The sequence below is a fragment of the Apodemus sylvaticus genome, chromosome 7, assembly GCF_947179515.1.
Source record: "Apodemus sylvaticus chromosome 7, mApoSyl1.1, whole genome shotgun sequence".
Taxonomy (NCBI): domain Eukaryota; kingdom Metazoa; phylum Chordata; class Mammalia; order Rodentia; family Muridae; genus Apodemus; species Apodemus sylvaticus.
The window spans coordinates 112,070,704-112,208,543 of NC_067478.1; the positions used below are offsets into that span (position 1 = coordinate 112,070,704).

General features: G+C 52.2%; 6 protein-coding genes and 1 long non-coding RNA gene across 12 annotated transcripts; 3 read left to right on the plus strand and 4 right to left on the minus strand.

Annotated features, from left to right (window-relative positions):
* Positions 1–5,461: 5,461 nt before the first annotated feature.
* On the minus strand, positions 5,462–13,434 carry Icam5 (intercellular adhesion molecule 5). Of its 3 annotated transcripts, none has more exons than XM_052188956.1 (11): positions 12,249–13,434; positions 11,101–11,370; positions 10,642–10,962; positions 9,837–10,124; positions 9,372–9,626; positions 9,027–9,275; positions 8,038–8,280; positions 7,682–7,960; positions 7,352–7,591; positions 6,630–6,893; positions 5,462–5,737 (listed from the first exon to the last, which is right to left on the minus strand). In XM_052188956.1, the coding sequence occupies exons 1-11, from the start codon at positions 12,328–12,330 to the stop codon at positions 5,553–5,555; spliced, it is 2,676 nt and encodes an 891-aa protein (XP_052044916.1). In that variant the 5' UTR covers positions 12,331–13,434; the 3' UTR covers positions 5,462–5,552. The 3 variants fall into 3 exon arrangements, with proteins under 3 accessions (XP_052044916.1, XP_052044915.1, XP_052044917.1); XM_052188955.1 differs by having other exon boundaries at positions 5,462–5,859; XM_052188957.1 differs by lacking the exon at positions 5,462–5,737 and having other exon boundaries at positions 6,729–6,893; positions 7,695–7,960.
* Positions 13,435–14,084: 650 nt separating this feature from the next.
* Icam4 (intercellular adhesion molecule 4 (Landsteiner-Wiener blood group)) lies at positions 14,085–15,259 on the minus strand. The gene is made up of 3 exons (XM_052188959.1): positions 14,858–15,259; positions 14,436–14,744; positions 14,085–14,299 (listed from the first exon to the last, which is right to left on the minus strand). Exons 1-3 carry the CDS (start codon positions 15,225–15,227, stop codon positions 14,181–14,183), a joined length of 798 nt encoding a protein of 265 aa, XP_052044919.1. The 5' UTR covers positions 15,228–15,259; the 3' UTR covers positions 14,085–14,180.
* A 599-nt stretch (positions 15,260–15,858) lies between these two features.
* Positions 15,859–28,155, minus strand: Icam1 (intercellular adhesion molecule 1). Its single transcript, XM_052188960.1, has 7 exons — positions 27,881–28,155; positions 25,075–25,335; positions 19,397–19,714; positions 18,674–18,961; positions 17,824–18,081; positions 17,482–17,730; positions 15,859–17,395 (listed from the first exon to the last, which is right to left on the minus strand). The coding sequence occupies exons 1-7, from the start codon at positions 27,945–27,947 to the stop codon at positions 17,220–17,222; spliced, it is 1,617 nt and encodes a 538-aa protein (XP_052044920.1). The 5' UTR covers positions 27,948–28,155; the 3' UTR covers positions 15,859–17,219.
* Positions 28,116–30,135, plus strand: LOC127689364 (uncharacterized). Its single transcript, XR_007978893.1, has 2 exons — positions 28,116–28,205; positions 29,194–30,135. It is a non-coding gene; the product is annotated as an uncharacterized LOC127689364 (long non-coding RNA).
* A 4,192-nt stretch (positions 30,136–34,327) lies between these two features.
* Mrpl4 (mitochondrial ribosomal protein L4) lies at positions 34,328–41,762 on the minus strand. The gene is made up of 9 exons (XM_052188961.1): positions 41,544–41,762; positions 41,391–41,457; positions 41,126–41,276; positions 37,591–37,642; positions 36,682–36,799; positions 35,845–35,951; positions 35,646–35,755; positions 35,484–35,560; positions 34,328–34,948 (listed from the first exon to the last, which is right to left on the minus strand). The coding sequence occupies exons 1-9, from the start codon at positions 41,598–41,600 to the stop codon at positions 34,803–34,805; spliced, it is 885 nt and encodes a 294-aa protein (XP_052044921.1). The 5' UTR covers positions 41,601–41,762; the 3' UTR covers positions 34,328–34,802.
* A 23,443-nt stretch (positions 41,763–65,205) lies between these two features.
* S1pr2 (sphingosine-1-phosphate receptor 2) lies at positions 65,206–76,020 on the plus strand. 4 transcript variants are annotated; one of them, XM_052188962.1, is made up of 4 exons: positions 65,206–65,451; positions 70,264–70,432; positions 71,111–71,221; positions 73,371–76,020. In XM_052188962.1, the coding sequence occupies exons 2-4, from the start codon at positions 70,404–70,406 to the stop codon at positions 74,467–74,469; spliced, it is 1,239 nt and encodes a 412-aa protein (XP_052044922.1). In that variant the 5' UTR covers positions 65,206–65,451; positions 70,264–70,403; the 3' UTR covers positions 74,470–76,020. The 4 variants fall into 4 exon arrangements, with proteins under 4 accessions (XP_052044922.1, XP_052044924.1, XP_052044925.1 ...); XM_052188964.1 differs by lacking the exon at positions 70,264–70,432; XM_052188965.1 differs by lacking the exons at positions 70,264–70,432; positions 71,111–71,221.
* A 12,385-nt stretch (positions 76,021–88,405) lies between these two features.
* Dnmt1 (DNA methyltransferase 1) lies at positions 88,406–136,439 on the plus strand. Its single transcript, XM_052188967.1, has 39 exons — positions 88,406–88,571; positions 99,425–99,461; positions 100,278–100,385; positions 100,505–100,715; positions 101,686–101,761; positions 104,021–104,093; positions 104,960–104,991; positions 105,293–105,371; positions 107,041–107,078; positions 108,747–108,836; positions 110,821–110,856; positions 111,810–111,891; positions 115,066–115,130; positions 115,373–115,415; positions 115,503–115,583; positions 115,657–115,766; positions 118,061–118,179; positions 118,565–118,657; positions 119,454–119,605; positions 119,857–120,044; positions 120,131–120,311; positions 122,549–122,646; positions 122,745–122,892; positions 124,059–124,174; positions 124,282–124,483; positions 124,568–124,704; positions 125,560–125,733; positions 127,395–127,613; positions 129,533–129,725; positions 130,887–130,971; positions 131,219–131,347; positions 131,453–131,735; positions 131,857–131,998; positions 133,230–133,396; positions 133,674–133,851; positions 134,253–134,448; positions 134,771–135,051; positions 135,711–135,801; positions 136,091–136,439. Exons 1-39 carry the CDS (start codon positions 88,492–88,494, stop codon positions 136,123–136,125), a joined length of 4,848 nt encoding a protein of 1,615 aa, XP_052044927.1. The 5' UTR covers positions 88,406–88,491; the 3' UTR covers positions 136,126–136,439.
* The last annotated feature ends 1,401 nt before the right edge of the window (positions 136,440–137,840 follow it).

The following is a 137,840-nucleotide window of genomic DNA, read 5'->3' on the forward strand; positions in this document are numbered from 1 at the left end:
TGATAAGGGATGGACTTGTGATGGCTATTCTAGTTTGTCAACTTGACTACATCTGGAATTAATTAAAATCTAAATGACTGGGCATACCTGTGAGGGCTTTTTTTTAATTAAATCTTTTGAAGTAGAAAGACCCACTCTTTAAACATAATACCTTTATTGATTATTTGGGAATTTCACCTAATGCATCCAGATTACCCTTTCTTCCCAGTCCTCTCAGACCTACTCCCTACCCCCATTTTTTTTTAAGATTTATTTATTTATTATGTGTAAGTACAGTGCAGCTGTCTTCAGACACACCAGAAGAGGGCGTCAGATCCCATTACAGATGGTTGTGAGCCACCATGTGGTGGCTGGGATTTGAACTCAGGACCTTCTGAAGAGCAGTCAGTGCACTTAACTGCTGAGCCATCTCTCCAACTCCCCTACCCCTACTCTTATGTCCCCTCAAAAAAGATTTTAAAAACACAAACAACAACAAAAAGTCCAGTTGGTGTGGTTCATATAGTCACTGAGCAGGGTCAGACTCCCAGTGGCCAGGTCTTAACGAAAAGTGGGGACCTGTGATCACCCTGACAGCGGCCATCCATTGTGGGGAGCCACACCTCAGCATCCTTACCACGGTTTTTAAGAATTCTCTTCGATGGCTTCCTGTCCAGGTTGTTACTTTTTCGGGTGGTGGGAGGTTGTCACAGAAGCCTTCTATGTCCCTCTTCCTCGACTGAGTCTGCAGCTATCAACACCACTGCAGATAAAGCTTCCGTGTCCTTTATGGTCAGCAGGAGCACGGATCGCGGACTCCCACTTTGTATCTGTCAACAGTACAGACCGGGACATCCACCTGGCCTCTGGCATCATCATACGCCGTAAGCCATAAGTCCACTGTCCTGGCAGCAGCTCAGGGACATCAACATGGCTTCAGGCAGCAGCACAGACTACAGACATCAGCCTCGGGGAGCGGTACAGGCCACACACACACACACACACACACACACACATGACAACATGGCCTCTTGGCAGCAGCTCAGGCCTCAGGCGTCAGACATCATCGAGGTGGCTCAGCCTCTCTTCACCTCGTCTACACTGCCTGCTCTGCTCCTTCATCCTCCCAACCCTCCAGAGCAAAGCAGCACTGGGAACCGCAGCGTGTCCTGTCCCTAGGTATAAATAAATACTCACTGCCACAGGTCACTGCGTCTGGCCCCAGGCCTCTGGTCTCTGAAGCACCATAAATACCGGACCACCGCAGAGACTTCTTTAGTCACAGCTCTGCTTCAGGTTTGGCGGTAATGGCGTGCTCTCAGATCTGGTTCTGCAGCACCGGCTCCGCAAGGTCCAGCCACTCATAGGTGGAGTAGGTGCTGGCCCTGGCTGGCCCACAGGGCTGGGGCTGGGCCCAGATGGCTGCTGAGTGGGCCAGCTCTTCCAGACCCCCTCGATGGCCGGCAGAAGGCTCACCTTTAACCTGGGCCATGCCGTCTGCCGTCCTCTGTAAAGGACATGGGATCTCTCTTCTTGCTTGTTTGTCCTTACTCTTGCTAGCAAGTCCATTTCTTCACCAGCGTTAGAGCCTACTTCTTCAGGATTCCGACATATACTGAACATCAGAGGAGACATCCAGCCTTGTAAACTGAACAACTACTAGATTCTTGGATCTTCTGTTGTTAGACGGGCATTGTTGGACTATCTAGACCATAGCCTGTGAGCCATTCCAATAATTTCCTTTATATATATGTGTGTGTGTGTGTGTAATTATGTTATATTTAAGCACATATACTTTATATATACAATATATTATATATAATTATACACACACACATAACACATATAAGTTAGTTCTTCTAGAGGACAAGACAAGACATCTGAGCCACCACGTCCCACAACAAATGGTGGGTTACAGAGCTGACCTAGGGGAAGCTCTCTGAGAGTCTGTTGTCACCTGTTCTCAGCAAGTGTCAGGTGATACCAGAGGTTCACAACTAAGAAGGTACTGACTTCAAACATAAGCAAGCTCCAGTACAGCGTGGACACGACACACCATCCGTTTGTATCAGGTGCCTGCTCCACAGATCAAGGTTGGCTACACAGCACGGCTAGGAGGCGCTAACTTAATTAGCTCCTGTAACTCCGTCATTCTCTCTGAGACATTTTGTTTCCGTTTCCTAGAGCTCTTCCCAGGAGCCTCCCTGTGGTTTACACCCCTGATAAGCTCAGTGAGCCTCATCTGCTCAGACCTACTCAGGGACGAGCATGAATGTGGCCCCGCTCTCCCCCGTGTGCCCGCTGGCTCCTTGTGTCAGACAGGCCCTTGGTTGGCACTGTGATGGTAGCCTCTCTACTCACCTCACCTGGCTGTTCGGGGAGTTTGTGGCTGGGCAAACCACCTCCACCTCTAACATAACCCTTGGTGGAGAGGAATGTAGCCCCCTTAGTCTGGGGGATAATTCCAGCCCTGCCACAGGCTTGATCATCGTCACGGGGTTATTCTAGCACAGGTGTCTTCTGGGAACCGTTCCCCAGGCTGTACAGCCTTCTAGAAGCTCCTCAGCACACAGTCTGGCTTCCATGTATTTTCCCCCTAGGAGCTCCAGTTGGATGGGCACAGTGGTGCATGCCTTTAATCCCAGCACTCGGAAGGCAGAGGCAAGTGGATCTCTGTGAGTTCAAGACCAGCTGGGTCTACAGAGCAAGTTCTAGGACAGCCAAGGCTACACAGAGAAACCCTGTCTCAAAAAACCAAACCAAACCAAACCAACCAACCAGCCAACCAAGCCAGCAGAAACTGCCCTGAACAGCAGGACTTTGTGAGCCGCAGGAAGCTTGAGGTGGCCGATAGGAATAAAGAGATGATTCAGAGGTGGGGGGGCAGCAGGGACTCACACTTGGCCTCCGCTGTCTCGCTTCCGTCCCTGGCACAGCGCTGTCTCCTGTTCTGCTTCCTGTTCCCATCTTTACTCATTAAATGTTTGCATCTGAACGACCAATGGGGGAAGAGACCCAGTTCCTTCCCCAGAGCTGTGTGTCCCTGCTTTTCAGGGAGCAGAAAATGAGGAGGAGGCTGCGGGGAGCAGGCCCAGCTGTTCTCTCCTCTGCCTCTGCCTCAGAGGGGGAGGGGAGGGTGCTGTGCTGTGGGGGTGCAGCTGATCCCCTTGTTTATCTACAGTGAATTGGGAGAGGCAGAGTGGAAAGGCAAGGGGGGGGATAAAGTGGGACACAGGTGGACACAGGAAGGAGAAAGTGTTTACACTGGGACAGGGGTTCCCTCTTCAAGTGGAGGAACACCCCAAAAGCTAGAACCCATTGCTGTGTTTGTGTGCGTGTGTGCTTGTGTGTGTGTGTGTATTTGCGCGCACCAGAAACTAACCTCAATTGCACTTCCTTGGCTTCCTCAAGTGTCATTCACATTGTGGCTATTTTTTTTAATTAAATAATTAAATTGCCTTGAGGGTGTGTGTGCAGTTACAACATTTAATGGAGGCTGGCTTCAGAGGTTCAGTCCATCATCATCAGGGCTGGAAGCTTGGCAGCGGTCAGGCAGACCTGGTGCAGGAGGAGCTGTGAGTTCTACATCAACACCCAAAGGCAGACAGGAGGAGAGTGGCTTACAGGCAGCTAGGATGAGGGTCTTAAAGCCCACGCCCACAGTGACACTCCTACTCCAACAAGGCCACACCTCCTAATGGTGCCACTCCGTGGGCGCTCAGAGGTTAGGGGACAATTTTCAGAGTCAGTTTTCTCTTTCTACCCTTCTACCCTGGAGGTCCTGGGCCTGAACATCTTTGGGCTTGTTCCCAGCACCTTTCCCTGCTCATCCCCATCTGGACCTTGCCTGCAAGGTTAGGCTGGCGGGACAGTAGAGCCACAGCCTTGTCTCCACCTCTCATGGCTATGACACTCTTTGTGTGTGTGTGTGTGTGTGTGTGCTGGGAGGGACATGAGTGCTGCAGTTGGGGGGGGGGAGGTCAAAGCACACCTCCACTCTCTCCACCCTCCTCTGGTTTCTGGGGACCAGCCTGAGGTTGGCAGACCTGTACCGTAAGTACCTTCGCCCTCGGAGTTGCTTGTCCCGCCCACAGCTGCCCCCAGTTCTCTGTCATTGTTGGGGGCTGAAGTGAGATCCTGTGGCAATCACTTTAGCAACTGAGCCCCTCTACCATTCTGTTGGTTTGCTTTCAGGGTAGAGAGCTCTTCTCTCAGACTGGCCTCCGACTGAACACTCACACAAGAATCAGTTTCAACTTCTGATCCACCCTTCTCCCATCTAGTGTGCCAGAGAAACAGGGTTTCTTCATCCTAGAAACCCACAGACTACTAGGAAAGGGGCAAGATGGCCGTGCTCATGCTGACTAAGGGCCCTTGCTCTGTCTAGAGCCAGGCCTGGGAGAGCCGCCTTTATTCCCACCTTGGAGGTCTGAGAGCAGAGGGCAGCCACTGGGCAGAAGGGAGAAGTGGTAGGGAGGTGCAGTGGTTTGAGTGGCACCATTAGGAGGTGTGGTCTAGTTGGAGTAGGTGTGTCCCTGTGGGCGTGGGTGAAGATGTAGAACTCTCAGCTCCTCCTGCACCACGCCTGCCTGGATGCTGCCATGCCTCTGCCTTGATGACAATGGACTGACCCTCTGAACCTGTGAGCCGGCCCCGATTAAATGTTGTCCTTATAAGAGTTGCCTTGGTCATGGTGTCTGTTCACAGCAGTAAACCCAACTAAGACAGAAAGGGAAAGAAGCTAGTCTCCAGCCTGCCCAGTGTCCTCTGACTGCAGGAAATTGGAGAGTACCAGGAAGCATCCCACTCCAGTGCCAGGTCTCATAGCACACAGATGGCTTGGAGCAAACTGGAAACATGGGAAATAGAAGGAAGGAAGTGCTTTGAATGAAGAACATGGTTTTCTTTTTCTTTTTCTTTTTAGTTTTTCGAGGCAGGGTTTCTCTGTGTAGTCCTGGCTGTCCTGGAACTCACTCTGTAGACCAGGCTGGCCTCGAATACAGAAATCTGCCTGCCTCTGCCTCCCAGAGTGCTGGGATTAAAGGCATGCGCTACCACTGCTCGGCTAGAGCATGTTTTTGCAAGACATGGTTTCTGTGTAGTCCTGGCTGTCTGGAGCTCACGCTATAGTCTAGGCTGGCCTCAAACTCAGAGATCTGCCTGCCTCTGCCTCCAGAGCTACACAGAGAAACCCTGTCTTAAAAGAAAACAAAAACAAAAACAGAAGAGGAGGAAGAGAAAGAAAGAAAGAAAGAAAGAAAGAAAGAAAGAAAGAAAGAAAGAAAGAAAGAAATACAGTCACCTTTATTCCATTGAAGATGATGACCCTTGCTCTCAGCAGATCTGCTGTAGTGCTATGTATAAATCTCCAGGAGGAAAACCACACACAGACACACACACACACACACACACACACACACACACACACACACCTTGAGATTGGGATTCAACCCTCATGGCTGCACATTACAGAGACCTAGACTCCTTTATAAAAACTTTATTGAAGGGAATGGGTAGGAAATGGAGGCGACGCCCCTGGAGCTGAATAAATAGAGAGCGAACAATACATACGTCTACCCCTGCGCTTGCGAGGCCCCTGTGGGCGCTGGGAACAGGCTCAGGAAGATGTCAGCTGGATGGCGAAAACCTCGCCATCTGCAGGTGACTCGGCAGTGCCCGGGGTCTCTGCTCCGCCTTCTGCACCTGGCGTCCCGCCCGCGCCATTGAGACACACCGCCTCGCCTGAGCTCTCGGCCTCCTGCACGTTGTATTCGCCCTTCTTGCAAGCGGTGGATTGCACGTAGAAGGCCAGGCCGGCCCCTGCGGCCAGCAGCGCCGCGCCCCCTGCCGCACCGCCCACAGCGACCCACAGCCATGGACCTGTGGGCGCAGACCCTCGCCAGCTTGGGCAAACCTCCTCTCTCCCTTGAGCCCTCCATGCACCTATCATTGCAGCCCGATGGAAGAGGCTCCCAAAAGGCCTCTCCCTCCTCGGGGAAAACCCAAAATACCAATATACACCCCTCTTAGGCCATGCGATTATAAGCCCTGGACGACGCCCCTCATACCCTTTAATGACCCAGATCTTCCCATCTTCCTAAGGAGACAGCTTGGAGGGCCCAGCTCAGCTCTGACAGACCCCAGTCCCAGGATAGTCATGAACTGGGGCCACCATCAAAAATCTCTGACCCCAGTTCCCCACAATAACATGGTGAAGACTGAACGGGATCAAGTGTTTCTTAACTCCTAGCACCCACTCTACACACACACACACACACACACACACACACACCACAGTCTGTCCTAAGAGATCCGTTCTCCCTTTTGTGTTTGAAACAGGTCTTATATGGCATAGGCAGGCCTTGCAGCCCCTGTATAGCTGAGGATGACCTTGAATTCAGGATCAACTACCTCCACCTCCCAGGTGCTGGGACAAAAGGCCTGCGGTGTTGCCCTGGCTTCTTCCCATTCTACACTTCCTTACCCTAATCTGTCCCAAACAACCCCACCCATCAGGAGCTCTTGGCCTCTACATTGGTCCCCTTGGGTCTTCCATACAGAGGAGGGTGGGGGTCAGTCACCCCAAGGCCTAGGTCACTCCTTGGTGCATGTCCCTTGCCCCACCTCTACCCCAGGAGCCTGCCACTCACCGGCCACGCGCACCGTGATGCGCCGTGAGTGGCGCCCATGCGCATTGGTCGCTGCACACTCGTACTCGCCGCCATGGCTGCCCATGGCGCCCGCCACGCTCAGCGTGCTGTTGTTGCCGGAGAGGCCGAGGTTGAGAGCCCCCGGGGGCGCGCGCCAGCTGATCTGGGCTGGAGGCCAGGCCTCTGCACGGCAGGTCAGCGTGAAGTTACCGCCTGGTCGCACGCTTGGGGGCGACGCTGCCAGCTCAGCCACCACAGGCCGGTCTGCCGGGAGAGGAAGACCGCAGCTTAGCTCTGCGTCTTAAGCAAACACCCTAGGAGGCCTGAGACCACCCCTCTTGGGATGGGAGGGCAAAACTGCTGCCTCCCAGGACACCAACCACCCGGCATGGAAACAAAAGTGCTTTTTTCTTACTGGGGGGGCGGGGGGTATTCGGAGAAATTTCCCATGAGTAGGGTGGGGCAGAGAGACAGGGAGCCAGAGGGGGCCTATGTCATCTTGGGGGGGGGGCGCTGTAGCCCCTTTGTATATTAAGCTGTCCTGGACAGAGAGCGGGCTATCTGGGAACCGAGATCTGCCTGTCTCTGCCTCCCAAGTGTTAAAATGAAAGAGTATTGGGAATAGAGTATACAGCTTTGTGGGTGCTAACTGAGCCCCTCTACCCACTGGACTGCCACCCCGGCTGGCCCTCAAGGCACTTCTCAGCGCTGCCCTCACTCACATTCCACACCCACAGTGACTGTCCGCGAATCCGTGCCATGCGCGTTGGTGGCCACACAGCGGTAGGTCCCCGCATCCTCTCGGGACACCTGGAGCCTCTCCAGCCTGGAGGCACCCTCCCTGGAGCAACGCACCCGTGGAGAGGGGCGGCCCCTGGCACTGCAGGCCAGCGCGGTAGCCTCAGCTCCTTCCAGCCAGGTCTGGTGACTTGGGCAACTGGATTCATCCATCTGTGGCGGCGCTGCAGATCAGCCACCATAAGGAGGGACGTCAGGGAGGGCGAGGATCCAGGGACACCCGGTCCTTTCCGCCCACCTGGGCCCCTGCTCACACTCCGCGCTTACGACGACTGTTTTGACCGCGGAGCCATGCCGGTTGGTGGCGTTGCAGAGGTAAACGCCCGGTGACAGGTTACCGGGGGTCATAGAGTTTCTAGGACCAGAGTCTGAGGACACCAGGGGCAACACTATCCCTTCGCTTGCGCCCTCCGAGCCTACGCACTCCACACGTGGTTCTGGCTTCCCATCAACTTCACAGGAAAACAGCTTTCCAGACCCCTCTACCCACGTCCAGTTGCTGGGGCAGCCCAACTCCTCAAAACTGGGACCATCTAGGAAGCAGGGAAAAAAGGGTTCACACTGAGGACAGAGGATGCATGCGGACTTGGCTGTAGTCACCCCTACTCACATTCCACCGTGACAGCCACGTTTTTGGCCGCCGATCCTCTGGCGTTGATGGCTTCGCATCGGTAAGTGCCAGCGTGCTCCCGAGCCACGTGTAGTGGCCCTTCCATGACTTCCTCCTTTCCAGAGCGCACACAGCTCACACTCGGCGGTGGGACCCCGTGTGCCACACAGCTGAGCGATGCCTCCGTTCCCTCCAGCCAAGTAATACGTTCTGGGCAGCCTACACTGTCCAGCGCTGGGGCATCTGGAATGGATTTTGGTTTTGGTTGTTTATTTGTGTGGTGTTTGTTTTGCAACAGGATTTCCCTGTGTAGACCAGGCTGGCCTGGAACTTGCTTTGTAGACCAGGCTGGCCTCAAACTCACAGAGATCTGCCTGCCTTTGCCTACCGAGTGCTGGGATTAAAGGCATGTGCCACCACTGCTCTAGGCCTTCCGGAGATAGCTTTTCGCTCCGGCATGAACCATTTTATTTCTTTATTTACTCTATGTGATATGGGGGGGGGGCATGAAAAGGTGGGCGTTCTCTCCCTCCCCCTTCATGTGGGTTCTGGAGATAACTTCAGGTAATCAGTCCCTTTCCTGAGGTCTCAGGATGCTGTTGACTGATTCCCACAAAGCACCCATCACACCTTCCCAGGTGCTCTCTCTTTCTTTTAGTTTTTTCGAGACAGGGTTTCTCTGTGTAGCCCTGGCTGTCCTGGAACTCACTCTGTACACCAGGCTGGCCTCGAACTCAGAAATCCGCCTGCCTCTGCCTCCCAAGTGCTGGGATTAAAAGCATGCACCACCACCGCCCGGCTCCAGGTACACTCTCTTGACTGCTTGCTTTGCCAGACTGTGCCCGGTCACCAGGACCCACCAAGTTTATGAACACCTTTCACCTGCCCTCAGCCCCTGCTGGGCCGGGCCTCTTTCCACTCTGGACAGGCCAGTCTCCCCTCACTCTGCGAATCAAAGGAGACGAGCCTGCACTCCTCTCCTCACTCACATTCCACGGTCAGGGTCACGTCCTTGACCGCCTGGCCTTGCCCATTGACTGCCGTACATCGATAAGTGCCTGCGAGGGCACGCGTCACTGGCCCCAGCAGACCCAGCGCTAGCACCGCCCCGCCGTCGGGCCTTGCACAGTGCACCGAGGGCTCGGGGTTCCCACGGGCCTCACAGTGGAGGGTCTGCTCTGGACCCTCTGGCCACGTCCAGCTCCTGGGACAATCCATGTCATCCAGCCGAGGTGCGTCTGCGGGCAGGAGGCAGAGGAGATACGACAAGGTTAAAGACGGGACTGGTAATAGGGTCCTTGGAGGTCACAGAGACAGGCTCAACATCCACTCACACAGGACACGAAGCTCGGAGCTCTGGTTCTTTCTTAGAGTTTCCCCGTCCACGTCGAGGGCAGCGTCGCAGAAGAAGCCCCGCTTGTCGTCGTCCTTTGTAACATTTAACTGGAGCTCAGCGGGCTGCCCCGGGACCGCAGCTGGAACCCCCTCCAAGGTGACAAGGGCTCGAGCCCCTGCCCAGCAGCTTACGGTCACCATCTTTCCCTCGGGGGCTTCTGGCTCACTCAAAGTCAGAAGAGGAGCCGGGAAGCCTGGGGGCGGAGAATTGGGTGGGGTTCACTCCCCACTCAGGTAACTCAGCCCCATCCATTTATTCATTTCCGGTTTCTATTTGCTCCTGCCCTGGAATTCTCAGGCCTTGCTGGTTCTGGCGTAGAGGTCCCGCCCACTTTATAGACTCCGCCTTTGTGAGACTCTGGCCCCAGCCCCAGCCATTGAAGACCCTCCTGGATTCCCCTTACTGTAGACAATCAGGTTTTCCTGGGTCTCCCTGCTTTCGCCGCCGAGGGTCACGACGCACATCAGCGGTTTGGTGCCTTCCTGTTCTGCGCTTGCTGTAGCCGTGGCAGAGGCCACAAGGCTGTCCCCATCGAGCGTCACATTAGGATGAAGCCTCTGATCGCCCAGAGAGAGGTAAACCCCGGCTTCTGGGGCAGGAAACAAACCGTCCAACGTGCAAGTCACCGGCCTTTCTGAGCCCACTTCTAAGAATCGGGGAGCTGTAAGGCTCGGGGAAAGCGGAGGCATGGCTAGGGTAGGCAAAGAACAGGGTTTGAATTTATGAACTAAGCATTCAGTGTTGACCAACCAATTTGCATGCATTGTTCGGTTTCATCCCCAAGATACAGGCGGGCGAGATGGCATCGCAAGTATAGGTGCTTGTCGCTAAGCCTGACGACTTGATTCGATCCCCAGGACCTACACGATGGAAGGAGAGAACTAAACTCCCACTTGTCCTTTAACTCCCACAGGCACCATGGATGTGCATAAATGCATACACACACACTCTCTCATTTTCTTTCAATAAATACATGCATAAAGAAAAACCCACAGAAGAAAGCACTTATGCGGTACCTGTGTTGAAGTAACACTAGCTGCTAAGTCCTTGGGGATTTAACTATTCGGCCCTGGCTATGTAGACCAGGCTGGACTTTAAATTCACAAGAGATCCGCTTTAGTTCTGCTTGGGCTGGGACTTAGGGCCTACACCACCACGCCTGGTTGCCCTGAACTTCTTAAAACCTGTCAGTTAGGGTTCGTACTCACCAAAGGTGCGGAGCTGTCTGGGGGCCGAGCTATTTGCAAACAGCCCCAAGCCGTGTGGCCGCAGGTCAAGCTCCGCGAGGCATGAGAAATTGACCCTGTGGTCCTCCCTGCGCGCCAGGACCGTGGCGGTGAGCATCGCACCCCGCGCTCGGGGTGGCTCGCCTACGAAACTGCGGCGAATCAGCTCCTGGGAGCCCCGCAGCAGGGTCAACGTGAGGCTCGCTCGGGGTCCTGCTCCCGGGACCCTGCAGCTCAAGGTGAAGTTCTCGCCCACGGGCTGCCACGGAGGAAGCGGCATCAGCTCTACCCGATCCGGTCGTTCTGCAAGGGACCAAAACCTCTGCTCCAGCAAGCTGTAGTGCTTTCAGGACTTGCCTAAGAAGGAGGATCAGAGGACGGGTGGGCGGAGCTTTAGGGGGAGGGCCAGAGACCCAAGGGGCGTGCCCGCCCAGAACTCACGGAAAGTTCGGATTAGCCCACGCGCTTGGAGTGTGCGGCGCGCGCAGCGGAAGAAGCAAACCGGCTGGGTCTCAGGCTCTCGGATGTCCACCAGCTGCCGAGCCAGCCAGCGCAGACCCCTCTGGGTCCCGTTTCGGCGTAGCGAGGTCTCCAGGCCACCGCGCTCCGGCCGCGGACAGTTAGTGCTGCAGTTGAGCCACAGCGAGCCCCCGCGCTCCACCAGCGCCACGCGGGGCTGAAGGTCCGCCCAGAAAGGTTCTAGCGCGACCGCTGCCCGGGAAAACGCGGGCTCAGCCTAGGGACCCCCATCTCTGAAATCTTAGCGGTCCCCATATTCCCAAACCAGGGGTGTCTGTAAGGACGGGGAAAGACCACCGCCAAGAAATAGCAAGGGGGTCCCGCATCCCTCTCAAGATTCGGGACTGACGCACTCTTAGAGGGGCATCTCCGGAAGCCTTGCTGTCTACAGCAGAGATGGGGAAGCCCGGTGCAGAGATGGGGTCTCAGATGCACATGTCAATAGTGAGGAGGAGGAGACTCCAGTTTGGGGGTGGGGGTGGGGAACCAAGTCACTCTTAAGACCCTGACAGGTCGTCAGGAAATGGGGGAGAGACACCGAGGCTGGGGGCGAAAGCAAAGTAAAAATGAGACTGAGTCAAAGGCTTAAAGGAAATTGTCCCCAAACTTGAGTAACTTGAACAGAAAGCCACAAGGCTGCATTCCGGGAGGGAACCGCGGGCAAAGCCCTAGAAAGCCGGTTGCCAGGGCTCCAGGTGGAGAGGGTATAGAGCCTCTGAGTTATGACAGTTGAGGAGATGGGGTCTTTGAGGATCATAAATAGGGATGATGCCAGTCTGTGAACCTTAGGGCACGACAGAGCAGGAGAGAACAGGAGAACCACAGTGTCTCCTGAGCCAGGTTGGGTGCAAAACCCTGAATCCAGAAAAGGTGCTGGGTTCAGATCTGAAAGATCGAGGTGTGTTGGGGTGGAGGAAGGACGGGGAGAAGCCCCGAGCTCCAGATGGTGGCAGAAGCGTGGGAAGCTAGAAGAGGGCGGAGCCTGGAGGGGACACCCGGGCCGCCCCCTCTGGTCCTCCAATTCCGCCCCCTGCCTTATCCACCTGGCTCCGCGAGCGGACTCTTCTTACCTGAGATGCCTAGGATCCCCAGGCCCAGGGCAGCCCAGAGGCCGAGGAGCGCTGGGCGCAGCCCTGGCGAAGGCCCCGGCATTGCCGACGCTGCCGGGGAGGGGAGAGCGCAGAAGGCGAGGGGAGCGCGAGTGATGGAGAGCCGGGCTGGGAGGACCGCGCCGCGCAGCGGGTGGAGTGTGGGGGTGGCAGAATTGCGCCCAGGGATTGGTTTAAACGTTGGTAACTTGGTTTCCAAGGAGGGGGCGGTGACAGAGGCGGTGATGGGGGGCGAGCTGACAGGAGGCGAGCGCGCACTGGGTTGTTCCGGGCCTTAGTGCAGGCGAGCTAGCCAGGCAAGAGCGGTACCCCATGGGGGAGAGGTCTACGTAAAGGTCGGCCTAATGGTCTAAAGCTTTCTGGGGGCGACCACGCTCTCCCGCGTCATCCCTGGCGAAGGAGGGGAGGGATGCTGAGAGGCCCTGCCCAAACACCCACCACCCTAGGTATAGAGTCTGAGATTACGCGCTGGGTCTCCAAGCCACGCCCATCCTCGGTCCCTCCCACCAGCGCTCCTTGGAGCAAGGATGGATGGAGAGGTTGCTTGTATTAGCTTGGGGAATCGTAGTATGCAGGAAAGGTGGTTCTAAGAGGAGAATGGATGCCTTCCTAAACTGATGTTTCGCTTTGACCTCCAGCCGGCTGAGTATGGGAGCCACGCCCCTAAGACCTCCTCCGCGCACGCGGCGAAGGAAGAGGGGAACAAGTGCCAGGGAGACTCGGACACGTGTGCGTGTGCGCAGCGTTTGCAGGCATCTAAATTAGAGTCGACTCCGGCACCCAATCTTTATTTACCCAGAGTGCAGCGGGAATGTGTCTACAATGCTGTTGTGTGCCTATTCTCTCAGCAGAGCATCTGCGCTCTCCTCGCTAGGAGCACCGCCGCCTCTGTTGGGTAACCAGTGCCAGATTCTGCAATCCAAGCTGGACCAAAAGATCAGATGGGGACACTTTTGACTTCGCATTTGACCTCAAGCTTTGACACCCCTCCCTACATGCATACCTGATTCGGGGACAACAACCACGATGTCAGGACGCAAGTCTGTTACAGCTCACGTGGCCTGAACAGTTATCTCTAACTTGTTGCTATGCTAGATTTCCTATCTGGGTATCTGCTTCCTCTACTACTTGGAGAAGGCCCCGCCCACTCGAGTGTTTCCCTCCCCACCCCGCCCCCCCTTTAAAGGTAACCCTGGGGAACCAGGTCTAGCTCCACCCTTTGGCCTCCGCTAGTAACGCAACGCACAGGATCCGTAGTGGAAAAGGAGGTAGGAGAAGGAAAACTTAGCTTCCAATCAGAGCTCCGGCCTGTATCAGCGGAGCCAATCAGGAAAAGCCATACCAAGAGTCAAGCCCTAGCCCTCTCTGGAAGGAAGGTCAGTTTAGTCTTTCTGCCCGCACAGATAATGCTAACAAAACTCTACGCAGAGGAACACGGGACCCCATGCCGGCCTTGAAGGAGAGACTTCAGGTGCCTTAAGACACACGAAGTGTAGTTTCCTCCGCTACCGGGATTTTAAAATCAAGGCCGGCTGGGGCAGTGGTGGCGCATGCCTTTAATCCCAGCACTTGGGAGGCAGAGGCAGGTGGATTTCTGAGTTCGAGACCAGCCTGGTCTACAGAGTGAGTTCCAGGACAGCCGGACTACACAGAGAAACCCTGTCTCGAAGGAAAAACAGACACACAAACAAACAAGGCCAGGCAAACGTACTACCCCTAATCTACAAATCTTCACTCCCTACGTAAGGGATTTGGAAAAAGTAGGAAACCACTTCCTCCAAGAACCGTAAGTCAGAAGACTGAGGAGGAAGACTTTATTGTCCCAACAAGAGTCTCTGAATTAATTACTCTGGGCTGCTTTTCCCCTCCCTCTTGTCAGGCATCGAAACCGATCTATAACTGAGTCTGCACAGCCAGGTACTTGCGCACGTAGACAGCCCCCACAGCCAGGAGGATCCCGACCAGGGTTGCGATGGAGGTAGAGGCCAAGGCTATGGAGGCTGGGCTTAAAGCTGTGGGCAGGAGTGAAAATCAGGAACGATTTCTGAGGAGCGCCAGGCACGGAGCCCATGCCTGTTCTGCGGGCCCCCTTGGAGTGGCGACAACCCCCGTCCCGCACCAATCCCCCAGGGTTGCAGGATGCCTCACCGAGGACTGTCAACATAACAGGTGCCGAGCTGCTGCGCACCACTAGCCCGCCGAGATTGAGGCGCGCGTGGCAGGTGAGTGGTAGCCAGAGGTCGTTGAGTCCGGCCCGCATCACGTCGTAGGTCAAAGTGACATTAGCCAAATCTGAGCCGGTGAAGCGCTCCAGACTTTCACGATAAACCACTCGGCCACCTTTCCTCAGGCTCACCACCAAGAACCCCACTGGGAACACGTGTGTCACATAGCATCGCAGAGTGTACTTGCGGCCCACTAGGACCGGAGGCTCCAAGATCACGCTTCTGGGCCGTTCTAAGGCAAGAAGGATAAGGCCCACAGGCATCCCTTAAAGCAATCGCCAACTACCCGCTTCCTCCACCCCTCTCCCCTCACCCCAGCCCGGCCTGAGCCCCGGTCCCCCTCACTGTAAGCAGTGATCCTGGCGATGGCCTCTCGGGTTTCTCCTGCGCAGGTGACGACGCAGCGCACCTTGGAATCCCAGGCTCTCACATCCAGTAGCTGGTAAGATACCCAGCCGGATCCATTGACTATCTTTCCCTGCCGCAGTTGAGTGCGCAGGCTGGAATGCACCGGCAGGGGGCAATTGTGGCTGCAGTTAAGCCACACTGAGCCCCCGGGAGGCACGGCCTCCAGCTCCGGACTAAGGCGCACCGAGAAAGGTGCTGAGGTCACGGAAGGCGCGGGAGAGGTTTGCATCCACTCCTGCTGGGGGCTCCCACCCTCCGGATAAGCAGCTACCAGCAAAAGCGACGGGAGCAGAAGGGCACACTCCATGGCACGAAGCCGGCGCTGAAGTGCGGGCCGAACGCCAGGGAACTTAGGCTGGCCAGGGAAGATAAGAAGGCACCCTGGCCACGCCCCAGAATGGGCCCCCCAGCAGCCTGAAGATACCTGCCGCCCCTCCCATCAGACCCTACAATCAACCAAAAGCCATTGCACAGTTCTGAACCTGTTCTTTAGTTTTTAATTTATGCCCCAAGAGGTCATTAAAAAATAAACTAATAAAATAACCCGTTAGTGGTGGCTCATGCTTTCTAATCTCAGCACTCCCGGGCAGGCACATCTTTGTGAGTTCAAGGCCATCCTGATCTATACAGGGAAACCCTGTCTTGAAAAACAAACACATGTAAAGTAGATTTTTACTAGGCATAGCAGTGGCTTTATCGTTTAATCCCAGCATTCAGGAGACAGGCTGGTCCATTCCACTTAGCAGGTTTCAGGACAGCCGGGTTACAGACTGTCTAAAAAAAAAAACAAAAATGGGGGGGTGGGGGGAACCAACCTGATCCACAGACTCAGAGTTAAGGTCAGGTTAACAGGCAACCCTCTAAGGAAGTGTAGGGGCCAGTAATACTTAGGGCTTTGGCTAACTGATGTGATGACTGTAGTCAAACTCACAAGACGCTCAGATCAACATAAAACTTTATTGATTCAAAGGAAAGGCTTCTGTGCTGGGAGGCAAGCCTACCCTCCCACGACAGCTTGCAGGACCCTTCTAAGGAGTTGGAACATTCTCTTCCAGGATTTCTCTGTGAGGTGGAGCCGGGTGGGGGCCTCCAGGGACTGGCCATGATTTCATGAACACGAGACTTCACTGTCTGGCAGTTAAGGCTGAGCAGCCATATTCAGGCATTCTACTGGCTGGTTTTGTGTGTCAACTTGACATGAGCGGGAGTTATCAGAGAAAGGAGTCTCCCTTGAGGAAGTGCCTCCATGAGATTCAGCTATGAGGCATTTTCTCACTTAGTGATCAAGGGGGGAGGACCCCTTGTGGGTGGTACCACCTTTGGGCTGGTGCTCTTCGGTTCTATAAGAGAGCAGGCTGAGCAAGCCAGGGGAAGCAAGCCAGTAAGGAACATCCCTCCATGGCCTCTGCATCAGCTCCTGCTTCCTGACCTGCTTGAGTTCCATTTCCAACTTCCTTTAGTGATGAACAGCAATGCAGAAGTGTAAGCTGAATAAACCCTTTCCTCCCCAACTTGCTTCTTGGTCTTGATGTTTGTGCAGGAATAGAAACCCTGACTAAGACAGGCATGGTGACCGAGACTGGGGACAAAGGTAGGAATGTTTGTGGTTGGGGAGGGGGGCGCCCAAGCTGGTGCTGAGATACTCCAGAGTGCGGAGGAGACTGGGATCCCGGAGGAGACTGGGATCCCAGAGGTCTACGAGCGAGAACTGCTGCTAGTCCACACAATGTGTGACTTGTGATCCTTTAGGAAAAGCATCCTGAGCAGTGGAGAAAGCCCAGGCCGCGTGCTTTCCCCAGACTCCTGTGTGTGCAGCCTCTGCGACAGGGTTCAGGCAATAACTTATACATTCACCACCCCACTACTCCGTCTATACAGGGCGCTCAATAAATAGCCGGTAAAACTCTAGAAATTAATAAATACATCAAGAAGAGTTAGGGGCATTGTCTCAATTTTCCGGTGTCAGAGGAAGTAAGGTCTTCTTGCTTGTGTCTACTGGACATCACATCTTCCTTAGGCAGGGCCCCTCAGCAGGGGCAAGAGAGAGTGAAGTCAGCTTTTCTCCACTGAAGGCACACTGGGCGTGGGTGTGTCCAGGTCACACGTGTTCACAGTCTTGCTCCAGCCACCAAGTCCTCTTAGCTCTGAGGTCACAAATGTGCACACACACACCCCCACCCCTGGCCACCAATGCGTCCTGTGACAGCCAGAGGAGGTGGGTGAGGGTGAAGGCTGGCTACCAAAAGCAGCAGCAGCTGTAGCCCTACAGGGGCCCAGGCAGGTGTTGGAGGTCAGCCGCTCAGGGAGGCGGGGCTTGGGCCTTGAGTTTCATGGCCTCCTCCTGAGCCTTCTGTAACTTGTATTTCCTGATCTTCCTCTGGTAGTTATAAATGTAAAAGGCCAGGCCCACGGAGACGACAGTGACCACTACCAGCACCACGATGATTATGACCCAGTAATCCGGACCGCGGTGGTCTGTGCGGGAGGGAAGGGAACAGTGAGATTTGAGGCCCTGGCACCTAACCCACCCCTCAGCCAGCCTTATATCCTGGGATACTCACACAGCACTATCAGGTACACGTCCCTGGTGACATTCCCATGGGAGCTAACGGCGTGGCACTTGTAGGTGCCGTTCATCTCCCGTTTGACGGACTTCACCTCCCCGATGGGCAGCGGGGCGCCATCTTTCTCCCGGAGGCAGGTTAGCTGAGGAGTAGGGTTCCCACAGGCCTGGCATTGCAGAGTCTGCTGAGAGCCCTCTTGCCAGGTCCAGTTCCCCAAGCAGTCCCTCTCGTCCAGCCGAGGACCATCTGGAGACATAGTGTAAGAGACACAGATCAGGGAAAGCTCAGAGGGCACGTGGGGCGTTAGAGGACGGCTGTCACTACCCCGTAGCTACTCACACAGCACGTGAAGTTTCACGGTCTGGTTTTTAGACAGCAACTTCCCAGCCACCTCCAGGACCGCAGAGCAAAAGAAGCGTCGTCCGTTGTCCTCCGGGCTGGCATTCAGGGTGAATTGGACCTGCGCGGTGGGTGGCCCGGGTGGAGCACCGCTCAGACGCACCACCTGCGCCTCACCGTGGGCTTCACAATTCACAGTGACTTGGCTCCCTTCGGAGACCTCCAGCTGGCTCAGGGTCAGGACGGGAGCTGAAAAGTCTGGGGTGTAGGACAAACTGTGAGCCCCGCCCAGTGCGAGCCCCGCCTAGTGCAAGCCCCGTCCTTGGCCACTCAGCCTCAAGTACAGGGTGGACCTCTAGAGTCAGCCCCTATCTCCAGCATTGGCCAACCATGAACTGGCCCTAGCTGAAACTAGGCCTTTTGAAAGCCCTAGCCCGGGGCTGGAGAGATGGCTCAGCGGGTAAGAGCACCGACTGCTCTACCAAAGGTCATGAGTTCAAATCCCAGCACCCATACGGTGGCTCACAACCATCTGTAAAGAAATCTGACACCCTCTTCTGGTGTTTGAAGATAGCTACAGTATACTTACATATAATAAATAAATCAATAAATAAATATCTTCAAATAGTATAAAAAAAAAAAAAAAAAAGATAGCCCTTGAAAGTACCACTACAGGTGCTAGTCGTGCTTCTGGTGCCAGTCCTGACTTCTGAACGGACTACCAAGTTAGGCTACGCCCCTGAAGGGCCCATCTATGGTGTCAGTCCCACCCCTTTAGTAACCCTCAGCTGGGGTCAGTCAGGTCTCAACATCACTATCTCTGGACCAAACCCCGCCCGCCCCTTCTTACTGTAGATTGTCAGGGTCCTCTGCATCTCCAGGATCTGGTCCGCCAGCTTCAAAACACAGCGCAGTGGCAGGCTTCTGTCGAACTTCTCAGTCACCTCGAGGAAGGCAGTAGTTGACACAAAGTCTCTGCCAGTTGTGCTCTCCTGGGTCAGCCTCCGGCCTCCCAGCTCCAGGTATATCTGAGCTTCAGAGGCAGGAAACAGACCTTCCAGGGAGCAAAGCAACTTCTGCTGGGTGCCCACCTCCAGGAGGTCAGGGGTGTCGAGCTTCAGGTTGGTACCCGGGAGATCTTGGGAGAGAAGATGGGCGTGCATGAGCAATGCAGTTCCGGGGTCCGGTTTGTCAACAGAGACTGCCCAGCCACCCCCAGGGCCGCGGAGAAAAAGAAGGGTCGTTTGTGATCCTCGGGACTGGCACTCAGTGTGAGTTGCACCTGTGGGGTCCACCCCCCCTTTTCTTTCTTTTTATTCATTTATTTGCTGTGTATATCTGTATGTGACTCCCCTGCGGAGGTCAAAGGACAACTTTCAGGAGTCAGTTTCTCCTTTGGAAGTTGGGAAGTGAACTCAGGGCATCAAGCTTGGACGCAAGTCCCTTCCTTTGCCCACCGAGCTATCTCGCCATCCCCCAAACCCCCACTCTCTGGATCACTATCTTCCCCTATTGCCGGGGTCAGCCTCCTCCCAAGAACCCTCTCGCCCTCTGGGCAGAAATAGGGCCTCACCAAAAGTCCGGAGCGGCCCAACGTCTTCGGAAACATTGGAGAATAACTCCAGCCCTTGCGGCCTGAGGTCCAGTTCTGTGCGGCATGAGAAATTGGCTCTGTGGTGGCCTCTGCTAGCCAGCATGGTGAATGTGATCTCCTCGGGGTATTGGGGGTCCCCGCCCACTGGCTGGCGGCTCAGCGTCTCCTCCCCACGGAGCAGCACTGCGGAGAGCTGGGTCCGCGGTGCCCCACCGGCCACTCGGCAGCGCAGGGTGAGGTTCTTGCCCACCTGCTGCCAGGCGGGCAGAGGGGCCAGCTCCACGTGCTCCGGGAACGCTGCAGGGAAACAGGGGGTTGGGAACTGTAAGCTGGACTGCTGCGGACAGACCCGCACCTGCCTGAAGACTTCAGTCTCCCCCAAACACCACCTACGAAGCCAGGAATGCAGAGAACTTCTGGGGAAGCAAGGGAGAGGGTCAGGAGTGTTTGCACAAGGATCGGCAACCATTTCCAGCAGCGATAGCCGAGAGGTGGAAATACACTCCCAAATCTATCATCAGGAAACTGCAAATAAGTAGAAATATGTGTATCTGGGTGTGCTAAAGGCTGGGGGTGTGGGTGGGGTGGCCCAGTTTTAGAGGACTTGCCTACCAGACAGGAAACCCTGGATCTCATCCCCAGTCCCACAAATAAGATTAAATTAAAATGGGCCAGTGAGACAGCTCAGTGGATAAACATGCGTGCCACATAATGTAAGTACCCAGATTCAATCCCTAGATCCCAGGCTGGGCCACAGTGGCACAGACCTTTAATCCCAGCCCTTGGGAGGCAGAGGCAGGTGGATCTCTGTGAGTTCCAGGACAGCCACAGCTACACAGAGAAACCCCGTCTGGGAAAACAGACAATCCCTGGATCCCATGTAAAGTTGGACAAAGAGAATAGCTCCACATAGCTGTCCTCTGACCTCGATATGTTCACCTGGCATACAGATGTGCGCTCATACATCATACACACACAAATCAACAAATCAACAACAAATCAACAAAACAACAAATCAGCCAGCCAGGCGGGCCAGAGTGGTGCACACCTTTAGTCCCAGTGTTCGGGAGGCAGATCTCTCAGTTCAAGGCCAGCCTAGTCTACAGAGTGAGTTCCAGGGCAGTCGGGACTACTTGGTGAGACCCCGTTTCTCTCCAAGTGAAAAGAAATAAGATAAAACAATAAAAGCTGAGAGCGGTGGTACATCCCAGCCAAAGCAGGAGAACGGCGAGGCTGAGGCTAGCCCAGACTAAGTGAAGCGAGGTATGAGAAAATTAGCCACACTTGTGTCAAGACGCTCTATAAGACGAATTGATTAAATCTTCACGTTGACAAAGAGTTGGGGTGTGCAGATCCAGGCCCAGTTCTGTGTTTTTGTAAGATGGTAGTTACTGGAGACCCTGTCCCCAAATTAAAACGAGTTAAGGCTGTACCTCCATGCTAAAACCCCTACAGAGAATCTCCCGGGGAAGGGCCGAGGGGCGTGGTTCGGCCAGGGCACTCATAGAGCTTTGCCTCTCTTCCCCCTCAGCCTTACTTTTCTTTCTTCCTTTCCTATCCCCCCCTTTGTCTTCTGAGGTAGGATCTCACATACTCTAGGTAGCTGGGCCTCAAACCTGTGTCTACCCTGCCTCAGCCTACCCAGGAGTTGGGATCACAGGCCTAAAGCACCTCGTCCAGCACAGAGTCTTCTATTAGGTAAAGATGTTGTAAATTAGGTAATACATGTCTTTAACCCCAGCACCCAGGAGGCATAGGCAGGCATAGCTCTGTGAGTTCAAGGCCAGCCTGGTCTCCTGAGCAAGCTATGCAGAGATTCAGTAGTAAAAAAAAAAGTCAGATATTACAATTCTACAAATACAGTGTATAGTGGTACCCCACCCCACCTCCCATTTAATCTCAGCACGTGGGAGGCAGAGGCAGGGGGATTCTGTGAGTTGGAGGCTAGTATGGTCTACAGAGTTCTAGCTCAGCTAGGGACACACAGTGAGCAGCCTGTTCTGAAAACAAACAAACCGGGCTGGAAAGATGGCTCAACAGTTAGCCATCTGACTGCTCTTCCGAAGGTCCTGAGTTCAAATCCCAGCAACCACATAGTAGCTCACAACCATCCGTAATGAGATCTGACGACCTCTTCTGGGGTGTCTAAAGACAGCTACTGTGTACTCACACATAATAAACAAATCTTAAAACAAAACAAAAGAGTAAAATTGTCCACAGCTCCCCATGAAGGAGGCTAGCCTGCACTATGTCAGACACAATCTCACGGAGGGGTGGACTGAGAAATGATTCAGAAGGTAAAAGTGATTGGCAGCCAAGCATGATGCCCTGAGTTCAATCTGGGGGTCCACGAGGTGGAAGAGAAAATAGATTCCTAAAAGTTGACCTCAAAGGGCTGGGCTGATGGCTCAGTGGTCAAGAGCACTAACAGGTTGTGCAGTGGACCTATCACCTACACGGTGGCATCTGGCGCCCTCTTCTGGCCACTTCAAGGCACTACTTGCAGGCAAAACATCCATGCACATAAAATAAAAGCAATTTTGTAACTATTGACCTCTGAGCCCGGCAATGGTGGCACACACCTTTAGTCCCAGCACGTGGGAAGCATAGGTAGTTGGGTCTCTTTGAGTTCCAGGCCAACCTGGTCTACAAAGCAAGTTCCTGGGCAATCATTCCAGAGCCTGCTTCACTGTATGAAAAAAAAAACACTGGCACACGGACAGAGTACTTGGTCTGTTTTCTTGACACCGAACTTCAGTCTCTCACCAAATCCCAGTTTCTCCATTCTTCAAATATTTGTCTGCCCCTCCCATCTTGGATGCTTCAATTACAAGCAGCAAACTCGGGCAGGCTTCTGCTGGATCCCACTGCTGCCAGCTTCCAGTAACCCAGCTTCCTGCCAAACAGATCCCAGGACCACTCCCTCCCCACCCCCCATCCCCCACCCCCCACAGCTCCCGGGCTCCCCGAGGAGCAAGCTCTGAGTGACAGCAGTCACGCTGACACCCCGTGCTGATGCCAGACAAGGTAGTAGTGTCCTGCTCCAGCCTGGCTCCAGGCTGTTCCCTCTGCCTGGTTACCCCCACTAACCCCTGCTTGGGTTTGGGGGTTCTTGTTTGTTATCCCTACCCCCACCCCACCCATCCCAGGCTGACCTGGAATTCATTATGTAGACCGGACTATTCTTGAACTCCACCTTCCTTCCCAGTACTGCACCACCACACCAGGCTATCAGACTGACATTCACTGTGTTCATAGCACAGAAATTAAGTCACAGTGGAACAGCCCAACTGACAGACAGAAATGCAGCAAAGCCAGAATCCCAGCCCCAGCCTTGGATTTCTAAGATCAGGTACCCTGGGAAAGCTCTTCAGAGGGACTTTCCAAGGCCACAAGGAATGCTTGGGGACTTCCCTCCCTGCAGGGCAGCACTGGCACACACAACCTCCAAGCCACAAGCAAAGCTGAGATTTCCCAAAGGCGTCTGTCCAGCTACCACTAAGATTGGTGGCCTTTGGGCTTCCCTGTATCACAGTGTAACATGGTCAACAAGTAAACCAAGATGTCAAAGGCCCAGTGGTCACCCAGTTCCTCAGCCGCTAACACCAGTGCTGAAGCCAGCTGAGCATCATCTCCCCCTGGAATTCCCCAGTGAGGGGCTGGGGATATGGTTCAGGGGAAGAACCTCTTCCTAGGATACCCAGAGAAGCCGGGTGGAGGGTGGGCAGTTAGTGCTGGCCTAACACGTGAGGCCCTGGGTTCGATGTATAAACACAGCCTCCCTCATTCTACCCCTTCTGGTCACAAATACAGAAACAGTCATCGCACTCCTTCTCAGCATGTCTCTTCTTTTAAGGTATAACATTCCTGCAGGTAGGAAGGACTGGCTACATTCTTTTATACAGCTGCATACTATTCCATGGTATGCCCAAACCACATTTTATCTTGACATCTCTGAGGTTCTCTGTCTTTGAGTGCTTTGTCAATGTTTGGCCTTCAAATACAGCTGCGGTGTGACTTAGGGGGTGGAGCTCAGTAGCAGAGTGCATACCTGGCCAAGTACAAAGTCCTGAGGGCCCCATCCTCAGCCCTAGATCCTGACCAGTTCCCTGTGGGAGGGATCTATGCATCAGTCATAGATCATTTCCAAGACTGGACACACACACACACACACACACATCATGTAAAGAACTGATCCCCAGGCATGGACACACACCTACAATCTGGACGCTTGGGAGGTGGGTGCATGAAGATCGAGATGTCAAAGCCAACCTAAGTGGCTCAGCAGTTAAGAGCACTGGCTGCCATTGCAACGGACCAGGATTCCATTCTTTGCACCACCCACATGGTGGCTCCCTCAAATTCCAGGTTTCAGTACCCTTTTCTGACCTCCACAAGTGGGCACATTCATACCTGTACACACACACACACACACACACACACACACACATTTAAAAATAAATAAATAAAACCAGGGCCAGCGGGCCGGGTGGCAGTGGCACACACCTTTAATCCCAGTATTTGGGAGCCCAAGGTAGGCAGGTGGGGGCCAGCCTGGTCTACAGGAAACGTCCCAGGATAGTTAGGGCTACACAAAGAAACCGTGTCTTGAAAACAACAACAACAACAACAAAAAACAAACCAAAACCCAATAAACAATAAACAGGACCAGCAAGATGGCTCAGAGAGAGAAGGTCCTAGCATGCGGCCTGCCGACCTGAGTGTCTATACTCCAGGACCCACGGAAGGAGAGAACTGATTCCTGCAAGTTGCAAGTTGTCCTCTGACCCTGGCACATGTACACACACACACACACAGACAGACACACAGGGTCTCACTGCGTAGCCCTGGCTGTCCTGGAACTCACTCTGTAGACCAGGCTGGCCTCGAACTCAGAAATCCGCCTGCCTCTGCCTCCCGAGTGCTGGGATTACTGGCGTGTGCCACCACTGCCCAGTTGACTGTGAACTTCTAAGACCCTGTTCTTTCCCCTCTTGAGTCCTGGGGTGACAGGTGTTTTTAAGGGTCAGATCTAGGTCAGAGGCTGGGTCTACGGCTCAGTGGCAGAGTCCTTGCCTTGAAATCACTATTCCTTGGTTCAATCCCCACCACCAGGTAAGCCAGGTGTGGGCTATCAGCCTAGAATCCCAGCACCAGGAAGTGCATCAGTTCAAAGCCAACCTCAGCTATGCAGTGTGAGTCCAAGGCTAGCCCAGCTACATGAGACCCTGTCTTTACATAAACAAAGAAAGAAACAAGCCAGTGCGCTGGAGAGATGGTTCAGCAGTTAAGAGCAATGGCTGCTCTTCCAAAGGATTCAAGTTAAATTACAGAACCCAGAGGGCAGCTCCAAACTGTCTATAACTCTAGTTTCAGGGGATCTGACACCCTCACACAGACACACATGTAGGTAAACTATCAGTGCACATAAAAAATAAAAAGATGATTTTTAAAACCCAAAGCATTAGACACAATTAATAATAGAATACAGTTAAACAAAACAGAACGGTCCAGGCATCCAATGGTGGCATTCTGGAAATGTTCTAAATTCTAAATTCCTACTGCACACTCTGATCTCTAAGTGACTGTGGCACTGACCAAGGCTGTCATGTCCCCAGTGGGTCTCCCGGCCCCTGACCGCTGGCCCTGCCACTCACAATACACGGTGATGGTAGCGGAGGCGGAAGACTGTGTGGAACCACAGTTCTCAAAGCACAGCGGACTGCTGTCCTCCCGGACGTCACTCAGCTCAAACAGCGTCCAGTTGGGTCCACTTTCCAGTTCGTCTTTCAGCCACGGAGTCTCCAGGCCCAGGCTGAGGTCCTCTGTGCACGAGGAAGAGCAGTTCACCAGCACGGACCCGCCCCGAGGCAGGAGGGCTTCTCTGGGATGGATGGATACCTGAGCTTGACCAGGCTCTGGAACAAGAGGGGAGATGAGAGGAGGCGGGGTTATCCCTGCGACTTCAGCGGGTGCTGGCCTAGCAGCCCTGAGCCAGGCAGAAACCTACACCCCACATAGGAAGCAACTGTGCCTGAGCACACAAGGCCACGAATTACAAGTGTTGGGGGGCTGGGCTCGGCGGGCAGAACAACTGCTTGGCATGTCTGAAGAGGAGCTCCAAGCTCTCAGCACCCAGACACTGGGTGTGGCGGCGCACTCGCGTGATTCCAGCACTGGGAGGAGGGGTGGGGGTGGGATCAGGAGTTGAGCGTGATCTTTGGTTACAAAGGAAGTCAAAGAGCAGCCTTGACTACAGGAACCCAGTTTGTCAGGTATGCTAGGTAAGCCCACTGCCCAGCCAGCCCGGCACCAGCCCGGCACCAGCCCGGCACCAGCCCGGCACCAGCCCCACCTCAGATGGCGGGTGGGTTGTTGTTATTTTGTTTTTCCTTTTCTTTTTTCCTTTTTTTTTTTTTTTAAATCATTATGTAGCCCTGGCTGCCCTGGAACTCACTCTGTAGACTAGGCTAGCTCACAGAGATTTGCCTACCTCTCTCTACCCCCCAAGCGCTGGGACTAGAGGCCTGTGCCCACTACGCCAGGCTCGATAGTGGTCGTTAATAAAAGTTTTGACTTAACCAGAACAGAACAGGACATAATGCATAGTTCCTTGGTGACAGGTTTGAGCAGAGATCTGGAGGATGAGAAGGCACTGGCGGAATAGAACAAAAAGAAGCCAATTCCAGACAGAAGGAACAGAGTGCAAAGGCCAGGGGTCAGCATGGCAGGAGCTGGATGGTCAGCAAGAAGAGGAAGAGGGTGGCATGGGAAGACCCTCTGGGTAGTGGTGGTCACGTTAAAAAACATGCCAGGTGCGGTGGCACACACCGTTAATTCCAGCACTCAGAAGGCAGGAGAATTGTGAGTTTGAGGCTAGCCTGATCTACACAGTGAGTTTAAGCTACACAGTAAGACACTGCTTTGTTTCTTTGGTGGTTGAGGTTATCCCTCAGTCCAGGGGTGGGGGAGGGGAGCTCAGAAGCAGAGCACTTCAGAGTCGAGCAGCCCACCCCCAGCTGGGGGTGAAGGCACAAACGGTAAGGCAGGCCCTTGGGAGGCTGGGGCAGGAAGATCTGGAGTTAGCCTGGGGTACAGCCTGGAGACCAGCCTGGCCTACATGGTTTCTATGTGAGAACATTTAATAGGAGGCAACTAGAGGCTGACCAGGTAAAGGGCTTGCCGGGCGAGCCTGCCCACCCACCCTCAGCCCGCAGCGCCCCTGCAGCAGGCGGGGGTGGGGGTGGGGAGCCGTCCTGCAAGCTGCCTTCCGAGTCCACAGTCATGCCTGGCTCAGGCACATTCATGTACAATAAGTAGATAAAATGTAACCAATTAATTAAATTAAAACAACCATGGGGGGGGGTGAACCATTCGGGAGGCAGAGGTCTCAGTTCCAGGCCAACCTGGTCTACAGAGCAAGTTGTAGGACAGCAAGGGCTACACAGAGAAATCCCGTCTTGAAAAAAGCAAGACCAACCAAACCAAACCAAACCAAACCAAACCACAAACAAAACTGAGTTCAGCTCCCCCACCCCCCAAGGATCCCAGTGCTCTGATTGGTGGTCGGGTGGAGGAGAGACTCTCCTCGTTACCTCTGGAATTATTCGGGCTCCCTGGAGAACCCTGAGGCTAAGAAGTCATGCAGCTAGGAGTAATGGATTCTGGGAATCCAGGTAGGAGCCTCCCGTTAGCTGCTGGACAAGTTCTGACTCTTCCTCTCCCGGGAGGGCGGGCGGGCTGCAGGCGCCCCGGGCTGCAAGGAGGTGGGGAGTCCTGAGCTCTCCCTCTGGTTCCAGGGTACGCCAGCCCCGGAATTCCCCCGCGCAGAAGCTGCCTGGACTTCCCCAGGGGTGAGGATGAGGAACGGGTGTCTGTGGGGGAGGGAACCCGACCTCGAGATCCACTTTAGGACGGGCCAGCCCCTCAAACCATCTGTTCCCCTCCTCGGCCATATTCTGAGTGTCTCCTGACAGACAAGGGCTGTGACCACAGTTCCCACTGCACAGACCAGGGGGCCAGGTTCTAAACGTATGCGTTTGTGGGAGAGTAGTGTGTCTTCAGCCTGTAACCCGAAGAGCCGCGAGGCCTTGAGGACTGAGTTCAAGGCCAGCCTGGGCTAACGTGTCAAGGCATCGTCCTCAAAACAGGAAAGAAAGAAGGGGAGGGGAAGAGGGGACGGAGAGAGAGAGAGGGGAGAAAGAACAGGCGGTAAGGAGTAGGGAGAGAGAGAGAGAGAGAGAGACTGAGACTTGGGTTCTGTAGCCCACCCATGGAGTGATGCTACGTGGGATTCGAACTCCGGGCTGTTCGTTTTCAACCCTGGGTTTCCAATCCCACTTCCCGTTAACTGCTGAATTCCTGTGATGTTCCGCTGGCCGGGGAGCAGGGACTTCCACCGCGCTCTGGGTCCACCTGGTGTTTGGAGACCTGTCCCCCAGAGCGACCCCACCCCGGACTCACCAGGGATCACAGTGGCGACCAGGGCCAGGAGCAGGGCCAGCGCAGCCTTGGCACAGGTGGAAGCCATTTCAGGGCCGGGGCAAAGTGCAGGCGGCGGCAGCGGCGGAGCGGGCACCAGCACTGGGTGCAGGCTGAGGCGGGCGCCGCTCTTATAGTCTCTGGCCACGGGGGGCCGAGGGGCGGTGCTGTCGGGGCCACTTTCCCGGAAACCTCGCGCCTTCCCCTCCGGAACGAGGGCTGCGGTATTTCCGGATGGAGACTGCGCTGGCCGCGAGGGGTGGCCCTGCATCGCTGGCCCCTGCGATCTAGGAATTTCCAAACTTAAGTAATGACAAGTGGGGGGCGGGGAATGGGGGGGGGGAGGTGGTGTCGGAGACCAGAAGTGAGGTGAGTCCGGAGAGAAGGTCCCGGGCCTCCGGGAGTCACACCTCCAGGCTGTGTGGTTGACTAGTGCCCTGTCCCCTGCGACACCAGGTCAGCCGTGCCCTCGAAGGGGTAAACTGAGGCTCGGCATTTCGTAGGGATCCGAAATCAAGTCTTGATTCCCCGACTACTGCAAGCCTCCTTAACCCACCAGCCAAGCCCGCGCCAGGGGTGAGGGTTCCCTGGAGTCGCTGGAGCCGCCATCCCTTCCGAGGCGCCCCTCTCCCCAGGGCCGTGCTCCACCCACTTGACCCTAGAGATTGTCGGAGCCGCGGTGCACGCAGGCCCGGGCAGGTCCGTTCTGAGATAGTCCCGTCGGAGGGGCATCGCGCAGACCTCACGTCCCTCCTCCCACTCCTCCACTCGCGAGTGCTCCCGCCCTCGCGGCCTCGCTTCCCCTTTTCTGCTTCGACTTGCTGGGGCGTCTTGACAGCTCCCCGTAAAGGAAGGAAGAAGTCTGATCCTGTGGCTGTGGCTTGGAGCCCTGCACCGCCCTTCCCAGGCTGAAAGAGAAACTGAGAACTCTGGGAAGGCACGTCTCAGAAGAGAGAGCCCCGCCACCCCACCCCACCCCACCCCACCCCAGCGCGCCCTCTGGGTCTCCTCTCCTCGTTCCTCTCCCCACTTCCTCCATCTTCTCTCTCCGCCTCCCGCCCCGTTTCTCTCTCCTTTCCCCTCTCGTCTCTCCCTGCCTCTGTCTCTTCTTGAGGTCAGTCGTCAAGTAGCTCAGGGTGGCCTCAAACGCCCTGCAGCTGAGGATGCTCTTGAGCTCCCCCGCGGCCTCGCTTCCCCTTTTCTGCTTCGACTTGCTGGGGCGTCTTGACAGCTCCCCGTAAAGGAAGGAAGAAGTCTGATCCTACCTCATGCTCTACCTCTCTTGCTTTCCGCAGGGAAACTGAGGCAGACCCTGAACAAACGAGCTTGGACAAAGACAGAGATCTCAAACCCTAGTCTTCCAAGACCCAGTGGCTTGCTTGCAGGCCTTTGGACGCCCGGGGCTTCCTGTTTAAGACGCCTATACAGTTGCTGTGGAGACCAGCCCTGGGCCAGGAGGTCGAGCTGCAGATGCGGAAGGGAGAGGTCGAGATGCGCGCGTGCTCTTCCTCAGAGCCCGCAGCTCCCAGGCCACTCCACGCCCACGCCTGAAGCCCGGGTATTCCTAAGGAATTTCCACGGGGCTGTTTTGATGAGGGGGGGGGGACGTCTGGGGAGAGGGCACTCAATCTCTAGCCCAGGACAACTATGGTGGAGTTTCAGAGTGACCGCAAGGGAATCTGGGAAAACCCTCGGAGTGGATTTTTCTCATGGTGTCACTGAGAGTCTTTTGGTTTCACCTGTTTGAGCCTCCATTGTCCTAAAGTCCCATGTGCAGCCCTTAGAGCGTGACTGTTTAAAGCGGCACCGTGGTTCCAAGGGAGAATCCTGCTGGGGTCTCCGTGGAGCAGAACATAACTCCACTTACAACAGAGAGGCTAGCGGCCTGTAAGTGTACTCAGAAGAGGGAGAAGGGCCAGATGACTGACTGGGTGGCCAGCTCCACCCGCATGAGAGGATTCTTCAGGAGCCATCAACCGGGTGCTGGAGAGACAGAGCAACTGCTCTAGCCGAGCAGAGAGCCCAGCCAGGCTCAGTTCCCTTCCCCTCATGCCAACTCCCAACCATCTGCAACTCCAGCTCTAGGGATCTGATGTCTTCTTCTGGACACACACTTACACACACACACACACACACACACACACACACACACAAGCAAGCTAAGTGTTAAGTGTTCACATATAAAATTAATCTACTACAGGAATTTAATAAAACAATCTTATCTTTCTGGGGCTGGAGCTCAGTTGGTGGTGTGCCTGTTTAACAAGCACAAAGCCCAGGAGGGGAAAGAGGACCAGGGATTCAAGGTTATCCTCTGCTACGTGTTGAAGGCCAGCCTGGGCTACACTTAGGGCCTCTCCAAAAAAAAAAAAAAAAAAGAGTATGGGGTATTATTTTGTGATTATTGGTAAAATTGAAAACTAAAGCCAGGGATAGAGAATTTGATGGTTAAAAAGAACTGGGGGCGTGGGTGGAGGGTAGGGGGTGCTGGAGAGATGGCTTAGCGATTAAGAGCACTGACTGTTCTTCTGAAGGTCCTGAGTTCAAATCCCAGCAACCATATGGTGGCTCACAACCATCCAAAATAAGATCTGACGCCTTCTTCTGGTGTGTCTGAAGACAGCTACAGTATACTTACATATAATAATAAATAAATCTGGAAAAAAAAAAACCTTAAAAGCACTGGGAAGGCAGAGGCAGGAGGTTCTCTGTGAGTTTCAGGCCAGCCACAGCTACATAGTGAGACCCTCTCTTAAACCAAACCAAACCAAACCAAACACCTTTAAAAAAAGAGCAAGAAGGTATCAGCACATGCCTTTTTATTTATTTATTTTGGTTTCTTTCGAGACAGGGTTTCTCTGTATAGCCCTGGCTGTCCTGGAACTCACTCTGTAGGCCAGGCTGGCCTTGAACTCAGAAATCCACCTGCCTCTACCTCCCAAGTGCTGGGATTAAAGGCGTGTGCCACCACTGCCCAGCTAGCACACTCCTTTAATCCTAGCACTCAGGAGGCAGACAGATCTCTGAGTTTAAAGCCAGCTTGGTCCACACAGCAAGTTCCCAAATAGCAGGACTACACAGAGAAGCCCTGTCTCTGAAAGGGCTTGGGGTGGGGGTGGGAGGCTGGAGAGAAAGTGCAACAGGTAAGGGGTCCTGGGTTCCGTTCCTAGCACATGATGGCTCACAACCATCTGTAGTGGGATCTGAGGCCCCCTTCTGGCCTGCATGGATACGGGTATGTATATACAGAGCACTCACACCTCAATTAAACAACAAAGAAAGGCTAGACGCTAACCTGGAACACATGAGACCCTTCCTGGGTGGTCCACTGACTATCTCTTGGACTTGAATCCATTCTCAGGCTAGACCTATTGGGGCTGTCGAGGCCTGGGGCTGGGGTCAAGGGCAGTTCCTTGGAAGAGGTCTGAGCTCCTGAAGGGCCCTTTGTGGCGGTGGGGATGGGAAGGTAAGAGGCAGTGGACCGTGGAGTCACATTCCTTTGCCGTTTCCTCCCCTTTGCCCTGCCTCAGTCTGCAGGAAGGGCATGGCATCCTCCCTGGTGCTAAGTGCTCTCACGAGGACTATGGAACGCTCTGTGGATCAGAAACGTGGCGGCCTCGGTCTGCAACATTACCTCGGCGTTCTGGGGGGGTGGGTGGGAGGCACGGTTTGCAGTTCCCACCACCTGCCGTGCCTTCCCACTCAGCCGGACTACTCAACTTGTCCTCCTTCCTGCAGCCTGAGCCGCCTCAGTTTTTAATTACTTACTTTGAGACAGGCTCTTGGTCTCTGGCCCAGGCTGACCTGGAACTCCCCGGCCTCTGCTTCCAACACTCAAGATCTAGGATTGCACCACCACACCCTGCTTACATTTCCCCTAGTTTAAGGAGTTAGAAATGAGCGTTTTGCCAGCTGAACCACAGGCCAGCCCCTGGTCCCAGTCCAAGACCTGACCCCAGTCCCCGCCCTGGCCCAAGCCCCGGCCCCAGCCCTAGCTCCACTGTTTTGCTTTTTAAGACAAGGTTTCATGTAGTTCAGGCTAGATTCAGACTTACTACATAGCCCAGGTTGACCTGATCCTCCTGCCTCAACTTCCCAAGTGCATTCAACACCTTGCCTGGCTACATCCCAATAACTTGCAAGTGCATTCTAGACACAGCGTCACTTTCCTAGGACATCTTTCCCTGCTCCAGTTGGCTGGGGGGCTCCAGTGTGGAGGGACAGGTTCTGATTTTTTTTAAAAATCCCGTGTGTGATGACCAGTCTCAGTGTTTCCTTCAAATTCTAATGTAGGTGACCTGCATGTGCCTTTTTTGGCTGGGACTCTCTCGGCTTTAGGACCTTTAGCTTCACAAGAGGCATGACAGAGACATGCAGTAACGGCCAGCCACACCGGGCCAGCGTCAGCACCTGGAACTTAGCCCAGTGACTTCTTTGGTGGGTTTGTATTTTTTTTAAGCCTGGAATACCTAGAACACGCTTGTAGACCAGGTTGGCCTGAACTCAGAGATGTGCCTACCTCTGTCTCCTGAGTGCTAGGATTAAAGACCTGGGCCTGGCTTGTATGTGAGCAGAGGAAACATAGGTTTATTAGGGGATAAGAGAAGGAACTGCCAGGGGCGAGGAGTCCAGGGCAGGGACACTAACTTAGTGCTTTTGGTCTGTGGTCGGCCATCGTGACTTCAGGCTATGTAACCAAGGGTGACTTTCAGCCTTCCTTCCTGCTTCTGCCTCAAGAATGACAGGTGCACACCAAGCCGGCGTGGCCTTACTGTGTAGCCCAGGCTAGCATTAGAATTGCAGTCCTCCAGCCTCAGCCTCCAAAGGCTTGCAACAGAGCACATGCTACTCGGGGCTTCTGTGGCTGTTGTTTTTCTAGTCGCAATGTCAACACATCCCAGGGATACTTTCAGTCAAGAAGCTGGCAGCCACTGGGTGTGACTGAGGCTCTCTGGCTGTCGCACACCAACAGAAAGCGGTCCTAGTCACTTCAGCGCTGGCTTAGAGACAGAGCTGGATGCTGTCTTTGTAGAACCTTGCCCCACTCTCTGGGGACTCCTAAATTTCCTTCATTTAAAAAAATGTAGCCAGGCATGGTGGGGCACGCCTGTAATCCCAGCACTCAGGAGGCGGAGGAGGGCAGATTTCTAAGTTCAAGGCCAGCCTGGTCTATAGAGTGAGTTTCAGGACAGCCAGGGCGACACAGAGAAACCCTGTCTCGAAAAAACCAAAAAAAAAAAAAATAATAATAATAATAATAATAAAATAAAAAGGATTTGATTGTTTTATGAGACACATTTTTTTGTTGTTGTTGTTTTGTTTGTGTGTGTATGTGTGTGTGTATAGTCCTGGCTGTCCTGGAACTTACTTTGTAGACCAGACTGGCCTCAAATTTAGAGATCACCTGCCTCTGCCTCCTGAATGCTGGGATTAAAAGCACATGCCACCACTGCCCAGCTTAAATGACTTATTTTATGCCATTGGTGTTTTGCCTGCAAGTATGTCTATGTGAGGGTGTCTGATCCCCTGCAAGACAGTTAGGAGCAGACACGCAGTTGCTGAGTGAACCCATCTTTGGAAGAGTATCCAGTGCTCTTAACCCCTGAACATCTCTCCAGCTCATTCATATATAAAGTGGAAGCCTCACTTTTCCTTTATAAATCTATTCTTTTTGTGATAAATTCAAATAAAACAAGACAGACACAGCTGTGTATGCCTGTAATCTCTGTACTTGGGGGATACAGCCCCTGTAGAGAAACCCTCAAGGAGGGGCTGGGGGTGTAGTCCCTGGTTTGAGCGGCTTCAACCAGCACCACAGGAAAACAATTTTTTTTCATGTAAGCCCTTTTAATTTTTTTTTTTAAAGCAGGTGATTTTTTTTATTTATTTATGTTTTTTTAGATTTTTTGGTTTTTTCAAGATAGGGTTTCTCTGTATAGCCCTGGCTGTCCCAGAACTCACTCTGTACAGGCTGGCCTCGAACTCAGAAATCCGCCTGCCTCTGCCTCCCAAGTGCTGGGATTACAGGCGTGTGCCACCACCGCCCGGCTAGCCCTTTTAATTTTTAACAAATCTATTTTCTGTACTCTGTGAATATGCCATGTCTGTACTTGGTGGCAGAAGAGGACATCTGGCTCTCCTAGAACTTGGAACTGGAGTGGAAGGTGGCTATGAGCTGCCCTGTGGCTGCTGAGACCCTAACCCCAGGTTTCTGGGAGAGCAGCCACTGCTCTTCTCTGCCAGTCCGTTTTTTAAGCTGAGAACTGGGAGGCAGGGACTCACACCTTCCACCCTGCACTCGCACTTGGGAGGCAGAGGCAGGCAGGGGATCTGAGGTCCAGGTCAGCCTGGTCTACAGTCGGAATTCTAGGACAGCTGGGCTACACAGAGAAAGTCTGTCTAGAAGAACACACAACTACAACAACAAAATGAGAATACTGGGGTGGTGTATTTATTTTATCATAAGAACACATGATGCTGGCCTGACTCTGAAGGAAGCTGTCAGGAGCCTGCCTGGCATCCGGGTGGCAGACCCTCCTAGGGGTGGAGGACAGGCTGCCGGCTTGGCAGCTATGCAAGCTCCAACATCTGCCTCAAGGGGAGTGACTCCTCCTGGCAGTCGTAGGAAGCAGGCTGTGAGGCCTGGAGGAGGCACCAAGGACGCCCAGCCCTGGACGAGCAGCCGAGGGGCCGACAGGATCCCACACGAGTGACCAGCTGCATCTCCAAGTCTTGTGAAAATAGGGTTTACTTTTAACGTGACAAGGGAGAGCCCAGGAGGCCCTCACTCATCTGGCTCTGTGCAGGTACCCCACCTGGCAACAGGTCCAACAGCTTCCAGGAAACTGCTTTTCTACAGGATGGCTGGGGTGCTGACCCGGCCCCCAAGGTGACCAGAGTAGGGTTAGGGGAAGTCACTGTAGGGCAAGCGGAAGGGGTAGAGTGGTGTGTATCTTGAATCTTGCCAGAGCAGCTTGTCCTCCAGGAAGGCGACGGAAGGCACGGTGAGGACCAGAGTCTGGTGTTTAAGCATGCTGTACACGTTCAGACCTGGGATGCGAGGGAGGGAGGAGGGACGGGCAGGCGTGACTGCCCCAGCATCTTACCTGAAGCTGGGCCCTGGCCCTCCTCTGCGTACACCGCTGATTTTCAGACCCCACGTCAGCTGCTGAGCAGCTACCTGCCTTCACATTTGCCGGGATTTAACTGTGACCCCCACGCCACTGTCCAGTAAGGACCCAGCAAGTGGATAAACACGCTATATCATGGGAGACCAGAATCAGGGGAGGGAGTTGGTGGGAGGGGAGGGTAAGCAGAGGATGGCAAGCCCAGCGCTCACCGGCGCCCTCTTCAGGCTGCATGTGGAACAGCCTTTAACACATACAGGACTTTGGGATGCTTCATTCAGAATGGTACCACAGGCCGTGGTTTCCGTCCCAGCAACACAACCCATAGTAAACTCTTAGACAAGCCACTCGGCCACACTGTGACGGGGACAGGGTGTGACTGGCCAAGATGAACAGTGGGTCTGTGCCAGTCTGCTCCAGGCTTCTGGGTTCTAGGTAACGACTGGACCATCACTCACCAACTGCAGGGATCAGGTTGAAGCTGTTGAGCCCCGAGGTGGCTGCCACAACATTCTTGGGCATCTCTTCATGTGTTCTGGAACAGATGGAGGCTGAGCGGTGAGCCTGGCAGGACGCGGGGACTTGGCCCCTTCCCCACCCTGCCCTGTGCCCTCCCTCACAAGTCCACGAGGAGCACGGAGCTCCCCCAGCGGCGGTACTGGGCCAACTCCGTCAGGTACTGGGGGTCTGCAGTGGGTAGCTCCAGAGACTCCACAATGTGGAGATCGTCCTGTGGAGAAGACAAGACCCTGGGCTCTCGTGCAGAGCCCAGGAACCACAGCCACCAGCACGGCCCCCCCAAGCTGTGCTGCACCCTACCTGCATGAGCTTGACGGTCAAGGCCACCTTGAGGCCCAGTGCCCGCACTTTCATGGGCAACATGTAGTAGTAACTTGTAGGGCCCCGGGGACCATGGGCTACACCTCCTGCAGAGACAGCGGTGTGTGAGGTGGCGGTCACTGCTCGTCTGGGGTGTCAGAAATCTGCTTGATGGCTGGCACGAGGTGCTGCAGTGGGTGATGAACAGTAGCTGGGGGAGTGGGAGGGGCCAGAAGGTCCTGCTAGGTACCATGGGAAGAGCAGGCAAAGACTCCCAAAGGAGGAGGGATGGAGATGGACTGTAGGCAGGCATGAAGGTACATTCATCCAACTCTAGTACAGCAAACTGAAGTAGAAAAAGTAAGTTCAAGGACAGCCTGGGATAGCCGGGCAGTGGTGGCGCATGCCTGTAATCCCAGTACTCTGGGAGGCAGAGGCAGGTGGATTTCTGAGTTCGAGGCCAGCCTGGTCTACAGAGTGAGTTCCAGGATAGCCAGGGCTACACAGAGAAACCCTGTCTCAAGAAAAAAAAAAAAAAAAGCAACAAAAAACAGAACAGCCTGGGATATGCAGCAAGATCCAGTCTCAAAAGAAAAAGAAACAGATATCTACAGGGAAGGTGGGGCTAGGGCTGGGCTCAGGTGATGGGGCGCCTGCCTAGTGTGCAAGGAACCTTCGGTCTCATCCCCAGCACTGCAAATCCAGGTCTGGAGGTGTAGGGCTCTCACGCCCCAGAGGGCTAACAACCTGGGGACTCAGGTGTCCCCGTCGAGGCAGTGGTGGGCACCTGCACGGCAAGGGTCATCTGAAACTCCCTCCCCTTCGGGCCCCACTCACCTCCTCGCCATAAAGGAGACCGGATGCTGCCGTGCCGGGCGCGGCCACTGCCTTTCTGCGGCCAGGGCTTGCGGCCACCACCACTCACCTCAGCCCTGCTCTTGGTCTTAGCATAGCTCTGTGGGCAAGCGGCAGAGAGGACTGTCAAGGGGACAGTGCGGGGAACCTAGGGACCAGAGTCCCCCTAGAGACGCAGGGCTCTGCTGCCCCGCTCACAGGAGGTCATTGCAAGGCCTCACCATACAGCTCAGGCTGACTCTGACTCGTATCCCCTCCTCGGCCTCTGCAGCGCTGTGACCGCAGGCACGGGCCACTACGCCTGGCTCCTCGTTGACTCCTAAATGTTTTTGGCTCAGAACTCTGCTCTCACTGACTAAACGGCAATGCTAGGCTCTGAAGTCCTCTCCACAGAGCACCCACACATCCCTCCCTGTTAATCTCTCCTCGCTGCACTGCCTGGTGAGTTAAGTCAGACCTGCAGGTAGAGAAAGTTACAGTTCCTCTGGCTGGAACACGGCTGGCTCAGCATAGAGCACCTGTCTAGGATCTCTAGTGAGTACTGGTGACATGACTCAGTAGTCGAAATCCCCAAGTGGGATGGTGGTGGCCAGCACTGAACTCTGGGCTCCCTCCCAGGACGTGCACTCAGTATGTCTCTGCAGAGACTGCAGCAGGCACACGTGCCCGCTCTAACTGCGGATGTCCCTTCACTCCTCCTCTGAGACTGCACCCTATGGGGCAGGATCCGGTGGGTTGCAGCTTCACTACTGTAACAGCGACAGGGATGGGCACTAAGCTGCGACCTGAGGGACCTGCCTGACTGGAACAAGGCTTGAGCTGGGCAGGTCCAGAGCACTCACAGGCCGCTGAGCCCAGTGGGAAGCTCTGCCACGCCGCTCAGACACTCACGATTCTCTTGAAGTTCCTCTGCCAGACAACGACCTGGTGCAGAATGTCCAGCCTGGAGGGACGGAAGGGAGACAGGGCGAGGAGGGCGCCTCAGCTGACACGCCCCACATTTGCATCCTAGCAAAGGAAACCTGGCTCTTCCTTTGCACTTTCGGGACCCTCTGTCCTCTATGCTTCCCTTCCACCACCTCACCTCACGCTCGCCTCTGTACCGTCAAGTCCAGCCACGGTTGGGCTGAGGCAGGAGGATGGAGAACTAAAGGCCTACCTCTACTCATGGTAAGACTCCACCTTTAAAAACCAAAGAGTAGAGGTGTTCTCTCTCTCTCTCTCTCTCTGAAATGCTCTTGTCTTGACTGGATCAAGCTCAAAGTACTTAGGAGTGCTGGAGAGATGGGTCAGTGGTTAAGAGTCCTTGCTACTCTTGCAGAGGCCCAGGTTCAAGTCCATTTTAACTCCACTTCTGACTCCTTCCAGCTCCTGAGGACACCGCACACATCACACATACACATCACACATGTGGTGCACACACAGGTACATCCAGGCAAACACTCATACACATAAATACAGGTGAGAGTGACTGGCATTAGGTGGAGTCGAGGACAGCCCTGGGTGTGGTCCTTGATTTCTACCTCAGTTGAGACAGGAGCCAGCCTTGCAGCTCCAAGGGACTCTGCTGTCTCCCCTCCCCCTCTGTGCACCAGTGCTTTGATTACAGACGCACTCCAGTCGACTTCATGTGGGTTCTAAGGTCCAAACTCAAGGACTCATATTTATGTGGCAGGCTCTTTACCCCCTGAGCTGTCTTCTCAGCCCTTCAGAATATATTCAGTCAGTGTATCTAAATATTTTGTCATCCTAGTGTTCAACACAAGCTGTGTTTCAGTACAGTGGTCAAATGCCACTAGGGCCTACTGTGTGGGGCAGTGTGTTGACTAAAAGCAATCCTGTAGGACAAGGAGACGGTTCAGTGGGTAAAGGCACTTGCAGCAAAGCCAGACTTGTGTACACACATATGCACACACGCACACATAAACATGCATGCGCTTGCGCATGCCCACACACAGAGCTCGAACACATACACACCATGAAAAGAAGAAACCAGCTCGTCCAAGTTGCCCTTACTGCCACATACACAAGTTTATCCACCCCTAAAGGGCTAAAAGACGAAACGAAAACCCCAAGTTCATCGTGGGGATGGTAAAGGTAAGCTGCAGCCTGGCATGATATTGTGCACACCTTTAACCCCAGCACTAGGGAGGCAGGCAGGAGGACTGCGTGTTCAAGACCAGCCTGGTCTACGTGATGAGTTCCAGGACAGCCTTGGCTGCACAGTGAAACCCTGTCTTAAAAAACAAAACAAAGGGCTGGAGAGATGGCTCAGCGGTTAAGAGCACTGACTGCTCTTCTGAAGGTCCTGAGTTCAAATCCCAGCAACCACATGGTGACTCACAACCATCTGTAATGGGATCTGATGCCTCTTCTGGTGTGTCTGAAGACAGCTACAGTGTACTTATACACATTAAACAAATTTAAAAAGATAGAATGAAAAACAAAGCAAAGCCGGACGGTGGCAGCCCACGCCTGTAATCCCAGCACTTGGGAGGCAGAGGCAGGCGGATTTCTGAGTTCGAGGCCAGCCTGGTCTGCAAAGTGAGTTCCAGGACAGCCAGGGCTACACAGAGAAATCCTATCTCAAAAAAAAAAAAAAAAAAATCTAAATCTAAAAAAAAAAAAAAAAAAAACAAAGCAAAAACAAAGAGTTTATTTTTGTTGAGTGCGTGTGTTCCACCGTGAGTGTGTGTGTTCCACCATGAGTGCGTGTTCCGTGTGTGTGTTCCACCGTGAGTGCGTTGTGTTCTACTGTGTGCGTGTTCCACCGTGTGTATGTGTGTGTGTGTTCCACTGTGAGTGTGTGTGTTCCACCGTGTGTGTTCCACTGTGAGTGTGTGTGTTCCACCGTGAGTGCGTGTGTTCCACCGTGAGTGCGTGTGTTCCACCGTGAGTGCATGTGTTCCACTGTGTGTGTGTGTTCCACTGTGAGTGTGTGTGTTCCGTGTGTGTGTTCCACCGTGAGTGCGTGTGTTCCACCGCGAGTGCATGTGTTCCACTGTGAGTGTGTGTGTGTTCCACTGTGAGTGTGTGTGTTCCACCGTGTGTGTGTTCCACCGTGAGTGCATGTGTTCCACCGTGAGTGCGTATTCCACCGTGAGTGTGTGTGTTCCACCGTGAGTGCATGTGTTCCACCGTGAGTGTGTGCTCCACCGTTTTTTGAGTGTGTGTGTTCCACCGTGAGTGCGTGTGTTCCACCATGTGTGTTCCACCATGAGTGCGTGTGTTCCACAGTGTGTGGGTTCCACCGTGAGTGCGTGTGTTCCACTGTGAGTGTGTGTGTTCCACTGTGAGTGCGTGTGTTCCACCGTGAGTGTGTGTGTTCCACCGTGTGTGTGTTCCACCGTGTGTGTTCCACCATGAGTGTGTGTGTTCCACCGTGAGTGTGTGTGTTCCACCGTGTGTGTGTTCCACTGTGAGTGCGTGTGTTCCACCATGAGTGCGTGTGTTCCACCGTGAGTGTATGTTCCACTGTGTGTGTTCCACCGTGAGTGCATGTGTTCCACTGTGAGTGTGTGTGTTCCACCGTGAGTGTGTGTGTTCCACTGTGAGTACGTGTGTTCCACCGTGAGTGCGTGTGTTCCACCGTGTATATATAAGCATGTATGTGCATCACATGTTTGCCTGGTACCCATAAAGCCAGGAGAGGGCATCGGTTCCTATAGAACTATAGTTACAGATGGTTGTGAGTAGTCATATAGATTCCGTCTTAGCCTCTACGCTGGTATTACAGACACATGCCAAAAATCTGGCCTTCTTAGCTGTCATTTTGGGGGAAAAAATCATACTAATAGTATTTAGTTATTTTTTAAAGGATTATTTATTCATGTTACGTATATGTGAACACTATAGATGTCTTTCAGACACACCAGAAGAGGTCATCTGATCACCATGTGGTTGCTGGGAATTGAACTCAGGACCTCTGGAAAGCAATCACTGCTCTTAATCGCTGAGCCATCTCTCCAGCCCTGTATTTAGTATTTTCACTTTTACTTATGGTGTCATGTAGCCCAGGCTGGCCTGGAACTCACTGTGCCACCTTGACCATTAATTTCTTGGTCCTCCTATTTCCACCTCTATAGTGCTGGGATTAGAGGCGTGGGTCACCATGCCATTTGTATTTCATAAAAGGGAACCCAGGGCAAGGTGCGTGCAGACAAGCCCGCTGTGCACATCTGCAGCCCTAACAGAAAACATTTCTAGAGAATTTTGTGTGTGGTAGATTACTACCTAATCATTACCTAACTTCTTGAGGTCTGACAAAACGGGGACCCAAGCCCAAGGGAGCAAGGCAGGATGTAATAGTCCGGGCTGGCACAGGGCTGTGTTCTTCGCCCTCCAGCCCTGTAGTAGGGAAACTGATCATTCCTTTAGTCAGGTGGAGAAACCATGGCGCGTTCCTCCCACTGCACCCCGCACTCACCGGGGCGCCGTTGCAAACACATCGGGGTGCAGCTCCGCCAGGCCGATGCGCTCCTGCTCGAAGCCTCGGAGAGACTCGACCCAGGCTTGCACCGGGCGCCGGTGTGCAGGGATCGGGAGCTCGCACTTACGCAAAACGGGATCTAGGAGACCTGGCGGGGGCGGGGTGTGAAAAATGAGCGGTCAAGGGTCAGGATCAAAACCCAACACTTTTGGTGCCACCTTCCCCAACGCTGTGTGTCAAGGTATGATCCCGGCCATCTCACCGGCGCTATCTCGCGGCTCTGAAACCTCGGCCGGCTGCACCGTGCCTTCAGCCAGAGAGCTGAACACCTGGAAAATGACGGGCGGAAGTTAGAGGTGCTCTCGGAAGTTCTCAACCTTTGACCTCCGACCTTAAACTCAGCTCGGTGCCCTACCCGGGAGCCAGAGGGTCGCAGCCAGGTGCGGGAAGCGGCCTGGAACAACCGCAGCATTTCAGCAGAAATCTCGCAGCGCAGGAGGTCGCGGCGCCCACGGCGACTGCTGATGACGTCACACGCGCGCCGGTTTGCGTCACGAAAGCGGTTCCGCCGCCATCTGCGCCGGGTACGGACGCCTGAGGCTGTGGATCTGCTCCACTTGACGGCCGGAAGCCGGGACACCAGAGAGCCAGGTGCCGGAAGCAACCAATGAAGTTGCTTGACCCGGAGATGCTTTTCTGTTTTAACCAATGAACCTCAAGCAGAGGTGGGGGGGGTGCCTGGGCGGAACGTGGCTCAATATCTTTTTATTGACAGTAGACGAGCCTCCTGCTACACTCCGTATTTTGCCTACATTTTTTTCTGTGTCTTTCTCTCCCTTTACCTTTATTGATATGAACTGACTTTTGTCTTTTAGAGTCAGGGTCTCACTCCTGACTCACCCTATGTGGCCTCGAACTCAGAGAGCTCCACCTGATTCTGCCTCCTGAGTGCTGAGATTAAAGATGTGTGCCGGACTGGACCGTGGTGTTGCATGATTTTAGTTCTAGCACTCGGAAGGCAAAAGTGCAACACACACGGCCATTCGAGGCCAGCCTGGTGTACATAGTGATTTCCTGGACAGTCAGAGTGAGACCCTGTCTGGAAATTAGGGAAAAAAATAAAAAAGGGTGCGTCATGACAAGTGACTATTCTTCGCTTTTTCAGTATATATGTATTTTAATTTTTTATTTAAAAAAGAATTTATTTATTTTATACATACAAGTGCTCTATCTTCATATATGCCTGCATGCCTGGAGATTTGCTGATCCCGTTATAGATGGTTGTGAGCCACCATGTAGTTGCTGGGAATTGAACTCAGGAAGAGCAGACAGTGGATCTTAACCACTGAGCTATCTCTTCAGCCCTCTCTATTTTAATTTCCTGAATTTATTTTTGTGTTTTAGTGTGGAAGTAAGAGGGAAACTCAGGGAGTTGGCGATTTCCTTTCACCTTGTGAATTGAACTCCGGCAAGCCATCCTCTCTCTCTCTCTCTCTCTCTCTCTCTCTCTCTCTCTCTCTCACATAAGGCTTCTCTGTGTAGCCAAGAGAACTACAGGCTGACCTTGAGTTCAGAGTCTCCCTCTCCAGCGTCTGGAGTGCTGAACTGCCAGTTGAATGCACAACTATGCTTTCATACCCAGATGAATTGAATTTTATCTGATCTTCCCTTTCCCTTTCTTTGATGTGTGAATCGGTCTGACTTGGCTGACCTTGAACTCGTCAAGAGTAACGTCTCCTGTCCCCTCCCCCAAAGAGTCCTGGATTATCTGTATGTGCCACCGTGCTGGTTTATCTAGTGCTAAAGATCGAGCTGTTTGTGTGGGTTTGGTACTCTACCAGCTGAGCCATTTCTCCAGCACCTGTGGTTTTATTTATCTGCTGAGACAGAACTTCAGTATGTGACCTTGAAATCCTCCAGCTTCCTCTTTTCAAATGTGTTTGATTCTTTAAATGAAAGTCCGGCCAGAAAGCTTTCAGTATTTCTTAGATTCTCCAGACCTATATCCCTCTGAAATCCGTCCCATCCGCCCTGTGTCCCTCAAATGGCATCTAATCCAGGATCCTGCCCCCTCGTGCCTTCTAGGACTCTCCCAGGACAGGGGGAAAATCCCCTCATGAGCAGATCCAGACCACCTCCCTAAGAACCTCTCCAAAGATAGTCGGAGTGATGGAGTTTATGTTTTGTCTCTGTTCCACACTTGACCTTCAGGGGGCGCTGAGAGCTCACACCTGGCTCACTGCCATCCACCATGAGGTCTGGACAGGGCTTGGACTCTGTCTCTGAGCCAACCTCCCTTTCATCACCTGGATAATGGAAAGATTGTGAGACTTTAATAAATGAGGGATGCAAAGGGCGGAGTTCCTGGCACGAGATGAAATTCAGTAACCAGCTTTATGGATTCTAATATAGAAGGAGGGTAGTGACCAGAGAGACGACAGAGGACCAAGGCAGGTGGACCACAGTGAGTTCCAGGTCAGTCGGGGCTACCCAGCACCATGACACACTGCTGGGGCAGACCCTGGAGAATTTAGTTATCGGGCTAAATGCATGTAGGCTGTTTGTTCTCTTTGCATTTGTTACGAGGCTAGCCTGGAACACCCGTGGGCATGGACATCAGAAGACAGCCTGAGGGGTTCGGCTCTCTCCTTCTAACATGACGGTCTAGGTCTGAGGGTCGGATGTGAGGCTGCAGCAGCAAGCTTCTTTATCGTGGAGTCCTCTCGACAACCTGAAATCCAAGTCTCTGTACGTGGGAAAGTGGCTCTCACTATGTAGCTCTGGCTGTCCTAGAACTCACAGCAATCCCCCTGCCTCAGCCTCCTGAGTGCCAGGATTGAAGGCATGCACCGCCACTGCCCACTTTTTTTCTGCTGTAGTTTTTGAAACAGGGTCTCAGTGGTCTGGAGCTCTTGGCTTCATCCAGGCTGGCTGGACAGTGAACGTGAGGGTCTTGTCTTGGCCTCCCCAGGCTGGGACTACGAGCACTGCCACTGTGACGGGCTTTTAGCAGATGGCTGGCCTCGGGGTTTACTCTGCAGCCCAGGCTGGCCTCTTTTTATTTATTTTTATTTTTGGTTTTGGTTTTGGTTTTTTGTTCCCCACCCCTCCCCTAAGACAGAGTTTCTCCATGTAGCCCTGGCTGTCCTGGAACTCACTCTGTAGACCAGGCTGGCCTCAAACTCAGAAATCCGCCTGCCTCTGCCTCCCAGAGTGCTGGGATTACAGGTGTGAGCTACCACCGTCCGGCTTTGGCCTCTTTTTTTAAAAAGTAAACTTAAAAAAAAAAAAGCCATGTGCACTTTTTCCCCTTTGTTTTATTTAAGTTTACATACACTGAGCAGTGGTGGCTCACGCCTTTAATCCCAGCACTTGGGGGGCAGAGGCAGGCAGATTTCTGAATTCGAGGCCAGCCTGGTCTACTGAGTGAGTTCCAGGACAGCCAGGGCTACACAGAGGAACCCGGTCTCAAAAAACCAAAACTAAAAACAAAAACAAAAATAGTATACATACATTCTGTCTGCATGTGTGCCTGCGGCCAGAAGAGGGCGCCAGATCTCATTACAGATGGTTGTGAGTCACCATGTGGCTGGGAATTGAACTCAGGACCTCTGGAAGAACAGTCTCTTTACCTCTGAGCCGTCTCTCCAGCCTCCAGGCTGGGGCTCTGGATTATATTGCTCCTGTATTACCCTGGCATAACAGAGAAGCATGAAGCTCTGGGTCTAGTGCCCAGCACTGCATTAACTGGGTGTGTTGATACAACCTGGTTAATTCTAGAGGCAGAAGGAAGATGACCAGCCTTGCCTACACAGTGAATTGCAGGGTAGCTTTGGTCATGAGACCTTTTCTCAAAAAAATAAAATAAAATAAATCCGGAGCTCAGCAGATGGCCCGTCAGAGTGTGAAGGCACTTGCTGCACAAGCCTGCCAGCCTGAGGTCAGCAGAGCTCACACAGACGAGGTCAGAGAAGACCACCTCACAAAGCTGTCCTCTGAACCCTGAGCACACAGGCGCCTCTCTCACATCAAGCACACATTTAATAATGTCAAATGTATTTTGGGATGAGCAATATGGACAGACAGACAGACAGACGTGGATGGTCAGAGATCTCCTTGACACAGCAAATTAATATTCGTTGCTCACTTACCCAGTGTGGGGTAGCAGGGTCATATGTTCACTTATTTTTAGTGTTTTGAGGAACCTTCCTTCTGTTTTCCGTAGAAGAAGCCTTGCTCATTTTCATTTTCCCCAGAGGCGAGTTCCCCTTCCTCTGCATCCTCCGCTCCCCGACTCTGGGCTCCTCCTGCGGTCCCTCTATCTGAGGAGTGATGCCTTCCTCTGTGGCTTTGATTTGCATCTGGTTGTTCCCTTTCATACATGGTGTTTTCTGGCTTACCTTGTGGTTTTGACTTCATGTCGATGTATTTTTAGTTTCTTTGTATTGCTTTACTTCCTTTGTAGACCAGGCTGGGCTCAAACTCACAGAGTTCTGCCTGCCTCTGCCTCTCGAGTGCTAGGACTGAAGGTGTGTCTCACCACACCTGGCCATTTTATTTTATTATGCGTGTATGCACAAGAGTATAGTGAGCACAGAGCTCAGAGGAGGGGCCCCGGCCTGGAGTTGTGGGGGACGTGAGCCACCTAACGTGGGGCCTGGGGACCACACTGGAATCCAACAAACTCCGGAAGAGCAGAAAGCACTCTTACTCCCTGAGCCTCTCTTCGGCCCCGATAGTTTGTGACTCAAAAATTCTTTTAGAGGCTAGAGAAATGAGTCAGCTGTTATGAACACTGGCTGTTCTTCCTGAGGACCAGGGTTCAGTTCCCAGAACCTACATGGTGGCTCACAGCGATCTGTAGCTCTAGTTCCAGAGGATAGGACATCCTCTTCTGACACCCAGGGACCTCATGCACATAGTACACAGACACGCATGCAGGCAAAACACAGGTATGTGGAAGGAAAAAAATCTAATTTTTGTATATATGATTTATTTTTATTTCATGTGTTTTGCCTACTTGTCTGAGTGAGGGTCTCAGAGCCCCTGAAACTGGAGCTGCAGACAGGTGTGAGCTGCTGTGTTGGTGCCGGGAATTAAACCTGGGTCCTTTGGAAGAGCCGCCAGTGCTCTTAACCTCTGAGTCATCTCTCCAGCCCCCTAAAAGGTTTTTGTTTTCAAGACAGGGTTTCTTTATGTAGCCCTGGCTGACCCTGGAACTCCCTCTGTAGACCAGGCTGGCCTGGAGCCCCTGCCTCTTCCTCACAAGTACTGGGACTAATGGTGCACACCACTACTGCCTAGCTCTAAAAATAATTTTCAAAAAACGTTTTTAATGCTTCATTTCATGGAATTTCACTGGACTTGTCTGTTTCTCTCCCTTTCTCCAAGTGTATGTAGTTATCTGTCTGTCTGTCTGGGCAGGGTCTTATTTAGCTCAAGTTGGCCTTGAACTCTAAATTCTCCAGCCTCAAATTCCCTAGTGCTGGGCTTACAGGTGTGCACTAGCATGCCTTGTTCACCTATCTGGTAAAGAACACTGCACAAATACAAAAGGACCTGCAGGTGGTAGTACTGACCTGCGGTCCCATCACCAGGGAGACAGAGGCAGGAGGACTATCTCAGGTTTGAGGCCAGCCTGGCATAGTTAATGCTTTGTCTGTCAGCCTTAGCTGCTGCGTGAAAGCCTGTCTCACAAAACAGAAATGGGGGCAGGTACGATGGCTCAGCAGGCACGCGTGCTAGTCACCAAGTCTGACGGCCTGTGATCAGTCCCTCAGCCTCACGTGGTAGGAAGGAAAGAACCAATCTTGCAGGTTGTCTTCAGACCTCCACATGTGTGTGCTGTGGCGTGTGTGGTGCGCCCCCCGTCCGTAAACAGATACAGGGCCGACACAGAGTATAAAGAACAGGCGTGGAGCATACACGGCCCGGCACTAGTGAGGGCATGGAAACCGTCTCTCAGACAGTGTGCTCTGTCCACCAAGTGCTGTAGGAAATACGTGTGTGGTGGGGCAGGTTTGTATGGCTTCAGGTGCGGGGTGGGGTGGGGTGGGGCCGGGTGGGGCCGAGGTTGACCTCTACTGCCTTCCTCACTCACTCTCAACTTACTTATTTTTTGAGACAGAGCCTCATATGGAGGCCAGGCTGGCCAGGAACTCACTATGTAGACCAGGTTGGCCCAGAACTAAGAAATCTTGCCTCTGCCTCTCTCTCCAGTGCTGGGATTAAGGGCGTGGCACCAAACCCAGCTTGGTCTTCTTGTGTGGCAAGTACCTTACCCATTGTGCCTTCTCTGCAGTCCCCAGTTTGTGAAAATTAAAGACATCACTACACATTTCACAAGTAGACACTCTATACTTACTACATGTGCAATATGAACCTTACAGTTTTATTACATTTATTTATGTATGCAGATATGCAGGCCTCAGCCCACGCATGGAGGTCAGAGGTCACCTGTGGGAGTTGGCTCTCCTCCACTATGTGGTTCTTAGACGCGTAGCTCATCGCACTTGTAGCACGCCCTTTCTGTTCTTTGATTTTGAGACAGGGTTTCCTGAGGCCTACAGTGGCCTTAAAGGCCTCACCTCACCCTCCTGCCTCTACCTCCCCACTTCTGGGTTCACAGGTTCATTTGGTGGTTATTCACTTTTGTTTTTTTTTTTTTAATGGGATCAAGTTGATCCAGGCTGGCCTTGAACTCATAGTAATCCTCCTATATCAGCTTCCTATAGTCTGGATGACAGCTAGCGCCACCACACCCAGTTCCCAGTTGATGTTTCACCGGCAGATTGGCATGTTTGCCTGTGCTGGGGAAATCTTGCTTTTACGTCCCGCAGAGGAATGTCAAGCAGCCCTTTAATGACTTACCGGCCACCTGATGCGTCCTGCAGGGAAGAGGGGTGAGGGGTCAGCGCAGTCTGGGGGCTCTTCAAAGAACCCCTGCCTAGGGACAGGGCTGTGGGGAGCCTTGCTTGGGCCCTAACTGACATTACCTAGTCAGGGTTCTTGTGAGGGCCACAGTGGGGATGGACCCTAGCTGCTCCCCCAGACCTCCCACCCCTGCCCGTGATGAGGACTTTGACCTGAAGATAAAATGTATGCCTGGCTGAGGGAAAAAACACAGCTGTGGAAGCTGGGGGGAGGGGCTGGGAAGGTGGCCCAGTCGTAAGAACACTTGTCCCTCCGGGTGTAGACCTGAGCTCAAACATCCAGCACCTATGCAGAGAGCTGGGAGGGGCAGCTCATGCCTGTGGCCAAGCACTGCAGTGCAGAGACAAGACAAGAGGTCCCTGAGGGCTCCCTGGCAGGCGGCCTGGCGGGGGTGTGTGTGTGTGTGTGTGTGTGTGTGTGTGAGAGAGAGAGAGACAGAGAGAGAGACAGAGAGACAGAGAGACAGAGAGAGACAGAGAAAGACAGAGAGACAGAGAGAGAGAGAGACAGAGAGAGAGAGACAGAGAGACAGAGAGAGAGAGAGAGACAGAGAGAGACAGAGAGAGAATTTGTCCCAAGGAGGTGAGCCCAGAGAGTGATAGAGAAGGGCGCTCAGTGCCCTCTTCTGGCCTCTGCAGGCGGGCACACTGGACGGTGCAGGTGTGTGCTCTTTATATATATGTCAGGTCGCACACCGCGTGCACACACACACACCATTCAAATAAATGTATAGAAAGGAACAGAAAAGCCAGGGACTCCTCTCCTAAAAGGCCAAAGGTCACTTTTAATGGGGTCAGAGGACAGCTTTCGGAGTCAGTCTTTCCTTCTCCCTTGTGGGTTCTGAGACTCTGACAAGCACCGTGTGCCTTTTCACCGCCTCGAGAGTCTGGCTTTCTGCAGTCGTTTAGCAGATAAGACTCAAATCCATTATCTGGGTCTGCGTCTACTGCGCACACGTGTGGCCATAGTGTGGTGGTTAGAAGACAGTCTAGGGCGTCATGCGCCAGGCACCCCATGTTTGAGACACGCTTGTTTGCCCTTTGGCCTGGCTGGCATGTAGGCTAGCATGTAGGCCAGAAGCTTCCAGTGACCTGCCTGTGCTGTCGCCCATCATGGGATTATCATGGGATTGCAGACGTGAACCACTGCACACATCTTACAGATAGGTAGATAGGTAGATTATGTGCATGCATGTATATGTGTGCCACATGCGTCCCTAATGCCGTAGGAGGCCAGGAGAGGGATCCCCTGGAACTAGAGTAACAAGTGTTTATTTGCCACTCAGTGAGCCGGGACTTGAACCTGGGGCCCCCAGAAGAGCAGCCAGCACTTTTAACCAGTGAGCCATCTCTCTAGCCCCCCACACCCAGCACTACATATCGGGTTTGGGGTTCAAACTCAGGTCCTCCTTTTTTGTGAGGTGCTTAACTGAGCCATCGTCTCACCCAGATGAATTTTGACCCAATGGCCTTGAAGACTTTTGTTGTTGTTTTCCTTTAGTTTTTCATGACACAGTTTCTCTGTGTGTCCTGGGTAACCTGGAACCCTCTCTATAGACAAGGCTGACCTTCAATTTAGAGACCCATCTGCCTCTGCCACCCAAGTACCAAGATTAAATAAAGTCATGTGCCACCACAGTCCAGCCCGGCCCTGGATTCTTCAAATCCAGGGGCTGCCACTTGTTGGCTGGAGACCTCTGAAAAAGGGTTAAGCTTGCAGCTGCGGTTGCTTTGTTTATTCTTATGTGTTTATGAATGATTGCATGTGGTACTCGTGTGTGTGTATGTGTGTGTGTGTGTGTGTGGTGTGTATATGTGTGGTGTATGTGTGGTGTATGTATATGTGGTGTATGTGTGGTATGTGGTGTGTGTGTGTGGTGTATGTGTGGTGTGTGGTGTGTGTGGTGTGTATATGTATGTGTGTCTGTGTGTGGTGTGTGTTTGTGTATGTGTTGTTGTGTAGTGTGTGTGTGTGTGTGTTGTTGTGTGTGGTGTGTATGTGTTTCTGTGTGTATGTGTGTGTGTGTGTGTGTGTGGGCCTGTGGAGGTTGATGACCATGGCTCTTCTGCCTTATATCCTGAGGTAGGGTCTGTCAATCAAAGCCTCAGTTCCTTGATCCGGTTAGTCTCCCTGGCCAGATTGCTCTGGGGATGCCCGGTCTCTGATTTCTGAGGCCTCCATGCCCACTTCCCATTTGTGTCATTCCTGGGGATCCAGACCCAGGTCCTCAGTTTTGCTTGGCAATCGCTTTACCCACTGAACTTTCTAATCAAGGAAAGTCTGCTCACAAAGCCTCCCCTGCTGAGCCTCTCTTGGCCTCCCTTCTCACCCTGAACCTCCCTTACCCTGGTGAATGGTCCTGTAAGATCACATTTCCTTTTCGCAGCCCCAGGCCAGAGTCCTCCCACTCTCCAGCTTTCCGCGCTGAAGCCACGCCCACCTCTGCTACCATTTCCACCGCGTGTTTGCACCTGGATGCCTTCCACTCTGAAGCTCCTAGTGGCTGGAACCTGGCCAGCTTGACAGACATCCCTTCCCTTCCCGCCACATCTTTCATTGCCATCCGCGCATGATTTCTCATTTTCATTACATTTTAACTAATGGTGTCTTGGAATTACTTTTTTGATTTTTTTAAATATTAGATAAGCTTCCTTTTTTTGTTTGTTTGTTGGTTGGTTGGTTGGTTTGTTTTTTAAGACAGTGGCTCTCTATTCCTGGCTGTTCTGGAATTTTCTATGAAGACCAGGCTGCTCCAGAATTCACAAATATTCTCCTACCTCTGCCATCAGAGCCAGCCCAGGCTTATATTATTTTGTTTGTTTGGTTTTCAAGACAGGGTTTCTCTATGTAGCCCTGGCTGTCCTAGAACTAGCTCTGTAGACCAGGCTGGCCTTGAACTCACAGAGATCATCCTTTCTCTGCTTCCTAAGTGCTGGGATTAAAGGCTTGCATCACCACTGCCAGATCTGTATTAGTTAAAAAAAAACAAAACAAAAACAAAAACAACTATTTATTTAGTGTATATATAGTTGTCATGGTGTTCATATGGAGGTCAGAGACCAATCTGTGGAAACCGATTCTCAGCCGGGCGATGGTGGCGCACGCCTGTAATCCCAGCACTCTGGGAGGCAGAGGCAGGCGGACTTCTGTGTTCGAGGCCAGCCTGGTCTACAGAGTGAGTTCCAAAGAAGAAAGAAACCAATTCTCAAGATGTCAGACCTGGTGTAAGTGTTTTTACCCACTGGGCCATCTTGCTGGTGTGAGTGTGTGTGTGTGTGTGTGATGGCATCTTGTGTTTTCCTCTATTCTTTATCTTGAGGATGACCTCCGACATGCCCTGCTTTCCTGTGTGTTCTGAGGATCCAGACCCAGATCTTCAGGCTTGCTAAGTCATCACTTAACCCAGTCAGCCACTGCCCTGACCCCATCTTATTTTTTTCAACTAAGTCTCTCACTGAACCTGGAGAGCCTGTTTTTGGTTAGACAAGCTTGTCGACCAGCCCTGGAGATCCACCTTGTTTGCCTGCCAAGTGCTGGGTGACAGGCGTGTGCCACCGCATGCGGACTGGGTTGGCCGGCTTGCGCAGCAAGGCCCTGCCCATTGAGGCCTCTCCCCACCTCTTCTTCTTTTCATACCAAGGATGAACCCAGGGCCTTATGAAGCCAGGGCCAGGGCTCTGCTGTGAGCACTCCCAGCCTCGTCCTCTCTTCCTTCCCCTCCCTTCCCCACATCTTTCCTTTCTGCCTATCTTTATTTTTACTAGGTAGCTTAGAACTTCTAATCCTCCTGCCTCAGTCTCTGGAGTGCTGGGATGACCACTGGGAAATTAGCCTCTCCAAGAGGAGGGATTTTGTCTCTTCTAAGCCTGGGCCCAGTTGGTGGATAAGTCAGGCCTGGCATCCACTGAGTGCTCGGTGGTGGTGCACACCTGTAGCCCGGCTGCTGGGGGATGAAGCTAGGAGGATAGGATACCACCAGGCCAGCCTTGGCTACCTAGTGAGTTTGAAGCCAGCCTGGCTTCTTGAAACATTGTCTCAAAACCAAAATAAGGGCAAGCAACAGGTCTCCCAAGGTTAGGGAGCATACTGAACAATTTGGGTGGCCCGAGTTTTTTTGTTTTGTTTTTTGTTTTTTTGTTTTGTTTTGCTTTGGTTTGGTTTTTTTTGGATTTGGCTTTTTTTCGAGACAGGGTTTCTCTGTGTAGCCCTGGCTGTCCTGGAACTCACTCTGTAGACCAGGCTGGCCCTGGACTCAGAAATCTGCCTGCCTCTGCCTCCCAGAGTGCTGGGATTACAGGCATGTGCCACCACCCAGCTGGGTGGCGGAGTTTAATCCCTGGGGATCTAGAGGGAGGAGGAGAGAAGGGGCTGCTATGCTATGAGTTATCCTGTGAGCTCCCAACCTGCGCTGTGGCAGCAAATATATACCTTCAGAAATCAATCAAAATGAGGAGTGTCGCTTGACAATAGGATGGTGATAATAAACAAGGACTGTGGCTGAGCCTCAGTTGGTAGAATACCAGCCTGGCTGGCACGAGCTCTGGGGTCCATCCTCAGCTCACTGTGTCACCCCTGTGGTCCCAGCACAGGAGCAGCGGAGGCAGGAAGATTGGGGTATCCTTGGCTATATAGTGATTTTTGTGTCCACCCTGGGCTACATGAGACCTTGTCTCAAAATTTTCATAAATATGGCTAAGTATGGTAGTGCACGCCTTTAATTCCAGCACTTGGGAGCTAGTGGCAGGCAGAACTCTATCAGTTTGAAGGTGGCCTGGTCTACATAGTAAGATAAAAATAAAACAAAACCAAGCATTAAATAGGGCTGAGGAAATGCCTCTGTAGGTAAAATGCCTGAGTCACGAGCAGGACCTGTGTGGACCCCCAGAAACCACATGAAAGCCTGGTTTGGCAGTACAGGATTGAAATCCTCATGTTGGTAAAGGGCAGAGACAGGACGATCCTGGGACGCTAGTCAGCCGGCCTACCCGAGTGAACTGATAGATGGATAAACAGATCAACAGACTAACAGCAGGTAGTGATAGACCGACTCAAAGTGTGAGCACTTGGGTCCAAGCCTGGGAGAGGGGAAGTGGATTAAAGGCAGTCACATGCAGACTCAAATGCAGCGACCTCTGTTCCTGTTGGTGTGGAGCCAGAACCGACCTGGTTTCTGAGAGGGCCCATCTGTGCTGTGGGCGGCACAGCAATTTAGGGGTCCTAAATGGGAGATGGAGGGACCCTCCCTCCCAACGTCTGGCCTCTCCCAGCTCCCTGTATCCCTTCATTAACACCAGATATCAGAGTTGAGACACTGGGGGTGGAGGTGGAGGTGGGGGTCAGTCACTAGGTGAGCAGTGTGAGTCTGCTGGGAGACAATTGGACCTAAAAGCTCCCTTCCCCCACCAGTCACAAGAACACCTGCTGTGGGTTTGTTCTGGGCTCAGTTTGTGAGTGACTTGCCAAACCTGGGGAGGAGCAGCCTCCTTCAGGCCCAGGAGTTGGGGTACCTATTTGCATAATTATTTGCACTGGCTATGGTTGTCTGAGCAACTGGCATGGCAGAGAGGGGACTTTAAAAGGTTCTGTGGTTTTAGGAAGCCAGGTGTCTGCACACAGTCAGACTGGCAGGGTGATGCGGGGGTGGGGTGGGGGGGAGGGGAGGTAGGGGGTGGGGGGTGAAGGTGCTTGTCTCCATGCCTGGTGACCCTCCAATGCAAGAGACAACAGGCTCCAAAAAGTTGTTCTGTGGTACAAGTGCCCACACACCTGCACACACACACACACACACACACACACACACACACACAGAGGAGTAAAAACTCTAAAACACATTAACTGTTTTTGAGACAGGGTCTCATCATGAAGTAGTCTGGAATTCACTATGCAGCCACAGGCTGCCCCACTCTCCCAAGTGGTGGGATTGAAGGGGTGTACCACCATGCCCAGCTTCAACTTTTTTTTTTTCAATTTTTGAGACAAGGTGTGAACTTCAATACTGTATGTAATCCAGGCTGGATTCAAACGCTTAATCCTTCCAAGCCTCCTCAGAGCAGATGCACGGCTAGCCTCAGGTCAGTTGTTTTTATTGGGTAAGGATGGCGGGGAGGGGATTTACCGGGAACTATGTCTCTGCTTCCTCCACCGCCTCCGCCACCCTGGGATTGAACACAAATCCCACCCTTTCCAGGCTCCCAGGGCCAAGATCACATGTGGTGCAGACGTGGCAGACCGTTCCACAGGACTCTTCCCCTCCATCCACTCCTCGCTTGAAAATGGGCACCAAGCCCACAGCCAGCTGAGAGAGGTCTGTAGCCGCCAAGACCAACATCTGGAAGGCTTTTCTGCAGCCCCCGGGCCTCTCTCCCCAAGCTGGGCCTGGGAAGACCAAACACAGACTCCTCTCCAACCCGTTCGCTCCTCCACCGAAGAACAGAGCACAGGGGCGGGAGGGCGGGGGAGGCCCACAGATGGAAAACAGATTTAGGCCTCATGATTTGGAAGAGTTTGTGATGATGTCTGAGCTCAGGATGGGCCCTCGGGAGGCAATCTACCCAACGTTTGGTACATTAGTTACTTTCCCAGTACTGGGAAGAAGTGCCTGACAAAGCGACCTGAAGAAGGACGGTGTCATCGGCTCCCAGGTATCTGGTCTCAGGGGTGGGTACAGCATGGCAGCAGGGACTGCGGCAGCCACAGTGGGGGACCAAAGGCCAGAGCCAGTGCCCAGCTGACTTGCTCTCTTCAGTGGACTGAGGATCTCAGCCAGAGGGTGGTAGCATTGGTAGTAATGGGACTTCCTGCCTCAGGTAAACCAGTCTAGAAACACACAGCCAAGCCCAGGAATCTGTCTCCTAAGTGATTCTAGGACCTGTTGAATTGACAATCAAGATTAACAACCAGCTATGCAGTGGGGATACACAACTTTTTTTAAAGACTTATTTATTTTAAACATATGAGTATACCACCATACTACTCTCTTCAGACACACCAGAAGAGGGCACCAGACCCGATTACAGATGGTTGTGAGCCAACATGTGGTTGCTGGGACTTGAACTCAGGATCTCTGGAAGAGCAGTCAGTGCTCTTAACCGTTGAGCCATCTCTCCAGCGCCCCCCCCCCCACCTCCGTGATACACACCTTTAATCCCAGCACTCAGAAACAGAGGCTTCAAGGCTGAAGTAGTTTATACAGGTTTCTGCAAGAGTTCCTCTGAGATCTGAGATCGGAACAATCCATCCTGCAGTGAGGCTCCAAAAGGAAACAACTCAAACAGCCTCAGGAAGTCCCTAAAACTGATCAGATTCACCAGGCCAGAGTATAGAAACTAGCCGAGCTGCCTAGAAGTGGGGTAGCAGCTGGGCACTGGAAGGGACATTGTTGAAGCTGTGGAGCTGGCTGCAGGCTGTGCCGTGAGCTCCAGGTTCCCAGCGTGTGAGCTGTATGTAACCCACGCTGGGGTGCGCCTTGGTGACGCGACTGTCTTTGAATCACTTTTGCTCCTGTCCCCCATATTTCTATAAAAAAACCCCAATAGCACTCATGGTTCACCAAGCTGCCTTGGCGCTGTCTGTACCTTGGTCTGTTGTGGGCTCCCTGTCTGGGGTGCATAGATGTGTGTGCACCTATGCTATGTGTGTGCTGCTGCTCTCAGGGAACATTTTTACTCAAGAACGTAGTGAGTTTCAGGACAGCCAAGGATACACAGTAAGACCCTGTCTCTAAATAAACAAACAAATAAATTTATTAGCCATAAAACTTAGATTACAAAGAACATCCCACAAGTTAATTTGTCAACTGATGTGGTCCTGGATGTTGAGGACCACCCTCCACAATCTTCTGGAGACAGGGACAGGAGCCACCAAATGAAACCAGGGTGGGTAGCAAGGCGGGGGGGGGGGGGGGGGTGGGGGACAGCCAGCTAGCCAGTGATGGTGAATTACAAAGAGCCTGTTGGCTCCTCTAATCCAACGCCTCTGTGGTGCCCATTGTACAAGTCACCTGGGGCAGGGTGACTCTTTTTAGGGCCTTGTTCATTTAATGCGAATCCTCTTTCACACAAGCAAGAGGGTTCATTCGGACCTGTGATTGGGCCCAAGGCCAGGGCGCCACATGGCATGGCGGCCCTGTCTCGTTTTTTTTCCTATTATTTTTGAAGTTATTTTATTTTATGATTGTCTGCTGCACATCTGTATGCTCACTACGTGTGTATGTGTGTGGTTCCCACAAAGGTCAGAAGACGGAGGCATCAGATCCCCTGAGATGCCCTGGAGTTACAGATGAGCCTGGGTCTTCTGCAAAATCAGAATTTGTGAGTATGTGTTTATGCTACAGTGTGTGGTGACGTCAAAGGCATCACAGTAACAATAAAATTATCAGGTGGTCGGCAGCAAACTCCGTTCCTGCCGAGCCATCTGGCCGGCCCCTTCCTGTCTTGTCTTCTGAGGCAGGATCTCACTGTGCAGCTCAGACTGGGACCCACCTCACTGTTGTCCCCTTCAGCCTCCCAAGTGCTGGGATCGCAGAGTGTCACCAGCCTAGAACATAGGGACTTGTCGCTACCAATATGAGTGTTTACGGCTCCAATTCCTCTTCCTCCTCTTTTCTTTCACATAGCAGATGAGGCCCAGGAGTTAACTGGCCTTCCCACTTGATAGCTGAGCACACCCCAGCCCCTCAGTGGGGGATTCTAGGTGGGGCCTCTACCCCTGAGACACCCTGAGGTGTCCTGGCACATCGGCACATCCCGCCTCCCCTCTGCTGCTCCCCAGCTCCCCTGGGGGATTCTGGGCATAAGCTGTACTGTTGAGATATTTCCTGTTTCTCTCTTTTCATAAAGCCGTTTGATTCACTCATGGTGGCCCTACCCTAATCCCTAATGTCTTTAATCCAAGTCCCCTCTACAGGGTCCACTGACTCCTCAGCAGGACTAAGTGTCTACTCTTTCCACACCTTCCCAAAAATGTCAACAATAAACCCTTGAAAGAGTCAAACATACTCAAACCACAGCATTCAAATTTTCACTTTATTAGTTCTTATTAGTGTGTGTGTGTGTGTGTGTGTGTGAGAGTGAGTGAGTGTGTGAGTGTGTATGTGTGTGTGTGCCCCGTGGCAGGCACATGTGGCTCAGTGGACAGCTCCTGGGAGACTGTTCTTTTCCTTTCACAAACTTGGTTTTGATGCTGGAACTCCAGTTGTCAGGGTGGAGGTAAGTACCTTTACCCCCTGAGATTTTTTCTTTCTTTCTTTCTTTCTTTCTTTCTTTCTTTCTTTCTTTCTTTCTTTCTTTCTTTCTTTTTTTCTTTCTTTCTTTCTTTCTTTTGTTGAGATGAGGTTTTTCTGTGTAGCCCAGGCTGTCCTGGATTTGCTCACTCTTTAGACCAGGCTGGTCTCTAACAGGCCTCTGCCTCCCGAGTGCTGGGATTAAGTATGAGCACCCCATGCCCAGCCTGTTTTCCTTATCTATAAAGTGGAGTGATGGCTGAGAAAAAATACATGAGGGAGAGAGGTTGGGCATGGTGATGGTGTCTCAAGCCTTTAAACCCACCACTGTCGAGAGAGAGAGAGAGAGAGAGAGAGAGAGAGAGAGAGAGAGAGAGAGAGAGAGAGGCAGGTGGACCTTGGTGAGTTCAAGGCCAGCCAGAACTCACCAGAAAAACTAGGGCTATGAAGAGATCCGGTCTCAAAATAAATAAAATAAACTAGGGAAAGACACAAATAAGTCCGCCCCTTAGCAGGACACTCCACACCTGAACCTCAGCCCCTGGAGGCTGAGGCACAAGGACTGGGAGTCTGAGGCCAGCCTGGGCTACCTAGTACAAGCTTGTCTCAAAAAACATTAAAAGGGGTGCTGGCGAGATTTCCAGGGGTTAAGAGCACTGGCTGCTCTCACAGAGGACAAGGGTTTGGTTTTCAGCACCCACACGGTGGTTCAAAATTACCTCTAATTCCATTTCTGGGGAAATTCCATATTCTCTCTGACCTCTATGGCACTAGATAGTAAGGAGTTGCACAGGTATATATGAAGGCAAATATTTATACACAAAAATTAAACATATTTAGCAAACAAACAAACTACCACATAAAACAAACAAAAAAAGCGATGGGGCAGGCAGGCTTCCGCTATGGTTCAGTGGAAAGTGCTTAAACCTGAGGGCTCGAAGAGCCAGCACCCCGGAAAGCGGACATGGTGGAACACGCCTGTGATAGGAGATGGAGGCAGGAGAATTATGCGTTGAAGGTCAGCCTTCGATACATAGCATCATCAGTGACCCCTCAATGAGTGGAAGCTTCTAGAAGCTCTTTCTGGTTTCTGTCGCTCCATCTGAAAAGCCTTCATGGACAGAGCCCTGCTTCTTCCTTCTCCTTCACTCAGGGCCCCCTGGAAAGGGCCCAGCTCCCCCTCTGTCCTTAAACTATGGGAAGTTCAGTCCTCTTGTCTCTTCCTGGTGACCTGTGTGACACCTTAGTTACCTACAGGCCACGTGAAAGGTGGGGGAGGTTACTGGAGGAAGTGCCTGTCTTCCCTGAGGACACCACCTTTGTCTGAAAGTCTCCTGACAACCAGCCAGCTGTGTCTGCAACCTTGACATCACCCCTACCCCCTCTAGGCCTCTAGGGAGACAGATAGTAAATTGCTGAGCCAGCTGAGGGTAGCACTGGGGAGGAGGGGGAGGATGGGGAGGATGGGGGAGGCGTATTTCCTCCCTGCTACTGGTTCCCGCAGAATATGATATTTCCGTTCAAACTGTTCTTCCTCCATCGACAGGAGCCGGGGTTGTTTGGGTTTTGTCTTTTTCTGTTCTTTGCATGCTCTTCCCTCTGGTTGACACCTGGCTCCTGGACCCTGTCCTGGTAGCACTTCTGCATTGGCAGGGGACACACATGCCTGAGGAGATGGAAACATGCAGGAGTTGTCGTCTGACCTTCATGCATGCCATAGGCGCATCTGCTGAACCACACGTGCCCACATGCACACACACAACGGAAAATAAATATACTTTGAAAAGAGAGAATTTAACTTCTCTTGTTTTGTTTTTTCTAACTTTTCGTCCTTTCTTTAAGAACGCATATGAATGTTTTGCCCACATGTAGGCCCGTGCGCTGCATACACGCCTGGGCCGGCGGAGGCCAGAGAAGGCGATCAAGTCCCCTTTGAACTGGAATTATGGAAAGTCGTGAGCTGCCGGCTGGGTGCTGGGAACTGAACCCGATTCCTCCTAAGACCAGGAAGTTCTCTCCACCCCTGAGAATCCTTCCAGCCTCCTGTTTTTATTTTCTTGAGGCATGCAGGGTCTTGTGTAGCCCAGGCTAGCCTGGAATGAGCTGAAGCTAATGGACCTTAACTTCTGATTCTTTTACCTCCATCTTCTTAGTACTGGGATCACATGACCGCGCGCGCGTGCGCGCGCACACACACACACTCACAAACACACACACATTCACTCTCACACACACACACAGTAAGATCATACTGTGCATCCCAAGCTGACCTCAATTCCGTAATCCTTCTGCCTCTGCCTCCTTGAGTGCTGGGGTTTCATGGTAACATAACAAACACACTCAGCTTGAAACTCCATCAGGGTGAGGACCAAGATCTAGAGCACGAGACTCCCCTCCCCACCGGTGCCCTTTCAACTGAAGGATTCTAGGCATGGGTTCTCCCACTGAGCCCTGTCCCCAGCTCCTTACTGGGAGACCCATACTGTCACCTGCGGTTGTCCTTGTGCTGGTAAGTAACCTTATCACTGAGATCTCATGAGTGCGGCTTCCCTGTCAAACGTGGCTGACACTATCTCTCAATAGATGCTTTGGCCCTGTGGCTCTCACAATCTTTCCACCCCTCCTCTGAAATGTGCCCAGAGCTTTCGAGGTAGGGATTATATAGTGTAGACACGTGGATGGACGCTGGGTATCCTGAGGTCAGTTGTTCTCAGCCTTTGACCTGTTGTGGTTTTCTGTGATGGTCTCTGTCTGCTACAAAAAGAAGTTCTGAAGAGGGGCAAGAGTTTCTCCATGGCTAGAAGAAGAAATGTTTAAAAAGTACTGAGAGTTGGGTGTTGCAGCTCACGTCTTTAATCCAGGCACTTGAGAGGTAGAGGCAGATGCTTCTCTGAGTTCAAGGCCATTGTGGTTTACAGAGTGAGTTCCAGGACAACCTGGAACCTGTCTTGAAGGAGATGAAGGAAGGGGGGGGGGGCAGCAAGCAGTAGGAATCTTTTAGGAAAGCGGTGGTGGCTAGCAGTCCTAGGTTTTCCTCTAGTATCTGTGGCCTCACCAAACACACCAAACACAAGTGATAAATTAGGTTATGAATTCTCTGCCGTTGAGTGATCCTTAAAACCAAGTAGGAAGCTTCTAGATCAAGCCAGCTTGATTCCTTCAAGGCCTATGTCTGAAGTGCATGGTACAATAAAGACTTCCCTTCCCAGTCTGGGTGTCCACCAGGGGACATGGCCTGTATTGTTTTGGGGAGTTTTGGACGCCCCAGACCAACAACAACTTGAAGCAAGGTTTTCCACATCTGGGACTGTTTTTGTTTATTTGTTTGTTTGTTTTGTCTATGGCTTAGTCTAGTGCTGTACCTTCATTTAAACTATATACATAGGCACACACAGACACGTCCATGCACACATACATACATGTAATTGCAAGTAAACATAAAGAGTATGATTCCCTATGGCTGTTTCAAATATTCTTCAAAGTGTTTATCCTCTTCCTTCCCTCTCCTGTGTTACCCTCCTTCCCCACTCCCTGGGTAAATTTCCCTCGGCCCTGTTTTTCTTAATTCTATTTCCTTATTGTCTGTTTAATTTTGCGATGCTATGGACAGAACTCAGGGCCTCTCTTGTCCTAAATCAGCCTTAGTTCAGCCTTTTCATCATTAATTAAAATATTCTTAACATAGCAAGACCCTGTTTAAGAAAATACATACAATGGATATTCAATTTTAAAAAATCTGCACATTTGAATGTGTACTGGTATCCTCAGAGGTCAGAAGAAGCCACTGGGTTCCCTGAGAGGAGAGTCACATGTGACTATGATCGTCCTGGTACAATTGCTGGGCACTGAACTCAGGTCCTCTGCAAATACTCTCAAGCACTGAGCCATCAGTTTTACCAAGCTCAGTATGTTTTTTTTTTTTAAAGATTTATTTATTCATTATATGTAAGTACACTGTAGCTGTCTTCAGACACCGCAGAAGAGGGCGTCTGATCTCATTACAGATGGCTGTGAGCCACCATGTGGTTGCTGGGATTTGAACTCAGGACTTTCAAGAGCAGTCAGTGCTCTTAATGGCTAAGCCATCTCTCCAGCCCCTGCTCAGTATGTTAAAGAAGACATCTGAACAGTGTCGCTAGTGTTGTAGGCTCGGTGGGTTGCTCAGTGGTGGAGCACTGGCCTAGTGTGTGTGAGAACCCTGGGTTCCACCTCCAGCACTACAAAAAAGCTATTTATTAATCTTGGTTATTAATCATGATTGCTACAAATATTTTATAATTGCATTTTGTGTTTTATGGTTTTGTAATTTTCTTTGTAGTTAAACATTTTTTTACACCCATTTACATCCTTGTGTGTATGCCCGCACATGTACCGTGTTGTGGTTGCAGAGGCTGGAGGATGGCCTTTAGTAGCCAGCTCTTTCCTTCCACCACGTGGGTCCTGGGGACCAAACTCAGGTTGGGACCCCTTCACTCACTGGGTCATCTTGTCAGCCTGTGTCTGTAAAGTCTGGACTTAGTATTCGGAGGAGGTGACCATGACCTCAGGAGAAGCGCTCATTCTCTCCTGGTTTCTGTCCCCGGCTTCTGTAAGCCAGGTGACAAATGTGGCAAGTTGTCTGTTGCATTTTCCCTCGCATGGGTTCACAGGCAAATGTGGATGTATTTATACCATCCTTACAAATACTCCCAGCGGCGAGGAGAAACAATGCTTATTAGTTTACAGCTCGCTTTTCCCGATATAGTCCTCTCGGCCAGTTTCACTTCACTATTTACCCTTTTGTCCACGTGAGGATGGAAACTAGGGCCCCACACACGCCGAGCACACGCTGCTCAACTGTACCTTATCTGCCTCCCAATAAAAAGCATTTTATTGTTTTGAAAGATTTGTTGCCGGGTGTTGCTTGCGCACGCCTGTAATCCCAGCACTCTGGGAGGCAGAGGCAGGCGGATTTCTGAGTTTGAGGCCAGCCTGGTCTACAGAGTGAGTTCCAGGACAGCCAGGGCTACACAGAGAAACCCTGTCTTGAAAAAACCAAATCCAAAAACACCAAAACCAAACAAATAAACAAAAAAAGATTTGTTTTTTCATTCTATGTGTGTAAATGTCTTGCACGCATGTATGTGCGTGTGCCACGTGTGTGCAAGTGTCCTTGCAAGCCAGGAGAGGACATCGTATTCCTTAGAACTGGAGCTAATAGGCAGTTGGGAGCTGCCTTCTGGTTTCTGGGAATTGAACAAGGTCCTCTGCAGGAGCAGCCGGTGTTTTTAACAGCTGAGTCATCGCTCCAGGCCCCCTCCCCCTTGCCCCTCCCCCACGCTCCACACATTCTCTGAAGGTCAGAGGACAACATGCAGGAGTGGTTCTCTCCTTTTACCTTGTGGGTTCTGGGACTAGAACTCAGGTCATCAGAATTGGCAGCAAGTGAGCAGACCCCTTTACTCTCCTTCAGCTGTATAGCTGGCCCTGTGCAGTTTTTGAGACAGGGAATGAAGGAGCCTGGCTTCTAATAGGTTTGTAGCCTAGGATAACCTTGAACTCCTGGCCTTCCTCTCTACCTGCTGAGCGCTGGGATGGCAGGTGGCCAAGTCCAGCTTCAGATACTTTTTTTTTTTTTTTTTTTTTTTTTTTTTGCCACCGTTTGGGAGTGGCTTCATTGCTTTCTGTGGCTCCCAGGCTGCCTTCAATTCTCTCATTTGTTCCTGGAATATAACATGGATGTACTTGTCAGCAGAGCCAGCCACACAAAGGATTTCCACAGTGCAAGCAGCACTGCCTTCCTCCCTTCCAGGGCGAGCTCTCAGTTCCTCTTCCAGGAAGTTGAGTACTTTCTTTTTCCTGTGCACTTGTGGACTCTCCCCACTTAAACGTTTCCACAGACTCTCAGAGCGGGAGCGGGAGCATCGCGGCGTGCACGGATCCGCCTCCGCCTCCGGCCTTCAGTGTTTGAAGCATGCGGTGCCTGAACGGCCAATGCAGTGGCAGCTGTTTCCCTGGCACTCGTGGTACCGACTTACTTGATTTCATTTTATCTTATTCTCCATGCTGGGGACAGAATTCACACCACAGGCAGGTGTTCTACTCCTGAGCCCCACCCCAACCCCTCACCTGGGGAATTCTAGTCCATTGTTCGGCCACTTCCGGTACCCTACTGAAAGGCTTAATCCCTCCAGCAAGTCATAAACCTAGGATTTGCTGTGTAACAGAAGCCGGTTTGGGATTTCCAATCCTCCTGCCTCCACCCACTGAAATGCTGGGAAGATAGGCTTGCAAACTGTGGCCAGATTACTTATTTACTTTTTGGGGTGCTGGAGACAGAACACGGGGCCCTGTGCGTGAGAGGTAAGTACTGTCACACTGAGCTACTTGCCCCCGCAAATATTTCAGTGCTGATATGAGGCACAGTATTAAACAAATCAGGGCAAACATTCTCTGCTCTTTTTTTTTTTTTAAAGATTTATTTATTTATTATATGTAAGTACACTGTCTGTCTTCAGATACTCCAGAAGAAGGTATCAGATCTCTTGTTACTGATGGCTGTGAGCCACCATGTGGTTGCTGGGATTTGAACTCAGGACCTTCGGAAGAGCAGTCAGTGCTCTTAACCGCTGAGCCATCTCTCCAGCCCCATTCTCTGCTCTTATAAAACTTATGTTTGGATGTGCGATTGACACTTTGCTTGTGTGTTTAATTTTTTGTTTGTTTTTAATTATGTGTAATTGTGGCTATGTGCACGTGAGCACCAGGGCCCTTGAGGCTGAGAGTGTTGGATCCCCTGGGGTTGGATTCCTAAGAGGTGGTCAGGTCTGTGGGTGCTGGGAAGTTCTGTCCCCTGCAAGAGCAGGAAGTGCCCCCGACCATTTGAGGCACCTCTTTAGTACCTTTTAAAAATGTATTAATTTTGTCCTTATACCTGTGCGTGTGCATGTGCGTGTGCAGGTGCTGTAGCAGTAGGCCTTGAAGGTCACAGGGCAGCTTGCAGGAATTGGTTCTCAATTTCCACCATGCGGGGGTCCCAGGCAAGGCCTTACCCGCCGCCAGCTCAGCAATCTGTTATTATTTTTAAATAACATTTACTATTATTGCACATGCATCGTGTGTGAATGCAGGTGCAGCAAGTGCCAGTGCGTCCTGTGGAGGTCAGAGGTCAACTTCGCTTCCAGGCAACAAGCACTTTCCCCCGCCCCGCCCAGTGGAGCTAGACTGCTGGCTTTCTGTTACTCAAATTTTGGAATTTATTTTCACTCTGAGTTGTTTGGAGGGAAGGCGGCAGCAGGATCCCGTGATCAAGACTGGCCTTGAACTCTAAAACAAACGTCCTGCTTCTACTTCACAGGTTTGCAATCAGAGACCCAAGCCACCATTACATATTTTTGCAGTGTTGAGGGTGGATGTGAGGCAAACACTCGACCACCTGCAGCCACATCCCTGCCTGTTGTTATCAGAAAGGGTCTTGAGCAGCCAGTGGCTAAGGCTGCTGGGATCTCCTGCTGGGATGTCCTGATCTCCTGCTCTTCCCACCTCCCAGGTGGCAGATGCTGGATGACAGGCATACGTGCCACAACCCCCGTGGGATTTGGGGGTTTTTACCAAGTCTTCTGTTTGGGGGGGCTGGGTGTGATACAGTGTAGGAGTTTATTTCTTGTAGAAACACATAGTAGGTGCTTAATCTTGAATTGCTGAGTCCTCTTGTAGTAGGTAAGTGTGATTTCCTGCATTTCCAGGTCCCAGGCATCAGCCTGCAGCTAAGCCAAATGGAATACAGTTGTTTCAGGACACCTGGGTTAAGAGAGCTGTGACGTCACGCGGCCGTGACATCATGCCACAGCAGTTCTCACGAGTGGGGGTTGGGAAGAACAGGGCGGGAGTGGGGGGGGGTGCGGACAAAGGGGCCCTGCTCTTCCCCTGTGCGCGCCCTGGCTAACTGGCGGGCCACATCTGGAATTCATTGCAAGTCGCCGCCGGAAAGAGGAGGAGAGGAGGGCGGGGCGAGCAGGGAGTTGGGGCCGGAGGCAGCGGCTCTGCCCGCCTCTCTCTTGTCCTGGGTCCCCAACTCCGGGGACATAGACCTAGCACAGCCTACAGTCTCCAAAACCAGCCACTGGCTGTCCCGGGGCGCAGACGCCAAGGCCACTCAGGCCAGGGCAGGGACCCCGGCCGGCCTAGCCAGGTGAGCGCGCGGGGCCAAGGGGAGGTTCCGATCTGGGAGGGCCGCGGTCCACTGAGCCCCTGGGATCCCAGCTTGGGGGCCCGGCCCGGGGTCAGGCGCTCGCACAGGCGTTGCACGCGCTGCTCCGGGATCTTTTGCACCGTGGGGACGGATCAACCGCCGTGCGCCCCTGCCCACTACTCCAGGCAGATCCCCACCTACTCAGTGGCGCACCCCCAGACTGAGCTCCCCGCCTTCCTTCGGGCAGGAAGTTGGCGCTGAAGAGAAAGGCGGAATCCGAGAGCTTTGGGCTGACGACTTTGCAAGACTGGATAGGGGTTCTCAGGAAGCAGGGTTTGGGGGCAGTGGGGTTGTTGGGGAGAGGCACAGCATCTTCTTCTGTCTTGGCTTGAGCTGGGATGAAAGGTGCTACTTAGGAGCGGTGGACGCTCGGAGTTCATGGGCGGGGTCCCCGGCGAAGGCCATCGCCCCACTGCCAGTGAGACTTTTTTTTTGTGCCTCAGTTTCCCCCCTCTTTCAGTTTTCCTTTCGGGAAAATCACTTTGTTTCGAAGGAAAGGGATATTAACTGCAAAGTCCAGGTGTCGCCTCTTCTCGTCCTAGCCCAGGGATGGGGCGTAGGAGTGAAGGAAGGTACGCGTGGCGTGGAGTCCGCGTTGTCGCGGGCTACACCGCGTTGGGACCTCGCCCCCTTCTACGGCGCGGGCTGACTCACCCGGGGATTTCCACCTCCCCACCCCCGTCCCTATCCTAGTTGTTAGATGCCCGGGGCGACACCCGCTGAGCCTACTGTCCCCTGCGGGGCAACGTGGGAGCATCTCTGAGGGGGGGAGGGATGTAGTTGCTGTAGCTACTTTCTCCAGTGCCCGGGGAATCTAGGGGTGTGTGGGACCTCTGGTGGGGTGCAGAAGTGTCGCCTTCCCCCGCTGCCTTGTGCGGTACCATATCCTGCGCGCGTGTCGGGGTCTCGGGAAAGAGATGGCGCCGCCCCAGCGCGAGCGAGTGTGGATACCACGCATTCCTCGGCCTGATAAGGAGCCGGGGAGAGCTGCCTGAGCCGGGCGGTTCTTACTGGCGTCGTCATGGAGACGCGCCTGGCTTCACGTCGTGGTTGGGTAGGGGTGCTGCTTGGGGACTGAGATGTCCCCACGCTCTGCATGCGAGCCGGCCTCCAATTTCAGGTGCTTTCATTCATTCATGTGCCTGCCGCCCTTGCACCAAGCAAGAGAGGCTGAGGGGGAATTTGGTAGCTGGCCTCACACGGTCCTGTGGAAAACAAGATCATTTCCGATGATAAAGTCAGATGCTCTGATAGAACTTGGGGTGGGCTGTGCCTGGTAAGATGCCTCCTTTCTTTAATCCCAGTGCTCTGGAGACTGAGTTAAGGGGGCATCTTTGTGAATTCAAGGCCGACCTGAACTACATAATGAGATTCTGCTCAACCTGGGATACACAGTTAGACCCTGTCCCCACCCCACCCCCAAAAGAGAGAGAAGGTAGTTCCTGAAGGCCTAGACAGTGACAGTCAAAAGAAATCTAAAGATAAGATAGTCTGCGGGGGTGGGGGGGGTGGGGGGGGAGTGTTTGTGGGGGGGGTAGGGAGGGGTCTCTAGAGGCAACAACAGCAGGTCTCGACCCTGAGGGTGAGGCCGAGATTCAAATGGGCCTTGGGAGGTTAATGCCGTGTGTGCCCGGGCCCTAGGGGGCCATAGGAGAGTGTGGCGGTGGGGGTGAGGATAAAGTTCTGCGATGGTCACTTCTACCCTGCAAGCTCGGTGGGCAGCAGCCTTGTAGGAGGGGCTACACCACACAGCAGCTAAAGGGGTGAGGTGGGAGGTCCTCGCCCGGCTGCTGGGGAGGGATGGGTGAGCTCTGCGGACCTGACGCGGAGGGAATGGAGGCAAGCCACCAGGCCTTCCTTCAGCCTTCCTCTCCACTAATCTTTAGCCAAGCAGTCATGTCCGGGTCTATCTCTCTTCCCTCACTCGAAACCCTTTCACTTGTCCCTCTTCCTCGTCTATTTTCTGCAGTCCTGGGAACCCAGGGCTTCTGAATGATGCTGGTCCCCAAAGCTGCACCAGGTTATCCTTGATTTTATGTATTTATAGACAGGATCTCACCGGGTCTCACTATGTCGCTCTAGCTGTCCTGAAACGCACTGTGTAGATCGGGCTAGTCTCAAATTCACAGGGATCTGCATGTCTGTCTCCCAAGTCCCGAGATTTAAAGTGTACACCAACACTTTAAACTTGCATTTATTTATTTTGTGGGCATGTGTGTTTCCTGGCGTAAGTGTGCACGTCAAGGAGAGTCATGTCTCTCTCACGGCGTGGGTAGTGGGGCTGGATCCGGTCTCCAAGCTTGGTGACAAGTGTCTAGCCAGTGAGCTGTCTTCACATCTCCCAACCCTCCTGTTTAATTTTTACTCGAGTCAGGGTCTCCCTGTGCTACCTGGGCTAGCCTCCAACTCTTTATGTAGCCTAGGCTGACCTTGAACGCTCCATCTTCCTCCCTCAGCTTCCTGTGTAGCTGGGAGTATAGGTATGAACCCGGCAGGCTCACTTTCAGTTCAGAGCCCAGGCTCGAGTGGCAACTTCCCCCGCCTCTGCGAGGCAGCCTGGACCACTGTGGTGGATGGGACAGGAGACCAGACTCGGAGTTCAGCCAGGTCTTGGAGTCTGGACAAAGGGAGGAGGCCCGCCTCTATCCGCCTGTGGAGCGGCTCTTCCTCCAAGGCTCTGGGCTAGCTTCCTCTTTCTGGAAGTCCTTAAACGGCTTAAGCTCCTGCCTTTGGTTAGCAAGGTTCTAGGAGGGAACATGAGACTGGAGAGACAGCCTAGACTCCAGTTTCCCTTCCTTAGGAGGACAGTGTGTGCATGCGTGTGTCGGTGTGTGTCAGTGTGGTGTGTGTCTGTGTGTAGTGTGTGTGGTTTGTGTGTGTGGTATGTGTATTTGGGGTGTGTGTGTACGGTGTGGGTCTGTGTGTGAGTAGTGTGTGTAGTATGTAAGTGGTATGTGTCTGTGGTTTGTGTGTGTTGTATATGGTTTGTATGTGTGTGGGGTGTGTGTGATGTGTGTGTGTGGTGTGCCTCTGTGTATGTGGTATGTGTAGTGTGTACGTGGTGTGTGTAGTGTGTTTGTAGTATGTGTATGGTTTGTGTGTGTATATGTATGGTGTGTATGCATGGTTTGTATGTGAATATGTATGGTGTGTATGTGTAGTGTGTGTGTGGTATGTATCTGTGTGGTATGTGTCTGTGTGTGTGGTGTGTGTATGTGGTGTGTGTAGTGTGTTTGTGGTATGTTTGTGGTTGTGTGTGTATATATGTATGGTGTGTATGTGTGGTTTGTATGTGAATATGTATGGTGTGTGTTTGGGGTGTGTCTGTGGTGTGTGTCTGTGTGATATGTATCTGTGTGGTGTGTCTCTGTGTGGTGTGCGTGAAGAATCTTAACCTCGGTATAAGCTGTGAGTACAGATAGCACTCACTGCCTTCCCTCCCTTGGAAGACAGACTTTCTGGTCAGTCCCTGGGGTGCTCTGGTGGGGCTGGCCACATTTATTTCTGCAGGAAATGGCCGTAATTCTTTCTCTTCTACCCGGCCAGACTGGAGAAGAGGTGGGAGTCTCAGAGGGGGGTGGGTAAGAGACACACCCTGGGCTTCTCACCCACTGGGCATGGAACTGGAGGGGGGATTGATTCTCAATAATGAACCCCTAGGGGGCCCTGATGATCAGGGCAGCTGGAGGCGTGTAAGGGAGGGTGACCCAGCGGCCAGGCTGTGGTTCAAACAGCCCCAGAGGGACAATCTCAGCTCCTGGAGAGCAGAGTCCCAGCAGCTTCCAAAAGGGAACGACTGTAGGAGCCTTCACAGAGCGCCCCGGCTGGACCAATCGGATGCGGAAGATGCACGGAAAATGAGCCAATCAGGCTCCGGGCTACTTCGACTTGAAGACCTGGCTTGGTAAAAAGGCCGTGTGGCCTAGGCCAAGCTGGCCTGGGACCGGCTGCGACGAGCTGAGGGCATTGGGGCGCCCGGGGCTCTGTCCAGGCGGGGAAAACAAGGAGCCTCTGTGTGAGGATCTGGGTGGGGCAGCTGTCCCCGAGGACACGTACAAGCTCTTCTCTGTTCCCAAAGTAGGACGGATGTCCCCTCGCCCAGGGGGTGGGCCGCAGCTGTCTCTGTAAATCCCCTCAAAGGCTAGGGTGTGCAACCGAGGGGACATCCGGGAAAGGAGATGGCTGGGCGACCCCGCGAGCCCCCCACCATTCTCAGGGCGCGTAGGAACCGGCTCAACCAGCCAGCTTCTGGAACGGTGCTCTTTCTGGGGAACACGTGGCTCTGGTCAGGCCTCTTTCCAAGCCGGGGCTGGGGAGCCTTCTTACCAGGTGGCCCTTCCCTGTAACCAGGAGCTGGAGGCTTCTCCTACACTGCTCCAGCCCCTCCGAGATGCCCCCCACCCCACTCTAGCTGGTCTGTTCAGCATCTCCTCTGCCCACACAGATCCCCTCCTTCCCCTATCCCCCCTTCCCTGCGCTCAGCTCAGTTTTCCTTGCAAAGGAGGGGTGGGTGACTCAGACTTTTCAGGAAAACAAATTTCTAACCTCTGCCTGCCTCTCTGCACAGACTGCGGGTGGGGGTGGGGGCTTTCACAGCTCAGATGCCCCCCTCCCGGCGCGTCTGCACAGGCTGCTTCACCGGGACCCCTTCACAGCTCACAGGACTTTAGCAGCTACCCCATCTTCCCAGCCAGGACCTCCCAGACCGGGTCACCATTGAACCCCCCTCCTTCTCTCCATTGCCACCCCCAGACTTCCCCACACCGGATGTGACAGAGGCTCCGCCATGTTTGTTCCGGGGATTTGACACATCTGGATTGCATCCTGGCAGTAGAGGGGGCGCCAGCGCCCTGCCCACCCCCCAGGGACCCACTGTCCCTGGGCGGTGTGAGATGTGTGGATGGAAACCAGCTGTTAGAGGGTGGGTTTTTTTTGTTTTTTTTTTTTTTTTTTGGCTAAGTCAGCATCTTTTCCCAGATGATGGAGTAGATGGAGGTCGCCCAAAGCTTGTGTGTGTTGAGAAAGGGAACACTGAAGACATTAGCTAATATTTGTTGGCTATTTCCTCTGCTCTCTGTGTGTGTTGTGTATGTAGGTGCATGTACATGTCTGTGTACACATGAGTGTGTGTGCCAGAGGACATGTTCACCTACTGCTCCTCAAGTTCTACCCATCTGTGTTTTGCTTTGTTTTTTGAAACAGTCTCTCTCAGTGGCCTGAGACTGCCCAAGAAGATTGGATTGAAAGGCCAGCGTGCCCGGGATCCTTCTGTCTGCTTGCCCAGTGCTGGAGTCACAGATTGGAGCCCTCACCCTTGGCTTTCTTGTTTGTTTGGTTTTGTTTGGTTTTGTTTTTGAGACAGAGTAGACTTGGCTGTCCTGGAATTAGCTCTGTAGACCAGGCTGGCCTCCAACTCAGAGATCAGTCTGTTTTGTTTCCTTGGTGCTGGAATTAAAGGCGTGCACCACCGCCACCCAGCTCCCTCTTGGCCATTTTGTGTACGTGCTGGGCATCAGACTCAGGTCCTATATTTACAAGGCAAGCATTCTACTGGCCTGTCTCTTCAGGCCCTGCATATATCTTTTTCTTTTCTTTTTAGATTTCGTTCTATTGAGCGTCTGGAGAGATCCACCTGCCTCAAACTCCCACATGTTACCATTCATGGCTTTAGTCAACGTGGGGTTCAGACTCAGGCACTCCCACTGAGAAGGCAAGTGCTTTCTTTTCCCACCGAGCAGTCTCCAGCTCCTGCGCAGTCCCTTCCTTTCTCCTGGTCCTCCCTCCTTCCCTTTTTAAAGTTTATTATGTGTATTATTATGGGGGACATGACGTGTATATGAGTGTGGGCACACCCAGGCCACTGGCACCGATGTGGAGGTCGGAGGATAACTCCCGAGAGCCAGTCCTCTTCTGCCATACCTTTGGGGACTCAGCCAGTACGCTTGCCCATTCAGCCATCTCTCATGCCTTTTCCAAACGTCTTTTTCTGCCCTCACTCTTGTCCAGGCTGGTCGTGAACTCTTGGGCCAATCACGACACCCTGGGGTGCTGTGATGACAGGGGCACAGCAGGTGTCACACATCCTTGAAAAAGATGTTCTCATCCCTTATGGAGATCTCTTTTTGGTACCCATTGTCCAGGTGGGTATGTGGGGGCTAAGAGGCTGGGCCTTCAGTAGCTCACTCTCTGTCAGAGTTGGAGTGGGAACAGATGAACTCTGCTGCCAAGGTCTGTGTCCTTCAGGATAGTGTAGCTCTGAGAGGCTTGGACCTTAGGGCCGTCCTGGTGTCTCCCCAAGTTCTTATCTTTGGGTGTGCCCATGGCCTCAAGGCTTAGTCCCAGCCTGGGATGGGAGCTGTGGGTGGGGATGAGCAGGGGTTGGTGCTGGTGGTAATAAGAATCCTGCTGACTCAGGTCATCAGACAGTGGTGGCTGCTGTGTGTAGGACAGGGTGACAGGCCGTCCAAGCCCTGCCTCAGGCTTGTCCTCCGGGAAGGCAAGTAGGTTTCTAGAAGTCCAGACAATCTTCTATGTGTTCCTCTTTTTCTGAGACAGAATCTTGCTGTGCAGCTTAGGAATGTGAGGCAACCCTCCTGCCTCAGCCTCCTGAGGCCACCCCTGGGCCTGACTGTTTTGTTTGTTTTTTTGTTTGTTTGTTTGTTTGAGATAGGGCTGCACTGTTTAGCCCTGGTTGTCCTGGAAGCCACTCTGTAGACCTCAAACTCACATAGAGATTCCCCTGTCTCAGCCTTGTGAGTGCTGGGACTAAAGGCATGCACCACCACTGCCCAGCTGTGCCTAACTTCTTTTTTTTAAAGAGTTTTTTAAAAAGATTTATTTATGTAATGTATATGATATGTATATGAGTACACTGTAACTGTCTTCAGACACACCAGAAGAGGGCGTCAGATTTCATTACAGATGGTTGTGAACCACCATGTGGTTGCTGGGATTTGAACTCAGGACCTCTGGAAAAGCAGTCGGTGCTCTTAACTGCTGAGCCATCTCTCCAGCCTTGTGCCTAACTTTTTAAAAAAGATAAACTTTAAATAACTTTATATTTCTTTAAATAAAACATTATGTCATTTCCCCTCTGCCCATTCCTTTCTCCAACCCACCCCTTGCAACACCCTGCTGTCTCAGCTTTGTGGCCTCCAATTATACATATATATAATATTCCTAAATATATAAATACAACTTGTTCAGTTCATACAGCATTTATTGTATGAATATGAGTACAATGCTAACCATTTGGTATTGGGTTCTTTTTGGTTTGGTTTGTTTGTTTGTTTCTGAGGCAGACTCAGGGAGACCTGCCTGCCTCTGCCTTCCCACCGCTTAAAGGCACATCTTGTGTAACCCAGCCTGTCTTCTCCAACTTGCTTTATTATTTAGCCAGAATGACCATGACCTCAATCCTCCTGCTTCTCCCTCTCAAGTGACGGGGTTACAGTTATGAACTACATATCTCCTGTGTGCCCCGCTAAGGTGGGAGCCCTGGGTTTCATGCATGCTGGGCGAGCTCTCTACCGAGTGAGCTACAGCCGTAGCACTCTGATCTTTGTTTCTGAGACAGAATCTCGCTATGTAGACCTCACGCGGTTTCACTCGCCTTTGGTCCCAACACTTGGGAAGCAGCGGCAGGTGGGACTCTGTGATGGATATCACTGCGTAGCCATCCGTCCTCTGTGAAACATTCTGCCTGTCACATGGAGGGACAGTGATGAATGTAGCTTCCCTGGGGTCACTCAGTGAGGGCTTGGAGCTATACCCTGAAGCTCTGCAGTCTCAGTTCAGAGTCCCTGCAAAAGCCACAACCGTGACCTGCTCTCCCTTTTCTGTCCCTCTGTCCTCTGCAGTGCTCAGCCCCATGGCTCCGGCCGGCCACTGAGCCCCACCATGGGCGGCTTATACTCAGAGTACCTCAATTCTAAGAAGGTTGTGGAACACTACAATTACACCAAGGAGACGCTGGACATGCAGGAGACCCCCTCCCGCAAGGTGGCCTCGGCCTTCATCATCATCTTGTGCTGCGCCATCGTGGTGGAGAACCTTCTGGTGCTCATCGCGGTGGCCAGGAACAGTAAGTTCCACTCAGCCATGTACCTGTTCCTTGGCAACCTGGCGGCCTCGGATCTGCTGGCCGGCGTGGCCTTCGTGGCCAACACCTTACTCTCCGGGCCTGTCACTCTGTCCTTGACTCCTGTGCAGTGGTTTGCCCGGGAGGGCTCGGCCTTCATCACGCTCTCCGCCTCGGTCTTCAGCCTCCTGGCCATCGCCATCGAGAGACAAGTGGCCATCGCCAAGGTCAAGCTCTACGGCAGTGACAAGAGCTGTCGAATGCTGATGCTCATCGGGGCCTCTTGGCTGATTTCTCTGATTCTGGGTGGCTTGCCCATTCTGGGCTGGAATTGTCTGGACCAGCTAGAGGCCTGCTCCACTGTGCTGCCCCTCTACGCTAAGCACTACGTGCTCTGCGTGGTCACCATCTTCTCTGTCATCCTACTGGCTATCGTGGCGTTGTACGTCCGAATCTACTTTGTAGTCCGCTCCAGCCACGCGGATGTTGCTGGTCCTCAGACGCTGGCCCTTCTCAAGACGGTCACCATCGTGCTCGGTGTATTCATCCTCTGCTGGCTGCCGGCTTTTAGCATCCTCCTCTTAGACTCCGCCTGTCCCGTGCGGGCCTGCCCTGTCCTCTACAAAGCCCATTATTTTTTTGCCTTTGCCACCCTTAACTCGCTGCTCAACCCTGTCATCTACACGTGGCGTAGCCGGGACCTTCGGAGGGAGGTGCTGCGGCCCCTGCAGTGCTGGCGGCGGGGGAAGGGTGCGCCGGGACGCAGAGGTGGGAACCCTGGTCACCGACTCCTGCCCCTCCGCAGCTCCAGCTCCCTGGAGAGAGGCATGCATATGCCTACCTCACCGACGTTTCTGGAGGGCAACACGGTGGTCTGAAGGGGAAATGTGAACTGATGTTTAACCAAACCACAGAAAGCTCTGTGGGGACAGACCAGGTGACCTCATGCTGTCCCTCAGAGCCACAGGTCTGGAGGAACTGACCACAGCTCATAGGTCAGGTGGCCAACGGAGGCACTGACTAATCAGATTGTAGTACCATGACTGTGGGGACCATTAAGGGTCTAGGGTGACAGCAGGCTGGAGCTTAGGGCTAGATATTTGCCACTTGGTACAAAGCGTGTCAGCATTCTGTCTGTCCTGTCTTCCAGCCTCCTGGTTCCTTTCCTGCCTCCTCCTTTTTAGGGCCTCTCTATGTAGGCCTGACCGGCTAGAACTTGCTCTGCAGACCAGGCTGACCTGGAACTTGCAGAGATTGTTCTACCTGTCCTGTTCTGAGTGCTGGAATTTTAAAGCTGTGTACCACCACACCCAGCTCCTGCCACCTTCCATAAACAACCTTAGGCCACTTGCGGAAACACTGTCCCCGGCGGACGCAGGCTTCTTCCCTGTCTCTCTGAGGCCTAAATCCACAGCTTCCCCAATTTCGCCAACTGCTGCTTCTTTCCTTCCCTTTCAGGTTCCGGGAAAGGAAGCCGCTGTGGGGGCAGGGAGGAGTCCTGGAACCCCAGCCTTTATTCTCAGATCTCATTGACCACCTGCTTTATTGGGGATCAGAGACAAAACAGTTGAGGCAATTCGGGACAGATATTGAGGAGACTTTGGGCTTCCTGGTGAGAACACTCTAGGGGGAGGTATTGATCACCCCTGGAACTCCTACCCCCACACCCTGCCTCCCTCCCCAGAGCTCATTACCCCTTCATCCTACCCCTGGTACCACATCCCCTAAGGCAGAGCAGCCTTGAGCTGGATGTGGCTGCTTGCAATTTGTCTGTTGTTTTTTTTTAATTAGGACAGGGTCTCATGTAGGCCAGGCTGGTCTCCAACTCACTATGTAGCCAAGACTGGCTTTGGACTTCTGATCCTCTTGCCTTCCCTTCTGGCGTGCCAGTGTCTGTATCACAGGGGTGGGGTGTACCACCACCACCACCACCACCACTTGTCTTGAAAATTACCATGAATGACATAGTTCACATAGCGTGGGTGGCCACGGACACTCCTGGGTACTCTTGTGGCATCTTCCCTTGAAGGACTTTGCTAAATCCTGTGGAGAAAGAGAAAATCCAATACGGTACAAACTGTATTTATATGTGTCTGTCTGTGTCAATGTGGGGTCCATGACCTCCTACCCCACTGTGGGTGCCGTCTGACCTCTTATGTGCACATCCGTGTCCAGACTACTAGAGAGACGGACGGGGTGTGTGTGTTTGTGGGGGTCTGGCCATGATCAGGCCTCCTGGGAACTGCTGATTCATCTCTCCCACGCGTAGAAACCTCCGCCTTAAAGAAATCTGTGAAAGGAAGGGGTTAGGAAGGGGAGATTTGGGAGCACGGGGCCAGTCGGGAGTGAGTCTCCCTCACAGGCTTCCCAGATGTCCTCCTTGTGCTGGAAACCCAGATCTGGGCCAATAAACAGTTCAATTTCTCTTGCTTCTGGTGATCATGGGTTTGTGTGCGTGCGTGCGTGCATGCGTGTGTGTGTGTGTGTGTGTGTGTGTGTGTGTGTGTGTGTGTGTTTTGTAGGTAGACATTTCCCCCTATTAGTGCCCTTCAAGGCACCCCAGGTGTTTCCATTTCCCTATCCACCCCCCACTCTTAGCTCTGTCTGAGCTGGAATTGTATACTGTGACTTCTGGGAAAGAAAAAAAAAACAAAACTGGCCAGCCTTGACCTTTTCCCTGGGCCTGTTGGGAGGCTGTCTGGCTCCTCACAGTGACTCATTAGGCCCCGGGCCACCATGTTTTTACTCCAAGGTACACCTTAGCAGGTGAGTTTTGACACTTCTCAATCCCAAGGCTGTGCACAATGTGGCTGCAGGAGAGGTGGTCTCAGGGGGCTAAGTAACCCAGCCACTTCTACAGGGTTACTATTTCCCAAACTCAGGGGACCACCATCAATACTTTCTTTTATATAGTTTTATTTTAGATTTGTGTGTGTGCATCTCTCTCTTTCTCTGTGTGTGTGTGTGTGTGTGTTTAGATTGTGGTGTGCATGCAGCACCAAGCTAGGTTTATGTTCTACTAAGGATGGAACCCAGGGCTCCCTGCATGCTAGGCCAGGCCATTGCTTGTCAGCTGAGTACTGCCCCTGCCTCCGTCATCAAGTTCTTTGTGTGAGTTGGTTCTAGGGCTGAGGTTGTGACTCGGTGGCCGCAGCTCCTGCTGGGAAAGTGTGAGGACCAGAGTTTGCATCTGTAGGAACCACATGATTTTGTGAACACTGGGTAAACCTGTAATCTCTGCACTGGGGAAGCAGAGACAAACAATCTCCGGGGTGTGGGGTGGCACGCTAGCATGTGCAGACCAAGAAGGACCCTGCTCCAATAAATAAAGAGAGGGCTAGGGAGAGATACATGAAGTCAGCCGCTGGCCTCTACAAGCCCCTGCATCTGTGAACTCAGCTGTATGAACACACACACACACAGGGTCTTTCCAGCCTGGCCTCCAACACAATCCTCATCCCAGACAGGGTTCAAGTTACCCAACAGTGACCATTTCTGAACTGTTCAGAGAAGGGAAATTCCAGTTGGGTGAAGGCCTGTGGCCTCTGTCCTCTTGCAGATGTCTCTAACCTTTGGATACCACCACAACAGATGATTGATTGACAGGGTTCATGCACTAGCATCAAGCTGACAAATTAAAACACATACATAAAATAAACAACAACAAAAAAAAACCCCAAAACCAAAATCTGTTTTAATTAAGTTTGATTTTTGAAAATTTTTCTTTTTAAAGTTTCAAGTGTGTGCATAGGCATGTGTGAGCGCAGGTGCCCAGGAAGTCGGAGGAATCACATCTGTGGGAGCTGGGGTTGTAGGTGCTGGTTGTGCTGCCCGATGTGGGTGTTGGGAACTGCACCCGTGTCCTCTGTAACAGCGGTAAGTTCTCTTAAACCCTGGAGTTGTCTCGTGAGGCAGGTTTCTGACCACGTTCATAGCTAACTTACGACGCATGCAGCCTTCAGGTCGCACGTGCCTGTGACCTGCTGTCTTTCCTTCCACTGCCTTTGTGTGTTGGCTGGGCCTCTTGTCTCCAGCAAGAATCTTCGCCTCGCCGACAGTCTCTCTTTATCTAGTGTTTGGAATCAAGCCCAGGGCTTTTGCACATACTAGCTAGACACACACACACACAGTGAGTTTAACATACCTCAAACTAATTTTCTTCCCAATACGCACATTTTCCTTTATTTAGGTGTTGGTTAAGTGCCACCTCCTCTGAGAAGCCTGCTCAGACTTCACGTTTTCTTTATATAGGAGTTGGTTAAGTGTCACCTCCTCTGAGAAGCCTGCCCGGACTGCACATTTTCCTTTATTTAGGCATTGGTTAAGTGTCACCTCCTCTGAGAAGCCTGCCGGGACTGCACATCCTCTTCATCATGACTCCTCTGCTCATCACCTGTCTCTCCCATTAGAACATGAGCAGCTGGGGCTGGGCGGCGGCTCAATGGGGAGAAAAAAAAGGCTTGCCGTCCAAGCAGAGGAACCTGAGTCTAGATCGGCGGCTGAGATTCCGAGTCTCGGACCTGACTGACTTGGTAGAGTGCTTTCGGGGCATGCCCAAAGCCCAGCACTCAGGAACTGGAGGTTAGAGGATCAGTAGGTCCAGGTCAGCCTCAGCTACACGATGAGTTCAAGGCTAGCCTGAGCTACTTGAGACCCTGTCTCAAAACAAAACAAAAGTACATTCTTAAACTCTTGTTGGCCGGGCGGTGGTGGCTCACACCTGTAATCCCTGCACTGGGAGGCAGAGGCAGGTGGATTTCTGAGTTCGAGGCCAGCCTGGTCTACAGAGTGAGATCCAGGACAGCCAGGGCTACACAGAGAAACCCTGTCTCGAAAAATCAAAATACAAAATACAAAAAAACAAAAACAACCCAGATGTGGGGGTGGCTGCTTAGGTAAAGGAGGTCGGCATCGATTCCACGCCCCACGTGGTGGAAGAGGAGAATGGCCTTCCACCAGTTCTCTGACCTCGTGTGCATTGTGACACGTGCTCGTGTTCACACAGAGTGAATGAACAAGAACTCCATGCATTCTTGAAGTTAAAAATCCATGGTCTCAAAAACTGTCTCCAGCACACCTGGGCTTGATCTTGGGCTGGGGTCTGGTTTCATAACACAGCTCTGGCTGAGCACACACGAGGCCCCGGGGGTCCGTCACTGCCAGGGGGTGGGCAGCTCTGGAGGGGCTTCAGAGAACCTAGTTTTGGTTCCTAGCACCCATATGTGGTTCACAAATATTTGTAACTCCAGTTCCAGAGGATCTGGTAACTTCTGACCGCTGCGACACCAAGCATGCAAATGATACGCTTGCTGGCTAAGCACGCGGACACACAAAATGATAAATGGAAGCATCTGTTAGTCCTGAGTGGCGTGGCGTGGTCCATCCATGCTTAAAGTGCTGTCAGCACAAAGCAAAGATGGGATTTAAGTTAACTTTTTAATTTAGTTAACTTTTTAAATTTCGTGCTTGAGACGGACTATTATTCTGTAGCCCAGGCTGGCCTAGAACTCACTGGCCGTGTGTACTGCTATCCTTTGTAATCCCCTACACCAGAAAAACTACTTTCTTCTGATCAGTCAGCTGAGCCAGTGTCTGTGTGTCTGTCTGTGTGTCAGTTGTCTGCCTTCTCTCCTCTAGAACTGCGATTTCCTGATTCATAATTGTGAAGGTCCTGCGGTGAGATCTCCTGCCGTGAGATCTCCTGCGGTGAGACTTCCTGTGTGACTCGGGCCGTTCTCACCAGCTTTGGCGTATTCTCACTCATTATTTAGAAAAAAAAAAACCCAACAACAAGCAACAAAACGAAACATGAGAAATGAAATAACTTGTCAACATTTTGTTTTATTTCTCTAAATGATAGCCAACAATAGGAAAAAAAAATGCTTAACCCCAATAGCATCATGGTGAGTATCAGGATGATCAGAAGGGACTGGGAGGATCTCCTGGTGGTGGCACTTGCCACCAAGGCCGATGACCTTGTTCCAGTCTTAGAACCCACATGCTAGAAGGGAAGAACTGACTACGGTGGGGTGTCCTCTGATCCCCATGCCCTCGCACACAATTAAAGGCATGTGTCACTACTCTAGTCCCAATTAAAATGTTTTTTTTTAAAAGCATCAGGCTGGGTGGTGGTGGCACACACCTGTAATCCCAGCACTCTGGGAGGCAGAGGCAGGCGGGTTTCTGAGTTCGAGGCCAGCCTGGTCTACAGAGTGAGTTCTGGGACAACCAGGGCTACACAGAGAAACCCTGTCTCGGAAAAACCAAATCCAAAAAAACAAAAAAGTGTCAGAGTTGAAAGCTGCCCGGGTGGACTTCCTATGAAGTCTGGGGATAGGAGCTGGGCGTGGTGATCGCACACCTGTCATCCCTGCTCTTGGCAATCAGAGGCAGGATGGTCAGGCGGCTCAGTCGGCAAAGACTTCGCCTTGAATGTTCAAGGCTCTGGCTTCAGTCCCCAGCCCTGAATTAACCTAGCCTGTGGCAGTCTGGGGGGTAAGGCAGGTAGCCACAGGAGGACTTCCGTTTGATTCTTCATGGTGGCCGGAGAGAACCAGTTCCCAGAAGCTGTCCTCTGACCGTCACATGCGCTAAACGCATGTGTAGCTCACACTTCTCACAAGTGAGAAATACGTGCATTTTCGTTTTCGTTTTTTGTTTTTAAGTTTGGGGGCCGGAGAGATGGTTTGATGGTTCCGGGGCACTTGCCGCTCTTGTAGGCCAACCAGCTTTCCCGCCCAGCGCCCACACGGTGGCTCACAAGCATCTGTGACTTCGGTTCTAGGGGATCTGGTGCTGCCTTTGGCCTCTGTGGGCACCAGGCATGTATGCAGGCAGGTAAACACTCATGTACATTGAAATCAATCTTTTTTTTTTTTTTTTTTTTTTTTTAGGAGGTTGAATAGATAAACCTGGAGAGACATGTATCCCTGACGTCCCACAGGAGATGAAGTGGAAGGGTCAGGAAGTTTGTCTCCTGTGATTCATCTCTAGCAGCCATTTGTGGTGTAAGATTGCCTACAGACATTCACAGCCTAGTAGTGTCAGGCAGGCCACCTGACAAGGCACAGCTGTTTTCCCCCTTTAAAAAAAAAAAAAAAAAAAAAAAAAAAAAAAAAAAAAAAAACCCAACCCAAACCAAACCAAACCAAACCAAACCAAACCAAAACAAAACAAAACAAAACAAAACAAAACAAAACAAAAAAAAGAAAAAACCCAGCCTCGCTGTGTTGTTAAGGCTGGCTGGCCTTGAACCCATAATCCTCCTGTTCAGCCTCCTAAGTGCTAGGAGGACTGTCCCATTTAGCTTGGCTTGTTGTGTCCCTTGTCTCCAGTTCATCAGCCCCCAACCAATGGTCTCATGTAGCCCAGGCTGACCTCAAACTCACTATGTAAGGGAGAATGCCCTCCCATTGTACCTGCCTGTCTCTATCTCCTCAGAGTTGGGGTGACAGGCACCACTAAGCAGTGCTTGGGAGGAACACACGGCTCTGGGTATCCTGGGCAAGTCCTCCTTCAAAGGACCTACATCCCCAGTTCCCATCCTATCTGTTTGCTCCTGTGATTCAGGGCTCCCAATCTAAGACTGGAACAGTGGAGGGAAACAGTGGAGGAAACTTCCAGAACCAGCTCCAATACCCTGATTGGAAAGCATAGCCCTCTCGGTGCCAGGTACTCCCAATGATTGGTGACTGCCTTTGGCTCCTCTGCTGGGGTTGATTGAGGGTCACCGGAGGAACATCAGGTGGAAGTCCTCTCATTTGATGGCCAGGGCAGAGCCCACCCTTATATCTACTCACCCCTGTTCTCAGACTAAGGCATTGACTGACGCTTGTGACCAGACGCTGCTGCGGCTTGTGTCTTCCGAAAGGTGGGCTGCTCTCCGGGCAGTTGTGGCTGCTGTTCTCCAGGGCTCTAAGTGGGGGAGGGGATGGCTGTGGGTCCAGGCGATGGGAGAACAGCCCTGTGCGAGTAGGAAAGAAAAGGTCACACTGGAGGTGAGTGAGGACATGTTGGGGTCAGTGCTGGGGATTTAGAGCAACAGTTCCGGGGTGTGCTCTCTGCCCTAGCGTCTCCCCTGTGTACCGTAAGTTGTAACTTTGTCTTTCTGATTTCTGCTATTGAGGTTTCCTATGTGCTAGGTAAGAACTCTGTTATGGAGCTATGTCCCCGTACTGTCTGTATTTCTGTTTTGGTTTTGTTTTTGTTTTTTGGATTTGTTTTTTTTTTTTTCGAGACAGGGTTTCTCTGTATAGCCCTGGCTGTCCTGGAACTCACTCTGTAGACCAGGCTAGCCTCGAACTCAGAAATCTGCCTGCCTCTGCCTCCCAGAGTGCTGGGATTACAGGCGTGCGCCACCAATGCCCGGCTACTGTCTGTATTTCTGATAGAAGCTGTAACATAGTCCTTCAAGGGGATCGCTAAGCTGTCATCCATGGTTTGGTTTGGTTATTGCTTTAGTTGGTTGGTTGGTTTGTAGCCCAGGCTGGCTCAGAACTCACAATATAGTCAAGAATAACAGTTTACTTCCTGGTTCTCCCGTTTCCCGCCCTCCTCAGTGCTGAGGCTGTGCACTTGTGGTTTACGCGGTGCTGGGTGGACCCTGGGGCTCCCTGCATGCTGGGCCAATGCTCTCCTCGCTGGGCCCCGTCCCTACCCCTTTAAACTTATCTTCTGTCATAGGGACAGTAAATTAAATTACAAATGGTTATTCCATTTTTAAGTTGTGGAAAACAGCCAGCAGCCCACAGTCACCTGTGACTCCTGGGAGCAGCATGCAAGGCAGCTTTATGTGCTTAGGAACTTTATTAGCATGTAGAGCTCCCTGGTTGCCTGTGGGCTTTGGGGCCTTCATGGGCAGAGTGGGTATTTGAATCATAGCCGTACCTGTGGGGCCCACACATTGTAAAATGCTTGCTGTTCAATCACTTTGTGAAAACTTTTATGGGGCTGGTGTTCAGTAGGTAAGGTGCTTGGCCAGCAAGCACAAAACTAGGGGTTCCCTCTCAGAGCAGTATCCACCAGGCATGGTGGTACATGCAAGTTCTCAGTGCACTGGGGTGGTGGAGGCAGGAGGATCAACAGTTTAAGGTCATCTTTGGCTATTTAGCATTTTACATAGTGAGCTCCAGGTTTCTCAGTGCTGCTGAAGGAACTCTCTCCACCCTGAGATACCACATTCCATTGAGCAAAGTAATTGGCTTGGGTTTGGGGTTGTTGTCAGGAAACTACTTTGAACATTTTTGCATATTTCATAGTTACTATGCAAGTATTCTATGTTATTGCCAAGCCCTAGGGTGGGAATATACTGCACATTAGTAAATGCTGTCAAACCAACTTCCAAAGCGGTTTATTAAAACCTTTCAATTAAGGAAAAAAATTGATCACACTTTCTTTTGTGAGTGTGTGTGCATGTGTGTGGGTAAGTACATGTCGTGATGTGTGTGTCTTGGTTACAGGACACTAGCAGGAAGGAGTTGGGTCTCTTCTTCCACCTTGTGGGTCCCAGGGATTGAACTCGGGTCTTCGGGCTTGGCAGCAAGCCCCTTTACCTGCTGAGCCATCTACTGGTCCTCACTTTTCAATTGTATGTGTATGTTGTGTGTGCCGTGGTACACAGCTGTGGAAGTCGGGACAACTGTCAGAAGTTGATTCTCTTCAACCTGCGATTGTGTTCCAGAGTTCAGATGCAGGATGTCAGGTTTTTGTGGCAAGTGCTCTTACCACTGGGCCAGCTCACTAAGCCCGCTGTATCAGTCTGACTTCTTGTAGTGCTAAGGAAGTATTCTGATGTTGCTAACATTGACATGCTTCTTTCTAAAATTTGACCCATCCTGGGGTGTGTTATGTGTTAAGAGTGTGTGAGAAAGAAATGATAGAGTTTTCTTTTTTTTTTTTAAGATTTATTATATTTATATGAGTGCACTGTAGCTGTTTTCAGACACATCCAAAGAGGACATCAGATCCCATTACAGATGGTTGTGACCCACCATGTAGTTGCTGGGAATTGAACTCATAACCTCTAGAAGAGCAGTCAGTACTCTTAAGCGCTGAGTCATCTCTCCAGCCCCATATTGAGGTTTTAATTGGTGTTTCTGTGAGGACTGAGCATGGCCAGTTTCTTTCACCATCATTGTGAGTGAAGGTCTCTTTGTCCCTTACTGTCCCCACAGGCCCATCCTTGAGGTTGGAGTTCTGACTGTAGGCTATAGCTAGCTTTTGATCAGGCCAGTTGGCTGCCATGGGGGGTTAGGGGGACCACCACGAGCTCTGAGAAGCCATTCAGGTGTGGGAAGGGAAGGCCAGGTGTTCTGAAGTATATGGCTTTTCACAACTTTCTCTCCGTGCCTGGAGATGGAGCCAGGCTGGCATCGGAGGGGAAAGCCAGGGGCCTAGGGAGAGGAAGGGCACCTGGAGGGGCAGTTTGCCAGCTGACTCAAGGGCTCTTTGATGTAAAACTAGCAGGTGCTGGAGCCAGTCCCTGTGATGCCAGGCAGAGTTTTGGGCTTTGCTCTGATGGGGCCTCTCAAGAAGGCAGCTCTGTCTAGCAGACTCCAAGCAACTTGGCTATATCTGGATTCTTGACTTGGACAAGTTACTTGAGCCTGGAGAAAGGTTTGGTACACACGCCATCATGCCCAGCTTAAAGGTATCTCTTAAAAATCACACCTGCTAGCCAAGTGGCTACACCCGGCAAACACCATTAATCCCAGCATTTGGGAGGCAGAGGCAGATAGTTCTGAGTTCAAAGCTATCCTGGCTTACAGAGGGATGTTCCAGGATAGCCAAGGCTATTATCAAAACAAACCCAAAACAAAACAACCAACCAGACAAAACAAAAACAAAAACCATTTATTTGGGAGTTTATGCTGTTGTATTTGTGTTGTTTGGTGTGCTGGGCACAGAATCCATAATAGACAAAGGCTCTAATCACTGAGCCACAGGTAGCCTTTTGTTTGATATTTCAAATATCACATCAATTGATCAAGTTGGGTAGACTATGGACTGTAGACTGTAAACCTACTTTTGCATCTTGATCCAGTTTGGACCCCAGTTTTCCTTTGTAAAATGTAATGACACTGTTGTGAAACAAAAAAATAGCTTTATTTTAGAAAGGCACGTTTATAACTGAGTTGTGCATTATCTGTGTATCGGACACCACCTATGGTGGTTTGTGCTGATTCAGCAGGTACCCGTAATTGGCCCACCATGGTTTTGCATTAATAAAGTTTTATTGGGACATAGTCAGGATAATGACTTCTCTATAGCTATTGTGCTTTGGTATTAGACTTCAGTGGGTGCAGCTCTGAGTATGTGGTTCACAAAACCTTCAATATCTGCTTCTCTATGAAAGTTTGAACTCCACTCCAGTAAGATAGATGTAAGAGTCTCTGGCCATAGCTACTAAGAATGGTGTCGGGTAGGAGTAACAGGTGGCTTCCATGTGGTCCGAGGGAGTTGTGGTGGAAGTATTTGGGGCTGTACCAATCTTCCCAGAGAGTGTTGTGGGTTGAAACGACAGAAGTCCCTGAGCACACAGGCTTGAAATGATAAGGTCCATGGAGTCCTGCTTGGTGGAGGATGCATGTGTCCCCATAGTGCTCTGCAGATGGAACCAATGCTTGTCTGAGTCTGCTTTATTAGATATATTTGAATTTGCTGTGGGAGGGCTTATAACCATGTCGCATGTGTGGAAGTCAGGACAGCCTGGAGACCGTCCTCTCCCTCTGCCATGGCGCTCAGGACATCAGGACGGGATGGCTGCCCACACCTTAGACATGGGGCCATCCTGCCAGCCCAGATTCCAGGCTTTAGTCTTTTTTCCTTTAGGCAGGAGTGGCTAATGAAGCAGCCGTCCCCGGAAGCTGGCTTGGAGATGGCTGCTGAGGGACTGTGGGCCAGGCTCGGTGGGAGCTCCTGCTCACATGCACGGGGCCTCATTCCCAGGCCTTGCTCTTTGACTCGAGGCCACTGAACAGGAAATCTGCCCACCTGTGCCCTTCCCCTCTTTCCAAAGTGACTTAGGGTAGCAGGGCTAGGTTCTGGCTGATTGACAGCTTCCCTCTGCGATTACTGCTTACCCTGTCCTGCTTTCCCCAGTGGTGAGAGGCTAGAGGCCAGCAAGCCCTAGTGACCTGTTTCTGCCCTCACAGTACTGGAGTTACAGACAGATGCTTGGCTAGACCTGGCTTTTTATGTGGATGCTGGGATTTGAACTCAGGTCCTCATGCGTGTCCCATGAGTGCTCTTTCTCATGGAGTTCTCTCCTGGTTAACAAAATCAAAATCAAACAAGCAGATGTTAAAATAGTAGGTTTTGAGATGGAATATGGACTTGTGGAGTTTGGTCTTAAAATCCTGACTCAATTGACTGTCTTGTTACTGCTACCTGCAGGCATTTACCCACATACAGGTGATCATAGGTTTTTTTCTGGTAGGGGTCTCATGTAGCCAAAGATAGCCCTGACTTACTATATAGCCATGGTTGATCTTGAAGTTCTGATCCCCCTGCCTCTGGTCTTGAGTGATGGATTTATGGGTATGCCCCACCATATCCACCATCTTCACTGTTAAGATGAAATGTGTGGATGTGGCATCATGAATTTGTTATCATTGTTACTTAGTCCCTAAGGTTTGTCATGGTGTAGCTTAGATAGGATTGGTGCCTTCTTCCTTCCTTTTTTCCTTCCTTTCTCTCCCTTTCTTCTCTCTCTCCTTTAGACAAGGTCTGGTTACTCTTTTATTTCCCCCCCTTTTTTAAAAAAAAATTATATGTAAGTTCATGAACTCCAGAAGAGGGAGTCAGATCTTATTGCAGATGGTTGTGAGCCACCATGTGGTTGCTGGGATTTGAACTCAAGACCTTCAGAAGAGCAGTCGGTGCTCTTAACTGCTGAGCCATCTCTCCGGCCCTAGACAAGATCCTGAATCTCACTTCCTGCATTAGTTGCTAAGTGCTAGAATAGATATCTTTTATCATGCCTGCCTCAGGATTTTTAAGATATGTTTTTTGATTTCATGTGTTTGAGTACACTGTCGCTGTCTTCAGGCACACCAGAAGAGGGCATAGGATCCCCATTACAGATGGTTGTGAGCCACCATGTGGTTGCTGGGAATTGAACTCAGGACCTTCAGAAGAGCAGTCGATGCTCTTAACTGCTGAGCCTTCTCTCCAGTGCCAGTGCCTCAGGATTTTTAAAGTTAACTTTGTTGGGAAAAGTTCTTTAACAATTTCACTTTTGTGTACATATGCGTGTCAACACTGTATACATTGTCAGAGGAAGACAACTTGCAGCTCAGTTTTCTTAGCCATCTTTCTGGTCCTTGGTCATTCTTCCATTTATTCATTTGGTGCTAGGGATGAGTTGCAGGGCTCTGGCTTTGTGAGGTTAGCATTCTGCTGTCGAGCTATATATTCTAAGTCCTTCCATACCAGGTGGAAGATAAATAGAACAATATTAGTTCTTCCTGATCTGCCTTTATTTTTTATTCGACACAGATGGCAGAAGTGGTCCTGGCCTCTCCACTACACTACCTCGTTGGTATATTGGCCTAATTCTCTTCTGAGTTACCTTTTTAAGGAGGCAATTTCAGTTCTGACAGATGAAGGCACTGAGGAGGAGTCCAAATGGTGTACTCATGGTTGTTTTAGAGGACAAGGGGGTGAAGATGGGGTTAGACGTGAGGCCTTTTAAGGGTTCATCTATTTCTTACCAAAATGGTAACAAAAGATGAGCAGAAGGGGAAGGGGATAGAGCCATGCCTACAGTTTCTGCTTCTGAAGATGGAAAGTTCCAGAAATCTGTTGTGCAATTATGAAATTATGTTAGACACTACAACACTACACATTTCATCTTAACAGTGAAGATGGTGGTTACGGTGGGGCATACCCATAACCCCATCACTCAAGACCAGAGAGAAGCTGGAGGATCTGAACTCCAAAGTCAACCATATTATCTATTGTATACATAATAAGATTAAACTTATCTTGGGTTAAAAAATTGCTTGTGCATTCAAGTGGAGTGTCCACAGAGGCCATAGGATTCCCCTGGAAGTGGAGTTATGGAGGCTTCTAGTGGCTGGATGTGGGGCTGGCCAGCAACCCAGGGCCTTCTGCAGGAATAAGTACAAGCTCTCAAGCACCCAACCACCTCTCCAGGGAGGAAGCTAGTCACAGCGCAGATAAGCCCACTTTTGTCTGTTTTGTTTTGAGCCGGTTTCTCTGTGTAGCCCTGGCTGTCCTAGAACTCACTGTATAGACTTAGCTGGCCTCAAATTGAGATCTGCCTGCCTCTGCCTCCTCAGTGCAAGGGATTGAAGGCATGCGGCACCACCCCCTGGCTTTTGTTTTTTTTCCTTTGTCAAAAGACTGTTCTTAGACCAGGCTGAACACACAGAGATCCTCCTCCTGCCTTCAGAGTGCTGGGATTAAACGCATGTACATCACAGCTTCTGCCTGACTCAAAAGTGTTTCTTTTAAAGTTGTGTTTGTGCATGTGAGTGCAATGCCCATAGAGGCCAGGAGAGGGCGTAGGACCTCCCCCGGAAGTGGAATTACAGGGGCTTGGAGCAGCTGGATGTGGGTACTGGCAAGCAAGCCCGGGTTCTCTGCAAGGGCAGCACTACCTGCTCTCAAGTGGCGGGCCACCTCCCTAAGCAGGGTGGGGGGAGGGTGGGTGGCGCCAGTCACAGAACGGACGAGCCCACTATAGCCCGGAGCAGTGGGGGCCTCCGTCCGGCGCATGCGCACTGCCCGCCGGCATAGCGCGGTCTTCCCCCCACTCTCTTGTCCTGTGTGGTACGTGCTGCTTCCGCTTGCGCCGCCTCCTCCCAATTGGTTTCCGCGCGCGCGAAAAAGCCGGGGTCTCGTTCAGAGCTGTCCCGTCGTCTGCAGCCTGCAAGATGCCAGCGCGAACAGCTCCAGCCCGAGTGCCTGCACTTGCCTCCCCGGCAGGCTCACTCCCCGACCATGTCCGCAGGAGGTAGGTGCCACGCGGGTGGGGGTGAGGGGTGGGACCGATGCTGAGGCATTTATTGGGGTATCTCCGGGTGGCCCTGCGGCCGCTGACAGCCAGGGCGCGCATGCGCGGGGCAGTGTTTGGCGCGGGCTGTGCTTCCTGTCGCGCGTGCCCCTGGCTGTTGGCGCCAAAATGGGTGGGGGCCGGGGTGCTAGCAAACGCATTGACTGGGAACTTGAGGGAGGAAGGGGATCGGCCCTCCTAGCCCCCAGAAATGGAACAGGCGTGGGGACACCTTCAGGTTCCCCCGCGGGTCAGCCAGGCTCCTGGATGGCAGGAAATGCCCCTCTCCGGCCTGTGGACACCCTGAAGCCCCCACCCCGCTCCAGCCTCCACTTCCGGTGCCCTGCAGATCCCGCCGCGCCCACCCGAGGGTCCCTCCGCTGGGTCCCCTGGAGGCCCTCGTGCAGAAGGGCCCTCCTTCCCAGCCCCGCTGTCAAGTCCGAGGGTCTCTTCTCTCGCATGGTGCCGTGCAGGGCCTGGGCAGCTTGCCGTCCTCGTGGGCTTTTTTGTTTTGTTTTTATCCTAAAGTGAAGGGGCTCCCGCGATCCTGGAGCTCAAGCAGAGACGCTCCGCCTGGAAGGAGGTGGTGCTGCAGAACGGGCCCTCCACTTTGGCAGTGACATAACTGTGTCCCGAGATCCCAGAGCAATCGAGGAAACCTTTAACACCATCCAAAGTGTTTATCAGAAGGAAGGAAAGATGAATGGTAGTGAGATGTTTCGGCCCCCGCCCTATTATTTTAACCGCCGTAAGCCAGTTCTTTCCATCCTGGCGCCATCGAGGAAGCCCTTTACATTATCTAGTGTTTGTTTCGAGGAGCTAGGGAAGACAGGTAAAGTCTCCCATTTCAGTGCATATGAATCCCCCCAACCCTCGCCCGAGCAATCATGGAAGCTCTTCTGCTTTTAATGTTGTGTCAGTGGTAATGAGGGCCCCTGGGTTATGGGCCTTCCACTAACTAGAACCTTCCATGATTCCGAGGGGACGGCCGTGTGCAGGGCTTGGCGGGAACTCGATCCCGCTTCCTGTTGCAGAAGGGCATCGTCAATCAGTTCATTCCTGAAAGCTTGTCCCGCGTGTCATTATGCATTAGTCATAGGTGCCCTGACTAGTGCTGGACATATTCCAACCCGATTGCTCTTTCCATGGGTTAGTTTACTGGGGTGATGCCAGGCCGATTCCCATCTGAGCTTCGGGGGATAAAGTGGGAGAAGAGGCAGAAGTCCCCTTGTCAAACACTGCCCACCCCTGTCCCCAGCTTGCCGCCAGAGCTGGACCTGAAGCTCTGTGCCACACGTTTTCTACCACTGAGCTACACACCTCCAGCCCTGGCACTTTTTCTTGGAGACAGGATTCTTGGTGAGTTTTCCAGACTGGCCTGGAATTCTCCATCTCCCTGCCTGTGTCTCCTCAGTGCTGAGATTACTGGCATGTGCCACCATGATGGTTTGGGTTTGGTTTTTGAATGCTTGTTTTTGGTTGTGTAGACATAACAATCCGAAGCCTTCGTGACACACCTCAACAGATTTCTTTTACAATTTACTATCAAAATTACTACATACATAATTAAAGTATTCGGCTTTCTTAAAGTTAGACACTGCTATAACTTTCTGTCTTCTGTCTTTTCCAGTCCAACCTCTGGTTGGTTTGTTTACACGTGTATGTTTTATTTTTGTTTTCATTTCCAGGAAGGGATTCCTGTAGGCCAAGCAGGCTAGCCTCAGGCTGGCCTTTTAACCCAGGCTAGCCTTGATCTCTTGTATCTGCTTGAGTGCTGGATTACAGGAATGTGACACCATGCCTGACTTAACTTTTCTTGACTTAGAAAAACTTGCTAGCAAAATATCTACAGCATGAGATACAAGAGGCGCCTGCATCTGGTAGGTTGGTCAGGAGCTGAGGTTGGCAGTGTGGCAGCTTCCATCCATGCTGCTGGTCTGTATTTAAATGGCGGTTTGTTTAAATAGGAGTCTGCATAGTTCTGCCACATGTATAAAATAGAGTATTTTCAACATTTGGATTTTGAGTCTTTTCTTTAGTGTGTATGTGGGTATATGCTACAGCTTGTGGGTGGTCAGGACCCGTGTAGGAACTGGCTTTTCCACAGGCTCGGGTATGAGAACTCAGGACACCAGGCTTGGTAGCATTCCACTTACCTGCTGGATTATCTTGCCAGCCCCAGACTGACAGTCTCTGAAATAGAGTCCTGTATCTTTGAAAACTCAAATCATGCTTTCTAGTGAGACGTGGTGGCCGTGGCCTGTAACATCAGCCTTTGGGAGGCAGGAGCAGGAGGATCACAGATTAGAATCCAGCTAAGGCCTCATTTCAGGCGTTCACACCTTGCAAGGTTAGGGTTCTTTTCCTGAACCTTTCCATAGTAGGAGTCCTCACTTGACATGAGATTCTAGTTTCTTTCAGAGTTTTTATTAAAGACTTTGTTTCAAGGCATGGTTTCTATGTAATTCATCTGGTCTTGATCTTACTATCCTGTGCCTTTTGAGTGATGTGTGTTACATACCTGGCTTGTTCTTTATTAACTTGTGTATAAATGGTGTGTGTGATATACATGTGCACACACGCACATCTATATGTACACATATACACCCAGGCATGTGTTAAGGGACAACTTCTTAACATTATGTACATGTGTTCCACGGTGTGCGTGTGGCAGTTAGACGTGGTGTTTATTACTCTCCTCCACCTTTCTGTGGATTTGGGTCAAGCTGAGGTCTTCATGGATGTGTGACCAGTGCCCATCTCACCAAGCCATAGTTAACTACGTTTATCTATCCGCGTCTGCGTGTGTACACACTTATTTAGCACAATGTGTGTATGGAGTCAGATGATCCCTTTCCCGAGTCCGTTCTTCGGGGTCCTGGAGATGGATGTCGGGTGCCTTTGCCCACTGAGCCATTTCATCTGACCCTAAAATATTTCATTTTGATACCATTTTAACTCTGTAGCCTCAGCTAGTGTGGAACTCTATGTAGACCAGGTTGCCCTCGAACTCAGATATCCACCTGCCTTTGCCTCTTAAATACTGGGATTAAAGGCATGTGCCACTACGCCCAGCTTAAAGAGCTTTTTTAAAAAATTTTTATTACATTTGAACTTTTTGGAATTGGTTTCTTGCCTTCTGCCTTCTGCTGGGGCTTGGGGAGTAGGTAGGTTGAGTCTTTGTATAGGCACTCTGCTGTGAGTACTTGTTCACCGCCTGTGTGCCTGGTACCCAAGGAGCCAGGGCAGGGCACTGGATCCCTGGAACTGGAGTTTCACTTTTCATCTCTTTTTGTTTTTGTTTTTCTTAGACAGGGTTTCTCTGTGTAGCCCTGGCTGTCCTAGAATTCACTCTGTAGACTAGGCTGTCCTCAAACTCAGAAATCCCCCTGCCTCTGCCTCCCAGAGTGCTGGGATCAAAGGCGTGCACCACCACCACCACCCAGCTTCACTTTCAATTTTATTTGCTTTTGTTTGCGACGAGGTTTCACTGAGGTTTCACTATATAGGACCTCAGCTATTCCAGTACTTGATGTGTAAATTAAGCTAGCCTGGGGCTGACAAGGCCCGCCCCTACCTGTGCCTCTGACTAGGGGACTAATTACCTTTTCTTTGAGCCGGGTTGCTTACAACCTTGCTACTCTATTCTGTTAGTCTGCCTGGCCTGCAGGCTCAGGGGTCCTTTCCCAGGCCATGTCTGTCTGAGTTTTGAGATCCAGACCGTCCTTGTGTGACAGTCACTTTACTGACCTCTTCAGTCCTTTTCTGATTGGGTTTTTCAGACAGTCAGGTAGCCCGGACTGGTCTCACAATTCCTGTGTAGCTTAAAACGACCTGGACTACTCCTCCAGGCGCGGGCATCCATGCCTGAAGGCACACTGGATTCTGTGGTGCTAGCGAAGGAACCGGGAGCCTCCGATGTGCTAGGCAAGCGCTCTAGTCGCTGACTTCTCTCTTCAGTGCATTTAAGGTCACTCCTCAGAAGGATAACACAGCCTTGCTTAACTCAAGTAGGGGGCACGTCGAGTTCTGTGACCTAAACTTAATTTTTGCTGTGCTGAAGTTGAACCCGGACCTGTGTGTCTCTTAGTTCTCTGGGGGAGGGGTTGGGGGAGTGGGGGACATCTCTCGCTGCAGCAGATCTGAAGCGTGCACTTGTTGGACAAATGTCTTGTTAAATCCTATGCTGTTCCTTACAGCTATGTGGTTGTCACCTTAATCTTGGTACCCTGTCCATGTCTATTTGTTTTTTTATTTCTGTGTATGTCATGCGCATGCATGTGCCCAGAGAGCGCACAAGGAGGCGTCAGACCCCGTGGAGCTGGGGTTACACGGGGAGGGGGTGCTGTGAGCTGCCTGACCCGGGGGCTGAACTTAAGTCCTCTGTAAGAGCGGTGCTTGCTGATTGCCACCAAGTCATCCCTCCAGGGCTCCCCACCTATTCTGGGGGGACACTGGGGATAGACCTCAGGGCAGATATTTTACCACTCAGTGGGCTATCTGAAAAATAGGGCTGGGGCTGGCTGCTCCTCGGAGTAGGCCAGCTGAACTCTTGGTAGTAGGTTAGGGCTCCAGCCTGGAGGTCTCCGCCCTGGGCCCTCACAGCAGGGAGCCGGGAACGACTACCCTCCAGGTGCCAATGTCTTCAGGTACTCTGTGGGATAGGCGGCTGGCTTTCGTTCCAGGCTTGCTTGTAGAATGATCGAGGCTTGTTCTTTCTGCAGCTTGCCTAGGCATTCTGTGTGCCAGGTCTCAAGTCACCCTTCTGTTTTAAAACTGGGTCTTTGTAGCCCAGGCTAGCTTTTAATTCTCTGTCCTCCTGCCTCAGCCTTCTGGTGCTGCTGGGATTGCTGGCATGAGCTAGCTGCCAAGCCTGGTTTGGCTTGTAGCTCTCTTTCTCAGAGGGTGAGGTGACTTTCTGTGTATCTTCTTAGTGCTGGCCGTGGGTCTGGGCCTCCGGGACACGCCAGGCTTGTGCTGTGCCTCTGCGCCACACCTGGGGCAGACACTGCTGTTCTCTTGCTGTAGGTCAGGAATGAGGGGTGGGATGGGTAGAGAAGAAACCAAGATGTCCCTGGGCTGGATTCCTTCTGGAAACGGGCCGGGAGAGGGTCCTCCTGGGGAGTTGACTCTTTAGTTTCTTGCTGTTTATGGAAAATATTTTTGTTTTTCTTTTTTTTTTTTTAAGATTTATTATTTATTTTGTTATATGTAAGTACACTGTAGCTGTCTTCAGACACTCCAGAAGAGGGCGTCAGATCTCATTACGATGGTTGTGAGCCACCATGTGGTTGCTGGGGTTTGAATGCAGGACCTTCGGAAGAGCAGTCGGTGCTGTTAACCGCTGAGCCATCTTGCCAGCCCCCCTTTTTGTTTTTCATGACAGGGTTTCTCTGTGTAGCCCTGGCTGAGTGTGTAGACCAGGCTAGCCTTGAACTCGGATTGCCTGCCTGCCTGCCACTGCCTTCCAAGTGCTGGGTTTAAAGGCATGTGCCACCACACTTGGCCCAAATTTCTTTTTTGTAATTTCAAGACAGAGTTCCATTGTATACTTGTGGGTGATCTTGAATGTGGCTTCCCTCCTGCACCCTTGTGAGTACTGTGACGGTGTGTAGCGCCTCTGCAGCATGTGTGCCTGTGTGAGTGCAGGTGTGCTCCTCAACGTGTAGATAGACAGCTGAGGACTAGCTTAACTGACTTGTTATTAATTGAAAAAATGGCAGTTACTATAGTGGGGGGGGGGGTTGCTGTCGTATATGTGAAGGGCAGAGGTCAAATTGTTGGCATTGACACTCTTTCCACCTTTGTGTGGATTCTGGGGATCAAATTTAGGTTTTGGGACTTGAAAACTCTTAACCACTGAGTCATCTCACTGGTGTTTGATCTCTCTCTCTCTCTTTCTCTCGCCTCTCTTTCTCTGTCTCTCCATATACAGAGATTTAGTATGTGTGTGTGTGGGGGGGGGGGGCAGGCCAGAGGTCACTGTTGGTTCTTTTCCAAAATTATCTCCATTTTATTTTTTGAGATCTTTCTCACATGGCTGGAGAGATAGCTCAGAGGTTAAGAGGACTGTCTTCTCTTCCAGAGGTTGAGTTGGTGACTCATCTGTAACGAGGTCTGGTACTGTCTTCTGACCAGCAGGCATACGTGCTGAATACATAATAAATAAACCTTTAAAAAAAAACAAAAACTTTCTCGGTGAGCCTAGCGCTCTTGTCTGGACCGATTGCTAGCTAGCCAGCCTGGGATTGTTTTCTCCATTTTCTGCTTTTCACGTGGGTCCCAGGATCCTCGCTTGGGCCCTCGCTGAGTCATCTTCCCATCCCGCTTCTCTTGTGGCTTCAGACTTATTATGTAAGTGAGGATGACCCGAGACTCGTGATGTTCCTGCCTAGCCTCATGAGTGTTGGAGTTGTGGGTGTGCGCCACGGTGTCTGGCTAAGGCCAAACCGAGTGGTCTCCAGCTTCTGAAGCGTCTGACAGGGAGACTCCTGCCCTTCACTCGGTCTTCCATGCCACCACCTCCTCGGTTTAAAGCCAGCCTCTTAGGCCAGGTCCCCGTGTGTCTGACCCTTCTCCGTGGTTCAGCACCTTTTGCAATGTGGCTAGAGGGCTCTGGGCCGGGGGAGTTAAGTGATTTAAGCCCATGCTGATTGTCCCTGATAAGCTTCCCATCTTTCATTGGAAAATGCTGGAATCTTAGTCACATCTGCAGAGTCGATGTTGCCAAATAACTTAAGAGTCACGGGTCCTGGGGTCAGTGCCACAGCATCTTGTGAGAAGGGACCCAAGACATTATCTGATCCATCAGCTGGCCTCACCCCATCTGCCTGGTCAGAGCAGGGGCCTGGTGGAGGGTGGAGCTGGGTGGGAGAGTGTGCCTTTAGCATATCTAAGGCCCTGGCTCCCATCCCCAGCAGCCGACAGAAAAGGCAGGACTCTGGAACAGGCCCTGTTGTGCTGCCAAGATGGGTTTCAGACCAGCATTTCTGGTTTAGGATGTTGAAATAACTTAACCTTTGCAATCCCTCTAGTTCATGTTTCTGTCAGACAAATTTTCCCTAAAAGAATGGCTCCGATGTTGCGGTCTCTCCTCTCCCGTGATCCTCTTGATGGCCTTGCAACAAGATGCCGACTTCTGAGCGTCTCACATTTGCCCGCACCTCTCTGGGCTTACCTTTTGGCCTGACACTGTCATGGCTGTTTTGTGGGTGTCTGAGAAACAGCTTCCACCCTGGGCTCTGCTGGGGCGGCTCCCTCTGCCTCGGTCACCCCTTCATGCTTCTGGGCTTGTTCCCTCTTCAGGGAAGAGCTCAAGTGTTTTATGTTCTATTTGTTGTTTCTCCTCTTGAGGCAGGGTTTCTCTGTGTAGCCCTGGTTGGCCTAGAACTCACTCTGTAGACCACACTGGCCTTGAGCTCAGAGCTGCCCGCCTCTGCCCCCTGAGTGCTAGGATTAAAGGTGTGTGCCACTGTGGCCCCATGGAGAGCTCAAATTTTTACTGTTCATCTCCATTAGATGTGCTAAGATCAGGTTTGTTGTGTTTGTGTACAGCATGTATGTGGAGGGTCAGGACTGCAGGAAGAGGTTCCTCCCCCACCTCCATCCCCTTTGGTTGCACGTTGGTCAGGCTTGGTGGGAGGGGCCTTTACTCACTGGGCCCTCTTTCGCTGGAACCCGACATTACATTGTTTGAGACAGGATGGAGTCATTTGATCCAGGCTGGCCTGGAACTTGTCACCCTCCTGCCTCTACCTCTTTGGGTGTTGGTATTCCAGCGCAGTGCTGCTGCACCTGGCTCTGTTTGCCTGCCCTTCCAAGGCTTGTGTGTCGTTCATCTTCCTTAGAGGGCTAGGTGGTTGGAAGTAGTTACGGATGAATTCTAGCCTGTCAGGTTAGCATGGGGGTTAAGGATGGTTTTGAGTTCCCCACTGGAGAAGTGGACTTTCTCATTCACTTAGTTTGCTTTTTGTAGCATGGGCTAGCCGTGAACTCCCCATTCTGAGTGCTAGGATCCCAGGCCTGTACTAGCACACCGGATTGAGTCTTTCTTGGAGGAATCTTGGGATCTAGAGACTGTTGAGCGATGGTCACGGTAGCTGTGTCCCACCACGACGTTAAGGGAGCGTAACTGAGTTTGGGAGTATGACTCAGTCGGCCTCTTGTCCCACACGAGAGTTTGTGATTTCATCCGAGCTCAGGTGGGGCACAAACAGGACCACCCAGTCACATGGGCTGTCGCAGCAGCTGTGTTTATGCCTCTGGCTACGAATGTCCACTGCTGCAGCTGCCTTTCTTTGAGTCTTGCCTTTGGCTAAGTACTGTAGGGTAACTTACTGTAGGGATGACTGTGGTCCCGCTGGCCCGAGCTCCTGGAAGGGTTTTCTTTTCATTTGGGTGCTAGGGTAGGACTTGGGACGTTGTGTGTGTTAGGGGGTGTGCTCTGCCACACTCCAGCCTGAGCTTCAAAAAAAAAAATCACCAGCCAGGGGGTGGTGGCACACGCGTTTAATCCCAGCACTTGGGAGGCAGAGGCAGAGGCAGGCGTATTTCTGAGTTTGAGGCCAGCCAGGGCTACACAGAGAAACCCTGTCTGGGGGGGGGGGGGGGAGAAAAAAAAAACCCAAACCCAAAAACACCTTAGTTATTTGTGTGGAGCCAGGCTAGCCTTAAACTCTTTACGTAGTCTAGGCTGGCCTCGTCCTCTTGAGTCTCTTGCCCCCTGACTCCCAAGTGTGTGTTACCACACCTGTGTTACTGGGTGCTGGGGATGGCACCCAAAATGTGTGCATGCCCGACACGTATTCTCCAGGCCTCAGCTGCCAAGAACTGCGTCCCCGCTATACTGTAGCTAGCCGCGAGTCCACCTGCAGGGTGTAGAGCATCTTTCCTAATCGAAAGCTCCCCGTGCCGACTGCCAGGCTGGTAGGCAGGGCAGGTTCCTGTCTGCGAACATCAGGCTAGTTACCCAGCTTGTTACAGGGTGAGGCGCCTCACTGTTTGCCTGCTTTCTCCGGGGTCTAGGCACTCCTGTTCAGGAGTGGCGCTAGGAGGGGACAGTGCCACACACACACAGCAATTAGAGTAACCATGGGGACCCTGGTCCTGCAGCTGCCGGGAAGACTGGATTTGCCCTCTAGTTACTGAAACCTGAGAAGCCAGACTTGGGAGCTGCTGGGGTGGGCAGAGATGCACAAGCCAGGCCCCTGTGGTGTGTTGCCTTCTCTGACAGACACCCACCTAGCTGGTTAGACCTGTTCACCCTCCATTGCCCCCAGGCTCCCAGGCTGAGTAACAGGTGGCCTCTTCTGTGTCTCTCCCTGACCAGAGAGGTAAGAGAATCTTCAGTAATCTTGATCAGTTGTCAGAAATCCAATAGAATTCTGTGCTTGTGTGCTTAGGTGCACATTCTGGAGGCTGAGCTCTGAGATTTCGGCCTGCTGTATTGTCCCTCCCTGTGTGGTGCTGTGCGTGGGATCCAGGGCCTTCACATGCCTGCCAGGCCCAAACTCTTACTCCTGAGCTGCGCTGTCAGCTCACCAGTTCACCTCTTGTTTCTCCTCCAGCTCCTCAGCATGTGGGTATGTGGGCGTGCCTGATACCCTGCACCCGTCTCTCTTCCCATTTATCAAGTTCTACAGTAGAGGGCGGCCAGCCATACAGGAGCCTTCAGGAGCCATCAGCTGGCTGGTTCCTACAGTGCAGCTGTGACTCATGCTGACATCAAGCATGCTGTGGGAGGCCTTTTAGGAGCTGACCCAGTTAGGGAAAACAGTTGTAGGTCATCCGGGTTAGAGAAGGACCCTGACTGACAGCTCCCCATATCCTTTATTTATTTATTTTGTTTTTTTCCGAGACAGGGTTTCTCTGTATATAGCTCTGGCTGTCCTGGAACTCACTCTGTACACCAGGCTGGCCTGGAACTCAGAAATCCGCCTGCCTCTGCCTCCCAGAGTGCTGTGATTACAGGCATGCACTACCACCGCCCGGCCCCATATCCTTTCTTGTATATTTTCCCTCTGCTTAGAAACAGGGTCTCCTGTAGTCCAAGCTAGCCTCAAACTCACATTGTACAACCAGTGATGACAGTGAATTTTTGATCCTCCCCTTTGTGCTGAGTCCTGGAATTACAGGAGTGTACCACAGTATCCAATTTTCGCAGAGCTGGGGATGGAGCCTAGTGCCTCGTGCATGCTGGGCATGCCCTCCCCTGGCCGAGCCGTATCTCCAGCCATGTTATTGGAGGGACGGTGTCACTGTGTAATCCAGGCTGTAGTCTGTAGAGTGCCAGTCTTGACGGGCGGTGTGAGCAGCTCTCCGATGTAGGTGGTCCCAATCCCTTTCTGGTAGAATGCTCAGGTTACTAAGGACATCGTGGGAAGGCATAGTGGAACATGCTAGAACTTCAGGGGTGCTGGGTCATGGTTGTAGTTAGCACTTGGGAGGTGCAGACAGGAGGAGGAGATCGAGGCACCCAGCTGTGTGAGACTCTTACTTCCATAGAACAGCCAGAAAAGTTGATGCTAGACACCAGGGCCAGGGGTCAAGGAGGCTGCCCTGTTTCCCCAACACTCAAGCCTTAGGTTCGTTCCTATCTCCCTTTTTCGTTTCTTTTTCTTTTTTGAGGATACAATTCTCACTGTGTTACCCCAAGCTGGCTGCAAAGTTACAAGCTCGCGTGATCCTCCTGCCTCAGCAGGAGCCTAATGCCACACCACAATCACCACCACCACCACCACCACCATTTTTTTGGTTTAGATTGATTTTCAGAGGTAAATGAGAATTATTTATTTATATTTATTTCCTTTACCCAGGCTCAAAGACTTGGAGAGAGATGGATTAACAGAAAAGGTAACTGCTTTTCCTTCACATACTTGTGTGTGTGTTCTTGTGTGCTTTTGCATGTGTTCGCATATGTGTGAGTACCTATATGCAGTCAGGTGCATGCAGAGGCCAGAGGTTGACGTTGGTATCAGTCACTGTGCACTTGTTTACTAAGGTAGAGACCCACTGAGTCTGAAACTCATGGGTTTGGCCGGTCTAAAGTGTCAGCTTGGTGTGGGAACCCTGTCTGCCTGAGCGCTGAGACTGTAGGCTGCCTACTGTGTCTGCCAAGCTTCTGTGCTAGACCTGAGCATCTGAACCCCTATCTTCATGCTTGTACAGTACGTGTCTTCCCAGAGGAAGGAAGCCTGGGGCACTGTGAGCTCTATGCCCATGCTGACCTGACACTTAGCTGCGCCCTCACTCTCCGGTTTCCTAACTTCTCTTTCCTGCCGTCCCTGCCTCTGGAGTGCTGGGGGGGGGGGGTGACCCAGGACTCGGTGTGTGTGTGTGTGTGTGTGTGTGAGAGAGAGAGAGAGAGAGAGAGAGAGACCCAGGTTGGTTTTGTTTTGTTTTGAGGCAGGGCTCTGACCCATAGCTTGGGCTGACCCGGAGCTTAGCAGGTAGCTCAGAGCGGCCTTCAGTTCCAGCAGCCTTCCCCGCCTGAGCTTCCCGAGTGTTGAGCCCGCAGGTATCCTACCCCGAGCCTGGCCCCGTATTTAGGTTTTGGCAGAGCCAGGGTCGCCTCTCGCCCCAGCTGCTGGGACAGTAGGCATCTTCTGTATTAGTTTGTTAATTGCTAGCTTGAAAGTTTGGGGTTTCTCATCTATGTCCTTCCCACAGGAGTGTGTGAAAGAGAAATTGAACTTACTACGTGAATTCCTGCAAGCAGAAATAAAGAGTCAGTTGTGTGACTTGGAAACCAAATTACTTAAGGAGGAGTTGTCTGAGGTAAGTCTCTTCTTTTTCCCAGTTTCCAGAAAGCTGCCTGCTTCCAGGTCTGTGACCAGAGGCAGAGGCTCCTGTGTGTCCTACTGTGATGTCTTCTAAGTTATCCTTTCCTGTTGCAGGAAGGCTACCTGGCTAAGGTCAAGTCCCTCTTAAATAAGGATTTGTCCTTGGAGAACGGAACACGCTCTCTCTCTCAGAAAGCTAACGGTTGTCCTGCCAACGGGAGCCGGCCAACCTGGAGAGCAGAAATGGCAGACTCCAACAGAACCCCAAGATCCAGGTCCAAGCCTCGGGGACCCAGGAGAAGCAAGTCGGACACTGAGGCCCTTTGTAAGGACACGTGACGTACTGGTCTGTGGTTGGTTGTTTTGAAGACGGTACCTGTCAGTATAGCTCAGCCCGGCCCTAGAAGTCTGTCCTGCTTCAGCCCCATGCTGGCATGGTAGGCCTGTGCTGTCTCAGTTGGCTTGTTTGATTCTTGGAGGCCATGGTTCATTTGAAGAGACGGTCCATGATCCACATGTATTCTAGTTGCTTGCTTGCTGTGGTACTGAGAAGGAAGGAAGCCTGGGGCACTGTGAGCTCTATGTCCATGCTGACCTGACACTTAGCTGCGCCCTCATTCTCTGGTTTCCTAACTTCTCTTTCCTGCCGTCCCTGCCTCTGGAGTGCTGGGGGGGTGACCCAGGACACGGTGTGTGTGTGTGTGTGTGTGTGTGTGTGTGTGTGTGTGTGTGTGTGAGACCCAGGACGTGTGGGGTGTGCTGGGGGGGTGACCCAGGACACGGTGTGTGTGTGTGTGTGTGTGTGTGTGTGTGTGTGTGTGTGTGTGTGTGTGTGTGTGTGAGACCCAGGACGTGTGGGGTGTGTGTGTGTGTGACCCAGGACTCGGGTGTACTAGGGGAGGAAGGGCACTTGATCTTCCAAGCCCAGCCCTGCCTGTTTCTCTCTGGGAGGGAGGGGAGATGGAGATGGAGCCCAAGTGCACAGGTGCTGTACTGGGCCTGCCTCCTGCTTACTCTGAGCATTTCTGCCTAGCTTGGACTCCCACACGTGGTCCCTACGTGAGGGTTCAATTCGGGATCTTGAGGTTTATAATGGTGTAGACATTGCCGTCTGGGCTGTATGATACTGTTTCCAGATACTAAGCAATGGCAGTTCTAAGGGGCTGTCTGCTGACCCGTGTAAGCTGGTGTTCAGTTTATAGTCCAGATTGAGAGCCAAGAAATGTGCGTTCTTACAGCGCCTGCAGTCACTTGTTCTTGAAGTATGCCATGTCCCTTTCTCTTGTTTCACGCAGTCAAAGCTTCGTCTAGTTCTGCGGCTACAAGGAGAACCACCAGGCAGACCACCATTACGGCTCACTTCACGAAGGGGTTAGTAGTGACATGGCCGGCTAGCATCCTCCGGGCCTTGGAACTTTGGGGAGAAAATGAGTCCTAGTGAACTTCCCTGCCTTCCATAGTTTTTACATTTTGTTTTAGTACTGAGGACAGAACTCAACGTCTTGGTCTTGTTAGGGACTCTACCACTGAGCCATGCCCTGCCCCCTCATCAGGGGTTCTAGGCAGGGCTTTCCCACTGAGCTACGCCCTCCCCTCTCCTGGGGCATTCTAGGCAGAGGATTTCCCACCAAGCCACACTGCAGCCTCACTTAGACGTTCACCTTGTAGGGTTTGGTTCACTAGACTCTGACAGACATTACTGTAGACGTCTCTGTTTTCACCTGTGAGAAAACTTTAAAGCACACACACAAAGCTGTCGACGACATCCAAGAACCCTTACGCTGAGTCAGATGTCTCCGCAGTTCAGAGCACCAGCTCTTGCAGAGGACCCAGGTCTGATTCTCTGCCCCCACATGGCTGCTAACAACCTTCTGTAACTGGCCATCTGCCGCCCTCTTCCCGGCTCCTTGGGCACTGCATGCATGTGGTGCACAGACCAACAAAGCTTGACCAAAACAAAGACCCCTCATACCCGCCACTGAGTAGTAGAAAATAAAGCTTAACTCTGCGCTCAGGCCTTCGTGAGCTACGCCTGTAGTGGAACCTTGCTTCATACGGCCGACACAGCCGACTTCATACCAATATGAATACCACACCTATGGTGTGGGTTTTTTTAAAAAAGATTTAATTTCATCATATGGATGTCTTACCAGCGTGTGTGTCTGTGTACCACACTGTACAGTGCCTGTGTACATAGGAGGTTCTTGGATCCCCTGGGACTGGACATATCAATGCTGGGCCCTGAACCCAGGTTCTCCGTAAGAGCAAGCCATCTCTCCAGCTGCACATATGTTCCTATACGTACGTACGTACATACATACATACATACATACATACATAGTGTGTCTATGTCATGTGTATATGCGTTTGTGCAATGCGATCCCCCATCCGGCCAGCCGTGATCTAGGTGGAACTCAGGTCTTTAAGAGCACTGGGCGCTCTTAATCACTGAGCCATCTCCAGCACACAGTGTTTCTCTGAAACATTAGAACATCGCCTGCCACTTTGTTAGTCTCAAAGAAATAGCTCTAGACAGCGATGGCTTCTTACAGAGATAACAGATTTTTTGACAGAGATAACTCTGCTCTTTGAGTCAGCCTCAAAGTATGAAGCTGTGCAGCTCTTTTAAAGAAGACTTGTTTTTGTTTGTTTGTTTGTAACTTTTTTTTTCCCAAGACAGGGTTTCTCTGTGTAGCCCTGTCTGTTTCCAGAACTCACTCTGTAGACCAGGCTAGCCTTGAACTCAGAAATCCGCCTGCCTCTGCTTGCCGAGTGCTGGGATTAAAGGTGTGCATCACCACCGCCCGGGTAGAAAACCGGGTTTTAATTTCCAGAACCTACATGGTGGTTTATAACCACTGTAACTCAGGGATCTGATGTCCTCTGCTGGCCTGTGCAGGTATCAGGCACACAGTCCATAGATACGCATGCAAACCAAAACCTCCTTAAACCCTAAAAAAGCTGCAAATGGAGATGACCTAGTCGGCAAAGAGTTTGCTTGCTCTGCAAGCACAAGAACCTGTGTTTGAATCCCCAACACGTGTTAAAAGCCAGGAGTGCCCATGCTAGTTTGCAGTCTTCGTGTGGATGGGGTGGACACAGGCAGATCCTGTGCCCTGGCTGGCTAGGCAGTGTAGCTAAGCCAGTGAGCTCCAGGATCAGGCATATAGTGCTGCATGGTGGAAGCGCACAGATCTGATCCCAGCACTTAAGGGCACCTGCTGCTCACAGCCACTGGTAACTCCAGTCCCAGAGGATCTGACACCCCTGACTTCCACAGGCGCTACACACCGCAGTGCATAGACACACGAACCGGCAAAGCACTCATAAACATGAAATTAAATCTAAATTTTTTTTTTTGTTTAAAAACAAATATATGGATATGCTCACAATGCCCGTAACCTTAGCTCCAGGGGCGTAGCTCTCCTGGTCTCCCAAGAGCACAGCGCACACACACTAAAATAATACAAGTAACTATTAAAACCCTTCAGATGGGCTCCTCCTGGCATGGAAGAAACCTAGACCTTTAAGAGGCTCTTCTGTGAGAGAAGGGAAATCACTAAGGATCACTGGGCAGCTGGGGGGGGGGGGAATCTCAGAACTAACAGCCTCCTCCTTACTGTGTGACAGCCCTGCTAAACGGAAACCCAGGGAAGAATCGGAAAAGGATAGCCCAGATGAGTCTGCAGAGGAGAGAGATCAGGTGGGCCGGCACTGTCAACGCTTTGATTTTATTTGCTGGCAGACTGAGGAAAGGTGGTCACTCTGTCTAAACACAGCCTCCTTATAGCGGGGGTGTTCCAGAGTATGCAAGCTAGAGGGGGGGGGGAGGGGCAGCCTGGGGACGGAATGGTGCTGGAGCCCAGCGGGTTTGAAAACGGTGGCCCAGCAGGCTGGAGTGCTGTGACAGCGGATGCTTTAGGGGACAGTGCTATTTAGTTTATTATTTTCAATGTTGGGAGCAAACGTCCACCCTAGCTAAGCACTGTACCATGGAGCTCACGTGGGGCCCCAGCTTTTGATATATACAGATATATTGAGACAGGATTATGTCACCCAGGCTGGGTTTGAGCTCTGCTTCCTGTTCGATCTTCCTGTCTCCACCTCCCGAGTACTAGGTTGGCAAGCATGGACCACCATCACCAGCCGCTTGGTTGGGAGGTCTGTGTGTGTTTTGGGCTTTGTGTGTGGGTTGTGCTCGTGTCTGCAGGTACCCAAGGGAGCCAGAGATGCCTGGTACCTGGAGCCAGAGTTCAGGGGCAGTTACGAGCCACGGGAGATGGGTACTGGGAACTGGAGTCGGGCTCTCAAGAAGAGCAATATGTACTCTAGGGACTGAGCCGTCTCTCCACACACCCAGGCTGCCCCTCTTTGAGACAGGATGTCACTGTGTCCAGGCTGCCCCGAAACTGTAGCTTAGGGTGGGCACGCTCTTCCAGTGGTCCTCTTGCCTCGGTCGCTTGAGTCCCGAGTTGCAGGCGTGGACAAGCATGCACGTTCTCCCTACTTGTTTAATTTGTTCTACCTTTCGAACCAGCATTGACCTCTTCTCTTCTTCCCTCTGCCCAGGATAAGAAACGCAGAATTGCAGACACGGAGCGGTAAGAACCCATGCACTCCGATCTGTCTCACTTACAGAAATTGCCTTCTGAAGAGCTGGAAAGAGTTCTGTAGTAACTATAAACCTGTTCAGGGTGCTGAGTTAGGGGCCAGATTATCAATCCTTCGGTTCCTCATCACAAAAGGAGATGAGGTCTCCTGGTATCGCGAGGCCTGGGTTGGTAAGAGAACATAGTGTCTGTCACAGTTCTGGGGTGGCGATTGCTGTCGGTAGAAGTTGGGCTGCTTCTGGGTCTGAGCTGCTTGGGTCCTGCCTCCGTAATATTCTGCTTTGCCTGACAGTGGTGCTGGAGTTTCTGTGCAGAAACCGGAAGGAACAGGGCCAGGAACCCAGCTGTGTCAGGAAGAGCAAGGTGAACAGGTAAAGCCCGCCCTCCCCTGCTTCTTTCCTTGAGCGCCTCTCTAGTCCTGGGAGGGCGGTGGAGGCGGGGAGAGTGGGGAGGTGTGCGACAGCTGACTTAGGGAGCCTTGAGGGAAAGCCTCTGTGGTGGTCTGCGCTGTGGTGGTCTCCGCTGTGTGCTTGGAGGGGCCATAACATCCACAGACAGAGCCGCCGCCTGGGCTGGGCTCGAGCTGTGAGCTCTGCGGCACAGCAGTTGCACAGCATGCTTGAAGCTCTGGTTCCTTCCCGGGGACCCTCAGCCCTTGACTGGGGTGCGGTCAGCTCTCTCCAACAAGCCACGCTGGCAGGAAGGAGGGTGCCGGGCCCGGGCCCGCGCAGATTCTTTTTGATACGTCTTTATTTATTTATTTATTTATTTATTTATTTATTTATTTATTTATTTATTTATTTATTTAAACAGCTAAGCTTAGTTGGTGATGTGCTTGCCTGGCATGAATATGCAGCCTTGGGTTTCATCATCTGCAGGAACTACAGAAAATTCCCAGGCACACTTAGTCCTAGTCCTGGGGAAATAGAGGTCATCCTTTTCTACATAGCAGGTTCAAGATCAGCCTGGACTACATAAGACTTTTCTCAAAGCCGGGCTGTGAGGCGCACGCCTGTAATCCCAGCACTCTGGGAGGCAGAGGCAGGCGGATTTCTGAGTTTGAGGCCAGCCTGGTCTACAGAGTGAGTTCCAGAACAGCCAGGGCTACACAGAGAAACCCTGTCTCAAAAAACCAAATCCAAAAAAAAAAAAAAAAAAAAAAAAAACCAAAAAAAACAAAGACTTTATCTCAAAAGGCACCCAAAAAAAAAAAAAATTACTACCTTTATCGTGGCATGTGGATATGAAAAACGGCTTTTAGGGGTTCTTTTCTTACCCCGGAGCCCAGGAAGCTCAGGCCCTCAGTCCAGGCAGCAAGGGTCTTCAGCCGCAGAGCATTTCGCTGGCCCTGTGTGGCAGGCCTTTGTGCTTACTGAGGTACCTCCCTCGCCTGTTAAAAACCCTTGCTTTGGTGTGTGTGCACTGCAGCCCCGGTTCACTCTGGCTTTTCCTTCCCTGCCCACAGGGTTGCCTCAGAAGGCTGCCTTTGCTGTCTGCTGACAACACCAAAAGACAGTTGTTTTTCATTTTGTTTTGCTTTTTTTCTGAAACGGGGTTTCTTTTGTGTAGAAAAAACTTGACTGTCCCACAACTAGCTCTGTAGACCACACTGGCCTCCCGAGTGCTGGGACTAAAGGCTGTGTCCCCACCGCTGGGCTTCTTTAATTTTTTTAAAAGCAGAGTTGGAATTTAATAGATACTTTAATGTGGACTTATGTGAGAGTTGAGGGAAAGGCAACCTCCTAGAGCGTGGGTGTGGCTCCCCCAGAATCAGAAAGGCAAAACCAAGAGTGGTCCGGGCTCCAGGAAGAGACGCCCAGAACTGTCCTGATGATAGCATTCAGTTTACCAATCTTATTAGAATCTAGTAGGGTTACTGCAGGTCCGTTAATTCCATGGCGGGGATTCAGGAAAATTTGGGGAATTAACTTTGCTCTTGGTGGCAGTGCCAGGGTCTCAGTACGTATGTATACGTGACTGGCGTCAGATTCACTATGTAGACCAGACTGGCTTTCTGTTAATTCTTATCTCCTCTCTTAGGACGGTGACAGGAGTCTTCGACGGCACACCAGAGAGCTGTGAGTGCAGCTGCCGTGCCCCTGGCCTACGGTGGCGCTTACTTGGAGTGTCACCTTGTGAACAAGGGCTGGGACCCGCACTCGTGCATTTCGTAGTCTGGGAAATTCTACTGAGAAAACCCAGAGCAGGGCGGGCTGGAGAGGATGGCTCGGCAGTGGAGAACACGGACTACTTTCCTAAAAGATGCTGGGTTTTATTCCTGTCACATACTCCAGATCCCCGGGGCTCAGACACTCCTCTGGCACATGTGTACAGATAACATGCTGGCAGGACACCCATATATAAAACACAGCTGATGGACAGACCGAGGACCAGGGAGGTGGCTCGCTGGGAAAGGTGCTTGCTGCGGTCTGACACCTGAGCTCAGCCCCTGGGACCTGCATGAGAAAGGTTGTCTTCTGACTTCCATGTGTCTGTACTCATTCAGATAACTACAGTCCAACCAAGCTGGCCATGGCGGGGCGCTCCGTCACCTCAGTCCATGAGTTCAAGGCCGGCCCGAGCTATAGTCAACCACTGTTTCAAAAAGAAAAGAGAAGGAAAATGAGAAATAGGAGCGTTGTGGTGCACACCTTTAGTCCCAGCACTCAGGAGACAGAGGTGTAGCTGAGTTCTGAGTCAGCCAGGGTTCAGGCCAGCCAGGACTAGAGAAACCCCACTTCAACAACGAAGATAGTCTGCCTGCCCTAGCAGAGGCCGGCGTTGTTACTGGCCTGTGACCATCCCCTTACTCTGACCCTGCCTCAGCGGTCACATGGCCGGCTGGCCGGCCATCACGTTGCTAGTGGTTGTGTAAGTTAGCTTGTTCTCCTGATGTGCTGGCTGGCGGTTCAGAAGCTCAGCCACCATTGAGCTCAGACTGGCGGCTGATTCTGGCAGCCGTGGGCGGACTTAACCGTCCATGACTTAGTCCACCTGAGCACATCTTACGGGTCAGAGGCGCACAACAGCGTTGGCCTTTAATACTAATTCTGACTGTTGTCTGTAGGTTTTTTTGTATATATTTTGTTATCGAGACAAGGCTTCTCTATGTAGTCCTGGCTGTCCTGGAACTCACTCTGTAGACTGTAAAGCTTTGAACTTTATTAGAGATCTGCCTGCCTCTGCCTCCCAAGTGCTAGGAATGACAGTGCGCACCACTGCCACCTGGCTTATTTGAAGGGTTTTTTTTAACCTTTTTTTTTTTTTAAAGATTTATTTATTATATCTAAGTACACCGTAGCTGTCTTCAGACACACCATAAGAGCATCAGATCCCATTACAGATGGTTGTGAGCCACCATGTAGTTGCTGGGATTTGAACTCAGGACCTTCAGGAAGAGCAGTCATTGCTCTTAACCACCAAGCCATCTCCCCAGCCCGTCTCACACCCTCCTAAACACAGGCATCACAGGTGGATTGCCACGCCAGGCCTGCCCAGCCAGTGCCTGTGTAGCTGCTGGGCAGTCTGAACTCCGTCCTTTTCTGAGGTTTTCCCCAGCCCCAGAGACAGTGGGTTGGTGGTGGTGCTACTTTGGGTTTTTTGTTTTTTAAAGCTTCTGTTAACACCCACTTGACTCATGGCAAATATTGAAGGCCCAAGTCCAGAGGGCAACCTAGTGCCTTGATGACCAGTGTTCACAGGTGGAAATTTTTTTTTTTAATTTAATTTGCTTTTTTATTTGGCAGAGCATTGAGGCGGAGATCAAGGGAGGAACCAGACAGAGAAGCAAGACCAGGAACTCACTTGGACATGGACGATGACAAAGACAAGGCAAAGTCCTTATGTATTTAAGTGGGCCTCGCTGTGCTCTACTGGAGTGGCAGCGGTGGTGCTGGGCGGGGCCTGGGCGCGACTCCTCACTCTTCGGGCAGGTTTGCCTGGTCTCCTTTGGGGGTTGCTTGGTTGTCTCTCAACAAGCCTGCCTGCTCCTTTAAGTCCTAGGTTCAGGTCCTGACTCTCCGTCCTTCTCCCCTCTACTCACTCACTGAGCACCCTCACAACCTAAACAAGCCTGGCAAAATGGAACACACCTGCCATCTCAGCACCGTGGGGTAGAGGCAGGAGCATGATCCCAAACATGAGGATCAAGGCCAGCCTGAGCCATCAGCTGTTCCAGAATAACCAAAATCCTCCGTGCAAAGTTAAAGCCAGCTGGTGGTGCAGGGATTCTCTCAGCACATACGGAGGCTGGCCAAGCCAGTGTCCGTCTGGGCCCTCATGTCCTCCGGAAATCCCTGTGCTGCGTAGGTGACCTTGCACCCTGTGGGCGCTGTTTGCTTTTCTGTTACAGTTCTGATCAGGGAACAGAAAAGGATAGTCTGTGGCTTGAGGACAGTTTTCTGCACCTCTCGCAGAAACTGGTTGGTTGGTTGGTTGAGTGTTCCGGAACCTGGAAGACTGATTGCCTTAGGCGTTGAGGCCTCTGATAGGGTACAGGGCTCAGCCTGGGTTCCTGCTCTGTGGATCTCTGGGGCAGGAGGTGAGGCCACATGCTCACGTCTCAGGCGTCCACCTTCGATGCCTGAGAAATGTTTACCTGCTTTCCTCCCCATTGAGATTTATAGAGCGGAGCTTGAGCCCAGGCAGAGCAGGCAGTGGTGGCACACGCCTTTAATCCCAGCACTTTGGAGGCAGAGGCAGGCGAATTTCTGAGTTCGAGGCCAGCCTGGTCTACAGAGTGAGTTCCGGGACAGCCAGGGCTACATAGAGAAACCCTGTCTTGAAAAACAACAAAAAAACCAAACAAACAGGAAAAAAAAGCAACAGAAGCTCTGGTAATCGCCTCACATGCAGTAATGTGTCTGGGTCACTCTGCCCCGATGCCAATGGGTCACTGTCCGCGCTTGCCCCAAAGCGGGGAGTGTGCGTTTGTACCCATCTTATCTTCACGTGTGTATGTGGGCATGTGCGGACGTCAGAGCACAGCTGTGGGAACTGGTTCTTGTCCAACCTAGGCTCCCTGCAGTTGTCGACTTGTTCACAACTGCAGGGATCATCTTGTTAGCTAGCTCTTGGTCTGAGACTTGGATGGCCAAGCTTGCCCCCTATCCCAGAGTGCCGCAGCTCCCGTGTGGTGGGAAGGGAGGATTGAGAGTAACACTCAAATGCATCTGTGTGTGCAGACCCACTCATACCAGACGGGTTGTCGGCAGGATCCTCTTCATTCACGAGCTCAGAAACGCTGCACCGTCTAGTGTGCACTTCCTGTTGTATTTTTTGCTCCGTTTGACTCAGAACTCTGTAACCAAGGGTCCCCTTGCACTCCTGGCTCTCCTGCCCCTCACTCCAGCCCCAGTGCCAGGATCACAGGTCTGTGCCACCACCCCCAAGACATCACGCATGCTTGGCAGGCACTCTGCCCGCTGAGTCCCAGCCTGTTTTTGTGACAGTGGCTCTCTATGTAGTCTTGGCTGTCTTCAAATCCAGAGCTCCACCTGCCTCTCCCTCCTAAGGGATGTCAGAAGTATCGCCGTGCTCAGCTGTGGTTTTGTCTTTGTATTTTAAGGCAAGGTCTCAGGCCTCCCCTCGAGGTGCTAGGTGCCAGCATGACCACCACCACTAGAAACTTCTCTAGTGCCTGTTGGTGTGTGAGAAATAGGAAGTGCAAACTTGAAGCCTCTGCTCTCCCCATTTTGGCCCGGGAGAGAATCTGTCTTGTGTTCAGAACCACGCTGTTGAACCTATCCTTTTGCATCCTGCCTGGCCTCTGAAGTAACGTTGTTTTCTCCTGATTTCCTCCATTGTTTGCTTTCAGGATAGAAGAAGTTCGAGGTCCAGAAGCCAGCCCAGAGATCTGTAAGTGTCAAACGTGCTTGCGCCCTGCCGTCCACTCCTAAAGGCTCTGCTAGGGAGAGAGTCTGAGCAGACAGGGAGACCAGAGCCAGCCTGCCAGGCCTGGCTCAGGAACCTGCCAGGGTTCGCTGGGCCGCCTGCGGGCCTTTTAGCAGGAATTCTGCCTTTAGAGTCTTTGATTTTTGGTCTAGGGGTGAAAGTGTTGAACTGTCTCATGGAGCTCATGCTAACCTTGAGTTCCTGACCCAGTGCCTCTGCTTTCCCTGGGATGAGATTACAGGTGTGCACTACTGTGGACTTAAAAAGTTTGTGTGTGGGCATTATGGCCGCATTCATGCCGTTCTTCAGATCCCTGGATTTAAAGAATGTTTGTTTATATATGCAAGTTGGAGTTGGTCAGAGGCATGAAGTGCTCTCAGAGGCCCCAAGTGATTGTTGGATTTTTTTGGAGCTGGAGTCACAGGCTAGTGTGAGATGACTTGGCGAGGGTGCTGGAAACTGAACTTGGGTCCTCTAGAAGAGCAGCAGGTACTCAACTGCTGAGCGGGTTCCCCAGCCTCTTGGTTTGTGTGCCAAGAGATCCCAATGTGTTGCCCAGGCTACCCTGGAACTCACGATCCTGCTCAGCCTTCTGAGTACTAGGTTTGCAAGTGTGAACCACCACATGTGGCAGTGCTCACTTTTGTGCGTTCGTGTGCAGTCAGGAGGTGGACACAGGCTCTCACTGAACCTGCAGCTCCTGGATGTGCTTGTATTAGCTGGCCAGTAAGCCTCCTGTCTGCCTCTCCAGCACTGCGGTTACGGCCATGTGCCTGTTGTGCCAGCTTTAGTGGACGCTGGTGATCAAACTTGGTCCTTATGCTCTGGGCTGTCTCAGCTGCCAGTGTCATCTTCACAAGTGGGCACGCTGGAGTTGGTTTTCAGAGCTAACATTTGGTGTGTTAACTTGTTGGTAGAGCCACCAAACGGAGACCCAAGGAAGCAGAACCAGAGCCGATAGCGCCAGAGACTCCTGAGGACAGAGACGAGGATGAAAGGGTAAATGTGCCGGCCCTTCTCTTCCTTAACTTTTTCTAAGAAAAACGATTGGATGTGTATGAGTGTCTCGTCTGCATGTATGTCTGTATACCACATTTGTGCAGCACCCACAGAAGCCACAAGAAGGTGTCAGATCACCTGGAACTGGCTGTGGGTGCTAGGACTTGAACCTGTGTCTTCTGAAAGAACAAACAGCCAGTGTTCTTAACCACTGAACCAAATCTTTAGCGTTACTTCTATTATTTTATTCCATATATATATATATGTGTATGTGTATATTTATATACACACACACACACATATGTGTATATATGTATACATATGTATATATGTATATATATATATACATACACTACACACACACACACACACACATACACACACATATATGTGCGTATGTATTTTCTTTATTTGCATTTCAGATGTTATTCCTTTTCCCAGTTTTCCCCCTTCCGGAAACCCTCTATCGCATCCTCCCCCTCCCTGCTTTTATGAGGGTGTCCCTCCACTCCGCCCCGACTTTGAATCCCCTACACTGGGGCATCTGCCGAGCCTTCATAGAACCAAGGAACTCTCTTCCCATTGATGCCTGACAAGGCAATCCTCGGCTACAGATACAGCTGGAGCCATGTGTACTCTGGTTGATGCCTTAGTATTTTACTCATTTTTGAGATGGGGCCTGGTTGACCTCAAACTCCAGAAGTCATCCTTTGGTTGCTACATGGCATGCCATGGTATGTAGAGACCTACACATGTACACATGCACACACAAGATAATAAATGTAATTTTAAAATCTCTTTAAGTGGGAAGAACTTGATTTGAAAAGAGCATATGGCAGAGTACTTAAGATACCAGCTCAAAGCCCGGCGGTGGTGGTGCACGCCTGTAATCCCAGCACTCTGGGAGGCAGAGGCAGGCGGATTTCTGAGTTCGAGGCCAGCCTGGTCTACAGAGCAAGAGTTCCAGGACAGCCAGGGCTATACAGAGAAACCCTGTCTCCGAAAAAAAAAACCAAATCCAAAAAACAACAACAAAAGATCCCAGTTCACACCCAGTCCGCTCCTGTGCACCTGTCTCAGGGTTTATTTGCATTGTTAAGACAAAGTCTCCTTACACCGTGCCTGGGCTGCCACAGGTGTGTCCGTTTCCCTGGCTTCCTGCCTGCTGTCTTTGGACTTAAGGTCTAGACTATGTAGCTCTGGGCTTCTTCCAGCATTATGTTCCAGGAACTTAGTCGTGGGTGATTTTTTTTTTGTCCCCAACAAGTAAGATGGCATGTAGTTAACAGAAACAGATACTAGATCAAGAGCCCGTTTCACTCCTCCATATGGTCCGTGCTGACTGAAGCATTGTGGCTTCGGGTTGTACTTGTTTTAGATTTAGTACAAATAATGTAGAAGGTCTACTTAGCATGGGCTGTAACTTGTGGACCATGTCCTGTGGTTCCCCAGCTTGACCGTCGAGTCTCTGGCTTGTTTCCTGCTGTTGGTCCTCTCTAGGGGTTCTGGAGGTGGTGAGCAAGGGCTGAGGCTTTAGCCCAGGCTCGGGCACCGTGGGCTTCATGTGTCCCTTCAGCCGCTTGTATTGTCTTTACATGTGGGGATGAGAACCAAGGTCTCTGCGACTAAGCCACAGCCTCAGTTCTAACTCAGTGTTGTTATTCTTCGCTTTTGTTTTGTTTTGTTTTAAAGATTTATTTATTTTTATTTATACGAGTACACTGTAGCTGTCTTCAGACACAGCAGAAGAGGGTATCAGATCTCATCGTGTGCCATCATGTGGTTGCTGGGATTTGAACTCAGGACCTCTGGAAGAGCAGTCGGTGCTCTTAACCTCTGAGCCATCTCTTGCTTTAGGTTTTTTGAAGCAAGGTCGGTCTCTGTAGCTGGGATGTGACATGAGCCACCATACCAGCCTCACCTAATGTCTCTAGTGCTTTTACGGAAAGCTGACTGGAAGCTGCTGCGGGCAGGAGGATCATTCTCCACTTGTTGGTGGGGATTTATTTCAAACAGCGGTCTTTGTGTGTAGCCTCTGTTTGAAGCTTGAGCCATATTTATTTCTTGCTGCTTAAAATAATGTCTTGGGTGTCTGGGGTCAACAAGCCTCTGCGAATCATCGCTCGGGAGCATCTAGCCCGTGCAAGCAAGGCTCCGGATTCCATTACCCAGCATTGCAAAGGGAAAAAATGAGGTGACAGTAGCTGTAGTCCCACATCCAAAGGGCAAGAGGTGGGCAGGTCTTTTGATTTGAGGCTAGCCGGCCTGGTCTATGTAGTTTGAGACTCTCAAAGTAGCAACCTGACTTCTCTTTTCATGCCGACAGGAATTCTGAATTGAACTGATTCTGTCACCTCTAGCAGGCATCTCCAGTAAATCATGTATTCTGTTTGAACTTCATGATTTTTAAGAGGTCCTTGTGTTGGAGAACCCCACAGTTAGCTACTGGAGAGGCTGCTGTTCCCTGACCACACCCGTGTTGCTGTGCCCTCATGTTGCTTAGCATAGCACAAGGAGACACTGGGCTCTGATGTCCTCCCCCTTCCCACAAAAATGGCCATTATCTTAGCCGGCAGTTGTGGTGCACGCCTTTAGTCCCAGTATTCAGGAGGCAGAGGTAGGCCAGTCTCTGAGTTCGAGGCCAGCGTGGACTATCAAGTGAGTTCCAGGATGGACAGAGCGGCACAGAGAAACCCTGTTTCAAAAACAAAAAAAAAAAGGTGGCCTCTCTGTTAGGGCCCTGGCTCCTAATGTGTCCATGCAGGGGGTGCTTGCTTGGTCTTTTTCTTTTTTCTTTTTTCTTTTTTTTTTTTTTTTTTGAGACAGGCTTTCTCTGTGCTGGAACTCACTCTCTAAACCAGGCTACCTCAAGCTCAGATCCTCTGCCTCTTTCTGCCTCTGCCTCCCGAGTGCTGGGGTAAAGGGGCGTGCCGCCTCTGCCGGCTTTCACCAAGGATCTCAGGCCGACTTCCAACTCAAAGCCCTCGGATTCTGAGTAGTGGGTTAGGGCAGACTCGTCACAGACTTTGGATATTGGCATAATTTAGGCCTCATCCTGACCTTAACCACCTTTCTTCCTGAGTTTTATGACAATCACCTAAGTTCTTAACCCTAAAGTGCCGTCCAAACCAAGAGACGTCCTGACCTTCTGTTCCTCTCCCTCCCTTTGTTTAGGAGGAGAAGAGACGAAAAACGTCACGTAAAAAATCGGAAGCTCTGGGCAGTCGCGCGCAGAGCAGGTGATGGTGTTACACGGTCACAGAGTGGGCTGAGCGCTGGGTTGGTGAACCTGCTGTGAGCGCAGACCAGGACGCTCTGCGTCTGCCCGGCACGTTGGTAGAGGGTTCCAACGTCCTGACGGTCACTGTGCTTGTTGGCAGCCAGTGCACCGGGTGGGGGGCTTAGGGAGAGAACATGCGAGGCTGCTGGTGGTGTACTCAAGCTGATGAAACGGCCGACAACCATTTGTGCTTCCTTCCAGAGTGGAGAAAAAAGCTGCTCAGAGCAAAAGTGTGATCCCAAAGGTAAGGGCTTCTGCAGGGACTTGGCCAGCGGGTACAGCAGTGCCCTGATGTTGGGGGCCCTCAGGCGGTACCTGTTCCTTCCCACAGGACAACCCACCAAAGTGCCCCGAGTGTGGCCAGTTGCTAGACGACCCTGATCTGAAGTACCAGCAGCAGAATGTGGACGCTGTGAGTCCCTTTCCGCACTTACCCTTTTATCCCCTGCCACCTGGTGCCCAGGTCTCACTGTCCCGTCTTTCAGGTGGATGAACCCGAGATGTTGACCAGTGACAAACTGTGCATCTACGACGCCAACTCGGAGTCCCATGAGGCCTATGAACTAACTCCCATGCACAGGTTCACTTCCTTCAGGTAATCACCGTGCTTGGCTGCCTGCTAGTAGGTGCCCCTAATTGGTATAATCCTTCTTCCTAACCACAGGGCTTCTGGAGATGTTCTCCAGCCAAGGGGCCGATTAAGGTTGGGTAGACGAGAGCCACATGAGACAGGCTTTCACTTAGCCCAGCCAGGCCTCCAGCTTAACAGGTAGTTGTGGATGACCTTGGCTTCCCGGCTCTTCTGTGCAGTTCTGGGGAGCCAGAGCTCACTTATGCTAGACAAGTCCTTCACCAGCTGAGCCACATTTCCAGCCCTGGTTTTTGTTTTTGCTCTTGTTTTTTTTTTTTTTTTTTTTCATTTTCCAGACAGGGTTTCCTCTGTGTAGTCCTGTCTGTCCTGGAACTCACTCTGTAGACCAGGTTGGCTTTGAACTCCCAGAGATCTGCCGGCCCTGGCTCTGCCTCCAGAGTGCTGGGATTAAAGGTGTGCGCCACCACCTCCAGACCTGGCTTTTGAGACAGGGTCTTTAACTATGTCACTGGATTGTCTTTGAGCTCCCTTTCATCCCAAGTGTTGAATTCCAGGTGTGCCACTACCAAGCTTAATCTATCTTATCTTTCTTCTTCCTTCTTTTCTTCCTTTTTTTTTTTTTTTTTTTTTTTTTTTTATTTTTAAACCTGGACTTACTATGTAGCCCTGGCTAGATCTCTTGAAATTGATCAGGTCAGACTCAGCTTGGATCTACCTGCCTCTGCTTCTGCCTTCTGAGTACTAGCACTAAAGGTGTGCACCACTGTGCCTGGCTACAGAGCCTAGCTTTGTCTCTGTCCTGGTGCTTTTCCACTGTGCTGGGGCTGTACCTAGGGCCTCTGCGCTCCAGACAAGTGATTTCATCCCGAGCCATGCCCCCCGGGTTTGTTTGCCGCCTTGTGGTCGGTGCAACTCTGTAAGTTAAATCTTTAGTCTGTGCCATTCTGAAGCTCATCCCTGTGCTCGCGCAAGGGCCGGCTCTCTGCCGGGTGTTAAGTCCACAGGCTGAGCACCTCAGAGCCTTGACTTGTCATAGAGAACCAGTGAGTGCTCTCAGATGACTTGTTAATCCTCACAACCCCAAAGCACCTTGGATTTGGGTTGTTTTCCAGTATCTGGATGTATATCACAAGCTATCCGGGGATCCACGTCTAGAAATGATACTGGGGCTTGGATTCCCCACCTGCTGTGGACCCAGCTATCCAAGCCAGGCTAGCTGAGTTTTCGGTGTCCTCCTAGTGCTGCCTTTCAAGTGCTGGAGTTACAGGCATGCCCGCCATCATAGTTGAGATAGCGTCTCTTCCGTGTACTTGGGGTTTGACTGTACTCTGTTTGGAAGGGTCAGCATGGCCTTCCATTCCTGCCATATACATTGATGCTCGATGCTGGATTGTGGAGTTGGGGTTAGTCATACTCAGCCTAACAGCTCCAGGTGCTGAGGAGAGCCTCAGGGGCAGAGAAATGGCAAAAGGAAAGTTTGCACTCAGAATGGAGGCCTGACGTGAAGTCCAGTGGGGCACTGCAAGGAGGCGGAGGCGTCAGGTGTGCTTAGCTTGCCCGAAGGCTCGGGCTGGGCCTGAACTGATTGGACAGTCAATGCAGACGTCATAGTGGCTAGAAGAGAAGCAAACCTGTGTCATGACCAGGCTGGGACACGCTTGTCCTGAGCTCTGTGTAGTGGAAGGATCCCCTCAGGAGCACCCGTGGGCATCCCAGTAGGCATTAATCCTGGTGCTCTCTGATGCTGAGCCCACCGTGGGCTGAGGTACCTGGGGTGAGTGTGGCTGTGCCTGTCCTCCCTTCCCTGCCGCTAGCACACTGATTGCCAGTGATCTACAGGGCTATGCCGTCATAGGTAGGAGACCTCTGAGGGACCGGTTAAAGCCTGCCCTGAAGATAGCAGTCAGCAGTGATCCATCTCACTGTGGTACCCTCAGAGCTGAGGCCGGGCTTCCTTCAGTGAGTCATGTAGCCACCTCCCTGGTGGGGGAAGATCTATGGGTACACAGCCCATGTGCCAGAAGCCGGGAGCCATAGGACTCCGCGTCGGCTGAGTGACTGGTAGAGACAAACCATGGGCAGGGGCAGGCCCGGTGTTGCAGTGTTCTTTATAGTCTGGGGTAAAACCCAGTTCACTTCCTGATCCCTGCACAGGGCAGCTCACCGCCAACCAGCTCTGGGGAGCCCTCTGACCGTGGTGTGTGCTGGTAGTGCAAGGAGGGAGGGAGAGTCACTGTCGTGACTGCCAGCTCTCCGTGCTGGGCTTGGTGGTAACGTGATGCTTGTCGCCTGTTCAGTGTGTACTGCAGTCGAGGTCACCTGTGTCCTTTCGACTCCGGGCTCATTGAGAAGAACGTTGAACTCTACTTCTCCGGCCATGCCAAAGCAATCCATGACGAAAGCCCACATCCACAAGGTACGTGATAAAACAAGGGTGGTGGTGGTGGCACACGCCTGTAATCCCAGCACTTGGGAGGCAAAGGCAGGTGGATTTCTGAGTTGAGGTCAACCTGGTCTACAGAGTGAGTTCCAGGACAGCCAGGGCTACACAGAGAAACCCTGTCTTGAAAAAAAAGAAAAAAAAAAAAAAGAAAAGAAAAAAAAAAAGAAACAAGCAAACGTAGGAGGCAAGATACCCCTATCTTGGCACGACTTCAGGGGAGAGCGTGAAGTTCTGCCGTCAACTGAGCACAGTGACCTTGGAGAGGCAGCATGCTGATGGGGTCTTCTGGCCGGGATGGGAGTTGGGAGTCGCCATGTTTTTAGTCTATTTCTTACAGAAAGACATTTTTCCCCCACAGGTGGTGTTGATGGCAAAAACCTTGGGCCAATCAACCAGTGGTGGCTCAGCGGCTTCGATGGTGGGGAGAAGGTGCTCATTGGCTTTTCCACCGGTGAGTGTCTGCCCAATCACAGCGTCCCGAGCCATCCGCCTGTCATGCGGGCCTGGTGGGCCTTGTGCAAAGGCGTCCTCAGGCCTCGGGGATCTGGTGACTCACTGGCGGTTCCTCTGGCTGACTGTCAAATGCTTACGATTTGAATGGGACCAAATCTTAGCTAAACTTCCCTTTTCTTTTAGCCCGAGTGGTATTAGCTATTAGAGAAGTTGGGCTTTTGGGATTTGGTTGTGGGTTTTTTTTTGTTTGTTTGTTTGCTTTAGTGTTTTAGGTTGTAGGATAAATTCTAGACGGTTCTGGAAGCTGGGGAGATTCATGCTTGCCCTGTGTTCTGCCTAGAGGCCGTCGGTTTTGAGATAGTCCTAAATTTTTTTTTTTTTTTTTTTTGTGGGCGTACTGTGTATGGGTGGGTGTTGTGCTCCCGGCATGCGTGCAGGGTCATGCAGGGCAGCTTGCAGCTGCTGTTCTTCCTCTACCCCTTGAGAGCCTGCCTGGGCTCAAACCCAAGTTGTCAAGTTTGCAAATAAGTGTCCGTACTGACGAGTCATCTCATGGGCCCTGAAACAGCTTTGTAAAATGTATTACCTGCTGGAGAAAGCAGATACCTGTTGCCCTAGCTACTCAGGAGGCTGAGGAGTTCAGGGCTAGCCTAGGCAACATGACAAGACCCCCAAGACTTACCTGCCTGCGTAAATGACCGGTGTTGGAGATGGAAATGCTAATCAGCCTGACTGGACGAATTGTCCCTTCATAGTCTTTAAAAAAACGGGTCCTGCCTGTGTTTTCCTTCTAGCATTTGCTGAATACATTTTGATGGAGCCCAGCGAAGAGTATGCACCAATATTTGCGCTGATGCAGGAGAAAGTTTACATCAGCAAGATTGTGGTTGAGTTCCTGCAGAACAATCCTGATGCTGTCTATGAAGACCTGATCAATAAGATCGAGGTGAGAGCTTGGCCCTCTCTTCGGTGGCTTTGGCTCCACATACAGGAGTCTGCACAGTCTGCTGCTGCCACTAGAAGCGCTTTCACTGATGAACGCAGCAGGTGTGGGGCGTGGCACGGGTGTAGAGGCCCTGCCTAGAATCCCCAGTGAGGGGCTTTGCCTAGCATACATGAAGTACTAGGCTCTCCCTCCCCCAACATTGCAAGGAAGCAAAATATTAGAAACATCTGATCTTCTTTTCTTCCCCTAAGACCACTGTTCCTCCTCCTAACATTAATGTGAACCGGTTCACCGAAGACTCCCTCCTGCGCCATGCCCAGTTTGTGGTAAGCCAGGTAGAGAGTTATGACGAAGCCAAGGACGATGATGAGACACCCATCTTCCTGTCTCCATGTATGAGAGCCCTGATCCACTTGTCCGGGGTCTCCCTGGGACAGAGGTAAGAGCAAGAATCAGACGGTGGCTTGAGACCAGAGGAGGCAATCTCCTGAGTCTGGTTCCCTGAAATGTGGCCGTCTCCCTCAGGCGAGCGACACGCCGCGGCATCATGGGCTCTACCAAGGAGAAGGACAAAGTGCCCACGAAGGCCACCACCACCAAGCTGGTCTACCAGATCTTTGACACTTTCTTCTCAGAGCAGATCGAGAAGGATGACAAGGACGACAAGGAGAACGCCATGAAGCGCCGCCGGTGTGGTGTCTGTGAGGTGAGGGGCTATCCTTGGCTCTTCATCCTCAGATGTGAAGGAGAGTTGTCCATGCTGTGGGGTAGCTGCCTGGTTGGAGGGCCATATGGACAGAGGGTTGAAGTCAGAGTGTCCAGGACCTTTGGTCTGGGTGCTGCTGTTGGCAACAGAACCTGGGTTTCCTGGGAGGTGTTGGCTCTGCCTCCATTTCCTGTGGCTGTTGAGAGAACAGACAGCTGACCCCAGGAGCCAAAGCTGTCCCCTCCACCCTAGACCCTGGGCGCATTTCCTAGGACGCTGTCTAGAGCTGAAAGTGCACATTCCTTTGTTTAGATTTGTGGCTGCAGAAGCCTCTTGCTTTGACTTCCAAGAGCTGGGTTTGCAGACCCGTGCCACTGTGTCTGGCTCTTGTGAATTGTGAACCCTTTTCATATAGATAGCCTTGGAATCAACCTACATCACAGTAAACAGGCAAACACAAACTTCAAATAATGTGGTTAAGCTATTCAAGGAGGCACAGGCCTGCGATCCTGGCACTTGAGAAGTGGAGGCAGGAGGATCAGGATTTCAAGGCCATTCTCAGTTTTATAGTGAGTTTGAGGTTTGAGGTCAGCCTGGGCTGCCATGTTTGAAAAATTAAGAGAAACTGGGCAGTGGTGGCACACGCCTGTAATCCCAGCGCTTTGGAGGCAGAAGCAGGCGGATTTCTGAGTTCGAGACCAGCCTGGTCTGCAAAGTGAGTTCCAGGACAGCCAAGGCTACACAGAGAAACCGTGTCTCAAAAAAATAATAAAAAAATAAAAGAAAAATTAGAGAATGAATTTGTCCTTTTCCGTAGCCTACATGTGCACATGTGTTCTGAGGCTGACCAGAAACTGCTGGTGCTCCTTCATCTGCCTCGTGTGCACAGGGCATCCAGGTATGACTGCCGTGCCCAGAGCTGTGATATCCGCTGTCCTGACCGCAGCTGACAGGCCTCACCTCATCTCAGGCTATGCAGGGACTTTCCTGTGGGCTTCGACTAGGGAGAGGACTCCTGCGTGTGCTGTTCTTAGCAACCAGGGGCAGTCACCTCTTGCGGTTTACTGGTTTGCCTGTCCCTGGGCACAGGTGGAGCCTGGCTGGTCTCCACGCCCACAGTAGCTTGTCCTTTCTCTCACGGCAGCCCCTTCAGGATGCCCTGCCCTGCCTCCGGTCCTTGACATTCCTTACTGTCCTTGTAGTTGAAGTTTACTTGTTTGTTTTAAAGGTGTGGTGTTATGTGGGTGTTGGTGGTGTGTGGCTGTGGTGGTTGTTTTGAATGGAGGTGGTGCTTGATGGCCCTGCTTCACTACCTTGTTGTCCTCGTTTATTTTTTGTTCGGGAACGTCTCCACTGACTGCTGGGGACTCTGGTGGCTCTGTGACACCTTCACAGAGCTGCTTGTGAGCTTCTAAGGTGCCCTCAGCACCCTGTTCACCTCCAAATTTTCAGATGCACACGCCCCTCTGTGTCTGTGCATGTCCTTTGTGAACATCTGGGCGACTTGATACCTAATACAGGCTAAGGCCACGTATGGCTGCCATGCCACATTGCTGAGGGGAAGGGTGAGAAAACTCTGTTCAGCACAAAGCCAGTATATGTTCACCCTTAAGATTTTTCATTAGTGAGGTGTCCTCATGGGCCACAGTGTGCATATGAAGGTCAGAAGAAACTCTGGAGTTGGTTTTCTGCCTTTCTGTGGGCCTTGAGTATTGAACTTGGGTTATAAGGCTTGGCACCAAGTGCTTTTACCCACTGGCCCTGAACATGCCAGTGAAATGTTATAATTAAAAGTTCTGGGCCTGGGTGTGGTAGCACACATCTTTAATCTCAGCATTCAGCTGCAGCTGAGGCAGGAGTATCTGTGTTCGAGGCCAGCCTGGTCTACATAGTTCCATGACAGCCAGAGCTTAGGCCTTGCGTCTAAAACAAAAACAAAAGAAAAGCCAAACAAGATGGCTCAGGGGTTAAGAGCATTGACTGTTCATCTGAAGGTCCTGAGTTCAAATCTCAGCAACCACATGGTGGCTCATAAAATGAAAGTCCCCAGTTAAGAATTGCTGATGGAGCCCAGTGTGGTGGTGCACGCCTGTAATCCCAGCACTTTGGGAGGCAGAGGCAGGTGGATTTCTGAGTTCGAGGCCAGCCTGGTCTACAGAGTCAGTTCAGGACAGCTGGGCTACACTGAGATACCCTGTCTCAATTGCTGATGGATGGACCCGGTTGTTATTTTTCAGGTCTGTCAGCAGCCTGAGTGTGGGAAGTGCAAGGCGTGCAAAGATATGGTTAAGTTTGGTGGCACCGGTCGGAGTAAGCAGGCTTGCCTCAAGAGGAGGTAAAGGCTGTGCTGTGTTTCACTCGGGAAACATGGGGGGGCCGAGGCAGGCGTGCCGGGGACGTGGCGTGGGGCTGACTGCGGCGTGTGCTCTGCAGGTGTCCTAACTTGGCCGTGAAGGAGGCTGATGACGATGAAGAAGCTGATGACGATTTGCTAGAGATGCCATCACCCAAAAAGTTGCATCAAGGGAAAAAGAAGAAGCAGAATAAGGATCGCATCTCCTGGCTTGGGCAGCCTATGAAGGTGAGGCCCCTGCCTCTTGCGTGCCGCTGCGCCTCTGAGCCCGGCCATGCAGCCTGGAAACGGCCTGCCGGCGGCCTGTGAACAACAGCCGCTGCCCAAGCTCTGGACCTTGTCGCTCACTGGTAAACCGTGAGCTGCGCCTGTAGCACAGGTCGCCCATACGCCTGTACCCTCTGCAACGCTCCGTTCCCACCTCCCAAGTGCCAAGCCATGTGCTGCCCTGTCTGTCAAGTTGTGTTTGTTTAGTTGTTTTTATAAGAAACAAGCCTGATGGTGGTGGTGGCACCCAACCTTTAATCTTGGCACTCGGGCAGAGGCTATCTTAGGCTAGCCTAGTCTACACAGCATATTTCAGAACTGCATGTTCCAAGGCCAGGGAAAGGTCAGAAGCCTCTGGGGGGGGGGGTGTTGTTTGTTTTGGTTTGCAGATCTTACTGTACCACCTTGGATAAGTTAGAAATTCTATTTTCATTAGTGTTTTTTTTTTTTTTTTTTTTTTTTTTTTTAAGATTTATCATATATAGATGACTGGGGTTAGAAGAAGGTATGGAATCATCTAGAACTGCACCTAAGGTTGAGCCACTTTGGGTGCCAGGAAGCGAATCCAGGTTCTCTGGAAGAGCACTGAGCACTCTTCTCCAGAGTTGTTTCCTTTTAGCCTTGCCGACGTGCGGACTCCAGGCCTGTGCTGCCTTTCCCAGCAGCTCGCACTTGTGCTTTTTCTCTGAGTCCGGGTTTTTCACTGTGTAGCTCTGGCTGGCCTGGAACTCAATGTAGGCTAGGAAGGCAAGCCTCTGCCTCCACAGTGCTGGAATTAAAGGTGTGTGCTGTGACACCTGCCTTTTTTCTTAATTCTATTACATCAACTCGTGGATGCTGCAGCAGGGGTGCCAGGACAGATTGTGCAAACCACTAATCTCCGTCTCCCATGTTGGTCCCAGAGATGAACCTTTGGTCGTCTGCCTTGGGGGCGAGTTTGCTTATCCACTGAGCGGTCTCATCCTCCATGACGTAATAAACCACGAGTGTCTGTGAAGTGTGCTTTTCTGCACTGTGCACTCACACACCCTTCGTCCCATGGAATTTTCATGGGAAGTCGGGGAGGTTAAATCTAGTGAGAACCCTGGATGTGACTGTCACCTGAGCTCTCGCTCGCTCGCTTTCAGATCGAAGAGAACAGAACGTACTATCAGAAGGTGAGCATCGACGAGGAGACGCTGGAGGTGGGCGACTGCGTCTCCGTCATTCCTGACGACTCCTCCAAACCACTGTATCTAGCCAGGTGTGTGTGCCTGCCTCTTCTCCTGACCCGTCCAACTGTGTCAGATACACCCCAAGTCCTGCAGCTTACGTGAGGTGTCTGTTCCCTGTCCTGTCTCATGGCTGCAGGGTCACAGCTTTGTGGGAAGACAAGAACGGGCAGATGTTCCACGCACACTGGTTCTGTGCCGGGACAGACACGGTCCTCGGGGCCACCTCCGACCCCCTGGAGCTGTTCCTGGTGGGCGAATGCGAGAACATGCAGCTGTCCTACATCCACAGCAAAGTCAAGGTCACCTACAGAGCACCCTCCGAGAACTGGGCCATGGAGGTGAAGCCCCCCATCCCTCCGCCCCCGCGTGCACCCCTCCATCCCCGTTAGAGCTGGGGCTCACACAAGTCTTTGTTTCCTCAGGGAGGCAAGGACCCTGAGGCCACATTGCCCGAGAATGAGGATGGGAAGACTTATTTCTACCAGCTCTGGTACACCCAGGAATATGCAAGGTTTGAATCTCCACCCAAGACCCAGCCCACTGAGGACAACAAGCACAAGTGAGTGTAGGTCCTCCCGGGCCTCGCCCTGCCCTGCCCTGCCCCACTCCGCCCTGCTCTGCTCTGCCTTGTCAGAGGTTTACACAAGTGAGTGTGGGCCAGTCGTAGGCCCTCCCCGTGCCCTGCCGTGTCAGGGATTTACTTCCCAGTTGTGTTCTTTGCTGACCAAAGAGGTCATGGAAATGTTTGAAATGCATGGACCACAGCTGGAGAGATGACTCAGCGGCTAAGAGCACTAACTGTTCTGCCAGAGGTCCTGAGTTCAAATACCAGCAACCACATGGTGGCTCACAGCCATCTGATGAGATCTGACACCCTCTTCTGGTGTGTCTGAAGAGAGCATGGTGAATGCATTAAATACATCTTTAAAAAAGAAAAAAGTACCGAGCGGTGGTGGCGCACGCCTGTAATCCCAGCACTCTGGGAGGCAGAGGCAGGCGGATTTCTGAGTTTGAGGCCAGCCTGGTCTACAGAATGAGTTCTAGGACAGCCAGGGCTACACAGAGAAACCCTGTCTCGAAAAAAAGCAAAACCAAAAAAGAAAAAAAAAAAAAGGTATGGACCACTTGGAGGTTACCTTGAGCAAGGTGTGGCCCTCTGTGGTGCTGGGCTGTAGCCCTGGGCCTTGGGCATGCTGGCTGAGCGCTCTGCTGCTCTTCTTAGCCTCTGGCTTGTTTCCACTGATTTCTGTCTGAGCCGTGGTCCCCAAGAACTGTCTTCAACATGTAGACATAAGAAAGAGGGGCTGCCCTCCAGACGCCTGCAGATAAGTGCTCTTGGGTTTCAGTGGCTGCTGCTGTCCCTGTTGTGCCACTTCAGAGCCTTGAGTTTCTGCTCTTGCTTTGGCGTTTGCAGGTTCTGCCTATCTTGTATCCGGCTGGCTGAGCTGAGACAAAAAGAAATGCCCAAGGTCCTGGAACAACTGGAGGAGGTGGACGGCCGAGTCTACTGCGGTGCTATCACCAGGAACGGTGTTGTCTACCGACTGGGCGACAGTGTGTACCTCCCTCCTGAGGCCTTTACTTTCAAGTGAGTTCCACCCATGTCCCACACCAGTCAGCTGGCTTTGTGATATTCCCAGCTAGGCCCCCTAAGCCAGGGTTAGACCATCATTCTGGTTTCTAGTGAGAAGCTGAGAACCTAATGACTACATTTCAGTTTCAGAGCTGTTTGCTTTTTTCTATAACTAAACAACCTGATGTCACTGAGCTGCAGTAATGGAAGCCACGTTCTGGCTCATTTAGGAAGTTCCAGTGCAAGGTTGGTCAGGTGCCACTCTCAGCCTGGGGGGTGACAGATCTCGTGTCATCCGGCTAGGGAATGAAGGAGAGAAGAGGGTCTGTCCCCCTTGAGGGCGCGCCTCCGGGGACATTATCAATGTTCTGCTGCATGCTGACAGTGCAGCCCCGGGGACCTGGCCTTCAGCATCCTGACCTGGGAGTCTTTCAGCATCTGAGCCTGGGTGAGGCCCGCAATGCTGGACAGTCTGTCCCTACCTCAGCTCTGCCTCTCAGCATCTGTGAGGCCTCAGGCTCAGGTTGCTTTCCAGAACTCGAAGGCCTGAGCCTGTTGAAAATGTAGTGCTTGACCCATGTTCTGGTGAATGAGATATTTTACTGTGAACAGAATACCTCAGACTCCACATGTCGGGTGGTGGGACATCATCACCTTCACCCTCCCTCCACCGTACTATGTCCTCAGCACTAGGAAACGTTGGAATTGCAGTTTGTGTTTACCAAACCATAGCCCGACATCTAGATCTGAGGACCCTTTCCCTAGTGCCCAGTGGGACCTTAATCCCCAAATTCAATTTAGTTGTTTTGGCCCATGGAACGGAGGAATTGGGTGGGTGCCTGTGTCCTACTGGTGTTAGGCGGTTTACCTGTCTAGTGCTGCTTGTGTTTGGTGCCCTCTATAGGGTGCTCCCTGTGGTGGTGTGTGCCCAGCATGTAGGCCACACACAGCTTCTCAGAGGGCCTCTGGGACCAGAGCAACTGTGGAAGCCCAGATAAAGTCAAGGCTAGCCGGGCGGTGGTGGCGCACGCCTGTAATCCCAGCAGTCTGGGAGGCAGAGGCAGGTGGATTTCTGAGTTCGAGGCCAGCCTGGTCTACAGAGTGAGTTCCAGGACAGCCAGGGCTACACAGAGAAATCCTGTCTCGAAAAAACCAAATCAAAAAAAAAAAAAAAGAAAGAAAGAAAAAGTCAAGGCTTATGAGAGTGGGCAGCGTTCTCACGCTCCCCCTTCAGCTGTTCTCTGTAGTCATGTCACTGTGAGAACCCTTGGGTCACAACGGACTTCTCAGAATGCAGTGGTTATTTTCTAGGCTGACACCTGGGGAGATGGTATGGTGTCCTCTCAGTTCTTAGTCAAATGTCCCATACCAGTAAGTTCAAAATGCTACGTGGCTGGGAGGCAGGTCCAGGTGGGCCTGAACCTCGGGTCCCCTAGGCTAGCCTGGAACTCCTGAGTCTACCTCATCAGTCCCACATCCTGGGATTCCAAGCACAAGCATCCACATCCACATCCACCTGAGCTCTGGGAGTTGGTGGTGTTTTAAACATTTCGTGAGATTTTACTTGCGTTATCTTTCCTTGATGGTGTTTGGGTGTGCTGAGAAATCGGCTCACTCCAACCGATCCCCTAGGCTCCAGCCCCAGCTCAGCTGTACCTCCACTGTCCTCTCCACAGCATCAGAATGCCTAGCCCCGTGAGGCGCCCCAAGAGGGATCCCGTGAACGAGACCCTGTACCCTGAGCACTACCGCAAGTCTTCCGACTACATCAAAGGAAGCAACCTGGACGCTCCGGAGCCCTACCGCATCGGCCGGATAAAAGAGATCCACTGTGGCAAGAAGAAAGGAAAGATCAATGAGGCGGACATCAAGCTCCGGCTCAACAAGTTCTACAGGTGGGCGTGGGCTCCGCCCCCACGGCCTTCCAGGAGGCTCTGCTGGCGGAGGTGGCTGCTTCTGGTTATCCTGAGGGCACGCTGTCTCTTCAGTCGTAGCTTTCAGGCATTCATAGTTGTGGACCAGTGGGGAACCAATGTCTGACAAGGACCAAAAACTGGTGTCAAGGGACGGGTCCTCCTTTTTCCCTGCTCTCCCGTCGCCCTCCCGGCCTGTTCTGCACCTTCCCTGCAGGTTCTGGAGGTTCTGGTTCTTCAGTCCTTGGCTTAACTCGACACTCCCCATGCGCACGTGCACACATGCACTCACACACACTCGCACACACACACACACACACACACACTCACACGCACACACCTTTGTGCGTGTGTGCGTGCATGCATGTGTGCTTTTGGCTTCTTTGTGAATGGGTTTTAGCTGGTTGACAAAGGCAGATCGATCTCTAGGGTTTGAGGCTAGCCTGGTTTAAATAGCGAGAGCGAGGATAACCAAAGCTACACAGAGAAACCCTGTCTTTGAAACATAACAAAACTGGGTTTCATTCTGGAGTTCAGGGTCCCCTGAAACGCACTATGTAGTCCATTCCTGCCTTGATCCCGTATTGATAATCCTACCTCAGCTCTCTGTCTTCCCCTCGTAAAAATCCTGTCCCTGGAAGTGATGAGGGGCTTCTGTGAAAGGAAGCCGTTCTGGATGGCCCACTGAGCGTGTCTGCAGCACTGCTGGAACTTGGGCTCTGTCTCGGCAGCCCAAGTGACAGGATGACAGACACCTGCTGCTTCAGCAGAGTCTCCTAGTCTCTGTAAGAATCAGAGTGGCTGTAAGAGCAGGGCACCCAGCACTGATGGGTGGGGCGAGGGCAGAGCAGACCTGTCCCCGATGGCGCCCGGATCCCATTCCTGCTGTGCTGTTGAGGCCATGTAAGGATGGTGGCCACCAAGCTGACCGCACCGGGATGTGGTCTTTTCTATGGTGCAGTTTATAGGTCGAGCATCTTCAAACCAGTATATTCAAGTTCTCCAGCTGACCTCACCTTATAGGCTGCCACAGGTATACTTAATGCTCCACAGAGGCCAGAGAGATGGCTCGGCGCTTAAGAATTTTTTTATGATTTAGTTTATGTTTTATGTATATGAGTACACGGTAGCTGTAGTGATGGTTGTGGGGCATCATGTGGTTGCTGGGAATTTGAATTCAGGACCTTTGCTTGCTCCAGTCATCCCAGCTCGCTCTGGTCTGCCCCGCTCACTCCGGCCTAAAGATATATTTATTTATTATATCTAAGTACACTGTAGCTGTCTTCAGACACACCAGAAGAGGGCATCAGATCCCATTACAGATGGTTGTGAGCCACCGTGTGGTTGCTGCGAATTGAACTCAGGACCTTCGGAAGAGCCGCTGTTCTTAACCACTGAGCCATCTCTCCAGCCCAGTGCTTAAGATTTGATGTTTGTTTTCTAACACCCAGATAGCTGGTGGCTACAGTCATGTGTAACTCCAGTTCACAGGACCTGATGGCCATCTTCTGCCCTCCATGGGCAGTGTACTTGTCTGTAGCCAGGCATACATGGAGGCAAATTATCTCATACACATTAAATAAAAGCGAATAAATCTTTTTTAAATGTCGCCTGAAGGACCTGGGCCACTGGGCTGGTAGCTGATGTCTGTAATTCTATCAGTTGAGGTGCTGCGGCAGGAGGATCACTGAGTTGGAGGTTGGCCTGGGCAGCAGAGCAAGACACTGTCTCAACAAATAAAAGGCCTTGAATTCAGCTGTGGCGTGAGGTGTACAGGACTAGTAAGATTCCTGTTCTCAGACTCAGCTCCCGATTGCTGGTTCCAGGCATTTCAAATGAGGGTGCTCTGGCCTGTGATTATAAATTTGTGGTAACATAGTATTCACCTGGTATGCTCACAGGCCTGAGAACACCCACAAGTCCATCCAGGCAACCTACCATGCTGACATCAACCTGCTTTACTGGAGCGATGAGGAAGTTGTGGTGAACTTCAGCGAAGTGCAAGGCCGCTGCACCGTGGAGTATGGGGAAGACCTGCTCGAGAGCATCCAGGATTACTCTGAGGGCGGACCCGACCGCTTCTACTTCCTTGAGGTGGAGCCAGGCAAATCAAGAGCTGGGTGCCCATGAAAGTGGCTCAGGCTGGGGCGGGGCTCTGTGATAGACCGGGCCTTTGCTAGCAGACACTAGGCTAGGTCCTGGGTATGTCCTAACAGGAGATAGAAAACAGACTAAGGAAGCAGCTTATAGGTGTGGAGGTCTTATTTGTTTTTTTTTATTGATTATTTTTTTCATGAGAATCAATTGGTGTTTTGCCCACATGTATGTGTGTTGTTGGTATCAGATCCCTGAAACTGGAGCTACAGGCAATTGTGAGCTACCATGTGGGTTCTGGGAATTGAACCTGGGTCCTCAGAAAGCAGCCGCTACTCCATTTCCCCAGACTGTTTTTGGTTTAGTTGTCTTTGAGATAGGGTCTCACTGTGTAGCCCTAGGACTCTGTATGCAGGTTAGGCTGACCTTGAACTGGCAGCAGTCGTCTGTCCTCAAGTGCTGGAACTAAAAAGCTGGTGCTCTCCCCTCCCCCCACCACACGCTTAAGTGTGAGATTTTTGGTTTTTAAAGAAAACTGCAGCTGGGGATGTGTTCTTGCCCAGCACACATGGAGCACTGGGTTGGGCCCCAGCACAGTTATAAACTGGCCATGGTGCCCAGCAGGCGGCCTGTGGAGGCAGGATTGGGCATTGACAAGGAGAGCGGGGTGGCTGGCGGGCTGATGGTTGACCATGTAAGTTGTTCGGGCAGAGCTGCACATCCGTGCTCGCAGGTCTGACAGCAGGGGGTGCTGCAGAGTTAACGCCCAGCCTCTTAAGAGTAGTAATTGGGAATGCAACGTTTTATTGCCTTAACATCATTAAAATTTATCTGCGACTGTTTTTGTAGTCTAACAGCCGTGCTTAGGGTTTTGATGTGTGTTGAGAGTGTCCCCTTCTTGGAGGAGCACACTTTAGTCCCGTGAGGGTTGTGGACAGCTTCTCTGTAGCGTGGCCTGGTGGCCTGGCCTTAGATCGTGCCTGTGCCTCAGCCCCTCTACCGGCCTGCTGCCTGAAGGTTTTGTCTGTTTCCAGTGGCGAGAGCCAGTCCCATTGGTGGCTGATTGGCTGGAGTTCTACTCAGAGATGAAGAGACTCAGTCCTTAAACAGCGTGAGTGGATCCATGCATTCCCTCTGTACTAATGTGCCTTCTCTCTGCAGGCCTACAATTCAAAGACCAAAAACTTTGAAGACCCTCCAAACCATGCCCGCAGCCCTGGGAACAAAGGGAAAGGGAAGGGGAAAGGTGTGTCTTTGTCCTGTCTGTCAGTCTTCCTGAGTGTGGTTCTGTGAGGGAAGGTGCACGCTGTCAAGGCAGCCTGAACCACCTCCCAAATTCTGGGATCATAGATGCCAGTGCTTGGGCGGCTGAATCAGGAAGGTCTCTTAAGGGGCCTCTCTAGGTCACATAGCAAGACAAAGCATCTCCTGAATAAGGTGGGGGGGGGCCCTCTGGTGGCCCTTCTGATGACTGATTAACATTCCTCCTCCAGGGAAAGGGAAGGGAAAGCATCAGGTATCAGAGCCCAAAGAGCCCGAGGCAGCCATCAAACTGCCCAAGCTCCGGACTCTGGATGTGTTCTCCGGCTGTGGAGGGCTATCGGAAGGATTCCACCAAGCAGGTAGGCCCGAGCTGGTGCTGAGGCTGGCTTGTTGGGACGACGCACGCTTGAGCAGACAGAATAAAACAGGTTTAAGATAGCAGGCCTCCGCTTTGTGTCTGTCAGGCATCTCAGAGACGCTGTGGGCCATCGAGATGTGGGAGCCGGCAGCCCAGGCGTTCCGGCTGAACAACCCTGGCAGCACGGTGTTCACAGAGGACTGCAACGTGCTTCTCAAGCTGGTCATGGCTGGTGAGGCGACCAACTCTCTGGGCCAGAGGCTGCCGCAGAAGGGCGATGTGGAGATGCTGTGTGGTGGGCCCCCCTGCCAGGGCTTCAGTGGCATGAACCGCTTCAACTCCCGCACGTACTCCAAGTTCAAAAACTCCCTCGTGGTCTCCTTCCTCAGGTAAGCATGGGCCACCGCCCTAAGTCAGTTTGCTGGGTTTGTGGGAGCTGCCGGGGCCCTGTGGCCCGGCCCCTGGGCATGTGGGGTTTGCAGTGACTGTGTGTCCCTCCTGCCCCTGCAGCTACTGTGACTACTACCGGCCTCGGTTCTTCCTTCTGGAGAACGTCAGGAACTTCGTGTCCTACAGACGCTCCATGGTGTTGAAGCTCACACTGCGCTGCCTGGTCCGCATGGGTTACCAGTGCACCTTCGGAGTGCTCCAGGTGGGCGCGGCGGGCGTCGTGACGCAGGTGGACTCCCACGTCCCCCACCACAATCCCCGGCCCGGGGTGAAGACAGGCTGGGCTCAGATAGAAAGGCATAGTGCTAGCCAGGCATGGCCGCACACGCCTGTAATCCCAGCACTAGGGAGGCAGGGAGGCAGCCTGAGCTACATGGAGGAAGCCTGGTTTGTAAAAAGCATGGGGTGGTGAGATGCGGAGGCTCAGCCCTGTCTTCTCCAATCCTGGAAGGCCGGAGGAGGATCCGTGGATTGAAGGACCTCAGGACTCAGCTCTCGGCTGGAGCTCAGCGTGGCCCAGTCACTCGTGGCCCATTGCCTTGTCCTGTCCCCAGCACCCAACATGAACGGGTAGCGGGAGCCCGGGTGGTAGAGCGCTTGTCTAACCTGCAGGAGGCCTGGGCTGCCGCCATACAGATGTGCTTGCACACGCTAATCATCCCAGCAAATAAGAGGGTCGTAGGTAGGATCAGGACTTGATTTCATCTTTGTCTACATAGCAAGTTTTTCGCCAGCCTAGGCTATGTGAGACCTTGATTCCACAATCAGACAACAAAATTCGCTGTTCAAATGTGTTCTAAAGTAACTTGAAAGTCGTGGGACCCACACGGGACGAGTGCTGTGGCCCCACCCATCTCCTTGTGCTCGCGGCCAGTTCTGGCCCGCAGCCATTGTCTTCCATGGCTGTTGGGGAAGGGGGGCTCCGGGCCTCCCTGGTGGTTCTGCCGCCTCTGCAGCATTCCCCTGGGAGGGCTGGGATTGACAGATGAGTAGGTATAGGTCAATAAAACACAAGGAGAGCAGGGGCCCAGGGAACAGGGTTTATCCAGAGCACACCCAGCATAGAAGCTCTCCTGTTGGTCACCCGGAGGGCTTGTCAGACTCCTAGAGATGCAGGAGCTACTGTGAGGAGAGACCGGGCAAGAGTCCGAAGGACAGTGATGGGTTAGCATTCCTGGGGGGGGGGGGGGGTTGGCCTTAAGTGAGCTCCGCAGAATCAGGATGGCAGGAGTCTACGCAGACAAAGGATTTTAGTAGTTACTGTCGCCTTGGGGGTGTCTCCATTTAGTCAGAATGGGAGTTGTGCAAATGGCGTGACCCTGGCTGACCATTTGGTGGGTTGCAGATTCGTGCCGCCGCTTTCCAGTTCAGCTCTCTGAGGAGAAGCCAACTGGACAAACAGTCTGCCTGATGCCATCTTTCCTCTGCTGCAGGCTGGACAGTATGGTGTGGCCCAGACACGCAGGAGGGCCATCATCCTGGCTGCAGCCCCAGGAGAGAAGCTGCCTCTGTTCCCAGAGCCTCTGCATGTGTTTGCGCCCCGTGCCTGCCAGCTGAGTGTTGTGGTGGATGACAAGAAATTCGTTAGCAATGTCACGAGGTAGGCGCTGTGCTCCACCCCCGCGTGCGGGATAGCGGTCGGTTGGGACGCTGCCCAGCTCTCCTCCCGGACAGCGGCAGTTGGTCGTGTTGCCTGGCGTACTGAGGAGGTCTGCGCCGTCCACCTTAGGTTGTGCCTTGTGTGCAGGCAGCAGGCCTGAGTAGAGCCCACGCCACAGCTGCTCTCACACACCCCATATCACACATGTCCGCTTCACACCCTGAGCTCTTCAGCAGAGGCCGCCCGCTTGACATCTAACAGATCACCTCTGCTGCAGGCTGAGCTCTGGCCCCTTCCGGACCATCACGGTGCGAGATACCATGTCTGACCTCCCTGAGATCCAGAACGGAGCCTCGGCACCTGAGATCTCCTACAATGGGGAGCCACAGTCCTGGTTCCAGAGGCAGCTGCGAGGATCACACTACCAGCCCATCCTCAGGGACCATATCTGCAAGGTAGCTTCCCTGCCGTCTGGCCAGCGCCTGGTCCAGCTTCCTTCCCGGGCTTGTTAGCCCCTCCACAGGCCTCGAGGTTCAACATCTCTGATCTCCTACCCACACAGCGTCATGCCCGGGTTGGCATCCAGTGTCCCCACAACACCCTCTCTCAATAGCCTTTCTGTATGGGCTTCTCCTCCATCAGACATCATGTTGTGTGTGCTTCCAGCTGATTTCATGATGGGCCTCCGCATTCTGTGTATTCCTCTCTGATGTCCCTCCACACACGCCCCACGGGTCCCCAGCTCGGTTCTCACACGGCTAGGGTTGGGGGTTGTCTCCTCCTGGTGGGATCTGAGCCTCCGGGAGCCCTTCTGTGCTTCCTGAGCTGGTGTTCAGCTGGGACTCCTGTGTTGTAGGACATGAGCCCACTGGTGGCTGCCCGCATGCGGCACATCCCGCTCTTCCCGGGATCGGACTGGCGTGACCTGCCCAACATACAAGTGCGGCTGAGAGACGGCCTCATAGCCTATAAGCTGCAGTACACCTTTCACGACATAAAGAACGGCTACAGCAGCACCGGCGCCCTGCGAGGAGTCTGTTCCTGTGCGGAAGGTGGGACCCCAGGCCTTAGTCACCCCCTTCCACTCGGTCTTCCCCAAGGCAGGAGCCTCCCTTATGGCAGCCTGGGGGGGCTTCCTGGGGTTTCGTAGCAGTCCCCATCACGGCTACTTGTTAAGCCAGCGGCCTGGCCACGCCTGGGTGCTGCTAAGTAAAGGGCCGCCATGGTGTGAGATTACAGCAGCATGGGGGGCCCCGGTTCAAGCACCCGTAAGAACTCCCCTCCGGAAGCCCCTCTGCAGAGATGAGGAGGTGCCTCAGTCTCCCTGGTGCCTGGCACCAGTCTTGGCCATAGCTCGGTGTTCTGTTGCAACAGGCAAGGCCTGCGACCCCGATTCCAGACAGTTCAGCACCCTCATCCCCTGGTGCCTGCCGCACACCGGGAACCGGCACAACCACTGGGCCGGCCTCTACGGGCGTCTGGAGTGGGATGGCTTCTTCAGCACCACTGTCACCAACCCCGAGCCCATGGGCAAGCAGGGGCGGGTGCTCCACCCGGAGCAGCACCGGGTTGTGAGCGTGCGGGAATGCGCCCGTTCCCAGGGCTTCCCAGATACCTACCGGTTCTTCGGCAACATCCTGGACAGACACCGGCAGGTCAGTTCCTCGCCAGAGCAGGTCACCGAGCAGCCTCAGCTCTCAGGCTGGGAGTGGGGGGACACGCTTGTGAGTCAGGTTGTGTAACGGTGTGGGTCAGCAACAGCACACAGTGGCCCGAATGCTCCTCCCAGGCTGGCTTTCCTACATGGTCTTTGCTATTGACAAAAGGGCCCTGCCAGAGCCATCGACCTGCTGCCCTGGGCTCACGCACACCATTCCCACGCCCTAGACCCTCGCCTCACAATAGGAATCACATTGGATCTCGGTGTGTCCAAAGTTTGCTTCCAGATTTCCCTAAAGTTTTTAAAAAGCTCCCTGTTAGCTGGGCCGTGGTGGCGCACGCCTGTAATTCCAGCACTCTGGGAGGCAGAGGCAGAGGCAGGTGGATTTCTGAGTTTGAGGCCAGCCTGGTCTACAGAGTGAGTTCCAGGGCTATACAGAGAAACCCTGTCTCGAAAAAACCAAATCCAAAAAAAAGGGCTCCCTGTTAGCTCCATGTGGTGGGTCTCCAGCTCCCAGCCAAGAGAGCCTTTCTCAAAGACTGAACAAGCAGAGCTCCCGGTTAGTGACCCGTGGGGGTGCAGACATCCCAGCAGAAGGGCTGAGCCACTGGTGTGCCTGGGGTCAACCTGGTGTCCCCTCCACCCTTCCCGCAGGTGGGTAATGCTGTGCCGCCACCCCTGGCCAAAGCCATTGGCCGGGAGATCAAGCTCTGCCTGCTGGCCAGCGCTCAGGAGAGCGCCTCAGGTATGTGCCATTTTCCTCATGGGCACTGTGTCTACCAAGTCCACGCCAGGTCAGAGCAGGAGGGCCAGGGCAGTCGCACAGTGGCTTTTGGGGCAGTGTGGGCATTGTGCTCAGTGGTCAGGCCAAGTCAGCAGGCGCCAGCCTCAAGGGCTGCCTCCCAGCCCCTCGGTGCAGAGACCTCGGGGAGCCTGTCTCAGTCCTGAGTGTTTCCAACGGCATACAGGTCAAGGCCAGCCCTGAGTGGCTGCGCTGTGCGGTTCTCAAGTGACTTCTTCTCCTTTCTCCTCAGCTGCAGTTAAAGAGGAGGCTGCTACCAAGGACTAGTGCTCTCCCCAGAGCCCCGCGTGCACTGATGTTTTTAACCCTTTGAGCCCCACCATTTGAAGTCTTTGTGCTCAGTGTCTGTGGCCATGGCTGACACTAAGCTGTTTGTATAAGGTTTGTTTTGTGACCAAGCCGTGTGTAGTACTTTGTGCATTCTGAATTTTAAGGTGTTTGGTTTTTTGGTTTTGGTTTGTTTTTTTTTTTATTATTATCCTGTATTCTATCAGATCTGCCACTGTGCTGGTGGCAAGTGAGACTCGATGTAGTTTTATATGTTGTGATATTTCTTCAAAATAAAGCGCTTCTGTAAAGCACCCAGCTGGTGACTTGATTCCCCTGGCAGCGTTCCCACCAACGGGGGAGGGGAGGTTGTGGGGGGAAGGGGGGAAGGGCTCGTGCTTTAGGGTGTCCGTGGACCAGCCACTGCATCCGCCTGGGTGGGACACACTTCTGTGATTCTGCCCAGTGAAAGGCAAACGGAACTTTCTAGTAGGTCTTTCCCGAAAGCCTCTTCAGACGGTCTTGGCTAATGTCCGTGGGTCCTTACCAGACCTTTGTGGTGTCTGGTAATAAAGCAGCCATCCTGGGATCATGAGGATGTAAGACCTGGGTCAAGGGGCAAGAAAGGGGAGCCTGGCTGAGCCACCCTCGGCTCCTGCCTGTCTGCCCTGCCTGTCAACTCCTGTCTGCCCTGCAGAACTCCAGTTGCCTTAAGACCTAGGGAAGACAAGTCTAGCAGAGACTCCTGGGTCCGTGGGTGTGGCTCAACACATAGCTGTACAGAGCCATATTGGGGCAGTCTTGCACTTGGTCAGAGTTTGACTTTGGTCAAGGTTAACTTCTCCCAGTTAGCCAGGATCCTGCTCCACCTAGGGTGGAGTGCACGTAGTAAAGGTCAAGTTCATTGTTCCTCCAGGTATAGGAATTCCTGAATTAAACAGGTGACCCACCCAGCTGCCGGAGCAGTCAAGACGAAGACCTCCAAGAGAAGCTAGACAACTTCCACCGGAACTCAGCCTGGAGTCTGGGGGGAAGGGTTTGCCCGAACTGTTAAAAGGTCCGGCGCCATTAAAGTTTACGGCTTTGATCAGTGAACATTGACTTAGCCGTACTTTCTTTTCGCCGCTCTTCCCTATGACCCCAAAATTCTCTCAACAGGTAACCCGGTTTACATGTAGCTGCTGGCGGCTACACATAGCTTTCTGGTAGACTGTCTGACCAGTGCGTTCACTGTGTAGCTCAGCTGGACTACTAGTTGCGGCAATCCTCCTGCCTTCCAAGTGCTCTTGGACTGTACTAGATATAGCAGGAATTTAAGGCCTCTCTATGCTGCCCAGGCTAGCTTGGAACTCGGCTCTCTTGCCTGTGTTTGTAACTGTACCACACACAGATCACTGGGAGATGCACTCATGAGTAAACGGAAGCCTCTCCGCCTCTGTGGCGCAGCTGCCGTCGTAAGAGTGAGCTTGCAGGGGTGGCCTTCGGGCTGGCCTCTTGTGATTTACGTGTGTCAGATTCCGCCTCCACACACCCCGGCCTGTGGGCACAGGCGCGCTTCCGTGATGAAGCTGGTCATCCTTCAGAGCTCACGTTCAGGAACAGAAACTCAAAGGTCAGACCCTGATCAGAACAGTGTGCTCAGATGGTTTGGGTTTGAGACCTGCGCTAGCACCCCTCTCTTCTGGGGTGCTGGGGACAGAGCCAGTGCCAGACCA

Bases quoted from the DNA above. Each gene is read 5' to 3' on its own strand.
- Icam5 (XM_052188955.1), bottom strand. From the start codon at position 12,330: ATGCCGGGGCCTTCGCCAGGGCTGCGCCCAGCGCTCCTCGGCCTCTGG. The intron at 9,276-9,371 runs GTGAGTGGATGT...TCCTGCCCGCAG, and splicing joins CTCCGAGCTTCGTGTCCTGT to ACGCACCTCGGCTGGATGAC. The intron at 7,592-7,681 runs GTGAGCAGGGGC...GCTGATCTGCAG, and splicing joins AGTCGTCGTAAGCGCGGAGT to CGCCGCCACAGATGGATGAA.
- Icam4 (XM_052188959.1), bottom strand. From the start codon at position 15,227: ATGGAGTGTGCCCTTCTGCTCCCGTCGCTTTTGCTGGTAGCTGCTTAT. The intron at 14,745-14,857 runs GTGAGGGGGACC...TTCTTGCCTTAG, and splicing joins CGCCAGGATCACTGCTTACA to AACGGCCCAGAAGCGTGATC. The intron at 14,300-14,435 runs GTGAGGCATCCT...TCCTGCCCACAG, and splicing joins TGTTATGTTGACAGTCCTCG to CTTTAAGCCCAGCCTCCATA.
- Icam1 (XM_052188960.1), bottom strand. From the start codon at position 27,947: ATGGCTTCCACCTGTGCCAAGGCTGCGCTGGCCCTGCTCCTGGCCCTG. The intron at 19,715-25,074 runs GTGAGTGGCAGG...GTTTCCCTGCAG, and splicing joins CGCTACCATCACCGTGTATT to CGTTCCCGGAGCACGTGGAG. The intron at 17,731-17,823 runs GTGAGTAGCTAC...CTATGTCTCCAG, and splicing joins CGTGAAACTTCACGTGCTGT to ATGGTCCTCGGCTGGACGAG.
- Mrpl4 (XM_052188961.1), bottom strand. From the start codon at position 41,600: ATGCTGCGGTTGTTCCAGGCCGCTTCCCGCACCTGGCTGCGACCCTCT. The intron at 41,458-41,543 runs GTAGGGCACCGA...GTCATTTTCCAG, and splicing joins TGCGACCCTCTGGCTCCCGG to GTGTTCAGCTCTCTGGCTGA. The intron at 41,277-41,390 runs GTGAGATGGCCG...CGCCCCCGCCAG, and splicing joins AGAGCCGCGAGATAGCGCCG to GTCTCCTAGATCCCGTTTTG.
- S1pr2 (XM_052188962.1), top strand. From the start codon at position 70,404: ATGTGTGGATGGAAACCAGCTGTTAGAGG. The intron at 70,433-71,110 runs GTGGGTTTTTTT...TTTTCTTTTTAG, and splicing joins TGGAAACCAGCTGTTAGAGG to ATTTCGTTCTATTGAGCGTC. The intron at 71,222-73,370 runs GCAAGTGCTTTC...TGTCCTCTGCAG, and splicing joins CAGGCACTCCCACTGAGAAG to TGCTCAGCCCCATGGCTCCG.
- Dnmt1 (XM_052188967.1), top strand. From the start codon at position 88,492: ATGCCAGCGCGAACAGCTCCAGCCCGAGTGCCTGCACTTGCCTCCCCG. The intron at 105,372-107,040 runs GTAAAGCCCGCC...CTCCTCTCTTAG, and splicing joins AGGAAGAGCAAGGTGAACAG to GACGGTGACAGGAGTCTTCG. The intron at 133,397-133,673 runs GTAGGCGCTGTG...CCTCTGCTGCAG, and splicing joins TTCGTTAGCAATGTCACGAG to GCTGAGCTCTGGCCCCTTCC.